Below are 142,599 nucleotides of genomic sequence, written 5' to 3' on the forward strand. Positions count from 1 at the left end.
CGGTTTAGACTGAATCGAGGTTCAGGCTGAAGTTTGGCTGTCCAGGCATTTGAACAAACACCCAAAATGTTGCCTATTCGGCTACAAAGAAGGTATTTCTACTGCTATTCAGAAATGCTTAAAGCGGAAGTAAACCCATCGATCTAACAGTTTGAAAAAACAGTTACATTCCTGGCATGCCGGAAATGTTAACTGTCACATTGGTTGTGCTCTCAACCAAACTGTCAAACCATCCAATGGCTGGTGTGATAACTGATCACATGTGCAGCTTCATGGCAGTTAAAGATTAAAGGGAGGCCAAGATGGCAGCTTCCTTGGCTGAAAACGATAGGAGGGTTTACTTCCACTTTAACATGCATACACATGTTTCAAAAATCATTTTGATAACAGGGCTGCAAATATTTAGCATTCATTCCATGAAATGTATTTATTTACCAATCATTTATAAATAGAAATGCATATTTTTATAACTTTATTTTTTTTAAATATAGGCTTCAAAAATCAAAGGGAAATACAGTAAAAACAAGTCCTGTTTTCCCTACAACAAAGTCTCCCATCACTGTGCTCACACGGGACATATTTCCTCCATTAAGTCTATGTATGGCTCAGTGTCAATAAAAAAATGTACAACAGATTGTGAATCAAATCACCATGAAGAATATTCCTTAAGCATATATCTTATAGCCGATGTTTAATGAAGTTTTCATTTAAAAATTAATATACTGACAGCATGGAAAACAAGGAGCTAGGTATGCCTTGTATGAAATGCGAAAGGAAGTGATATGGGACTGAGGGAGAGATAAACAGAAAAAGTAAATGAGGAAGACAGGGAGAGCAAGATAATGGTAGACTGGGTAGAGAGAGAGATGAAGCAGAAGAAGGAAGGAAGGAAGGAAGGAAGGAAGGAAGGAAGGAAGAAAGGAAGGAAGGAAGGAAGGACGGAAGGAAGAAAGGAAGGAAGGAAGGAAGGAAGGAAGGAAGGAAGGAAGGAAGGACGGACCTGACAGTCAAATATAAAGCAAGAAATAGGGCAGAAAATGTCAAAAAGGCATAGCTAATCAAATCAAAAGCATAAGCTTAGACAAAGGAATATAGAATGAAAATAAAGAGGGAACAAAATAAAAGGAATTGGGAGGAAAGAGAAAGGAAATGATAAGAGATGAGAGGCAAAGAAAAATCAAATGGCATATGTCATTTTGTTCCTGCTATTGAGAAGTGTTAAATACATTTATCTGTAAAGCCCCAGAAGCTGCCTATGATTGATTATGCACCTGCCTATAAAGGGAAGAAAGAAGAGAAAGGAAGGGAGGTCAAAAAGGAAAGATAAAAACGAAAGGAAGAAAAAACAAGAAGAAATAAAGGGAAGAAAAGACAGGGCGGAAGGAAAGGAAGAAGGAGAAGATGACAGAGAAGAAAATAAAAAAATATAATTAATAACATCTGTCATTTTTTTTCTGCTCTTGAGGGGTTTTGAAGACATCTGTAATGCCCCAGGAGCTGCCTATGATTGATGATGCTTCTGCCAATAAAATGAAAAGCAGATGGATTCTGGTGCGAGGCAGCAGTTTCTCCTCCTGAATTGTATGTGTTAGTTCAGTATGCACACCGACCTTACACATTTGCACACAGTGGCATTCTTAAAAAAGAAAGCCTCTTCCGTCACGTCTTGTTCCTTTTTCCTTGCTGGACCGGTGTCCTTTGTCACTGTCCTTGCATACAATGTATTGTATTCTTTGACTATGTTGTATGACTATTTTCTCCGGCTCTATTACTGTACATATCCAGGTCCTCACAGTGTGTTACATGTAACTCCCAGGAGAAGAAGTTTTCTTTGTGAGTCTTTTTCTTTCCTCTTGTATAAAGAAGCTCCATATCACTGTTGTCCAAAATGCGAATTAGGTCACCATCTGCATCTTTCATATTCAGGGCCACGTCAATCCCAGGGAATTGAGTTCTGATAGAAAGCAGAATTAAAAATATGATTACACAGAGAAAAAGTCTTATGAAATTGTTCCAGATTTTTTTTTATTTTTTTTACTTTCACAGCAATAGTGATAAGCAAACAGGCAGGACACAGGGGGCCACAAAGGATCAAAACAAGACTCAAGTCTTCTCAGACATCCTTTTCCATCTAGTAAAGTGTCATTTGTTGTCAAAGTATATATCTGCTTGGCATGCCATCTAAATCGTTCCCATAATCCAAAATTAAAAAAGTGTATATTAAAGAATATACCCCCCAATCCATGCGCCCGGCCCCTAATCTACATGCAGGGTGCCTGACACATAGATTTCAACAGTTTTTTTTGGAAGCACATGATTAGAGTCTGAGGCTGTAATTGGCTTAAAAATATGGTAGCTCGGGCGCAGAGCACTGCTCCCGGAGCCCACTCAGTTGTGTGACATTAGCAAATTAATATTTGCTAATGTCTTCCTGTTTCTCCTCTCTGCCAATTGGGAAGCTGGTCCTGAGCCCTAATTGGCCAAATTCCAGGACTCCTGATTGGCTAGGAGGAGACCACCGGGACTCAGGGCTCGGGAAGAGAGATACAGAGATGAAGGTAAGTGCGAGGCCGGTGGGCAATGGGCGAGCAAGCATAGCAGCAATTGATGGGGGGTTGGCCTGGTAGTGGCAACTGATCGAGTAATGGAGGGGGGGAGGGAGGGAGGTGGGTTTGGTGGTGGTCCGATGGATGGCTGGGTGGGGGTTTCGGGCTGACCCCCCCCCAAGAAATTTGAGCACCAGTCACCTCTGGATATTGATATGTATGCTAACAATGTATTCATACTATGACAATACATTTTATGAACACGAATATGTGTGTTTCCTCTACATCTAATTAGTCTTTCACTGTTACTATTATTATTATTATTACTTGTATCATTTTAATTGCAGCACAATGCAGAGATCACATACTGAGAACTAAAAATAAGGATCCCTCAAGGTGCAAAACCCTGCTAATGCCAGTTATGAATACATCTATAAATATATAAATAAACCCCTTTATGTTTAAAACTTCAAAAAGGGGAAAGAGGGGGAAAAGGATTGGAGTGGGAGCTCTCTGTATCATAGCATCAAAAACTCATAATAAATCCCTATTTGCGCTTAACCGACTTTGGGGATAGGAAAAAGGGAGAAATACACAGCCCACTGTGCAAGTACAAAAAGTCAAAATTGATTATATCAAAAACACATAAATGGATTTGCCAATGATAAAAACTGAATCATTTACAACGTGCCAATCATACTGTGATAAAAATTCTGTCCACCATACTTGCCCCTATCCAGGGACAGTAATATATATATATATATATATATATATATATATATATATATATATATATATATAGCGAGGAATGTGAAAGTACAATATCTTCAATCCTGAGCAGCAATAATACCTTGAAACTTAGAAATTGCATGCATGTGAATAGGATGTGGAGCCAAGTTGGCTCCCAATGCACTTTGCATCTAGTAACATTGAATGATTTTTAAAGGGGAGAGGAACCGGACAGTATATGCAGACCTGCCATTTTAGTGCAAGGTCCCATTCGTTCGTTATTAGCCAGAAGAGCACAACACATTTTGTTTATCAACTTTATATATATACTCTATATAGACTTCGATCACACTAAGGGGCATATTTAAGAATCAGTAAGTGTGATTTTAAAAAAACAGTCACTGCAGGTTAATCTCCAAGGTGAATTTGTTTCACTGTACAGTGTTCACCAACAATGGTTGCAAAATGAATGCCACATTCAATGCTTTATAAATATGCTTTTACATTTTTTGCAGTTCCTATTGGCACTCTCTGAACTCTCAGGACTCTTTCACACGGATGTGTCTGTGTACGGGCTCTGCTTTGCTCAGCAGGGGATTGCTTCGTCGATCCCCACTGAGCAGGCAGATGACAGGGACAGACCTGTCAGAGCGCCGCTCTCCTCTATGGGGGATCGGATGAAGACGGACCGTAGAGTCTGTTTTCATCCGATCCACCAGATGGATGGAAAAGTAGGGTTTCCATCCATCACACTTTAGCAGATCGCAGCGGGTCGGATGTTAGCGGACATGTCACTGCTGACATCCATCACTCCATAGACCTGTATGGGGCGTCCATTCAGGTCTGCCTAAAAAACTGACAGGCGGAACTAAACAGTCTGCTGTGTGAAAGGGGCCGATTACAGTTTTAAAAGGGAGATAGGCGATAGGATTCCAGGTGTGAACTATCATTTCCTGGTTTCAGGAGAACAATGATACCTGCTGTTCTGCCTCAAGCAGGATATTAATTAAGTTGTTCTGCCTGCAATATCAGATTTGACTACAAGATTGTAAATTTACTGTTTTTGCAGATCTTAGAAACTGTTCAGCTTTAACAAAAGTTCCCAATATATTTCAGTCTATGAAAATAAAATAAGTGCATCCTGGGAGCTCAGACTCCATCTTAGAGACTAGAGAGGAGGAACCAGCAGAGCAGTGTTGGATGGATTGGAACTTGCATCTCTTTACATCCGCTAATGGCAGCATCACTGGTATGAATCATTTACTATGATGTGCAGCTTAATTGTCTAGTGCATCTTATGTATATTTCATATACTTTTATATGTACTGTTTATCAGTTTTTTCCTAATAGTTTCACCCACCCTGTTGTGTTAATAAAGCTTCAAGATCAAACTCAGTATGGCTTATTGCAGAATAGGAGGGTTTTGCTGCATGTGGAATTACACACAGGGTAACGTGTAGCGAGGACAGAACACCTGCCATGTTTATAGATTTGAGGACCAAGAAGCTCATAACCTGAATTCAGAACTGTTAAGAGTTCCGGTAACAAAATTTCACCATATGTTTTATAAATTTCAGATGGGAGGCCATCCAGACCTGATGCTTTATTAGTGGGGCCTCATCTGCTGCCTTACTCAATTCCTCAAATGTAATGGGAGGGTTCAAGAACTTCCTGTCTGCTGCCATCAAAACTGGCAACCAAAGGGGGCTTAAGAAATCAATCAGCTGTTGTGGAAGATCCTGCACTTTACTGCAGTATAAATTACTGTAAAAAGAATGGAAGACCTTTGAAATCTTGATGGGATCATGAGGAAATATATCTGAAGCATTAGTAATAGAAGCAATTTAATTAGGTTGGTTTTGGGAGCTGGCAATAACAGCTAACAGGTGACCTGTATTTTCACTATGGTGTTCCAGCCATTGAGCAGCACTCTTAGCCCCTGTACACGCAGTCAGAGATTTCGACAACCAAATCTGTCGGATTTTGTCCGTCGGATTTTGTCCATCGGATCTTGTCCGAAACTGTTGCATACACACGGTTGGACAAAGTTGTCGAAAAATCCGATCTTTCAGAACGTGATGACGTAATTTCATTATGATAGGACTACATTCAGGCTAGTAGCCAATAGCTTTGATGTAGGAATTTGATCTGAGCATGCGTGGCACTTGGTACGATCAAAATTCTCTACACATGATCGGAGTATGTCCGACCGGCCCAGTTGGTCGGGAAATATTTCCAACAAGTTGGAAAATTGGGTCCGACGGATATTCCGACGGAATCAGTTCGATGCATACCACATACAGTCGGATTATCTGACAACACGGTCCGATAGGACACATTCGGACGGATTCTCCGACTGTGTGTACAAGGGCTTAGGGGTATCGAAAAAGTGGGTTTACCCTTTTGCCACGACAGACATCTTAGCTTGGTACAGCATTGCATATTCATTTGAGTGATGTTTCCTATCGTCATATTGGGCTCGTAACTTCTGTACTTCTACAGAGAAATCTGGGAAAAGGGATATTTTTGATCTGTTTAGCTCAACCAGCCCTTTAGTGCGAGCCATGGCAAGGATTTTTTTTATTATCTTTGTAATGAAGTAGCTTTAGGATAAAAGAATGTGGATTATTCCCAGGAGGGAGTGCACAGGGAGGAAAATGTTGTGCCCTTTCCACCACGAAGAACGGTGTAAAGTTCTTCCATTAAAAGGTAAATAAACAACCATTGCTCAATATATGAATTTGGATTTCGCCCTTCAATTCTCTCAGGCAGGGCCATTCTAACATTGTTGCTGTTGTGGTCTGTTTTCCATATTGTCTATATCATTGATATGCAATTAGCGGACCTCCAGCTGTTGCTAAACTACAAGTCCCATCATGCCTCTTCCTCTAGCTGTCATGCTTGTGGCTCTAAGAGTCTTGCTATGCCTCATGGGAATTGTAGTTCTGCAACAGCTGGAGGTCCGCTAATTGCATATCCCTGGTCTATATGGTTAGCGTGGCATTGGACAAGTAGACTGGCAGCATTAAAGCGTTTGTTAACCCAAAAAAAAAACAGATCCTGTTCCCTAAAAGAATGTTATACAGCAGAGCGCTTGTGCTGTGTCATTTGACCCCCTGTTTTACCTGTAATACCTGGCTGATCCTGCCTGGCTATGCCCCCCCCCCCTCCCCGTACGCTGACCACAATATATCAGGGCTGCTGAGCTCTAACACCATTGTCAGCGTACATGCCTCCTGTGTCCTCTCCTCCATCCTCCCCCCTCCCCCACTCCTGCTGCTTTCATACTTAACATTAAATGCATCTGTATTAGAACAATAAGTTCCCCTGTGTCTGTGTTATATCATAAATATGCTATTCTGTACTGATAACTAACTGTCTTCCTGCGAACAGTTGCCTCCTCCCTTTCCTCTCCTCTGCCCAGCTCACAGTTTCAGTGGGTGGGGCCGGGCACTGGCGCTGACATCAGCCAGGGAGGAGAGGAGAGAGGAGAGACAGAGCCAAGGAGTCACATCATCGCAGGAAAACGTTGTGTGTGTATATCAGTATAGACAAGCATATTTATGATATAACACAGACACAGGGGAACTATTTTTCTAATACTGAGGGGATGGGAGCTTTTTATACAAGTGGCTTAACAACCACTTTAATATCTCTCTTAGCTGGGCCCAACTCACCCTCCATGGAGCTCGAGCTTCCCTCTAACGCTGAGGTATGTCCACGCACTTTTTGTATATCGTGGTGAATAAGTGACATGTCCTCCCTTAGGTGCTGGAACTGGGTAGTGAGTGTCCTCGGTGAAGAGTTATAACTCTGCACAGCCAGAAAAACATCTCAGCTCAGATGTATAATCTTGCACAAGGGTTGGGGTCTGTGCAGCCCAATCTCCCTCAAATACAAAAGACTGGGAGTCTCTCGCATCACCGGCATGAGTAAAAGTGGCGTTATCTGTTAGGACAGCCAAATCTTTATTTTCAGCCATTTGTGAATCAGACATTCTGCACAACTATACAGCACAGTAATGGCTATATAGTCAAATGAAGGGGACATCACTGGTTTGGAATCTGGAGATCTGCATCTTGCAACTGCCAATACCCCACCTCCAACAATCTCAATAAGTTATACTCCTTATGTCACCTGCTACAATCCCTGGTGACTGATTCATTGTACAGGCTACCAACTCTTCCAGCCCAAACACCTGAAGTGCAAAGAATAATGTACTGAAAGTAATGATAAACTCAAACAATAAACTTCCTATTTACCCCCCCCCCCCCCCCCGGTCTGTTAAATACACCATTAAAAGTGTTTTGTTTGAAGGAAGCTTTAGATAGGTGATAGGGTCACTTTAACACAACCATATAACCACAGGGTCACTTTTACCCAGTAACTCGCCTATGAACGAGTGTGGATATACTTACTTGTGTACTTAAGTGTGTATTTTTCCCAAAAAATTGCATTTGAAAGACTGCTGCGCAAATACAGTGTGACATAAAATATTGAAACAACCACCATTTTATTCTCCAGGGTCTCTGCTAAAAAAATATATGTAATCTTTGGGGGGTTCACAGAACCTGCGAACGGACCAAAAGTTTGCGCAAACTTTAGAACCCCGTTAAAGTCTAAGGGACTCAAATGTTTAGAATCAAAAGTGCTAATTTTAAAGGCTAATATGCAAGTTATTGTCCTAAAAAGGGTTTGAGGACCTGGGTCCTGCCCCAGGGGACATGTATCAATGCAAAAAAAAGTTTTAAACACGTCCGTTTTTTCAGGAGCAGTGATTTTAATGATGCTTAAAGTGAAAAAAAAAGTGAAATATCCCTATAAATATTCTACCTGGGGGGTGTCTATAGTATGCCTGTGAAAAAAATGGCATAGGTAGCCCCCCTGCCCATTATCAGCCCCTTTGGGTCTTGTATGGATATTAAGGGGAACCCATACCCATATTAAAAAAAGGAAAGGCGTGGGGCCCCCAGGCCCTATATACTCAGAACAGGAGTATATAGGCGGTGCAAACAAGACAGGGACTGTAGGTTTGTTGTTAAGTGGAATCTGTTTGCAATTTTCAACTGGTACATTTTAAAAGTGTAACTCAAGACAAAAAATTTATTTTTAAAGCGGAGGTCCACCCTAAAGTGGACCTTCCGCTCATCGGGAACCCTCCCCCCCTCCGGTGCCACAATCGGCACCTTTCAGGGGGGAGGGGGGTGCAGTTACCTGGATAATCCAGGTAACTGCACCCACTTCCGGGATAGCTCTCTGTGGAAAGGGGCGTAACTTACGCCCCTTTCCGCAAGTGCCCGCCCCTTCCCGCAAGTGCCCCGCTGCCTGCTGGGAAACACACAGATCCCAGAGGCAGCGGGGAGCGTCCTTATTGCGCAGCGCGATTCGCGCATGCGCAGTAGGGAACCGGGAAATGAAGCCGAAAGGCTCCATTTCCTGATTCCCATACCCAAGATGGCGGCGGCAGGACCCGACAGACGACCTAGAGATCGGCTTCAGGTGCCGACATCGCGGGCGCGCTGGACAGGTAAGTGTCACTATTTTAAAAGTCAGCAGCTGCAGTATTTGTAGCTGCTGGCTTTAAAAAAAAAAAAAAAACGCGGAGTCCCGGTGGACTCCCGCTTTAAGCTTTTTGGAAAAACATAGGGAAGGGTTATCACCCCTGTAACATTTGTTTTGGTGTCTGTGCACCTCTTCAAAAGATTTCACTTTCTGTCCCAATGACAAATGTTTTTTGAAAATTTGGGGTTTTTAGTGAAACAAGGATTGGTGATAAAGCATCAGTGGAGAGGAGACACGTTTTTCCCATATTAACTCTTACAGGAGAGAATTTCCCTTCCTAGGGGTAGATTTCATCTCACTTGCTGTTGTCTCCTTCCGTTTGCAAGTAGGAGTCGTTTGTAAGTTGGATGTTTGAAAGTAGGGGCCTGCCCTATATACTCTGCAGAAATTTGGGCCTTAGGTATTGGTGTTACCACAACACTGTAAGCCCTCACAGTTACTCTTGGTGGGTGCTAGAATGCCCTGCTGTGAACTATTATATCAAGAATTGTAATTACATGCCATTGTTGAACAGTGGTAGAAAAATTGGGCCTTTGGTGGTGGTGCTGGTGCCACAACACTGTAAGTTCTCACAGTTACTCTTGGTGGGAGCTGTGAAATATTATATCAAGAATTGTAATTATATGTACCTGTTGAACAGGGGCAGAAAAATTGGGCATTTGGTGGTGGTGGTGTTGCCACAACACTGTAAGCTCACACAGTTACTCTTGGTGGGCGCAGGAATGGGCCCTGCTGTGAAATATTAGATCAAGAATTGTAATCATATGTCCCTGTTAAACAGGGGCAGAAAAATTGGGCCTTAGGCACTGGTGCCACAACACTGCAACCCCTCACAGATACTCTAGTGGAAGTGCAGGAATGAGCCCTGCTGCAAAGTATTGCATCAAACATTTTAATTACACGCCCCTGTTAAACAGGGGCAGGAAAATTGGGCCTTAGGCACTGGTGCTGGTCCCACAACACTGCAACCCCTCACAGATACTCTAGTTGAGTGCAGCAACGAAACCTCCTGCAAAATATTGCATCAAAAATTATAATTACTTACCCCTGTTAAAACCCCTTGCTAAATTGGACCTTAGCCACTGGTGGCAGCACCCAGAACCAAAAATGTTCTTGCAAGCTATCAGCATGATCATTGAGAAGGAAGAGGATAGTCACTCAGCATAACAGGATAGTCACTCAGCATCAGCATAGACAGTCTTGAGGGGATCTGACATTTCAAAAAGAAATATTCGGTTACATCAGCATCAGGTGCTTGGTAGCTGGTGGTGATCCAAGACTAAGTCATTTTTATGAAGGTCAGTCGATCGACCGTGTCGGTGGACAGGTGCACCCTGTGATCGGTTACAAAGCCTCCAGCAGCATGAAAGAACGCTGGATGCAGGTCAGGCCAGAAGCTCAATTGCATACTGTGCAAGCTCTGGCCAGTGATCCATCCTCAAGACCCAGTAACCCAGAGGATTTTTGGAGGATTTTCGGTGGGAAAGGTGTCCAAGTCTGATCTTGCCACTAGGTATTTCGGCACTAGGAAATCAGACGCTGGCAATGGTTGCTCCTTCTGTGACTGACCGAAGCCTCAGCAACACGTTGTCCAGGACCAGGAGTTTGTAACCTCCCAGGCTCTGGAAACGTGTTGCACAAACCTTTCTGCAAGGCCTCCCGAAGATGTTTCATCCTCTGCTCCGTCTGCGACGGCAAGATAAGGCCCGCAACCTTACCCTTGTAATGTGGTCAAGGAGGGTTGCCAGCCAGTAATGATCCCTCTCTCCTTGATACCACGAATACGAGGATCCTTCTGCAGGCTTTGCAGGATCAGGGAGGCCATGCAGCATAGGTTAGCTGAGGCATTCGGTCCGGAGTCCTCTGGGTCACTAAGGACGACATGATCTGCAGCCACCTCCTCCTAGCCATGTACAAGTCCATGGGTTTCTTGGGACTGTAAATGATCCCTTGAAGACTACTGCTGATGCTAAGTGCTAGGCTCCACCTCCATGCTGACACAATCCTCCTCCTCATCCTCTTCCTGTGTGATCCGCGGGCCAGCAGGAACACTGTCTGGATAAAGGAGGCCTTGAGAGGTAAGGAAGTCCTCCTCTTCCTGCCTCTGTTCTGCCTCAAGTGCCCTGTCCATTATTCCATGCTGTGTGTGCTCCAACAGATGGACAACAGGGACAGTGTCACTGATGAATGCACTGTCACTGATCACCATCCTTGTGGCCTTCTCAAATGGTGACAGGACAGTGCATGCATCCCTGATCATAGCCCACTGGTGTGGGGGGAAAAAAACAAGCTCCCCTGACCCTGTCCTGGTGCCATAGTCGTACAGGTACTCATTGATGGCCCTCTGCTGCCTGTGCAGCCACTGCAGCATGGCCAACGTTGTGTTCCACCTGGTGGGCATGTCACAGATTAGGCGGTTCTTGGGCAGGTTAAATTCCTTTTGGAGGTCAGCTAGCCGAGCACTGGCATTATATGACTGGCGGAAATGCACACAGACTTTCCTGGCCTGCCTCAGGACATCCTGTAAGCCCAGGTACCTGCCCAAGAACCGCTGCACCACCAAGTTAAGGACGTAAGCCAAACAGGGAACCATGTCCTTTGCCACATACATGGAAACACTCTGTGACTTGTCAATTAATCTATGGGCCGCATTGCCGAGCCCCTGGCTTCAGTCTCTCCTGCGGGCACATTCTCTTTGCAAATCTTGAACCTATTGAGGATTTTTGCTTATTTTGAGTAAAACCTTTTGTATATGAGAATTGAGGCACCTACAGATTTGTGCAACCCGTTTTTTCATTACACAGAAGATTGGGAAGGGTGGACCTAAAGGGAAGTAGTCATGGCCAAATACCACTCTGGGACAAAGCCACACAAACCAATGACAGGCATTTGTATGGAATGGTCCCAATACATCTATCTTTAATATCTCAGAATTATCAACTTACCACCCAACTTTTTGCTCTTCACCCCTGAGGAAAGTTTTCATCAACTAGAAACGCGTCGGGTGTGGGGTCATCAGCTTAGAGTATGATTAATATTTATTGGTTGTTTTTTTTTTAATGTAATTATGTGTTTATAACATTTTGCTACACCATTGGGACACTGTTTGCTTATTGGTCCCTCTGGTTTTAATGTATTTATGTGTATCTTTTGTTCTGTATTTGTTAATAAAATATTCATGTTTTTGATTTGTGTGTGGTGTTGGTGGTCACTTATAATCCCATTTATATAGGTGGATTTTTTTGTTCAAAGGGAAATTTGCCTGGTACAATCTGACATCGCTGTACCGATAGCAGATTGCCCGCAAGTACTTGGCTGTGACACACGGAATTCTACGCCTTCATTCCTCTCAGTGCAGGTTTCAGAGAGGACTGAAGGTATAGTGGGGTTAGAGATCCCAGCTGATGAGGAGCAAGGAGAGGTCCGCTTTATTCTTTGATGTGGGTCTTTTAGGTACGCCTTCCAATGAACTGCTTGGCAGGTTGACATATGTCTGGTCAAGCATGTGCTGCCCAAGTGGATGATGTTTTGGCCACACTAGGTACGCTTGAGACATATATTGCAAATAGCAGCGGTGTGATCTGATGCACCCTGCACATGCGGAGCTCTGCGGTGTGATGCAGTCGGTGTGCTGCCCACTCTACCAAGTCTTCGGCATGTTGCGGCTCAACGCAGCCATCTGCCGAAAAAAGGGCAAGCCTGTCCCATGGCCACGTGCTGATGACGATGCACTGTGTCCACAACCAGCACCGTTCCCTCTAGACACAGAGCCTGCTTGCCCTCTTTTATTGGCTTGTGACTGTCTGCCTCTCCTTGTTGGCCTTCCAGACATACCAATGGCCTGCAGTGAGATGTAGCTGCACAAAGCTGGGATGTATATATATATATATATATATATATATACAGCAGCTAGCAGAATCAACTGCCTGCCTGTAGTATTATTAATATGAGAACGCCAGCACTTGTCTTCAGGTAGCTTTAGGGGCACACTGTGCAAAGAACACAGTACACTAACTCTAAATACTGCAGCTGCCTGCCTGTGATATTAATAGGATAAGAAGAACACCAGCAATTGTCTTCAGGTAGCTTTAGGTGTACACTGTGCAGCAGACACAGTACACTAACTGTAAATACGGTAGCTGTCTGCCTGTGGTATTAATAGGATCAGAAGAACACCTGCAATTGTCTTCAGGTAGCTTTAGGTGCACACTGTGCTAAGGACACAGTACACTAACTGTAAATACTGCAGCTGCCTGCCTGTGGTATTAATAGGATCAGAAGAACAACAGCAATTGTCTTCAGGTAGCTTTAGGTGCACACTGTGCAGAGGTCACAGTACAATAACTGTAAATACTGCAGCTGCCTACCTGTGGTATTAATAGGATTAGAAGAACACCAGAAATTGTCTTCAGGTAGCTTTAGGTGCACACTGTGCCAAGAACACAGTACACTAACTGTAAATACTGCAGCTACCACAATCACCTGCCTGTCTGTTAGTATATTAGGAAGAAAATAACAAGAACGGATCTAGCTAAACTGAATACAGTGTATATATATATAGATATATATATATATATACACACACACACACACAACCCCTAGGATGCATATATATATCCTCCATACACTGTAACTGCAGCTAACTGACTCGCCTGCCTGCTCTATCTAACTTAAATCAAATGACACTATCTCTCTGTCTATCTCTCTCCGCCGGCGCAACACACTACACAAGGCCGCCACGCAGGTGGCCTTATATAGTGTGGGGTGTGTACTAAACCCCCTGAGCCATAATTGGCCAAAGCCAACCTGGCATATTAAGTGCTGAAACTGGGAATATCACTCAGCAGGAAAGCCATCTAAGCCCAGTGTCTTATGTACCGGTAGTTGCGAAATGGCCATTGTGATTTCCTCAACAGAGAGAGACTCCTCTAAGTCTCTACAGCTTTCAGCTGAAAGGGAGGGGATAGATATCTGGGCCAGGTAGTCATTTAGTTGGGAGTCAGTGTATTCTGCTCTGGATGAGTACAGGTCTTTATAAAAGTCCAGAAATGTCTTCATTATATCCCTATGAGTGTCACTAATCTGTCCCTGTGCAGTCATAATCCAAGGGATTAAAATAGGGGAGTGTTCAGGTCCAGTCAAATAAGCTAACAGGCGACCAGCCTTGTTAACATGTTCAAAAGATTTTTTGGGTGGTGTGTAACTTGTGTTTTTTGTGAGGTCCAGTAAGGAGCTCATATCCCCTACAACATTGCAACCAAGTATCCCTGTTAGCTTGAGTAGGTTCAGAAGCATAAGCAGTTTCAGCAGAGGTCATAGCTGCCTCTAATTCCACAGTATGTTGTTGGGTATTTTTACGTAGAATGCCAGTAATGGACATAAAAGTACCCTGCAACGTGCTCTTAAAGGCCTCCCATTCCGTAAGCAGGTCCACCGTGCCCAGTTCGTATTCCAGTATTCCACTATACCCTTCTTATATTCCCCCTGTAATATCTCATCCTCCAAACCAGTGGGAATTCAGGCGCCACACACTCTGGTCTGAGACTGGAAGAAGAAGGAGATCCACCCCTAGGTAAGTAGCATGTGTCCGAGACCACTGGGAGTCATATAAATCAAACAGCGCTCAGTGGAACCAGATAAGAAATCAATTGGTGTAAAAAACATCCATTTAATGTAAAATAATTTAAAATAATGCACAGATGCAAAAAAATCTAAACAATTAACAGTCAGATGCAGATGAAAATGCTCATTTCTGGAATATAACAAAGTTATATAATAGCAGTATCGCCTTTAGAGATGAAGACAAGGGGTTAATTCATGTTGATAACCATCATTCATCATGATCCAGACCACAGGGGGCTTGCTGGTACACAAAGCTGGGGATCGGTGCGAGCATGAGGGGGCGCTGAAGCTACCACTTATCTGATGGTCAGTCAGATATCCGATGAGCAGGGAAACACATGCATTCACCACTTCCTACACTAAGGTCCCTCCTGGGAGACGATATACAGCGTCCTTTGGTTGCTGTACGCCCAGACATCGGAAGGAACTCAGCGAAGGCCCCGGAAGATCAAACGCTCGAACACCGGAACTCAGTCAGGTGGTCCGCACGCTCAGTCAGTTGCCGTGGCGACCGTGACTGACATGTTTTGCGCACCTGCGCTTTGTCAAAGTCCTTTGACAAAGCGCAGGTGCACAAAACATGTCAGTTTCATAATGATCATTTAGCCACACCATGGCTTCCTTAGGATTGGTGTAGAAGTGAGCTTTGCCATCATCGATAACACGCAGCTTACAAGGAAAAGCATGGCGTAGGAGAGACCCACAGTGCGTAGGCGGGGTTTCACCACTGCAAAGGCTTCCTGTGCCCCTTTTATTGAGATATACCCCTTTTTCCTGATCTGTCTGACACCTGTTAAAAGGCAAGAAGGGAGACAAAATTTCCAAAATAGGAACACAGACAGCTATAAAACATTGTCAGTAGTTCCAATCGTTTCCCAATCTATCCAAAACTAAGAAAAAAACATTTGCTATAGCTATATGATATATGGAATGTGCCTAGGAAAAACAAAGGGTTAACGAATGTGGGAAAATGGCAATTTGGACATACATTTTCCCTTTTAGCTGACAGGTCCTCTTTAATGGCATTGCTGATGATTTATTAAGTATTTCTGAAAATTTCAAGAATTTTATTAAATCCAGTTGGTATTGATTCTCGTCTTTGCTAAAAATACCAATGCAGCAAACCTCTGCCTTGTGCAGGAAGACCTGCGTTTAAAGCAGTGACCTTTTTCAGCTATGGGAAATGCCCCTTTCCAGTAATGTCTGCACTGAACCAAACTACCAATTAATTCCCACAGCCAATCTGATGGCAGCCATCACAATCAATGTAAAGGTCTCATTACTCTGTTAAACAACTCTATTAAACAACTCTTCTGAATAACCTAAGGTTGGATTTTACCTTATTAGCTCCAGCAGCTCATTGTAAGTGGGAAGTTTCTTCACATCTTCTTCTAAGGAGATATCTCTATGAAAGAAAGGAATGCATAAGTAATATCTTTAGCATTGCTAAGATGTGGAAGGTCATTGCTGCATCACCCCTTACTATAGTTACCTGATGTGACACCTGTCATAATCGTGAAAATAGCAACGCAGCCAGCTCACTGGAAACTTCTCTTCTGGTAGATCTTTGATGATTCTTACAAAGGATTGTGGGAAAATACCTACTCGATCAGCCACTGTACCCTGGAAACCAGAAGAAAGTTATGAGTGAAGTATATGACAGCACTCAATTATCATCTGATATATGATTGATTATTATTTTACTAAGTTGTGTCTAACAGCTACAGTATGAATAGGCTTAGATGCCCAGAAAAAGACAGTGGGGAGTTATCTGCCCCTTGTCTGTAGTGCTAGGAACCGCCCTTTTTTCTACTCAATGGATGTATCAGCTACGTTGTACAGAGATTTTGCAACAGGTCCAACAACCAAAAAACAGCAATCGTAATAGTCTGCCATTGTACCGTAGAGCAGTGATTCTCAACCCTGTCCTCAAGTACCCCCAACAAGCCATGTTTTGGTACTTTCTCTTAGATAAATTAGCTGTCCAAAATACCAAGCCATTGACTCTGATTTAAAGCACCTGTGCAAGATAAAGGAAAACCTGCAAACATGGCCTGTTGGGGGTACTTGAGAACCACTGCAGTAGAATAACGCTACCGTATACATTAACTTGTTAACTAGCTATTAAATTGGTGGCTAGGTCAGCTTTGATTACCAGACTAGCAGTAACTGTAATTGTGGCTACCTATGGAAAGAGCTTACCACTATTTATTCAAGGCACTTGATCACAGGAAACGAGTGCTGGCCTTGCAAGAGATCCATTGTAGTAAAGAATTTTGTTTAATATTATATCATACTCATAATTGATGATAGATAAAGGGATAAACACACACACATATACAGTATAATATATCATATTATACACACACATATAATATACAATATATCATATATATTATAAACTAATCTCATCAGGTACCACCTCATATTTAGTAATGGGGTGTCTACTGAAACATTGTGGATGTGCATGGTTGAAGAAGGAGAAAACACAAGAGAGCGCCAATTAAGTGCAGCATTAGCAAAACCTTTAATAGTTAAAAACAATTGGTAACTCGCACGTAAAGTATGCAATGCACTTGTCAGATAGACAAAAGGCAATGTCAGGACACTATATCTGACAAGTGCATTGCGTACTTCAACATGTGAGTTTCCAATTGTTTTTAACTATTAAACTATATCCTATATAGTACACCTCTTTACTAAAATGGATTTTTAACATGGACTTTTTATGATTCCTTTTATTAACTTACAGTATGGTACCCTTAACCAATTAGGGCTGAAATATCTCTTTGTGCCATATATATTTTATTATTTCTATGGTTGCAGAATGGACTGCCTAAAGGTCTGGTTGCTCAGAGTAACCAGATCCACCCATACACAGAGTCACAGAGTGGACACATATCAAAATATATAGCTAATAGACAGATGCCTGCATTATATTGACGTATGGTGAGAGGACAGAGCTTTAAATGGAAGTTTTAAATTATCTCTATAAAATGTTTATTTTTCAAATATATCCATTAAACTTAGTTTGTAAAAGGATGCTAGGCTTTATATTTATATAAAGGGCATACAGGAAATTCCTATCAGTCGCATTTATTTTTAACTCACTTGCTGCTCTCTATGAGATCTCATATTTACAATAAAAACTAACATTTCTTACAAAAAATATTACAGACTCATTTTAAATTTTATTTAATTTTAGTTTTTTTTTAAGGATTCCAGTGGGAATCCACAAGTGAGGACTGAATGTGCTAAATTTCATATCAACCTGAGTTTTTCTAATTAAAAAGAAAACAAGGGGCACAAAGAAGTGTGTACCCCGCCATTGCAATACTCAGAACTTAAGCACAGCTTACTAAATCACCTACGCTAACCTTCCACAATTGAATCAACTCTCCAAGTCTTCTCAGTATCACCGACTCCAACATACTGACCCTATGGCTGTTCTCAGCCTCCACTCTTGTAATGAGGGCCTGGGTTTACAGCTCCCACATGGGCTGCTGGTCAGGGTCAAATAATGCACAAGAAATTATAGGTTGGCACCAAAATTCAACATGTTCAAATTCAATTAAAATCCCAGAGATATGCAAATTCCAGAGATCTGGGTGTTCAACGTGAATTAAACGAAACACTAATATATCTAGGATCTGGGGATTCTGAGAAGGCTTTAAGAAAATATAAATGAATCAGCAGGTACCTTGTAGCACCTGTTTTTTTTAGTATTGGCATTTGTTAATACTGCATGTATGTTAAACTAATAGTTTCACTTTAAGTTCTCTTATAAGGTCTTTCACATGGTCTTTTCTATGAAACCATATAGTCCTGGCTTTTTCTCACCTCCAGCCAGTCTTTGTTTACTCGACTCAGAAGATATATGAGTTCTCCGCTCTTGAAGTTTAATTCTTGAGCAGCATTTCCTTTAAAGTCAAATAAAGCCTGCATGCAATAAACAGAGGTATTAGAAAGTCATGTCTTTAAGGATTGGCACGTAAAAGGTACATCTACACATTTACTAGTGTTTGGCAATTTAGAACATGGCTTCAGTCAGGCTATAGGCCTGGTGGTCATGGTCTTGTTCCCTTCAGCATCCCCAACCTTGCTGAGCATTAATAAACAAGAATTTGTGAGCAGTTATGACTAAATAATGAGACTCTGGTGGGACTCAAAGTCCCAACAACAGCTTTTTGGCAGTAGTTTCCTTAAAGGGATAGTTCACCTTTACCACAAAACTGCCTATGCAGATAAGGGGAATCTGTAGATAAAAACAAACTGCACAGCTCTGAGTAAAGTTGAATAATGCCCTTGCTATCGGTGTAGGCCATTTACATGCCTTATGAAGCCTGTCTGGAATACTCACAGGACATTGCTAAGTCCTGTCCTAATCCTAGTCATCACTGCTTACCTCTACAACCACAGGAGTGAACTATCAAATGCTGAGCTCAGAGCTACTGCATCAAAGGAGAGAAAGAGCATGTGAAGGGATTTCAAACAGTGAAAGAGCTCCCTCCTGTGATGGTGGAGGTGAGCTGAGCAGTGATGATTAGGCCTCATTTAGCAACGTCCTGAGAGTACTTGGCAACATCCTGGGAGTATTCCAGTCAGGCTTTATAAGGTATGTATTTGGCCTACACCTAGAGCAAGAACGTTATTCATCTTTAGTCAGAGCTACAGATCTTTAATCTACAAACATCCCTTGCCTGCATAGGCAGGTTTTTTGTAAAGGTGAACAAACCTTTAAAGAACTATCTGCTTCTAATTCCAGCAAGAAGTTGCACCAGTGTTAGTAACATTACCAACACATGTGGCAAATGTGGTGTTTCTTTCTACTGCCACTTTAACCACTTGCCGACCGCCGCATGTACATTTACATTGGCAGAATGGCATGGCTGGGCAAATGGGGGTACAAGTACATCCCTTTGAATTTGCCGCCATGCGGTCACGTGCGCCACCGTTGGCGCGCGCACGACCCCCCCGGGAGCTCCATGAGTAGGATTGCAGGTCCCGCAGACTCGATGTCCACGGGGATACCCGTGATCGCCTCTCGGAGCTGAAGAACGGGGAGATGCTAATGTAAACAAGCATGTCCCCGTTCTGCCTAGTGACACTGTCACTGATCATAGCTCCCTGTGATTGGGAGCTATGATCAGTGATGTGTCACACACAGTCCCTTCCCCTAACAGTTAGAACCACTCCCCAGGACACACTTAACCCCTTTCCAATCAGCTAGTGGTTAACCCCTTCACTGCCAGTGTAATTTTTACAGTAATCAGTGCACTTTTATAGCACTGATTGCTGTAAAAATGACAATGGTCCCAAAAATGTGTCAAAATTGCCAGTCGTGTCCGCCATAATGTCACAGTCCCGATAAAATTGCAGATCGCCACCATTACTAGTAAAAAAATTATAATAATAAAAATGCCATAAAACTAACCCCTATTTTGTAGACGCTATAACTTTTGCGCAAACCAATCAATAAATGCTTATTGCGATTTTTTTTACCAAAAATATGTAGAAGAATACGTATCGGCCTAAACTGAGGAAAAAAAAATAGTTTTTTTATATATTTTTTGGGGATATTTATAGCAAAAAGTTAAAAAAATTGTTTTTTTTTCAAAATTGTCCCTCTATTTTTGTTTATAGCGCAAAAAATAAAAACCGCAGAGGTGATCAAATACCACCAAAAGAAAGCTCTATTTGTGGGAAAAAAAGGATGTCAATTTTGTCTGGGAGCCACATCACATGGCTGCGCAATTGTCAGTTGAATCGACGCATTGCCGAATTCCAAAATGTGCTCTGGTCTTTGGCCAGCAAAATAGTCCGGGGCTTAAGTGGTTAAGAAACTGTCACTATGACAGGGACAGATTCTTAGAGAATTGCCACCAGTTCTCAGATTAGAAAACTGAAGGTAATTAAGAGAAACTCTGTCATGGCGTAAGGAGGTATGCAGGCCATGTCTGTGTTGGGAAGCTGTCATAAATTTGATATCTTCTTGCACAGTATTATATCCCTGACCCCATTCAGCTGTTGGCTAGGAAATTCCCCAGACCAGAGCTAAATGAAAACAAAGGTGCTGGGCATACTGGTGATGTCCTTTCCTAAATATGGAAATGCCCACATTTTGGAAACCACTTGTCACTGGGTGGGCAACTGAGAGACTAGTTCCCCATCAAGTCAGATTTACTCCTGATTGACAGTGCATGACTGTGGGTAGATTTGAAAGCTCCTATTGGAATAAATAGTGACTATAGTCCTGCCCACTTCTGTGCTCTGTCAATCAAAAATAAATCAGACCTGATGGGGAACTAGTCTCCCAATTTCTTATCAGGCTCTACTCACCCCAGTACATAACTACTCAACCATGCACCTATTAATGTGATGGGCGAAGTGGTGGGGAGGGAAGGAATGCACTGAGGAAGGAGTTTCTAGTGTGGGCACTCCCACCTCAGAGCAGGCACTGAGAAATTCATGTATTACACAGTGGCCCTATGGGATTGTGAGCCCCTAGCACCCCCCGTGTTAATAATAATTAAGGCCAGTTTTAGTTGTTTATCTGTTAAGTTTAAGTTTAGTTGCTCTCCTTTTGTCTGTTTCAGGTACCCCTTTGCTGTATCCAGGCAGAATTTCAGCTATCAACTATTTCTAGGCAGATCAGCTAGTTGTTTTTCACACTTTGATTGACTATGGACTTTCTAAAGGAAACCTGTCATCCAACCAGGATTCACAATCATTTTTAAACGACTTTTCCCTGAGGTAGGTTTCAGCAGATAGATTTGCAATCAAGTCAAGCTATCCCATCCTCCTCTGCCTTTGTTGCGGCTATACTTTTTTGAAGGTATTGTCGCCCACTAATGTGGGTGGACAGTGCAGTTACAGTGGGTCTAAAGGCAGAAGGTTTTTTTTATCTCAATACATTCTATGCTTTAGGACAAAAAACCTTCTGTCTGCAGTAGCCCCCCTCATACTGCCATTGGCTCCCGCTGCTGTTAATCAAAGTTAGTGAACCAATGAGGAAAGAGAGAGGGGACAGGGTCGAGTTGTGGCTCCATGTCTGAATGGTCACACAAAGCAGCGGCTCGGCTCCAGTGGCCCCACAGCAAGCTGTTTTGCTGTGGGGGGCACTCGGCAGGAGGGAGGGGCCAGGAGCATCAGCAAGGGACCTGAGAATAGGAGGATCTTGGCTGCTCTGTGCATAACCACAACACAGAGTAGGTAAGTATAACATGTTTGTTATGTCTAAACAAACAAAAAACAAGACTTTTATTTCACTTTAAAAGATGTAATGGGCTGTTATGTGCAGCTCGAGTCTTGGTGACTGAATTTTGGTGTTTGATATTTTTTTCAAAATAAATTTTGGTTTATTCATGGTTATAAAGTTTCAGGCTGGGTCCACACTAGTGTGAATTGGGTGTGGGTTTCCCCACATCCAATTTGCACAGCGGGAGATTGTGACCAGCTCTTTATGGAGCCAGTTCTCATATCTTCACCCTGAGAGGCTTTTGGTCTGTTTCAGGTCCGAATTCAGCCAAAAATTCAGGCTGAAATTGGACCTGAAATCGTGAACGAGGATGCACCGGACTTCTGCTGTGAGCCGATGCATTCTCATATGTGAACCCAGCCTAAAGGAATTTAGTGATTTTAATGATATGCTTTTAACTTTGTCTTTTGTTGTTTAACCAGTTCCCGACCAGCGCACGCCGATGTACGTTGGCAGAATGGCACGGGCAGGCATATTGGCGTACAGGTACGTCCAATCTTCAATGCCGCCCTGCCATTGGGACCCCTGTGAGTCCGGTCGAGGGTCCTGCGGACTCGATCGCCGCTGGCATACCCGCGATCGTCTCACGGGACAGCTGAATGGAGGAAATGCCGTGTAAACAGCATTTCTCCATTCTGCCTAGCAACTAGTGACGCTGATCTCTGCTCCATGTGATTGAGATTCACTAAATGAAAGCCCAACCCCCCCACAGTTAGTAACACACCCCTAGGAACACTTAACCCCTACACTAACACCCACTGGTTAACCTCTTCACTGCCAGTTTAATTTACACAGTAATCACTGCATTTATATAGCAGTGATTACTGTATAAATGACAATGGTCCCAAAAATGTGTCAAAAATGTCCGATGTGTCCGCCACAATGTCGCAGTCACAATAAAAATCGCTGATCGCCACCATTACTAGTATAAAAAATAAAATAATAAAAACGTATTAATAAAAATACCATAAAACTATCCCTATTTTGTAAAAACTATAACTTTTGCGCAAACCAATCAATAATCGCTTATTGTGATTTTTTTTTACCAAAAATATGTAGAAGAATACGTATCGGCCTAAACTGGGGGAAAAAAACGTTTTTTTATATATTTTTGGGGAATATTTATTATAACAAAAAGTAAAAAATTATGCGTTTTTTTCAAAATTGTCGCTCTATTTTTGTTTATAGCGCAAAAAATTAAAACCGCAGGGGTGATCAAATACCACCAAAAGAAAGCTCTATTTGTGGGAAAAAAAGGACGTCAAATTTTGTTTGGGAGCCATGTCGCACGACCGCGCAATTGTCAGTTAAAGCGACGCAGTGCCGAATCGCAAAAAGTGGTCTGGTCTTTGACCAGCAAAATGGTCCGGTCTGTAAGTGGTTAAATTAATTACCTTTTCTATTTTAGATGATTTTGATATTATTTTGTTGAAAGGGGTGCTTGTAGGGTCTGCAATCCCATATATCTGTTGTGTCTGTGCTGTGCCCCGATGGAACTCTAGAGGTTGTCTATGACACCCATTATGAATACCCCCAACTGTCTTTTGGAGTTTTAAATGTGAAAGTCACATTCAATGCTTTATAACTACACCCAACAAATATATCTAGCTTTCCCCAATTCCTTATATTTTTCACTAGGGAATTTTGTTTTGTTTTAATGTAATTACTTTCTGTTTAAACTGTTTCTTTTTTATTTCATAATAAAACAAATCTTTCCTTATTTATTACCTATGTTTAAAGCAAATTTATGCATTCGCAAAGCAGTAGAGATTCAAGCAGATATATTGGTTGCTACTCAGAATATTTACGCACAATGCCGCAAGCAAGTCACATTTAATATTGCCTGCCAAGCTGAATACACAAATTAGTTTGTGACTTAAATGATGATTGTCAGTATAATGCAAGTAAAGGATAGAGAATATATAGGAACTTTAACAGACACCTTACAAAGCCTATTTATTTATTAATTTTTTTTTTTTAAATCAGCACAAAGGACAGTACTTTCATTTATTGAGAAGTTTATCTTTTGCTGGTGGCTGCTGTCCTAGGTAAAATCTTCCACCCCCTACACCCCTGCATAGCTTCCATCAACGAAAGGCACTCTATGAACGGGAGACGGGCATATAAATGAAATATTCACCTCCTCCATTCATAAAGTGCTTTTTATTTTGGTAAATATTATGCGTTGTGATGATTTTTTTATAAAAAAAATGTTTAATTAACTGTAGACTGCCTAGCTCAATGACAGCAATCACTGGCAAGATAAGTATAAAAAAATGCTCTCTAAGGGTCCTTTCACACGGGGAGGATCAGTTCTGATCCGCCCCGTGGATATCCGTTTGCTCAGCGGGGATCACTCCGCCGATCCCCGCTGAGCAGGGAGATGACAGGTCCGTCTCTGCATACTGCGCAGGGACAGACCTGTCACAGCGCCGCTCTCCCCTATGGGAGATCGGATGACGACGGACCGCAGTGCCCGTCGTCACCCGATCCGATCCGCAGAGGGATGGAAAAATAGCTTTTTCCTCCGTTACACTTTTTTGGATCGGAGCGGGTCGGATGTCAGCGGACATGTCACCGCTGACATCCGATGCTCCATAGAGCTCTATGGAGCACCCGTTCAGGTCCGCCTGAAAAACTGACAGGCGGGCCTGAACGGGACGTCAGTGTAAAAGGGGCCTTAGACTGCATTTACACTTCAAAGTTGTGAATCGCGGGCAGATTTGCCGAGATTTCAAAGTGCCAATGTGTAAATGACAAATCGTAGGTCTAACTTTTGAGATACCATTCATACGAATGACACTTAAAATTGCGGTGCGGGTCTGCTGCGATTGTCGCGCTATAAATCATGTGGCAATCGTGGCAACCCACATCGTGTGAAGCTTGTTGCCCAAAAAAAGTTGGGGCGGGGATAGTGGAGGGAGGATTACTGGCAGGGAGGAGGAGGAGGGAAGAGAGGAGAAGGAGGACACCTTCTCCATTGGCACAGACCGGGTGCTGTAAGAACCCTCCGCCCACTACATTGATGCTTCGTCCTTGCTTATTTTCAGAGGACTACAATGGGGCGTGTCAGACTGAGCTTAGGAGAGGGATATATGCCAGCGGTCTTACAAACAGGATGTCAGCAGGCAATAATGTTTTTTCAGCAAGCTTAGCAGCATATTACAGAGGAACTATAGAGCTCAGAAGAACATGGATGGCAAAGTTGGTGAAGGTCGGAGATCAGCAACAAGGACATAGAAAAAAAAATGCCCGGAGTTCTGCTTTAATCACAAATGGTTTCTGCATTCCCAATGCAGCCAGACTCATGATTTGTGGGCCATAGGCAGCAGTGACATTCATGCATTAAAATTTATAAATCAGCCAATGCATCCTGACCTCTGCTCTTGGTCGCTCCATGTCTGAGATGTGTTGGGAGTTTTTCTTACTGTTGAGAAACAAATACACACTATCAGATGATGCACAGTCTTACCTGATTTTGTTCAGTATATATTGAGCCTAAAGCATGACAATACATCTGCCCACATTTTTCATACCCCACGGTTTATATAATAATAATAAATGTTATTTTATATAGCACCTTTAAAAGTAGCTGATCAAAGCACTTTACAAGGAATACACAAGAAATACACAGGATAACATAAAGGAAAAAAGGGACAATTATGTGAAAGCTTGTCTAAAGAAAAAAGTTTAAAGAAGAAATTTGTTAGATTTGATTTGAATGCGTTTAGAAAAGATGACTCTGATGTTCTTTAGAAGTGAATTCCAGAGTTTTGGAGCAAAGCAGGAGAAGTCTCTGTCTCCCATGTAGGTGAAGGTGAGTAGAGGATACACACAGAAGACCAGAATTTGAGGAGCGGAGGTTGCGAAGGGGAGGGGGGGAGTAAGTTGATAAAAGTTCAGAGATAATGGGGTGCCAAGCCATGAAGAGTCTTATAGGTGAGCAAGAGGGATTTTAAAGTCTATGTGAAACCTGATGGGTAGCCAGAGAAAGGACTCCAGGATAGGAGTAATATGATTATTTGTACCCGACCTAATCAGGATTTTGGACAGTGGCGGAATTATAGGGGTCGCCAAGATCGCCATGGCGACCGGGCCCCTTGCTGCGGGGGGGCCCAAGGGCCCCCTGCACTCTTCGATAGGAGGGAAGGCTGAGAGGAGCTCCCCGATCATCAGCCGAACTGAAATCGGCACTGTGAGGGAGCTCCTCACATTAGGCTTAGTAGTGAAAGCAGTGTGTGCTCTTTGTCTCCCCCTAGAGTGCAGTACCCGGCAGGAAAAGCCAGGAAGGTAAATGTCTGCCGTTTTTTTTAATAAGACTATCTACTGTATTTGTGTTTGTATGTGTGTGTGTGTGTGAGCATGCTTGTATGAGTGAATATGCTTGTATGTATGTGTGTGTGAACATGCTTGTATGTATGTGTGTGTGAGCATGCTTGTATGTGCATGTGTGTGAGCATGCTTGTATGTGTGTGTGAGCATGCTTGTATGTGCATGTGTGAGAGCATGCTTGTGTGTGCGTGTGTGTGTGTGTGTGTGAGCATGCTTGTATGTGCGTGTGAGCATGCTTGTATGTGTGTGTGTGTGTGAGCATGCTTGTGTGTGCGTGAGCATGCTTGTATGTGCGCGTGTGTGTGTGAGCATGCTTGTATGTGTGTGTGTGTGTGAGAATGCATGTATGTGTGTGTGTGCGTGTGTGTGAGCATGTATTTGTGTGTGCGTGTGTGTGAGCATGCATGTATGTGTGTGTGTGTGAGCATGCATGTATGTGTGTGTGAGCATGCATGTATATGTGTTTGAGCATGCTTGTGTGTGTGTGTGAGCATGCTTGTGTGTGCGTGTGAGCATGCTTGTGTGTGCGTGAGCATGCTTGTATGTGCGTGTGTGTGTGTGTGAGCATGCTTGTATGTGCGTGTGTGAGCATGCTTGTATGTTTGTGAGCATGCATGTATGTGTGTGTGTGTGAGCATGCATGTATGTGTGTGAGCATGCATGTATGTGTGTGTGTCTGTGTGAGCATGCATGTATGTGTGTGTGAGCATGCTTGTATGTGTGTGTGTGCGAGCATGCTTGTATGTGTGTGTGTGTGAGCATGCTTGTATGTGTGTGTGTGAGCATTAATGTGTGTGAGCATTAATGTATGTTTGTGTGTGTGAGCATTAATGTATGTTTGTGTGTGTGAGCATGCTTGTATGTGTGCGTGTGAGCATGCTTGTATGTGTGTGAGTGTGTGAGAGCATGCATGTATGTATGTGTGTGTGTGTGTTCATATATGTATGTGTATGTATGCATGTGTGTGTGCATGTGTTTATCAGTGGCGGTGCATCCAAAAGGGTGCACAGGTTCCACCCCCTCTATGACCAAAGGATAGACTCATGCATAGCATAGCATGAATCTATCCATGGCCACCGCTGCCACCCCTATATTTAGGTGTCTGGTCCCTTTTGGGGTGCCGGGTGCCTGAATTACAGCGGCGGGGGGGGTGGGGGATGTTTTTGCAGCACCTGATTAGAGCCGTGGGCTATAATAGGCTTCAAAATAGGTGAACTGCGAGCGCCATGCTTGACGCTCACAGTCTACCCAGGTGTGTTAGAAAAGTGAATTCATATTCACTTTCCTAACACTGAACGGCCTCTCCACCAATCAGGTGTGCGGGTCTTTTACTCATCGCCCGATTGGCTGAAACGATAGACACAGCTATTGGACGCCCATCAGGAGGAGAGGACGGGAGATGAGGATGGCAGTAGCTGCATGGAGGACCCCGCTCATGGCCGTTACCCGCTGCCCCACCAAGACAGGGTAAGTGGCGGGCAGACAGTGAGCGGGCGGTGGGGATTCACAGTGGCAGCATTTGATGGGCACAACAACAGCATTTGATGTGCACAGTAGCAGCATTTGATGGGCACAGTGGCAGCATTTGATGGGTACACTGGCAGCATTTGATGGGCACAGCGGTGGCATTTGATGGGCACAGCAGTGGCATTTGATGGGCACAGCGGCAGAGTTTGATGGGCACAGTAGTGACATTTGATGGTACAGTGGTGGCATTAGATGGTACAGTGGTGGCGTTTGATGGGCACAGTGGCTGTAATTGATGTTTTTTAAATCGGTTCCTTTATATGCAGCCACCCACTTGGGACCGGCCCTGGTGTTCCACCATCGGACTCGGAGAAAAGAGCCCTGTCCGGAGGTTGGGGGGGGGGGGCCCGCCATGGTTTCCTGCATCGGGGCCCTGAAGGTTCTAGTTACGCCACTGATTTTGGATGCAAAATTTTGAACATATTGAAGTCTATTAATAGTGGATTTAGGTACACAAGCCCTGTATTAGTCGAGCCCGGGAGAACACAATTGTATGGAGAAAGTGCAGAGAATGGCAACCAAACTGATAAGAGGCATGGAGGAGCTCAGCTATGAGGAAAGATTAGAGGAACTGAGTTTATTCTCTCTTGAGAACAGGGGATTAAAGCGGGGTTCCACCCTAAAGTGGAACTTCCGCTGATCGGAACCCCCCCCCCCCTCCGGTGTCACAATTGGCACCTTTCAGGGGGGAGGGGGGTGGAGATACCTGTCAAAGACAGGTATTTACACCCACTTCTGGGCATAGACTCCCGTGGGAGTCTATGCCTCTTCCTGTCCTGCCGCGCTGTCTGCTGGGACACACACGGGTCCCAGTGACAGCGCGGACAATTCCTATTGCGCTGCGCGACTCGCGCATGCGCAGTAGCGAACCGGGAAGTGAAGCCGATTCGCTTCACTTCCTGATTCCCTCACCTAGAATGGTGGCGGCAGCAGCCGAGAGCCGAGCGATCGATCGGCCTCGGCTGCCGGCATCGCTGGACCCCGGGACAGGTGAGTGTCCATTTATTAAAAGTCAGCAGCTGTAGTATTTATAGCTGCTGGCTTTTAATATTTTTTCCCCAGTACAGTCCCGCTTTAAGGGGGGATAATACATAATGGGTCCATGTAGTGAACTTGGTGTTGACTTATTCACTTTAAGGTCATCACAGAGGTCAAGGGGGCACATTTTATTCCTAGAGGAAAAGAGATTTAATCTCCAAATACGGAAAGGTTTCTTCACAGTAAGAGCAAGAACATAACTGGATACTAACATTTATAGTTAAAGTTGATCCAGCTCCTCCACCTTCTGTATGCCCCACAGATGCTCAATAGGATTTAGGTCTGGAGACATGCTTGGCCAGTCCATCAACTTTACCCTCAGTCTCTTTAGCAAGGCAGCGGTCGTCTTGGAGGTGTGTTTGGGGTCGTTATGTTGGAATACTGCCCTGCAGCCCAGTCTCCAAAGGGAGGGGATCATGCTCTGCTTCATTATGTCACAGTACATGTTGGCATTCATGTTTCCCTCAATGAACTGTAGCTCCCCAGTGCTGGCAGTACTCATGCAGCCCCAAACCATGACACTCTTACCACCTTGCTTGACGGTAGGCAAGACACACTTGTCTTTGTACTCCTCACTAGGGATTGGCTGAACACCCCCCAGTGTGGTTCACACCAGAATATACTGTAGAGGCCAAAAATTTGGCAGAACACACGAACACTGCTAAAGTCTATGAGACACAAACATGAATAATCAAAAGTGCTCATTTTAAAGGCTTATATGCAAGTTATTGTCATAAAAAGTGTTTGGGGGCCGGGGGCCTGGGTCCTACCCCAGGGGACATGTATCAATGCAAAAAAATTTTTTTTAAAACGTCTGTTTTTTCGGGAACAGTGATTTTAATAATGCTTAAAGTGACACTATAAAAGTGAAATAATAACTTTTGCACTTGGGGGAGTGTCTATAGTATACCCGTAAAGTGGTGCATTTTTCCCGTGTTTACAACAGTCCCTGCACAAAATAACATTTCTAAAGGAAAAAAGTAATTTAAAACAACTCGTGGCTGTAATGAAATGTCTATGGGAGTGTTCTAAACATGAGGAAAAATGCACCACTTTACAGGCATAGACTATAGACACCCCCATGTACGAAATTTAAAGGAATATTTCACTTTTATTTTTCACAGTCAAAAAAGGTTTTATTGAGAGTATGTTCAGGTTTACAATTAGCATAGAATTATTTCACTTTTATTGTTTCACTTTAAGCATTATTAAAATCACTGCTCTCAAAAAAATGGCTGTCATTGATACATGTCCCCTAGGGCAGGACCCAGGTCCCCAAACACTGTTTATGACAATAACTTGCATATAAGCCTTTAAAATTAACACTTTTGATTTTTCATGTTAATGTCCCATAGACTTTAACTGTGTTCCGAATTTTCCCCAAACGACGCATATTGTTCAGTGTTTGCAGAACATCCGAACAACCAAAGTTTGGCCCGAACTTATGCTTGAGCCGAACCTTTTGCCCATCTCTCCTGGTTGCCACCACATGCGCTTGACACCATCTGAATCAAATAGGTTTATCTTGGTCTCATCCGTGTCCTTATTCTGCTTGAATTCAGCAAACTGATGCAGGCTTTCTTGTGCATTATCTTTAGAAGAGGCTTCCTTCTGGGAAGACAGCCATGCAGACCAATTTGATGCAGTGTGCGGCATATGGTCTGAGCACTGACAGGCTCACCCACCCCACCCCTTCAACCTCTGCAGCAATGCTGGCAGCACTCAAACATCTATTTCCCAAAGACAACCTCTGGATAGGATGCTGAGCATGTTCATTCAACTTCTTTGGTCGACCATGGGGAGGCCTGTTCTGAGTGGAACCTGTCCTGTTAATCCTCTGTATGGTCTTGGCCACCATGCTGCAGCTCAGTTTTAGGGTCTTGACAATCTTCTTATAGCCTAGGCCATCTTTATGTCAAGCAACAATTCTTTTTTTCAGATCCTCAGAGAGTTCTTTGCCATGAGGTGCCATGTTGAACTTCCAGTGACCAGTATGAGAGAATGAGAGCGACAACACCAAATTGAACACACCTGCTCCCCATTCACACCAGAGACCTTGTAACACTAATAAGTGACATGACACCATGGAGGGAAAATGGCTAATTGGGCCCAATTTGGACATTTTCACTTAGGGGTGTACTCACTTTTGTTGCCAGTGGTTTAGACATTAATGGCTGTGTGTTGAGTTTTTTTCAGGGGACAGCGAATTTACACTGTTATACGAGCTGTACACTCACTACTTTACATTGTAGCAAAGTGTAATTTCTTCACATGAAAAGATATACCGTATTTATCCGCGTATAATACGCACTTTTTTCCCCGTAAAATCAGGGAAAAATCACAGGTGCGATCCTCCACAATTTTTGAGCCTTTGGGCGGCTTTCAGCCGCCTTCAGCCCTTCTTGGTGGCTTTAGGCCACCTTCAGCCCTTCTTGGCCGCTTTTGCCCGCTTTCAGCCCTTCTCGGCGGCTTTCGGCTGCCTTCGGCCTTTCTCTGCGGCTTTCGGGCTGCCTTCGGCCCTTCTGAGCGGCCGAAAACTGCAGAGAATGGCTGAGAGCGGCCAAAAGCCGCCGAGAAGGGCCGGAAAGGCAGCCAAAAGTCGCCAAGAAGGGCCGAAGGTGGCCAAAAGCCACCGAGAATGGCCGAAAGCCGCCGAAAAGAGCCGAAGGCAGCCGGGAACTACTGGGCGCGGCCGAGATGCACAAGACATCTCGGCGGCACCATTTTTAAAAGTAGAACCTGAAAATAACACTGACAAGGGGACAACGATGGACAAGGCTGCATTACAAGGCTGCAATGATAGACAGGCTGCAATGATGGACACGCTGCATGACAAGGCTGCATATGACACTGACAAGGCTGCAATGATGGACAGGCTGCATATGACACTGACAAGGCTGCAATGATGGACAGGCTGCATGACAAAGCTGCATATGACACTGACAAGGCTGCAGATGGACACTGACAAGGCTGCATTGATGGGCATTTAAATGTAAGTTTTTGTTCCTTAAACTTCCCTCCTAAAAGTTTTTTCCTTAAAATTCCCTCCTAAACTTGGGGTGCGTGTTATACGTCGGTAATAAAATATTTACAAAAATGTACTCACTTTTGTGAGATATTGTATGTAGCTTTTCAGCTACAGTGTATGACAGCATAGGACATAGCCGAGCAATGTTTCTCAAGTGGAAAAAATTAGGGATGCACCGAAATTTCGGCCGCCGAAACATATCGGCCGAAAATGCCCTTTTCGGCAATTTGCCGAAAGAGAAAAACGGCCGATAATGGAGCCGAAAATGGGGCGTGGCCTGGGTGGGGGCGGGGCTCCGCTCCCCCGCCCCTGGTGCCGCCCATCATGGGGGTATACTATAGCGCAGGAGAGCCGCCTCCACCGCCTGTTTAATCACAGCGTCGGGAACATCACAGCTTTCATTTCAATAGCTGTGTGTTCCCGGCCGCGCCTCATACACAGCCCCTCCCCCTTGTCCGGGCACTTTGATAGACAGATCATCCATCCAATCCTGTGGGTGATCTGTCTATCAAAGTGCCCGGGCAAGGGGGAGGGGCTGTGTATGACGTGTGGCCGGGAACACACAGCTATTGAAATGAAAGCTGTGATGTTCCCGGCGCTGTGATTAAACAGGCGGCGGAGACGGCTCTCTTCCCTGCACAGGCTGGCTGCAAAATGGGACACAGACACACTGGCTGCAAAGGGACACACTGGCTGCAAAGGGACACACTGGGACACGCTGGCTGCAAAGGGACACACTGGGACACACTGGGACACGCTGGCTGCAAAGGGACACACTGGGACACGCTGGCTGCAAAGGGACACACTGGGACACACTGGCTGCAAAGGGACACACTGGGACATGCTGGCTGCAAAGGGACACACTGGGACACGCTGGCTGCAATGGGACACGCTGGCTGCAAAGGGACACACTGGGACACGCTGGCTGCAAAGGGACACACTGGGACACGCTGGCTGCAATGGGACACGCTGGCTGCAAAGGGACACACTGGAACATGCTGGCTGCAATGGGACACGCTGGCTGCAAAGGGACACACTGGCTGCAAAGGGACACACTGGCTGCAAAGGGACACACTGGGACACGCTGGCTGCAATGGGACACGCTGGCTGCAATGGGACATGCTGGCTGCAATGGGACACGCTGGGACACGCTGGCTGCAAAGGGACACACTGGGACACGCTGGCTGCAAAGGGACACACTGGGACACGCTGGCTGCAAAGGGACACACTGGGACACGCTGGCTGCAAAGGGACACACTGGGACACGCTGGCTGCAATGGGACACGCTGGCTGCAAAGGGACACACTGGGACACGCTGGCTGCAAAGGGACACACTGGGACACGCTGGCTGCAAAGGGACACACTGGGACACGCTAGCTGCAAAGGGACACACTGGGGGACGCTGGCTGCAATGGGGGATGCTGGCTGCAATAGGGGACACCTCCTGTGCCGTGTCCTCTGTCTCTGACCACCTCCTGTACCGTGTCCTCTGTCTCTGACCACCTCCTGTACCGTGTCCTGTCTCTGACCACCTCCTGTACCGTGCCCTCTGTCTCTGACCACCTCCTGTACCGTGTCCTCTGTCTCTGACCACCTCCTGTACCGTGTCCTCTGTCTCTGACCACCTCCTGTACCATGTCCCCAGTCTCTGACCACCTCCTGTACCATGTCCCCAGTCTCTGACCATCTCTTGTACCATGTCCCCAGTCTCTGACCACCTCCTGTACCATGTCCCCAGTCTCTGACCATCTCTTGTACCATGTCCCCAGTCTCTGACCACCTCCTGTACCGTGTCCTGTCTCTGACCACCTCCTGTACCGTGCCCTCTGTCTCTGACCACCTCCTGTACCGTGTCCTCTGTCTCTGACCACCTCCTGTACCGTGTCCTCTGTCTCTGACCACCTCCTGTACCATGTCCCCAGTCTCTGACCACCTCCTGTACCATGTCCCCAGTCTCTGACCATCTCTTGTACCATGTCCCCAGTCTCTGACCACCTCCTGTACCATGTCCCCAGTCTCTGACCATCTCTTGTACCATGTCCCCAGTCTCTGACCACCTCCTGTACCATGTCCCCAGTCTCTGACCATCTCTTGTACCATGTCCCCAGTCTCTGACCACCTCCTGTACCATGTCCCCAGTCTCTGACCATCTCTTGTACCATGTCCCCAGTCTCTGACCATCTCTTGTACCATGTCCCCAGTCTCTGACCATCTCCTGTACCATGTCCCCAGTCTCTGACCATCTCCTGTATAAAAATATATATTTTTTTTAAATATGTTTTGGTATCAGTGCTGTTTCGGTATCGGTTTCGGTTTTCGGCCTAGTGTATTTTTCATTTTCGATATCGGTTTCGGCACCAAAAAACCCATTCGGTGCACCCCTAGAAAATATATGTTATGACAACAGCTTGTACATGTGAATTTTTTCCCCTGCTTTAGCAAATTGGATCATGCTCTGTTGGGGTTTTTTGCTTTCCTCTGGATCAACTGTGGGTATAGAATTGGGTATATGGGATTGTATGATATTATTATTAATTTTTTATTTTTTTTTGTGGTTGAACTTGATGTCTTTTTTCAACCTGACTAACTATGTAACTATGTAACTATGTGGATCAAGTGTTAAATTAGCATCAAATATCACCTCTAGATTTTTCAATTTAGACCGAAGCTCACGTACAGAGCCATCTATAGATAAGCTATTATATAATGGATGGGGGTACCAAAAAGCATGACTCCAGTTTTAATTGAAGGAAGTGTTGGGCCATCCAAGTTTTTTATAACAATTACAGTTAGATAGGAGAGAAGCAGCTAAAGTAGAATCCGGTTTAGTGTGAATGTATATCTGAGTGTCATCAGCATAGAAGTGATAATTGAGTCCATGTGATCTAAACATTTGGGCAAGTAGAAACATGTAAATGCTAAAAAGTAAGGGACCCAAGATTGAGCCCTGAGGAACACCATACATGACTGGACCAACATCAGACTGAAAGAGAAGAGAAACAAAGTGACAGCAATCAGTAAGATATGACTTAATACATTTCAGAGGCAATTCTGAGACTCCAAAAATGGTTTCAAGGTGAGAGAGTAAAATATTGTGGTCTACAATAACTAAGATCCAGTGTAATACAAATAGTTAACGAGCTTGAATCAGAAGCTAACAGAAAGTCATTAACAGGGCATGTTTTCAGCGGGAATGCAGGGGAATGCAGTTCCAGCACCTCCAGCACTGAATGTATGTACAGTACTGGCATAATGGGGTGTTCTGGAGGGTCTATTGATAGTGGCTACTTGGGGATCTAGTGTTGCTGAGATCTTTAATTGGTGGTGGGGATCTATTGTTGCTGGTGGGGACCTCTTGTCGCCAGGGGATCTATTGTTGCTGGGGGCACCTTATGTTGCTGGGGGGGATCAATCAGTGCTGGCAGGGATCCACTGTTGATGGAAGAGCCTCCTAATGCTGGCTGCTGGGAGATCTATTGTTGCTTGCGGGGTCTTTTTTCTGGGGGATCTATTGTTCCTGGGGACCCTATTGTTGCTGGTTGCAGAGGATCTATTTTACTGTTTTTTATGTTTTTATTAACAAATTACTTGGCACCACAAAATGATACTTGGTTCTGTATTCTCTAAAAATGGTGGAACAGGGGGTGGAACCAAGGGACGGTGCTCTGAGGTGCGTAGGGGGTGGAGGCAAGGGGTTACTCTGAATAGGGAGTACCTATTCTCTGACAAAAAAAGCCCTGGTCATTAATGACTTTGACCAAGGAGGTTTATGTGCAGTGCGGTTGCTGAAAACCAGATTGGAGGGGTTTAGATAGGTTAGGTCAGGTGATTATTCAACGGATATATCACAATCCACTCAAGGATCTTGGCATGGAAGAGTAAGCTAGATATTGGGCAAAAAATTTTAAAATTTTCCAGAGCCATGTTGGGATAGCCGCATTGTCATGAAGACAGAGGGATCAGACTGGCATCATGGTGATGGTGGAATCAAACCATGAGTAATCAGTCTCATTTCCATAGTGATGAAAAGATCTGCACAATTAGCATGGTCACAGAGGGATTATAATCCCATTGCCATGACAATAGGGGAATCTACCCTCCTTACTGTATCAACAGAGATCTGTATAGTTGTCCTGTGACAAGGGGATTGCCATTTTAAGAAATGATCAATACTACACTACATGTTGTACAGGACATCGAGGATGGTTCCTGGAAAACAGGTATAATTCCCCATTATCTGGGTTGTGGTCGATTTAAGGGGGATGAAAAGAGACATTCTATATACTCACTGCAGGGGGAGGGTTTCTGTGGCAGTCCAGTTGGAGAGGACTGACTGGCAGTTGGGTAAGTCCTTATTTGGGACTCGGAATTCAAAGGTTCAAGGAGAGACTTTGGGTAGAAACCTTTCTCCTGACCCTGATTGCAGAGACTTTGGTCCCAAAAGGGTTAACGTGCCCACAATGGAGGCTTGAAAAGGAGCAGGAAGGAGTCATTACTTGTCAGTAAGGTGAAGTGGAACATTGCAGGTCCAATTTCAGCCCAAATTTTGGACTGAATCCGGACCTGAAACAGACCAGAAGACAAACAGAGCTCTTGTGCAATTTGCTCCGGAGCCGCTGCGGAGATTCGTGAGCTGGCTTCATAGAGAGCCGGTCACAATCTCCTGACATGCGAATTGGATGCAGGTTTTGCAATAGTGTGAACCCAGCCTGAGACTCACAAATTCTGTGAGCAGATGTTAAGGGTTGATCACTCAGATCTAGGCTCTGCTTTATACACTGAGAACTCACAGGGTGTATCCACAGGTGGGTTGGCAGAATTCTCCAATAAAATGGCAACACCCTTCATAAAGTATACTGTATATGATAGAATCAAAGAATTTATTAAGGCACCATCTAGTGCACTTTACACATGGCGGCTATTCGCATTATATACTTATCTCATTGAAGAGCATGTTTAATAAGATTGCCACTTTTTTTCCTCCAATGGGGAAAAGAAAAGAATGTTATACATGAAGAATGAAAGTCATGTACAGACACATGAGAAGGAGGGATGTCATTTAGCAACATCAATCAAAACTAAAAGAGTACATCATTCTACTTCCTCTTCACATTGGGGATTTTTCTCTCTTCTCTCCATGCTATTGCCACCTATTTGCTAATGAAGCAGGGGAGGAGATATTTTACAACGATTGCCAGTCAGTTAATTTTAATGCACCTTATGAAACTGGCAGTTGGTGTTTGCATGGCCGACTTCTCATTTTGCTGCAATGAGTGGACAATGTCCTCTCTGTTTCTCATTGCAGCCTTATAAACTGCTCTCCAGAGGAGATAAGCCTCAATATTTATTATAGCGGCTTACCTCCACTTAATACACATAAACCATAAATGGATAAGATAGGGAAATAGGACTGATACTGCAGAACAGCTGTCACAAATATGTCTGCCACGAGGTGGTAGGTAATCTCAGACCATTGCATTGCGGTAAAGCGTGTTAGATGGCTTGGGTGCTGTGTCCATTTGAGACTGCAGTGCACAGTGGTGATAGACTTGAGGATTTAGCTTGTGTGTTTCCTCATCGGGTCTGCTGTGTTGACTTGGTGGGATTTTAAAGTCATTTTAAGAGGTGGGGTGACATTTGTTCTGTAGGGGGTTTCCTGTTAGGTCTGTCTCTTTTTTTTGAAGGCTGAGTTTTTTGTTCAGGATTTGTGCTAGAAGGAGGCTTTGGGGTGCAGGGTTTATGCTGGATGGGGTGGGGATTAGGAGGATTTATGGTGGCGACCAGGGCAGGACTTACCATTGGGCTTGACTGGGCTCAAGCCCATGGGCCCCGCCCAATAGGGGGCCCTGCTGAGATACATAGCCGAGTGTACTCGGCTCCGCTCACAGTCACGCCCAGTCCCACCCTATGATGGACATAACAAAGGGAATGGGCATGACTGTGACCCGAGCCGAGTACACTTGGCTACTCTCGGCTCTGATCGGGACTGTGAGAGGACCCGAGAGCCACCAAGAGGACCTGAGAGGGGCCGAGAGGACCCGAGAGCCGCCAAGAGCTGGCAAGAGCCGCCAAGAGGACAGGAGAGCCGCCAAGATACACAGGACTCTGTATCTTGGCGGCACCATTTTTAAACTTCAAGACTGCAATGACAAGGCTGCAAATGACACTGGACAAGGCTGCATTGATGGGCGTTTAAATGTAAGTTTTTTTCCTTAAACTTCCCTCCTAAACTTGGGGTGCGTGTTATACGCCCATAAATACGGTAATGTATAGAAGGTAGGGCCCAAAAGGGACTCAAGCCCAGGGGCCCCCACCACCCTAAGTCCTGCCCTGGTGGCGACTGCAATAGAAAGGGGGGGGGGTTGTGTTTGAGGGGAGTTTGGGAAGGAGGGTGTTAGTGGATTTGTGCTACAATCAGGGTTGGATGGTCAGAAGGATTTATGCTAGGAGCCCCTCCCTCCCTTGTTAGGGCCAGTTCACACCATGCCCACACATAAATCACACAGGGATACGCTTATTAACATGCGGTTCTGTGCAGTGCGATTTCAGCCCATTCTTCTTCAGTGGGCTAAAATCACACTGCACCACACCAAATGTAGTGTGTGCACTACTTTTTATAATACACTGCAACTGGAACACATGGAAACTTTGTATTGACACCCACTGCAGATCACGAATGGAGTGTGTTTTGCATTCGATCTGAATCGCACAGGAAAGCATAGCGCATTTCTGTGTGATTCACGTGCAGGCATGGTGTGAACTGGCCCTTAGGCAAAATCTGTCCTTTGCTTCACCTACTACTGACCTCTGTCTCACTTACTAATGACCCACTGCACTCTGTCCACATCCAATATTTGCCCCAGCGCTTTATTTTTCACAGGCAGTAGAGTCCAACTTATTATCTTGTACACAGGCCTACTGTGTTCATAAAACATGCTGGTAGCCAACCTTATTGAACAGGCGCAAAAGGCACCATCTTGTGTCACTCTAGCTATTTGAGAGAAGTGAACCCTCCCACCCAGCCAGAAAAAAATTCTACAGCCCTCAGTGTGTGGCTGGCTGCTATGTTGCAGCTCTGACCTGTGAAATTCCCAGATATAGAATGGCAGCCCAGCTGCAGTAGTCAGCTTTACACTGTGCTGTGGCTATGGGTAAGAGAATGCAAACTTAGCTATGCGCTGTATGGAGAGAAGGAGATCTGCTATGTATGCCTAGGCTGTGTGTAGTGCAGGAATGAGAGACGGAGCTGTGCTGAGTACCCTGTCAGTAGTGACCCCATCCTCATACCTCCCAACATTTTGAAATGGGAATGAGGGACACCTACTAATAAATGTATGTAGGCATAGGACACTCCCCCTGCCACACCCCCTTAAAGGAGAATTAACAAAAAAAAAAGGTTAATTAAATCCACAACCACTACTATTCCATTATATTGGCTTTTAAAATGTACAAATGCAGCAATTTAGAAATTGGATGCAAGGTTTTAAAGATAAAAAATGCATTTTTATATACAACTATATAGATGGGACCAAAATGAGGGCCAAAGAGGAGGAAAGAGGGACATTGTTCCAAATCAGGGACAGTCCCTCGAAATCAGGGACAGTTGGGAGCTATGCCCATCCTCCTCCCTACTGACCCTTGTACACTGCCTTGTTGATCCCTGTCTTCTGCCCTGCAGACCCCTGTGCACTGCCCGGCTGACCCCTGTCCTCAACCCAGCGGACCCCATACAATGCTCTTCTGCCCTGCTGACCCCTGTATGTTGCTTAATGGCCTCTGTACTGTGCACTACAAACTGCTATTTTTTTTTTTAATAAAGGAATTGTGTTTTCATTACTTTGTGACACTTTTTTGGTGAATGGGTAGGGGTAGGGCTATGTAGCCGATACTCATTCCCATAGGAGGGGGCCTGGGATCTGGGGGGCCCCCCTTCTTAAAGGGGGCTTCCAGATTCTGATTAGCCCCTTGCCTGCAGACCCCTACAACCACCGGCCATAGTTGTGGGGATGAGGCCCTTGTCCCCAGCAACATGAGGACAAGGTGCTTTAGGATGGCATCCACCCCTCCTTCATATTGTGAAGGCCCCCCCATTTCTTGACCTGCCAGGCTGCATGCTTGTATAAGGGTCTGGTATAGATTTTAAGGGGGGACCACACACCGTTTAAAACATTTTTTTGGCTGAAGGGCCCGAAGAGACTGATATGCATTGAGGGAGCCCACATTGTTTTTATTTTACAATATTAATTGTCGGGTTGTTTTTATTACATTAAGCTGTCGGGAGGGAACCCGCTGACAGCTGAAGAGTCATAGTTTGTTAATGATGTGGCGGCCGACTCCTTCTAGGCCAGCTCCTTAGCAACCAGTTATTTGTCAAAAAACAGCCTGGTGATCCCCTGACCCCCAGACTGTTTTTTAACAAATAACACTTGTGATACCGCTAGCTAAACCCTTGTGATAATTATCATATGCTTTTTTACTCTCTAGTCCGTTTGCGAATTGAACTTAAGAGCTTTTTATGCAATATTTACCAGCACATTTTTTCCTGGTAAATACCACATAATCGTCATCACTTTTTGTGAAATTAACTTAATTTACTGCATGCAATCATTTATGCAAATGAGTAACATGATACCCTTATCCATTGCGGTAAAGCTTAGGGAATTGACCCTTAAGTAATTTTTGTGGTCCTTGGTGGGAGACACTTTTTTTTACAACATAATGCACATTAATGTGTCTGTATTAAACTCATTGCAACTGACCAGGCTGGGGTGATTGGGCCCTCAAAGGCTTGATCTACTAGAATGAAGTGATGTGATGTGCGGTACAGTACAGTGGTTCTGGGCCTGATTTACTATAGTATGAATTATAGTGGAATTTACCTAAAAAAAAAAAAAGGAGCTTGCTCTGGACTAAATCCTCTGCAATCACATTTTTTTTCTATGTTTATATATATATATATATATATATATATATATATATATATATATATATATATATTGTGACGGAACATCCCCCACACTCCGCTTGAGTGTTTCCGTCAGTATACCGCTTCCTAAGTCCTGGAACACAACGCCAATGAATCTGGCTATAGGAACCCCCAAGAACTAGACAATACCAGTCTTGGAGTACATCAGGAATAGTCCTTTATTTGAGATCTTACACAAATATATACAGCAGGATGACTGAAACCTAACCTAATTAGCATGAGCTAATTATCTAATCAACACTGGACACCTTCATTCAATTGCAGGGTTAATTAGCACAAACAACAAAACAACAATATGTGAAATACTCTTTAGAATCTGTGTCAATACAGACTAGACTCATTTACATTATACAAGACAACAGACAGGTGGCTGGAGTTGATGATATTAGCATTGTGTCCATGTGTCCCAACAGTGTGATTCAGTCTACTGCTAACATGGCATATATATATCCAGAGTCTTTGTGTCTTGGGGGGCGGCCTGGACCTGAATCCAAGTAACACCTCAGGGGTCCCCAGGCATACAGCTCACAAAGAGCACCGTTCCCCCAAATGCCAGGGTCCATAATCGCAACGCAAGAGGCTGGCATTCAGTCCCATCCAACAGCCTCTGTCCCTGCTAGGTCTGTCACACACACACACACATATATATATATATATATAACGCCATCAAGAGCTGACTGCTTGAACCTTGAAAAGGTAGGGCCACGATGGTGGCTGGGGACCTGGGCCATACCACCTTAACAGCACTGGATTTGCTGTGTGGGTCAGTATGTACTGTTTTTTTATATATAGGTACCTCTTGATGTAATAAATTTCTCCTACAATCCCTTTTTTGTAAATATAATTGTATATGTTTGTTGTTTCTCTATATATACTCATACGATTGTATAACTATATGAACTATTAATAGGTACGCATTGTCTAATGTATATCCAATTTTTAGACCTCCTCCGGAATGAAGCGGAAATTCCGCGAAACTAGTGGAGGAACCCTCCACCTGTACCCCTAGAATGGAACTCCACCATAAGTAACTGTACATACGAATCTGGGGTGTACTAGCTTTTAACATGATATTTTTTCGTGCAATAATTTTCTTTCTTTTTGTTGTGTAAATTTTCTCTATTTTTTGTATTAAAATTTATATGAAATTCTACTTTATATTTTCTGATTTTTATGTATCAAATTTAGTACCGGTATAGTTCAACATTTCTTTTTTGGTATTCTGGTCTGTGAATTGGTATAAGGAGATTAACTTGTACAGCTCCCCTCCCATTTCCAGAACCCCCAAATTACCTTTCTCTCCCTTCAGTATGTACTGTATTTTCAAGATAACCCAGCAGTACTGGTAAAAGGGGAGAAAAAGAAAAACATGTGGGAGAGTTGAGTAGAACTTTAGGGTGAAGTAAATCCTCTGTTATGTTCACACTTCAGCAAATCGGGTACAGGTTCACTTTGCACCACCTGGTTTTACACTAGACATTTCAATAAATAAGACCATCTGTGTTTTCAGGTTCTCTAAACTCAAAATCAGGTGCTAGCGACACTGTATCTGTGACTTGACTCACAGCTTCTTTAACAGTTTTTGGTGTGTACAGCGCAAGTTGTTGTCTCTTCTTCTGAGCAGGTAGTGCCCATTACTAAATTTCTACATCACTGATACCATTTATTTTTCACAAACACATGAACCTATTCAATAAGGCAAATGGCTATATGTAAAAATGCACTAACCAATCAGATTTCAATTTCACTAGCTTCTGAAAACTAAAAGTTGTTTGGATGCTATGAAGTACTCTCTCGAGTGCCTTATTGTCAGGGCTGGGCTCAGCCCTTCCTTCTCTGAACTGGCCGCTCAGCTGTCGACTAATTGCCAGCTCCTATCTCTCCGAAGTTACTCAGCTGTTAATGATAGCCTGCTTGTCAGCCCTGCCTACTTAAGCTGTCCAGCCCAGAGGATCTCTGCCTTCGCCTCAGTCAACACAACAGAGACTATATACTGCATTACTGTTAAATGACTTGCTTGGCTGACATCCCTTCTGGCTCCAGATCCTGCTTGCCGTTTTACCACACTCATCTCCGGCTCCCTGACATTTGGCTTGTCTGACTTTCCGTTCGGTTCCTCAACTCTTTGACTACGTTTGTTCTATTTACTTTTATTATTAAACAAGTGTGATTTAACTGTACTTCTGTCTCGGTCTGATTTCATGGTTTCTGACACTTATTGAATAAGTTGCATACTTTCCTGAAATTGGTGCAGGGCTAAAATGTCTGTAGTAGATGAAGTTATCATCAAGGCCCCCATTAACTATATTTCCTAGTACAGTCACTGCAGGCTACCAAACAATCAACACCTGTTGTACCCACTCATACAGCCAGTATAATAAAGCTGAAAGTGGATGGCCATTGTACTGTGTTTAGGTATTAATATTTCAAGAAACAATCTCCATTTTCCTTATTATAAGGAACAATCATAGACGCTTGAGTTTGTTTAAGAAGGCTTACATTTTCCGAGTTGGAGGACGTAACCTGCGCAAAGCACGTGGGATCCTTTCACTGTCAAACGTTGTCTGATAGAAAAATATCCTAAGATCTTCATCTAGCAGAACCCATACAGGGGAACTCAACAGGCCCTGAAATATACATTTTTTTGTTAGCAAAGTCATACATATGCACAAATATTGTCAACATAAGCAAATATTGCATGAGGCACGTGTGTTCTCACTTAAATCTTATGAGAAAAATTTACTAAAACTGGTTGAGTGCAAAATCTGTTGCAGTTCTGCATAGAAAGCAATAAGCTTCAATGTTTTTTTTTTTTTGTCAAAGCTTAATTGAACAAGAGGAAGTTAGAAGCTGATTGGCTACCATGCACTGCACCAGATCTGAGTGCTCCAGTTTTAGTAAATCTCCTCCTTAGTGTGCTTAGTGTATTTCATTGAGATCTGTGCAGTAATCCAATATGAAACTTTGCCTTTGTGCAGGATGATTAAAGACTTTTCTGTAAGTGGCCTGTAGTGGGTCAACCTGCTGGATCCCTCCCACAGCTTTGCTCTCTGCACAGTAATAATATCACTGCTACATTTAGGCCCCTTTCACGCGGACGATCCGTTCAGGTCCGCCTGTCAGTTTTTCTGGCGGACCTGAACGGATGCTCCATAGAGGTCTATGGAGAGTCGGATGTCAGTGGTGACAAGTCAGTTGACATCCGACCCACTCCGATCCGAAAAAGTGTGACGGAGAAAAAAGCTATTTTTCCATCCGTAATCGGATCGGGTGACGGCGGACAATGCGGTGTGTCATCACCCGATCTCCCATAGGGCAGAGCGGCGCTGTGACTGGTCCATCCCTGCGCAGTGTGCAGAGACAGACCTGTCATCTTCCTGCTCAGCGGAGATCGCTCCGGCGATCCCCGCTGAGCAAGCGGATATCCACGGGGTGGATCAGCACTGATTCGCCCCGTGTGAAAGGACCCTAAATAAGTAACACTGCACAGGCATTTGGTGCACCCAAATGGGTTGATATCCTTTGTGGCAATTTAGAAATATATTGAATTAAAGTGTAACTCCATTTTTTGTTGAGAAAAAAAAAACCTTCCCCCTTGGGTGATCTACGGTATGTACTTGCAAGGATTATAACAACCTTTGTTGCAGATTCTTACCTTTTGTTATTGTGAAGAATTCTACGTGTGTTTGTCTGTATCTCTGTGCTCATTGAGTCTAATGGGGGGGGGGGGGGTTCATAATTATAAGTGAGTTGTGGCAGCTGCAGAGCACTAATGAGGAAATCTGCTGGGCCTGCATCCCTTTAGACCTGTTCGTATAGGGAATATCTCACCAAAAATTACATTTTTTTTGCAGGGGATGCCTGAAATCTGACTTGTATCTTAGGGAGACTTCTTGGAAAATTGGTGAGCCAATAACACAAGCAGGAAATTATGTTTCGGGGGAGTGGTCAGTACACACTCTGTGTACAGAACAACTCCATGTAGCCATATTGCATTGCATTTATAGAAAATTACAGCAGTTACAGATTGAAAAGGAAAGGGAACTTCTGTGACTTTAAAATATACTGTATATGTTAAGTTTGTGCATGTGTAAGTGTAACATTATCATTCACGTACTGTATTATCCAGGATCAGCATCTATTTCCTGGATCAAAATAGAAAGAGACATGGTTCAACAGCTCTCATGATTGGCTGGCAACCATTCAAGGGTATTCCCTATATCGCAGGTATAGAGAGGCTAAAAAAGGGGGAGGGGTATGCCTGTATATCAAAAATGATGTACAAGTGAATGTGAGAGACAATAGCACTAATGGAGCAAGGGAATCCTTATGGGTAGAGCTACAATGGGAGGAAACTAAGGTAAAAGTAATACTGGGCATATGCTATAGGCCCCCTAACCAGAGGTAGGAGGGGGAGGTGGACCTCCTATCACAATTTGGATTAGCGGCAAGGATGGGAAGTGTCATTATAATGGTGGATTTTAATTATCCAGACATAAACTGGGTGAAAGGAACCGCACATTCATCTAAAGCTCGCCATTTCCTAAATGTCTTGCAAGACAATTTCATGGGTCAGATGGTAAATGCACCAACTAGAAACAGTATCACTAGACCTACTGATTACCAACAATACAGACCTGATCACGAATGTAAAAATATGGGACAATTTAGGAAACATCGATCACAGGTCAATTTGTTTCAGTATAAATCACACAAACATAAGGGGGAATACAAAGACACTGAATTTCAAAAGAGCCAACTTCCCTGAACTACGATCTTTGCTAGAAGATACTAAATGAGATAAAATCTCAGAAACAAAGAACAAGGAGGAAAAATGGGTGTGCTTTATGAGCATATTAAATAAAGGTGTTAACCAGTGCATCCCAATGGGAAATAAATGTAAAAGAGCTAATAAAAAGTCCTGGGTGGCTTAACTCCAACGTAAAAATGCATATTAAAGCAAAGGAGAAGGCCTTCAAAAAATACAAGGCTGAGGGATCTTCATCAGCATTCCAACTTTACAAAGAATGCAACAAGACAAGGGTGCAATCAGGGCAGCTAAGATAGAACACGGATGGCACATAGTGGAGGAGAGTAAAAAAAAATCCCAAGAAATACTTTAAGTATAGAAATAGTAAGAAAGGGAGACCAGATCATATTGGTCCCATAAATATTGATGAAGGGAATCTAGTTACTAAGGATGGAGAGATGGCGGAGGTATTGCATTTATTCTTCTCCTCAGTCTTCACAAGGGAAGTGGCTTTAGTAACCAAAACTGCAATGTTTTTTCTCATGACACGACGCAGGAAGCACCCTCATGGCTAACAGTGGATAGAATTAGAAATAGACTTGAAAACTTAACATTAATAAGTTGCCGGGAACAGATGGCTTGCACCCGAGGGTCCTTAATCTCCCTGGTGGTACGATTATTTCCGATTTTTGATGCTCAAAGCGGTACAATGTTTTGCATGGAAATTTTGCATTTTATATTGTAGGCCTGTAATTCTTAGGAATAACACTCTTAAATCTGTCCAAACAAGAGTCTAGTAGACATCCCGGGTATGATAAAGTTTGAAACATGAAATCATAAATTATAATATAATAAATAACTATAAATAATTATAACAAATAAAAATATAATAATAATAAAAATGATTCAATAATGTAATCAAATCAAAAACACTTAAATTTGCTCAGTTGCAGAATTGTCGCTGTCATTACTTTCAGTGCTTGATGACGAATTTCCCCAAAAATCACTATCGCTCTGCAAGTGATTTTAATTTATCGCTGTTTTCTAGCTGGTCTAAAACTGCTTTTGATGTAAAGGGACAGTTTTGGTTGCTATGGACAATCTCCAGTTTCAAGGCAGAAATAACAGTATTTATAATATAAAACTGCATGCAAGGCACTGGAAAAAACACTAGCGAAAAAAGGAATGTGAAATTATTTGATACAGTAATGCAATCTGTAAGATTACGGTGTACTGCATGTATTGTGTGTGTTTCACTTTTTGAATTTGGCACGGTGCTCCGCCCCTGCACGTCACATCGCTCACAGAGAACGGAGCCTGGCACTGTGATAGATCGAGTGGAGAACGACAATGGCATGCAATGGGAAGCTGCTGCAAGCAAAGCAAATAGAATATTGGCATGCATTAAAAAGGGGATTAACTCCAAAGATAAAACGATAATTCTCCCACTTTACAAGACTCTGGTCCGGTCACACCTAGAGTATGCTGTCCAGTTCTGGGCACTGGTCCTCAGGAAGGATGTGCTGGAAATGGAGCGAGTCCAGAGAAGGAAAACAAAGCTAATAAAGGGTCTGGAGGATATTAGTTATAAGGAAAGGTTACGAGCACTGAACTTATTCTCTCTGGAGAAGAGACGCTTGAGGGGGGATATGATTTCAATGTACAAATACCGTACTGGTGACCCCTCAATAGGGATAAAACTTTTCAGTGAAAGGGAATTCAAAAAGACACACGGCCATTCACTAAAATTAGAAGAGAAGCGGTTTAACCTTAAACTACGTAGACAGTTCTTTACTATTAGCCCTTGTACACACGGTCGGAGATGCCGACAACCAAATCCGTCGGATTTTGTCCGACGGATTTTGTCCAACGGATTTTGTCCGTAACTGTTGTATACACACGGTCAGACGAAGTTGGCGGAAAATCCGACGTGATAACGTTATTTCGTTACGATGGGACTATGTTCAGGCTAGTAGCCAATAGCTTTGATATAGGAATTTGATCTGAGCATGCGTGGCACTTTGTCCGATCGGAATTCTCTACACATGATCAGAGTATGTCCGATCGGAGCATTTTGTCGGAAAATTTTACCAACAAGTTGGAAAACTTGGTCCGTCGGATACTCCGACGGAAACAGTCCGATGGAGACCACACACAGTCGGAATATCTGACAAAGCGGTCCGATCGGACACATGCTGACGGAATCTCCGACCGTGTGTACAAGGGCTAAGAGTGGTAAGGATGTGGAATTCTCTTCCACAGGCAGTGGTTTCAGCGGGGAGCATCGATAATTTAAAAAAACTATTAGATAAGCACCTGAACGACCACAACAAACTGGGATATACAATGTAATGCTAACATAAAAGCACACACATAGGTTGGACTTGATGGACTTGTGTCTTTTTTCAACTTCACTTACTATGTAACTATGTAACAATATCCTGGCCCATACATGACACATACATGTAAATCTCCATGCTTCAAAGTATTTATATTCTTGGCTGTATATACATACATACATCTGAAACCGCTCAGACTTCTTCCCCTGTTGCTACCTTTCATTCTGTGAAATCTGTAAGGGCTTGTTTACACCTGTGTTGTTTTCTGAAAAGTGATCCACAGTGGATCCGAGAGCGGCACAGCAGTGGCTCACAAGCAATCATGAGACGATACTGCCACCCCCTGAATGCCTTTTTTTTAATTTCTAGGCAGCTGAACAGGGGTTTTGAATAGAAATATTGCATCCCAACCACAAGCCTGGCTTGCAGTTGCAGCATGGCCCTATTCACTTCAAAGAGTCCCATTCAAGGGAGTTACAGAAGAACACGTCAGGAGCACCAAGTATTGTGGTCATGCGATTTGTACAACCCCATCTGGCTGCCTTTGTAGGGGGAAGGGGTAAACCATGGCTCAATCACCTATTTTTCTACCCATAGGAAGGGAAATTCACTCCTGAAGAATTATCATAGGAAAAAAGGTGTCTCCACTGAAGCTTTATCACCAAACCATGCTTCCACAACAACCCGGATTTTTCAAAATCCAATTTTCACATGGACAGAAAGTGAGGTGAAATCTTATGATCAGAGGCACAGACAGCAAAACAAACATTATAGGGGTATTAATCCTTCCTGATGCTAAAAAAACGTAAAAAAATATTTTTTGGCTGGAGTTACACTTAAAAAATGTACCTGTTGCAATTTATATACAAATTCAACTTAAGAACAAACCAGACCCTATCTTGTTTGTAACCCGGGGACTGCCTGTACTCTTTTCAGGCCTAGTCAATCAAGAGAAACTCAAGGACTACTGTTTAATGGTCAGTGTCACAGGATCTCTGAAAAAGAATAATATTGCTGAGCACTGAGATCTCCCTGGAATGTTAGCACAGATTTGTAATTTTCCTGAAAGTTCCTCCATCAGACTGTTCTGCTCAGTCCAGTCATTGAACATCCGGCTCTTCCTCAGATTTGTCATTCGTTTTTAACTTACTGCACCTGTGACATTGTTCTAACTGAGGTTCAAATTTCTGCACTTTCAAGCGAGATTTTCTGAGCACAGCAAGTTTTACAACTGTCGGTATGTGTGATTGGAAACTAAGGGCATTGTTTAACACAAGGACAAGCACATAAGAAACCAATTCACAAAAGCAGAGCATTTGAATTCTTAATACCTAACAGTACTAAAATGTATAAAGGAAATTTTAGAAATGTCATATGAATTTCTGAAAATATACAAAGTGCTAATTATATGATATTAAATACTATATTAAGTTTTACAATTATGTAAGCTTAGTTAAAAAATATAGGACTAAATGAAGAAATTAAATTTTAAAGGGCAAAGCGAAACTGAGCCATTAAATTATTTTTTCATGTGCCTCACACAGGTGTTGCCAGTTTCAAATGATTTGTTGACAGATGTAGCTAATGGATTGACTTGCCGAAGGCAAATAGGTTGATCATTGCAATGGAATTGCATCAGAACCTAGGAAACGTGGTAAAGTTTTACTTTGCAAACAATACCCAATCACATGCAAGGAAATCGGAAAAAACATTATTTTGCTCAGACAGAGTTGGATGATAATTGGACGATGGAAGTCAGCAGAGCTTCACCCCATTTACTAAACTCTGGAGAAAATTTCCTTGCGGGGGGAACAGTCTGCTTCCTTTGTAAGGGAATGTTCCTTTTTTTAAGAATAGGTACAGTTTCTATTGATGAAAGGGGCATTCCACTCAAAAGGGTTATTACCGTTGTAGGTTTCTGGCAAGCTAAGCCACCCACTGACTGAATGTATCTCTTGAGGCTGGGTTCACACCATTGCGAATTGGATATGGGTTCCATGCATCCAATTTGCAATAGCAGGAGATTTTGACTGGGTCTCTATGGAGCCGGTTCACATATCTCCCCAGCAGGTTCGGTGCGTTTTGCACAAAAACGCTGTGCGTACGTCTTTTGATCCATTTCAGGTCCCAATTCAGCCCAAAATTCAGTCTGAAATCAGACCTGAAATGGTGAACCAGGATGTACTGCACCCCTGCTGTAAGCCGCATGTGGCTCATATGTGAACCCAGCCTCAGAATTCTCACTGCTATATTTCCTGGTTCTCTTTCCATCCACCTTGGAGCTTTTAGAATTCCTTTCGGTGTTTCCATTCCTCCAGCGGCATTCTTTATAACATGGTTTGTGAACTTAACTACTTCAATACTGGGCACCTACACCCCCTTCTTGTCCAAGCCATTTTTCATCTTTCAGCGCTGTCACACTTTGAATGACAATTGCGCGGTCCGGTCGTGCTACACTGTAACCGTGTAAAATGTTTATCATTTTCTTCACACAAATAGAACTTTCTTTTGGTGGTATTTAATCACTTCTGGGTTTTTTATTTTTTCCAAAAAAAAATTCTCCTTCACTGATGGGTGCTGATGAGGCGGCACTGATGGGCACTGATAGGCTGCACTGTTGGGCACTAAATAGGTGGCACTGATGAGGAGGCACGAATATGCCACACTTATGGGCAATGATAGGTGGCACTGATGAGCACTGATAGACAGCACTGGGGGCACTGATGGATGGCACTGGTGGGCACTGGTGAGTGGTACTGATAGGCACAGATAGGCAGCACTAGTGGGCACAGATAGGCGACATGGATAGGCGGCACTGATGGGCATTGATGGGTGGCATTGATGGGCATCAGTGAAAGCAATTGATGGGCAGTAGTGATAGCCAGCACTGACTGGCATCACTAATGGGTACTGATTGCTTACACTTGTGGGCACTGTTTGCTGGCACTGGTGGGCACTGTTTGCTGGCACTGGTGGACACTTACTGCTGGCACTGGTCGGGGCACTGCTGGCACTGTGGGCACTTTATTATAATCATGGCACTGATTATCAGTGCCCTGATTACATGCCTAGATGTCCTCTGTGAGGAGATGCTGCTGATCGGCTCTCCTCTCCTCACACTCTGTCAGTGGCAAGGAGAGCAGATTACTGGCATCTCTGTGTTTACAGGTGACCGGCTTTGATTGGACACATCCGATCACGTGGTTAAAGAGCCGTGGCTCTTTACAGAGATTGGGGTCGCGCGGTGTCAAAGCAACAGGGGGCAGCCGCGATCGCTGCACTGCGCACCTCCAGGGGCACGCGAGAGCAGATATCCCAGGCACCGTCATATGACGTCCACCCACAGCGAGGGCCGCACCACCCCGTCATTTGATGGTGGGAGGGTAGCAAGTGGTTAAGCACAATCATTTTCCCATCAAACTCCCAAAAAGATATAAGAAACCATTAGATGTTTGATTTACCAACATCTTTCATCTTCCAACATTTCCTAGGGTTTATAACATCAGTTTTGGGTCACCTAACTCTTTAACCACTTCCCACCCGGCCAATGCACATATACGGCCGGGTGGGAGCCGTCTACTCCTGATAGGACGTTCCCGATGCTCCCGTGTCACCCGGACACGGCGCATCTCAGATCGGCAGGAGGGCTTGGCCATGTCCAATCGCGGCCGTCATGTGATGTAAACAAACAGCCGGTTGCTAGGCAATCGGCTCCTCCTCTCCTCACACATAAGTCATCGCTGAGGAGAGGAGAGCGGATCGCTGCAGCCGGCTGATGATCAGTGAGTATGAGCTGTTTTTTACAGCTTTTTACTCACTGATCATCAGTCTAGTGTACACACAAATCACCACACAGTAAACACACCACACAGTATAAACACAATGTCCCCACACATGTCCCCAAAACATACATGTCCCCAAATAATAAAAACACATGTCCCTAATAATAAAAACACATGTCCCCCACATATGTCCCACTAAAATCACATGTCCCAATGATTATCTGCACACATATGTACGTGATCACCTGCACACATATGTACATGATCATTTGCGTACATATGTCCGTGATCACACAAACCAATTATTATACACTTAACGGAATTTTTTTTACCAAAAACATGTAGCAGAATACATTTTAGCTTAAATTTATGACAAAATTTGATTTTATTGGATTTCTTTTAAAATAGAAAAAAGAAAATATTGTTTTTTTTCCCACATTTACGCTTTTTTGCGCTTATATCGCAAAAAATAAAAAACGGAGTCGTGAATAAATACCACCAAAATAAAGCTCTATTTGTGCAAACAAAATGATAAAAATTTCATTTGGGTACAGTGTAGCATGACTGCGCAATTGTCACTGAAAGCGCTAGAGCGCTGAAAGCTGAAAATTGGGCTGGGAAGGAAGGGTGCGAAAGTGCCCTGTATTGAAGTGGTTAAAGGTTTGGATTATTTATTTGATAGAATAGCAAAGAATTAAATCCACCGCCAACTTATTTATCTACTGTCCTAGATACACAACAGGAAGTGAGAGGAAATCTCTACGCAGTGAGGGGAATTCCTCTTTTAGACTGGGCAGCCCAGTGGTAAGCACTTCCTAGCAGTGCTACGGTCATCGGTTCAAATCCTAACCCTGGCACTACTTACCTGGAGTTTGCATGTTCTCCCTGTGCCTGTATGGGTTTCCTTCCACACTCCAAAGACATGCTGGTAGATTAATTGGCTCCTCTCTAAATTGGCCCTAGTATGTGTGAGTTAGGGACCCTAGATAGAAAGCTCCTTGGGGAAGGGACTGATGTGAATGCACAATATATATGTAAAGCACTGCATAAATTGATGGCACGCTATAAGTACCTGTAATGCATAAAATATACAGATGTCACCAGAACAAGTGGCTTCATCTCTGTTCTGCTGTTAATTGATTTTTTTTATTTTCCATTACCACCTATGACAGTGGTCACCAAAACAAATAGAAATGGCAATTCTACCAAGTGGGGCCACAGGCAGTAACAAACACCTGGCGAGGGTTGTAATCTACCCTACTATAGGAGTAAAAAAAAGTTTTTGATATTCAACATGTACGTCCATTTTAGGCTGGATAAATCAACAGGACCAGATCACATATATCTCCCATGCACTAAAGAAGATAGGCTCACAAATGAATAGGCTACTTCTAGCTTCTCTGTTAACTATTTAATTTTGTAGACATAGAGCTGATTTGAACAAAAAAAATTAAAGTAAATTTGATTTTTGAATGAAAATTAATTGGCAAGAGATAGAAAATGAATAATAGTGAATTAGAAGGGGTTCTGGAGAATGGGTCACGTCTAACTATCAAGATCAGTTTAAAAAAAGGCTTAAATAGAACTTTGTGTAGAAAACAAAACATCTGTTAGCAGGTATGATATTATTGCAGAATATTCCTACCTGCCTGCTACCAAATTTCTGAAGATTGTACCCTGAGTTGTACATGTGCAGCTCAGTGTACAATCCCAGCATGCCTTGGTGTCTAGACGATTTAACTTCCTGTGCACATGTGTGAGAGCTATGTCATCCTGGCCATTAAGATGGTCAAAGATACCAAACCCAAAGAGAGACCAGGCGAGATGTGGACACCAGGCGAAGAGGCACACCCTTGATGCATTACTGAAGCAGATATGAATATAGGGGACTTTAGCTCTGTTTTAGGTTTAAATTTGAATATCGGGCTGGATTCCCTTTTAATGACATTTGTATGATCCAGTTTAATGACAGAAAGGAAAGGGTTAGTGTGTATGGGGAGTTGTATTGTGCTTCTGACATTTTTGATGGATGTGGAATGCAGTGATTGGATTTTGAATTGGATTTTATGGAGCCGTGTACACTTGTGTTCATCGTTATTTCTGCAATCCTGTTGCAATGCGAACGTGTGGTAAATGTGTGGAAAGAACATTTCAAATGCAAGCCATCCCTGACAGCTTGCCATACTTGAATTAATCCTGAGTCTGTTGTTCTTGCACATTACCCTTAGGTTTAGTTATAAATGATACATATTAAAATAAGCCAAACTAATATTGAATTAGGCCAGATCTATCAACTCAGCAGGATTATAAAAGAACCTTAATAAAATGCCAACCAGTATTTAAATTGGAGATTAGATTTAATGCTGTTAAATGTAAGGTTTATATACCTGACCTGTGAGAATAGCATGACTCCTAGATTACAGTTGGGGAAAAAGAGCTGGAGTAAGACTACATTGCCATGCAGACGATGTAATTTCACATAAAATCCTGGATTGTAGAGTAATGCAATAAAAAATGCTGGTATATGAAGAAAGTATGGTATTACCCTTGTATAAATACATTGATAGGCCACATGTTGACTAATGCCGCATACACACGATCAAACAATCGGGTGGAAAAGTCCGGCAAACTCAAGTCTGCCGGACAATCCCCCCGTGTGTAGCCTTCGGCGGACTTTTTTTACCCAAAAGTACGGCAGACTTAGAAAGTATTTTTGCACTCCAATCTTCCCGCCGGACTTGCATTTCGACGGACAATACGGCCGTTGGTATGCCAGTCCACCGTACTTTTGAAATGAGCGGACTTTTCCCGCGCGGAGAAAAGTTCACTCATTTTGAGCGCAGCAGGTAGACAGGGCCAGCGAAGGAGGCGTCACTGGCCTCGTCACGGACTTAAAGGGGAACCCCAATGCTGAAAAAAATCGGCGTGGGGGTCCCTCCCAGGTCCACATCAGACCCTTGTCCGAGCACGCTACCCGGCCGGCCAGTAAAGGGGGGGGCGAGCGAGCCACACCACCCCAAAGCACCTTGTCCCCATGTTGATGAGGACAAGGGCCTCTTCCCGACAACCCTGGCCGTTGGTTGTCGGGGTCTGCAGGCGGGGGGCTTATCGGAATCCGGGAGCCCCCTTTAATAAGGGGGCCCCCGGATACCGGCCCCCCACCCTATGTGAATGAGTATGGGGTACAATGTACCCCTACCCATTCACCTGTGGAAAAAAGTAAAAAAAAAAACACAACACACAAGGGTTAAAATAGTTTATTGCACAGCTCCGGGGGTCTTCCGTCTTCGGGAGTCTTCTCGCCGGACTCTTCCGCTATCTTCTTCTAGCTCTTTTGCTAGCGGAGGAGCCCGGCTTTCTTCCTCACCGGCCGCCCTCTTCTTCCGACTTCGGGGGTCTTGTCCCCCTCTTCAGGGGTCTTGTCCCCCTCTTCGGTTCTTCTTGCCGGGCCACCGCACCTTTTTCTAGCTCTTTCGCCGTCTTTTGTTCTTCTGTTCTTCTCTTCAGATGTTGCCTCGTTGCATCCTCCGCTCACAATGGCACGGACGCAACGTGCGGCGACTTATATAGGGACATCACAGATGATGTCCCCTGCCCATTATGGTGTCACAGTCCCAGAGGATGCTGGGACTGTGACATCATAATAGGCGGGACATCATCCGGTGATGTCCCTATATAAGTCGCCGCGCGCCTTGTCTCCGTCATTGTGAGCAGAGAGAGTGACGAGGCAACATCTGAAGAGAAGAACAGAAGAAGAGAAGAACACAAGGCGGCAACAGCAGCAACAGAAGACCGGGCCACCGCCTGTAAAAGAGCTAGAAGAGGGCACGGTGGCCCTGCAAGAAGAACCGAAGAGGGGGACAAGACCGGATGAAGAGGGCAGTGGCGAAGAAGAAAGCCGGGTTCCTCCGCTAGCAAAAGATCTAGCAGAAGATAGCGGAGGAGTCCGGCGAGAAGACCCCCAAAGACGGAAGACCCCCGGAGCTGTGCAATAAACTATTTTAACCCTTGTGTGTTGTGTTTTTTTTTACTTTTTTTCCACAGGTGAATGGGTAGGGGTACATTGTACCCCATACTCATTCACATAGGGTGGGGGGCCGGCATCCGGGGGTCCCCTTATTGATTCCGATAAGCCCCCCGCTCGCAAACCCCAACAACCAACGGCCAGGGTTGTCGGGAAGAGGCCCTTGTCTTCATCAACATGGGAACAAGGTGCTTTGGGGTGGGGGGGCCGCGCGTCCCCCTTCCCCAAGGCACCCCCCATGTTGAGGGCATGCGGCCTGGTACGGCTCAGGAGGGGGGGGGGGGCGCTCGCTCGTCCCCCCCTTTACTGGCAGGCCGGGTAGCGTGCTCGGACAAGGGTCTGATGTGGACCTGGGGGGGACCCCCACGCCGATTTTTTCGGCGTTGGGGTTCCCCTTTAACTCCATACCAGGTGGCGGGGCCAGAGATGTCTCCTTCGCGGGCCCTGCCTACCTGGAGACGTGCTCAAAATGAGCGGACTTTCCTCCGCGTGTGTGGGCGAGTCCGTTCATTTCAAAAGTACGGCGGATAGTCTGGCGGACTTAGTACGCCGTATTTGTCCGCTGAAAAAGTGCTGTGTGTGGGCAAGTAGCCCGTTCGGAAAGTCCGGCGGACAGTCCGTCGGGAAGTCCGCCGGATAGTCCGCTACGTGTGTACGTGGCATAAGGGATAATATTCTAAGCACTGCACTGTAAAAAAAAAAGTTTGGGGGTTGAACCAAAGGTGGGCAACTACATTTTATAAAGGTTATGAAAGATGCAATGGGGTAAAGATTGTTGATACAGAACAGATTTTCCTAAGAGTAGCTGCAATCATCTAAGATAGGAACATGAATGCCATGGATTCACCACCCGGCACAGTGGTTACCTAGGGGTTAACATGAGCACACAGTAATTGCAGAGACTGGTGCCAAGACTTCCTATTTAAACCCCCCAGCTGCGCAGAGACTTTGCTGTCTGATCTGCAGCTTGTACCTGTGAAACCTGTTCCTGAGATCCAGATTCTATTTCCTGTGTTGACCCGGCTCACTCTATGTTTGCTCTCTGTTACCCTGACCCTGGTTTGCCTTGTTGACTACGATTACCACTTTACTGCTTGATATCCTGTTCCCAAACTATGCTTGCATCCTGACCATTCTCTGCCTGTCCTCCATATCTGCATCTGATCGTCTGTTACCAAACCCAGCTGTTCTGACTACGCATTAAGTGTCTTGTTAGCTCTGCACCTACCAGCCTGCTTCCTGTTCCTGTTTCCTGCTGCATCAGCTGAACTGACAACACCTCCCATTCAACCTGCTGGTCTATCCTGGTGACACATCGGCTACACCGAAGATGACCCAGCCTCTTGCAGTCACTGTTGCAAAACCGGTGGCCCTTGAGCCGGGGCTGTACATGAAGCCTTCCCACTGCACATCAGGCTCATCCAGCAGGTACGTGACAATGAGAGTGGCAATGAGTGAAACATTTTAAAAGAACTAACACAATTATTTCACCTGTGACTGAGATATGAAAGGTATGTACTACTGTATAAGTGATACTGTAACTAAATTATAAATTATGGTGTGTGCCAACCATACCTTCATGTATGCATTTAGAAGGGGGATGCGACCCTCAGCAATATCCTTCTTGTTTCCAACAAAAATCTTCGCTAGAAGACAAAGGACACAGACAGATGTTAAGGACAAAAAAAGTACGGTAACTGATCATCATACTGTCAAATACAAGTTAAATTGGGCTGCAGAGGAGTTCATGTCCCTTGACATTAAAAACAGAGGAGCCACAAGAGACACAAAAATGTTCAGTCATATCTCTTGAGAAAGGAGAATTTCATTTCTCAGATCACTAACACTACAGCCACATACCTGGCAAAGGGGGTAGGGAGCAAATGTATGGTGTAACTCCATTCTCTGGTCCATAGTTCTGCTCTAGCTTAGCGTGCAGAGTAAAGAACTGGCTGTATCTTCTGTATATAAAATACTTACTGCCTCCTTTTGTTTTAACCTCAATGACAAATGTCTGCAGAAACAAAGAAAACACCTTCATGTTGAAGTATATGAACTATATACAGTTATATACAGTTATGGTACTATTTAGCATATTTTATTGTATATTTATAGTATTAAAGTTTTTTTTGTTTTTTTTGGGGGGGGGATTGTCTGATCACAGTGTGCTCTACCATTGTGATCCCAGTCCCAATAGACTCCCTTTGGTCTTTTCTTAAACCTTGTCCAACAGACACACCTCACTTACCAAAAGCTCCAAAAGCTTTCAATCTTATTGACTTACATAGCATTGAGAAAGGGGGGGGGGGGCACTAAATGTGAGGGGGGCAGGGGGTTAGCAAGGTGATTGACACTCCCAAAAATGTCAGGTTCCCAAAATACTTCAGCTGGAGAGCAGCACTTGGTGACACAAGACACAGGCAGTGGAGGAGATTAAAGCATTCACTCTCTTTTTCACCAGTAGACCTTCTGGAGTATATTTTTTTTACTGACAAAGTTGCCTTAAGTATATGCACCAGGAATTATGAATTTAAACATTGTAAGGAATTTATATATACGGATTTTGTTAGTGATAATTTTATTCATATTTAGTTTTGAATATGATTTTGCGCCCTTGTAATAACAATGATATAATTTTTATAATATACTGTGCATGTATATTGTGAAGACTGAGGTTGGGATTACAGGCTAGCACTGCTTATCTCCTTTCAATTCAGTGGTAAATTTTATATAGATTATTAGTGGCAGCTGTTTGTTTTAATCCTTCCCCCGTGTTGATTGTATATTCTCTTCTAACAACACAGTTGGCGCTGGCATATTTTTTACACTACAGACACTCGTGCCACTCTGCACCTCTGCGCCTTCTGTTCACACTGCCAGGGGCCTAGAGTCAGAGTTGTAAGAGAGGTCTTCCTCATCATTTCAGGCTCTGCTATCAGGCACGTAATATAAGCATTAACCTCTCTGTGACCCATTATGAGCATTAAACCCTCAGTGAACAGTGTCCTCTGTGTGTGTGTGCATTACCCTAAGTAACCAGTCTCCAATGTATATACATTAAGACATCAGTGACCAACTTACAGTGTTCCAGTGTTTGTGCATTGACCACTAAGTGGTCAACCTCCAGTGACCAATCTCACATGCACTGTATATACATTAATCTCTCAGTGACCAGTATCTGGTGTAGGAACATTAATTACCCTTGGAGACCAGTCTTCAGAGTACACGCTTTAACTATGTCCATGTATGAAAGTGGTCTAACAAAAAAAATAAATTTTGTGAACCATAGCAACCAGTTCAAATCCTTGTTTCAGTTTCAACCCTTCAGTTCAGAAATTACATTCTGAAATTGACTGGCTGCTGTCAACGTGGCCTAGGGCAGCACTTTGCAGGGGGGGCAGCATGGAAAGAGTCCCCGCCGACTTGCGCTGTTAGTGTAGCGTCGGCCTTATGGGGCGGATTAGTCTAGCTCCCCCATAAAGCAGGTGCGCTGCTTCTGGTATGTGGACGACCGGCAATCCACAACTGTGGGGGGGGGGGGGGGGTGCTTCTAATTTTGACTGTCCTATCATCCTGGACCATCCTGGACTTTTTTTTTTTCATTTTGGAAAGAGTAAGGGAGGGTTATAGCCCCTGTCAGTTTATTTTTTACCATCCCTGTTCCATTGCAGGGATTTTCCTTCATTTCCTGCCCCATAGCCAAACAGGAAGTGAGAGAAATCTATGCAAAATAAGGGAATCCATTGCCCCCCCCCCCCCACACACACAGGCCCTCAGAACTAGTGTCCCCACTGGAAAATTTCAGGGCGGATCTTAAACAGCAAGGGGTGTGGCCTTGACAGGAAGGGGTGGGTCATATTTCAATTAGGGGGTGCGCGAGTAAACTACTGGCTGCTGTGGGAACATAAATGTTCTTGCTAGCCCACTTTTGCTACATAAAACACAACATTTGGAGATGTTCTGCAAATTGTTTCTTGATGGTTCTTGATGGTATGTTAGGGAAAAACAAAAATGTGGTAATTAACTGACAGGCACTGTTTTAAAGTGGTTGTAAACCCTTACATATACCCAGTGAAGTGATTAGTCTCAGGGGATTCTCAGACTGTGGATAAAGGTTTCCACGTGGGTGCTGGCCCCGGCTCACCACCGTCAGTAGCAATTGAAGAAAATAAAAATTGGTCGCACACCATGAAAAGAATAATGAATAACTTGTGCTTGTTCACAACGTGTTATTCGTGTGAAACCGGTCTATCAATGTTCCTGTAACGTCCTGTCTACGTCCTTTGGCACTTTGCCAATAAAGTTACTATTCTACATAATTTCTTCCTTCCATGGCGTGCAACCAATATTCATTTTCTTCAATTCTTTCATCTGCAGCTGTTCAAAGTCCTGAATTTATAAAGCGTGTCTGAGCTGTCAGAAAAAAGGGTGAGAAGAGCTGGAATTACACTCTGCAGAGCTCAATGAGGAGAACTCTGGGAGCTGATTGGAGGAAAGAAACAGAGCTGAGGCTGCCCATCACAGGCCGTGTGCTGGAGGTCCCTCTGCTGTCACCCTTTTTCTCCTGGAAAACTTGTGAGAAGTGACTCTTGCTGATAGCAGAGGAATCAAGCAGCAGAGAGAAATGACACATATTGCTCTTAATTGAGACAAGTACACACTATAGAGGGATATGCTTGGTTCATATTTCATGTCTGAAGTTTGCAACCACTTTACCAGTCAGATACCATATTATATGTACAAACCAAGAAACGGAGCTCCTTACATAGTATACTGTAAACCCACTTCTCTCCTCAACATCAGCAATGTGGGCAGACACGGCAACATCTTCTGGCAGTTGTTCATAGTCACTAGATGGAAAAAGAAACAAAGATCTAAGGCCATAAAGAAATAATCCATGAGCTAATTTCTTATCTCAACAAATTTGGCACTAATGTAAATTTTTTAAACTTGTCAACCTGGATCTCAGGGGTACCTCCATTTGAAAAGGAGCTCAGCCAAATCCTACATGCATCCAATCTGGTCACATCGCAGAATTCCAACGCGATTGAAGAAAAATAATACTTACATTTTTATTTTTTTTTAAACGCCACAACATTTACAGGCTTAGTTAACAAAACAGGTCAAAATCCCTAAAACCAGTGAGCCTGCCCCAAATAAACTCATGACGTTTCCAAACTTCCAGCGACAACTATTGAATATAATGTGAATCTTAATGTTGAGTATTAAAGCACTTAGGGAAATGCACTTTAAATCTCTCATGTGAGATCATGAGCAAAAGCAATGGCAGCCTATTTACACTCCTAAAAAAAAAGCTGCCAGGTGTAAAGCGTCCTCCAAGCCTCACTTGTACACCTGAACCATGGGCTACTTTGATGGTGGAAGCTCTGCCACCTCCTGGTAGTTTTATCTTGACCTGTTGAAGGTGGTACTTGACATATAAAGCTGTACTCGAGCCATCATTTAAATACCTTGAGAGTTGTACTATGTAGCACAATTAAGCCCAGTTTAGGCTTTGCAAATAAAAAATGACACATTGAGTAGGTAAACCAGCTACTAACCCCTCTAAAGGTATTCAAATGATAGTGCCCCGAGTTCAGTTTGAACTATATACATTGAGTTGAACAAAAAAAGCTGGCTTTCTAAAATACCTATAATGCCCTGTACACACGGTCGGACATTCCGGTGACAAAATCCGTCTGATTTTTTACGACGGATTTTGGATCAAACTTGTCTTGCATACACACGTTCACACAAAGTTGTCGGAAAATCCGATCGTTCAGAACGAGGTGACGTAAACCACGTACGATGTGGCTATAAAGAGGCCAGCAGCCAATAGCTTTGTCTCGTAATTTATTCTGAGTACTTACCGTGGCACTTTGTCTGTCGGAAATGTCTACACACGATCGGGATTTAAACGATTGTATTTTGTTGTCGGAAAATTTTAGATCCAGCTCTTAAACTTTGTGTGTCGGAAATTCGGACAGAAAAAGTCCGATGGAGCCCACACATGATCGGATTTTCCAACAACACGATCCGATCGCACATTTTCCGTCGGAAAGTCCAATCATGTGATTTGAGTAATATTGTACATTTATTTAATGCTTATTGTGTCTTGCATTTTCTTTTAAATAGTAAAAGTTTAATAGAGTGATCCAGATGGTATCACCTATTATTATAATATAACATACAATATATAGACACTCTCGTTTTACTAGATGTTGCTTACCTTTCATCCCTGAGCTGACGAGGGAGAGACATTGTCAGCGAATTTCAGTTTCGGTTCAACCTCATCAAACCTGTAAACAACAACCAGTTAAGACAACCATTTCTGGAATAGTGTAGTATACACTGTCGTTCCTGTATAAATACATGTTCTATTATTTGTCAAAGTTGTTTAACCACTTGAGACCCGCGCTATAGCCGAATGACGGCTACAGCGCGGACCTCCTTTGCTGGGACTACGTCTATTGACGTCGTCCCGTGCACGAGCGGCGCGCTCTATGAGACTCGCCTGATCACCGATCCGAGCAAGGGGTCGATCCCGACCCCTTATCACGTGATCAGCTGTCAGCCAATGACAGCTGATCATGTGATACAACGGAGCCGGTAATCGGCTATTATTCCTCCTCGCGCTGACAGCGCGAGGAGAAAAAAAAAGAGCCGATCACCGGCGGCCGTGATCGGGACATCAGTCCCGATCACGGCCAGCCCTGCCAGTGCCCACCTGCCCCCTGCCAGTGCCATCTCAATAAAAAATAAGTGCCCCCCGTCAGTGCCACCCAGCAGTGCCCATAGTGCCACGCAGCAGTGCCCACAGTGCCACCCAGCAGTGCCCACAATCTGCCTCAACAAAGGTGCTGCACCCCAGTGCCACATATCCATGCCCATCAGTGTCATCTACCAGTGCCCATCAGTGCCGCCCATCAGTGCCCAGCACAATCTGCCTCAACAAAGGTGCTGCACCCCAGTGCCACATATCCGTGCCCATCAGTGTCATCTCCAGTGCCCATCAGTGCCCATCAGTGCCGCCCATCAGTGCCCAGCAGTGCCACCTATCAGAGCCACCTATCAGTGCCACCTATCAGTGCCCATCAGTCCCATCTATCAGTGGTACCTATCAGTGCCCCTTAGTGCCACCCATCCGTGCCACCCATCCGTGCCACCCATCCGTGCCATCTTATCTGTGCCCATCTTTGCCCATCAGTTCCGCCTTATCTGTGCCCATCGGTGCCGCCTTATCTGTGCCTATTAGTGCCGCCTTAACTATGCCTATCAGTGCCCACCAGTGCAGCCTATCAGTGCCCACCAATGCAGCCATCAGTGCCCACCAGTGCAGCCTATCAGTGCCGCCTCATCAGCGCACTTCAATGAAGGAGAAAAATTACCTGTTTGCAAAATTTTATAACAAACTAATAAACATGATTTTTTATTTTTTTTGCATCTTTTTTTGTTTGTTTAGCAAAAAATAAAACTCCCAGCTGTAATTAAATACCACCAAAAGAAAGCTCTATTTGTGGGAAAAAAATGATAAAAATTTAATTTGGGTACAGTGTTGTATGCCCGCGCAATTGTCATTCAAAGTGCATCAGCGCTGAAAGCTGAAAATTGGTCTGGGCATGAGGGGGGTTTAAGTGCCCAGTAAGCAAGTGGTTAATTGCACTAAACATTTAACTATCCTTCAAATCCTTGCATTGTTTATTTTTGAAACGTTAATATAAAATAAAAAAGTAGCAGTAAGGCCCCATTCACACTAGTGCAATTTCAGATGCGACTTCAGTCACACACAATCGCATGACAATGAAAATCACATTGTTTTCAATGCTGCTCATTTACTTCAATGCAATGCTACTATGATGTGGCTTTGGAAAAGGTGCCTGTGCTACTTTGGCGTAATGCAGTGTGACTTTGTCCACCATAGAGTGCAATGGAGTAGAAATAGATCCCTCCCCCCCCCCTTCCTGGCCTGCCAGGATGCATGCTCAGACAAGGGTCTGGTATGGATATGCTGTCTCTTTTGTTTACATTAAGGTTATTTACTAAGACTGCATGGTGCAAAATCTGGTGCAGCTGTAAATATAAACTAATCAGCTTCCAGATTTTATTATCAATACATAATTAACCACTTAACAACCGGCCCATAGCCGATTAATGGCCACAGGGCGGTTGTTTAACTCTGAGAGGCCGTTAATTAAGGGCCTCCCAGAATTCCGCTCTCGCATGCCCCCTGGGGTGCGCACTCGAGAGCATCCGTGACCATCATCGCGGCCGTTTACCAAGTGATCGCTCCGTCAAATGACAGAGCGATCACTTGTAAACAAACCGGCGTCATGCTATGACGATGGTTCCTCCCTCTCCTCTCTGTACCAATCGGTACAGCGGAGGGGGAAGAGATCGGTGTCAGCAGCGCTGTGGGCTACATCTGCAGTGCCCACATTGCTGCTCACCAAAATTTAACCCCTCAATTCCCTGCCAATACTCTGCAATACCCAATACCCTGCCAATACTCTGCAATACCCCTGCCAATACTCTGCAATCCCCTGCCAATACTCTGCAGTACCCAATACCCTGCCTCTGCAATACCCAATACCCTGCCAATACTCTGCAATACCCGCCAATACTCTGCAATATCCTGCCAATACTCTGCAATACCCAATACCCGGCCATACCCTGCCAATACTCTGCAATACTCCGCCATACCCTGCCAATACCCTGCCAATACCTGCAATACCCTGCCAATACTCTGCAATACCCTGCCAATACTCTGCCATACCCTGCCAATACTCTGCCAATACTCTGCAATACCCTGCCAATACCTGCAATACCCTGCCAATACTCTGCAATTCCCTGCCAATATTTTGCCATACCCTGCCAATACTCTGCAATACCCAATACCCTGACAATACTGTGCAATACACTGCAATACCCTGCCATTTATTTTTTATTTTTTTTTATAATTTTTTTATTTCAGGCTTCCCAGCCTAGAGGTGAGATGCGGGGTCTTATTGACCCCATATCTCACTGTAAAGAGGACCAGTCATGCCTATTCCTATTACAAGGGATGTTTACATTCCTTGTAATAGGAATAAAAGTGATCCAAAAATTTATTTTTGGGGAAAAAATGTGAAACTAAAATAAATAAAGTAAAATGAACAATAAAAAATATATATTTTTTAAAGCGCCGCTGTCCCCATGTGCTCGCATGCAGAAGCGAACACATACATAAGTCCCGCCCACATATAAAAACGGTGTTCAAACCACACATGTGAGGCATCGCTGCGAACATTAGAGCGGGAGCAATAATTTTGGCCCTAGACCTCCTCTGTAACTCAAAACATGTAACCAGTAAAAAAAAATTAAGCGTCGCCTATGGGGATTTTTAAATAGTGACGTTTGGAGCCATTCCACGAGCGTGTGCAATTTTGAAGGGTGACATGTTGGGTATCTATTTACTCAGCATAACTTCATCTTTCACATTATGCATAAATTGGGCTAACTTTACTGTTTTTTGTTTTTTTTTTAAGCACAAAACTTTTTTTTTTTTTAAATGGTTCGAAAAATTGCTGTGCAAATACCGTGCGTGATAAAAAGTTTCAACGACCACCATTGTATTCTCTAGGATCTTTGCTAAAAAAACATATATAATGTTTTGGGATTCTATGTAATTTTCTAGTAAATAAATGATGATTTTTACATGTAGGGGAGAAATGTCAGAATTGTCCTGGGTGCTCCAGAAAGCCTAATGGCGCTCCCTGCATGTTGGGCCTCTGTATGTGGCCACACTGTGTAAAAGTCTCACACATGTGGTATTGCTATACTCGGGAGTAATAGCAAAATGTGTTTTGGGGTATAATTTGTGGTATGCATATGCTGTGTGTGAGAAATAACCTGATAATATGACAATTTTGTGAAAAAAAAGGAAAAAAAAATCTTGATTTGCAAAGAATTGTAGGAAAAAATTACAACTTCAATAACCTCACCATGCATCTTACTAAATACTTTGGAATGTCTTCTTTCCAAAAAGGGGTCATTTGGGGGGTATTTGTACTTTTCTGGGATGTTAGCGTCTCAAGAAATGAGATAGGCCGTCAGTACTTCAGGTGTGATCAGTTTTCAGATATTGGCACCATAGCTTGTGGACTCTATAACTTTCACAAAGACCAAATAATATCCACCAATTTGTACTTATTTTTACCAAAGATATGTAGTAGTATAAATTTTAGCCAAATTTTATGAAGAAAAAATACTAATCTGCTAAATTTTATAACAGAAACAAAGAAAAATTCTTTTTTTTACAGAATTTTCTGTCTTTTTTCTTTTATAGCGCAAAAAATAAAAAACCCAGTGGTGATTAAATACCACCAAAAGAAAGCTCTATTTGTGTGAAAAAAAGGACAAAAATGTCATATGGGTACAGTGTTGCATGACTGAGTAATTGTCATTCAAAATGTGAGAGCACCGAAAGCTGAAAATTGGTCTGGTTATTAAGGGTGTTTAAGTTCCCAGTGGTCAAGTGGTTAAACAAGCTGAATTTATAAGCTGATTGCCTACCATGCACAACTGCACCAGACTCTGAGTGTTCCAGTTTTATTAAAGCTCCCCCATTATGCTGTCAGCAGGGAATCACTCCCTGACGAAAGGGAAAACTCATGGTTGTTAGAACGCCGGCAGATGCCAGCTCCTTAACAACCAATGACATCCCTGCTGTCTATCACAGTAGAAAATGCATAAAAAAGCATAAAAAATTTACCAAGTCACACTGCAGTTGCACTAAAAAAATCGCACAGGAAATTGGATCAAAACTGCATTGCACTAGTATGAACCAGGTGATCCTTTGTGCATTTTAATTCATGGCCCATGTGATCATGGGTGTGGCAGCGCTGTGTAACAGTTATTATTAAAGTTTTTATAAAAGATATGTAATTGCTTTTGCTGGCGGAGGACTGGAGAGCAGTATAATAATGAGTGTCTGCAGACAGTGAAACATGGAGGAGGTTCCTTGCAAGTTTGGGGCTGCATTTTTGCAAATGGTGTTGGAAATCTGGTCAGGATCAATGGTATCCTCAATGCTAAGAAAAACAAGCAGGTACTTATCCATAATTCCATACCATCAGGTAGGTGTGTGATTGGCCCTAAATGTATTCTGCAGCAGGACAACCACCCCAAACGTGCAGTCAATGTTATTAGAGAATATCTTCAGCGTACAGAAGAACGAGGAGTTCTGGAAGTGCTGGTTTGGCCCCCACAGAGCCCTGATCTCAACATCATCAAGTCTGTCTGGGATTACATGAAGAGACAGAAGGATTTGATGCAGCCTACATCCACAGAAGATTTGTGGTTAGTTCTCCAAGAACTTTGGAACAACCCACCTGCTGTGTTTCTTCCAAAAATGTGTGCAAGTGTACCTAGAAGAATTGATGCTGTTTTGAAGGCAAAGGGTGGTCACAATTGGTCACAATTTGGATTTCTCTTCTGTTCATTTACTTTACATTTTGTTAAAAAAATAAACTATAAAAGCAGTTGTAAACCGTGGATGTTCAAAAACAAACCGAACCCGCAAGACAATGTCACAATGTGCTAGTATGCATTGCATGCTAACACATTATGAAATACTCACCTTGGAACTAAGCCCTCCAGCGCTGTAAACTTACTACTGAGAGGACTGACATGTTCCCCCTGTCTTTCATCCGGGCACCCTCACAGTAATCAGTGCATTTTTATATCACTGATCGCTATATAAATGGCAATGGTTTCAAAATAGAGTCAAAAGTGCCCCACATAATGTTGCAGTCACAATAAAACTTGCAGATCGCTGCCATTACTAATAAAAAAATTGGCATAAATCTATCCCCTATTTTGTAGACGCTATAAAATTTTGCGCAAACCAATCAATATACGCTTATTGCGATTTTTTTTTTTTTTTTAACCAAAAATATGTAGAAGAATACATATTGGCCTAAACTGAGAAAGAATTTTTTTTTATATATATATAGCGATACCCTCACTTAAGAGGGCCGCAAGTTTGGTTTGGGTCCTGAGCACAGCTCCGCCAACCCCCCGGCAATCTGCACTACCCACTCTGGCACAGTTAGTATCTAGCAATACACATTAAATCACTTATACTCTAAATATGTGTGTGTGCGTGCGTGGGTAACTCAAGCTCATAGACAATCTTTGAAAGTATGTAACTGACTTTACTTGTTGTTTTATAAAAGGAATAACATGAATTGAACATTTGGTTTGCAACACATAAGCAGGTCCCTGCAGTAACCAGTAATAAAGATAAACAGAGTAATCAGCACAATAAAGTATTGCTATGCAACTCTAACGCTGCCCTTTTTCAGCTACTTCCCCGCATGGGTAAACTAACACCCAGCACTATCTATGCATTCAGGCCTGACTGATCTAGATGGAAGTCCAGTAAAACAATATTCGCTAGCAATCTTTCGGTGGTGCACTTGAAGAACAACTTTGTAATCCAAACGAATAATAAAGATAAAGCATCTGTCTTTAAACAGCTCTCACCACCCGGACAAGTCCAAGTCCGGTTTCTCTGCCTTTTCGTATAGGAACAGGAATCCACCGACCTCCGAGTCTTCAATCCTTCTGGTGTACTGCAGCAAGGAATGAGAAAATGTCTCTCAGTTGCAACTAGGCTGGCAGAGAGCTCTTTGGAAAAGAGCACAAGGCCCAGGCTTCAGGCCTTGTGCCTCAGCAGTTCAGCACAGATCTCCTCTTGCTTGAAGAGAGGGGGGTGTCCAAAAAGAGCGAACTAGGCCTCTCCCCCTCCTTATATTTCCTCCCCATAAGTCTCTGGGGCATAACTCAAAGCATCCTGGGAACCAGCGGGGTTCTGGGAACAGTAGTTTTATAGTTCTTAAAGAGACCCCGCTACACACTCCCCCCACTTAAACTCTTTGGTCCCCAAAGATAAACTTTTAACACATATCCTGTACCAATTTTGAAAGTGCTGAGTATGATGTTGGTACAGGGAATTTCCACCAGAACTCAGAGGTGGGATTCCCTGTCCCACAGGTCACACTGACATGAGTGGCCTGCCTAACTGTGCCAGAGAGTGAGCTGGGGTTGCCCTCCACCAAATGGTCAGTGGAAGGATTAGAGCGTTCAGCACTTCTTCTAGCAGTCAAAACAGAGTCCTCAGAGCTCTCTCCCATTTGAGAGTAGGTTAGCTTCTTGGGGGGTCTCACAACTCGGCGAGCTCTCTGTTCTCTTGGGACTTCAGGCTCTGGTGCCACAGGCTCTACTTCAGGAACACATTCTGACAGCATCACTGGTTCTGGAACATCGGTTCCTTCCTCTTCTGAGTAAATGCTAGGGATATCTTCCCAGCCTTCAGGCACACCACTAGATGGAATGAACTCTGTAGCTTCTGGGTTCAGTGTCCCATCCTGTGTATCCTCAGTAGGTGGGAGATCTATGGCAGAATTTTCTGGAGTTGATGAAGGCCATAGCCACTCAAGCTCTCCTCTTCCACCTTCACCTCGTTGGGGATCTTGTCCATCTCTAACCCGGGAGGTCTGAGACCGAGTGCTGGGTCCCGGGGTATCCAGAATGGAAACAGATTCAGGTGGATTTCTCATTGGAGGTATTCTGACTGCTTCAGTAAGCGGGAGCAAATGATTCCTGTGCCAAGTCTTCAAGGGCCCCACTTTCCCCTCTGGTTTTAGCTTATACACAGGCAATCCAGGTAGCTTTCTGCAAATGACATAGGGCTCCGATCTCCATCTATCAGCAAGCTTGTGCTTCCCAGGGATCCCCAGATTGCGTAGCAGTACACGGTCCCCAGGCTGCAGGTCTTGCACTCGAACCTTCAGATCGAAGTTCCTCTTGTTGCGGGCTCCCCTTTGGTCCGAGGCCACCTGAGCTCGTTCATGGACCACTTTCAAATTGTGTCTAAGTCGATCCACATATCCCTTGTGGGAGGTAGCAGAGGCATGGTCTAGGGAAATGCCAAAGGCAATCTTGCTTCCCTCCCAAACATGAGCCGGTAGGGGGAGTAACCCGTCACATCACTTGTGGTGCAGTTGTAAGCGTGCACCAAAGCTGATATGTGTTGGCTCCAGTGTTGCTTTTTCTCTGTCTCTAGAGTTCCAAGCATGTTTAGTAAGGTCCGATTAAACCTCTCAGGTTGGGCATCTCCTTGTGGATGATAAGGTGTAGTCCTGGTCTTCTCTACTCCCAATGAGTCCAGTAGGTTCCGGATCAGACGACTCTCAAAGTCCCTTCCTTGGTCTGAGTGGATTCTCTGTGGTAATCCATAGTGGACAAAGTATTTTTCCATGAGCACCTTGGCCACAGTGGAGGCCTTTTGGTCTTTGGTGGGGAAAGCCTGGGCATAACGGGTGAAATGATCGGTTATCACCAGAACATTTCCCAATCCACTCAAATCGGGTTCGAGGCAGAGAAAGTCAATGCACACCAGATCCATTGGACCCTGACTCTGTAGGTGGCCCATTGGGGCAGCTTGATGGGGTAGAGTCTTCCTCTGGATGCATCGTGCACAAGAACGGCAATATTCCTCCACTTCTGCCCTCATACAGGGCCAATAGAACTCTCTCCGCCCCTAGATGGCCATGCTGGTCATGTAAGGCAATTAGTACCGTCTCTCGGTGCTTCTCTGGGAGAAACAACTGCCACTTATCTTCTGAGTTATCAGAGGGGCCCCTTCGGTAGACCACTCCCTGATGTACTTGTAGCTTATCCAACTCTTTCCTCAGCAGGCGAGCCTCCTTGGAAGGGTGATGTCGAAGTCCCTCTGGATTCTCGTTCTCCAAAGCTTCAAGGACCATTCTCCCCATGGGATCTTCCAATTGGTCATAGCTCAGCTCCTTTCTGGACAGCTTTGGCAGGAGTTCCTCTGCTAGTTGAGTTACCCCACAGTAGGGTTGAGGGACTCCCACTGCGGTGACTCCTATCTCCTCTGCTCTGGGGCCCCCTCTTGCTTGAAACTCAGCACCCTGACAGAGTGCTCGCACTCCTTCCGGTGCTACCTGAGTCCAGTCTTCCCAGTCATCGACCATGACATGAGATCTTCGGGACAGGGCATCTGCATCCCTATTTCCAGCCCCTGGTCTGTATTTTAGACTGAAGTTGAATCCGGATAATGCAGCCAACCATCTGTGTCCGGTTGCATCTAACTTTGCAGTAGTGAAGAGGTAGGTCAGAGGATTGTTATCTGTCTTTATGGTAAACTCCGCCCCATAGAGATAATCCTTCAGTTTGTCTACTACTGCCCATTTGAGGGCCAAGAACTCCAATTTATGAGTGGGGTAGTTCTTCTCCGAGGGAGTCAGGCTCCGGCTCACATAGGCCACTGGTCGCAGCTGCCCTTCATACTCTTGATAGAGCACTCCGCCTAGGCCCTCATGACTGGCATCGACATGTAGCTCATATGGTCTGGTGGGGTCGGCATAGGCCAGAACTGGGGCCGTGGTAAGGCTCCTCTTCAAGGTTCGGAAAGCCTCTTCACACCTTGGGTTCCACTGATCTTGAACCGACTCACCGGCCCTCCTAGGTCCCAAGCCATCCTCTTCTCCTTCAGTCTTGAGCAATTCGTTTAGTGGCTTGGCAATCCGGGCAAACCCATCCACAAATCTTCTATAATAGGAGCAGAACCCCAAGAAAGATCTGAGCTCTGTGACTGTTGTCAGTCTTGGCCAAGAGGTAACTGCCTCCAACTTCTCAGGGTCTGTAGTCACTCCCTTTTCAGACACTATGTGTCCCAGATAGTTCACAGAGGATTGGTAAAACCGGCACTTCTCGGGAGAAAGCTTGAGTCCCTCTTCGCTGAGTCTTCTCAACACCTTCTCCAACCTGGCCTCATGTTCTTCCAAAGTTTTCCCGAAGACAATGACATCGTCCAAGTACACAAGGACTTCTATGAGGTTCATGTCTCCAACGGTCTTCTCCATGAGGCGTTGAAAGGTAGCAGGGGCTCCAGACAGGCCCTGAGGCATTCTGTTGAATTCGAAGAATCCCACTGGGGTTATGAAGGCTGTCTTCTCTCGGTCTTCCTGGTGCATGGGGATTTGGTAGTACCCACTCTTGAGGTCCATTACACTGAACCACTTGGCGCCAGCCAAACTTTGTAGGGCATCCTCTATTCTCGGTGTGGTATACTGGTCAGGGATGGTCCTCCTGTTGAGAGTCCTGTAGTCAATACAAAGCCTCAACGACCCATTCTTTTTCCTGACCACCACTATGGGGGAGGCATAGGGACTTCTAGACTCCCGAATCACACCAGTCTTCTTCAACTCCGCAAGCTGCTCCCTCAGATCCTCCAGATCAGCTAGAGGGACCCGCCTAACCCTTTCCCTGAAGGGTTTGTCTTCTTGGAGGCGGATTCGGTGGGTGGCACTCCTGGCACATCCCACATCAAACTCATCCTTTGAAAAAATCCTCTCCCATCTAGTCAGCTGGGCCTTGGCTCTCTCCTTCCAGGCTCCAGGTAGATCCGGGTTCTCCATGGAAAGTTTCTCCCAAACATCTCCTCCTTCACCCGTTCCTTTTACTTCTGACCAGCTGACTGGGGCCGCAGGACTCACCTGCCCCAACAGCATCCTGGCAGGGATCTCTATGGGTCTCTCCGTAGGGTTTCTCACACTCACTGGGACTCTTCCTCAAGCCTTCTTCAGGGCCTTGATTGAAATCACTTCCGGTATCACTTCCAGGCCTGAGTGGTCCTCCCTTGGATCGGATTCCAGCATGACAAAGGGGCCAGGCTGCTCCCAGGTAAGCTTCACCGTGGCCCTGAGGCAGGCTACCCCTCCGGGCTGCAGCACCACTCCCTCTCTCCCAAGTCTCCACACCTTCCCTATCCCCTCTCCTGGGGTCTTCTGCTCTAGGACCAACCGTTGATAGGCTGTCTTCAGTATGGGATGGATATTGGGATCTTGATGGTTTCTTGTCTCCACTAGAGGGGTCAGAAGTCTTCGCACCAGATCCGTATTGGTCCCTATGATGAGGGACATCTTGCTGGCCCCGGGCGGTCTAGGACACACAACTGCCAGGGTGTCAAACACCTCTGTTTTCCCCGCCACAGATGGATCGAAGGTCAGCTTTATGGGCAGGTAACCATCGTAGGGGAAACTCTGAGCTCCCAGGCCCCATATCTCCAGCTCTTCTATCTTCTGTATAGGCAAATGGCTCAAGTGCCTATCATAGAAGTCTCTGTACAACAAAGTCACTTGAGCTCCAGTATCCAGGAGGGCCTTCGTGTAGACTCCTTCCACCTGGATGGAGACAGTGGGGGATGGGCCGACCAATTCTTCTGGGTAGGGCCGGGTTGAGGCCACCCTCTTCTGGGGACCCGTCTTCATCCAGTTGGTTTTAGACTTAATTCTCTTTCGAGTCTGGTATGCATTGACCCTCCCCACAGTAATGGGAGTACAAACCCGCTGAGGGATGTTATCGTTTCTTATTTGTAGACATTCCTTCTGAGGGGTCTGGTTTTCTCTCTTCCTCTTCCCTCTATTCAGTTTGGAGTTCACTGAAAGGCATGGGCACCCGGTTGACTCCCTCACCGGGGCCCTCTGGCGTTTCCCGCCGGCTGGCGGTTATCTATCTTCTTCTTCTTGGGACTGGAACATCTACTGGCGAAGTGGCCACTGCCCCCGCAGTTGTAGCATAGCGTCTCTTCTCGATCTCGAGTGGGGCTTGGTGTTGGTGTATCTGGAAACAACTCCTTCCTAGGACTTGGTTTCTCGGCTCCCCCTTGACCTTTCGCCATCATAGCAGTCAACATCTCCATCACCTGGGACATCTGTAACTTCAAAGTGTCCACCTCCTTATCTCTAGCGGTAGTCATGGCCGGTGTAACTATTGCTACCGGTTGTTTGACGGGCTCGGTGAGATGTTCTTCCCTTTTTTCTTCCAGTAGGGCCTCTTCCTCTCTGATCATTCGGATGAGGTCAGTGTACTCCAGATTCTTCCCATCCAGTCGGGCACGCAGTGTCCATGCAATAGGATCCATGGGTTGAGCTCCCCTCAGTACCTGTTGAGCACGGGCCTCATCTACTTTTCTTGGGCTGATCCCCTTCTTTAGGATCATCCTATGCAGGATTTTATCTAAACGTTCCATGTAGTCTGATAGTTTTTCACCCTTTTTCTGGTAGCAATGCTCTAACTGATAAGCAAGCTCAGAGATTTACTCTGTCCCACCAAACACAATCTGTAGTACATCTAGGTACTCCTGCGCATTACAGTCTGTCCTGCTCATCTTCAGGTTGCGTACGGCCTCTAGAGCAGGCCCCTTTAGACTTTCCACAATCCTCTGCTTCTTTATGCGCTCTGGAACTTCCCATTCCTCTAGTGCCTGAGTTGCGCTATCTAACCACTCTTCAAATCCCTCTTCTTCCGAAGGTACAGGTTTCCTCCCTGAAAACATCCGGAGTTTTCTTTTCCCCCGACATCGGGTAATCTGTGGGATCCTTCTTGCACTGGGCCACTATCTCCCCCAGGACAGCACACAGTTCTGCGCTAAGGGTGGCCGGTGCTGATCTGAGACTCTCGGGTGAGGTACGGGCCGCAGCCTGCGGTGATCCCGTTGGCGAAGGCTCCTCCTTTATTGCGTGCGCCAACCTAAAGGATCTGTTGTCTTGTGTCCGTACACGGTTGCGCTTGCAAGCCTCCGGCATCCCATCCCAGTATTCCACTAGCGCATACTGATATGAGATGTCTGGGTCTGATTTTATCTCCATCACCCATGGTTCATGGTCTGGGGACACTGACTTCATTAACTCCTCTACGGTCTCAGTCGACCATTTCTCCCCTGGGAGGCTAATGACCACTGACTGACTTGGGTCGGCCTTAGCCGCTTCACACCACGCTCTGACTCCCTGTGGGTCCATGCCGGTACCTCTGGCGTGTTCACCGCTGTCTCAGAAATCCCGGATTTACGAGCCCCCACGTATAGCGATACCCTCACTTAAGAGGGCCGCAAGTTTGGTTTGGGTCCTGAGCACAGCTCCGCCAACCCCCCGGCAATCTGCACTACCCACTCTGGCACAGTTAGTATCTAGCAATACACATTAAATCACTTATACTCTAAATATGTGTGTGTGCGTGCGTGGGTAACTCAAGCTCATAGACAATCTTTGAAAGTATGTAACTGACTTTACTTGTTGTTTTATAAAAGGAATAACATGAATTGAACATTTGGTTTGCAACACATAAGCAGGTCCCTGCAGTAACCAGTAATAAAGATAAACAGAGTAATCAGCACAATAAAGTATTGCTATGCAACTCTAACGCTACCCTTTTTCAGCTACTTCCCCGCATGGGTAAACTAACACCCAGCACTATCTACCTATGCATTCAGGCCTGACTGATCTAGATGGAAGTCCAGTAAAACAATATTCGCTAGCAATCTTTCGGTGGTGCACTTGAAGAACAACTTTGTAATCCAAACGAATAATAAAGATAAAGCATCTGTCTTTAAACAGCTCTCACCACCCGGACAAGTCCAAGTCCGGTTTCTCTGCCTTTTCGTCTAGGAACAGGAATCCACCGACCTCCGAGTCTTCAATCCTTCTGGTGTACTGCAGCAAGGAATGAGAAAATGTCTCTCAGGTGCAACTAGGCTGGCAGAGAGCTCTTTGGAAAAGAGCACAAGGCCCAGGCTTCAGGCCTTGTGCCTCAGCAGTTCAGCACAGATCTCCTCTTGCTTGAAGAGAGGGGGGTGTCCAAAAAGAGCGAACTAGGCCTCTCCCCCTCCTTATATTTCCTCCCCCATAAGTCTCTGGGGCATAACTCAAAGCATCCTGGGAACCAGCGGGGTTCTGGGAACAGTAGTTTTATAGTTCTTAAAGAGACCCCGCTACATATATATATATATATATATATATATATATATATATATTTTTTTTTTTTTTTTTTTTTGGGGATATTTATTATAGCAAAAAGTAAAAAATATTGCTTTTTTTTCAAAATTTACGCACTTTTTTTTTGTTTATAGCACAAAAAATAAAACCCGTAGGGGTGATCAAATACCACCATACTATAACCTGCTATAACGGCGTGAAACGTGTTAGTGGTTTTATCCTTGCTGAATGTATTTATTATAACAAAGAAATTGTTTTCAATTGTTTTTGTTACATTTTTACATAAGCCTTATTATAGGCTTACCTGTCGGTAAAAATGACCAAGAGGGGTTTATAACCGCTTTAACACTTCTATTTCTGAAAGCATTCTTAATTTACAGCATTGTGTGTGTGCTTGTGTAACATATGTGTGTACGTTTCAAGACATTATCAGAACTGAAGATGTTGCAAATTCAGCTTACACACAACACTCTTCCTGTTAAGTAATCCCACTGGAAAATGCAGTAGACATCCTGTTGGTTAATCCAACCTTCTACTAATCTTAAATGAATGATACCAGAAAAAAAGCATTCTGCATTCAGTTACCTGGGATGGCACAGTGGTATAGTGGGTATCACTCTTGCCTAGCAGTAATAGGGTCACTGGTTTGAATCCCAACCATGACACTACCTGCCTGGAGTTTACATGTTCTCCCTGTGCCTGTGTGGGTTTCCTCTGGGTATTCTGGGTTCCTCCCACACTCCAAAGACATGCAGGTAGGTTAATTGGCTTCTGTCCAAAATTGGCCATGGTATATGAATGGAGACCTTGGATTGTGGGCTCCTTAAGGGTAGGCACCAATGTAAGTATGCAATGTACAGGGATAGGGACAATTGTAGACATTTACGCAGGGTGGGCTGGTGTCTTTACTCAACCTTACTAACTAAGTACCTAGAAATACATATGCTGTGAAATGTGACAAATTCTGTTTACAGTAAAAAAAAGTTTTCAATACATTTTAGGTAGAGTGGGGAAGTGTTGGAAGCTCTGTCAGATTTGTATTACTATGTGTGTCCATATTTGGGATTTGTGTCCATATTTGAGATTTGTGTCCATATATTCCCCTTTAAATTCTGTCTCAGAGACAGCTGTCATCCTGATGAAGATGCCTCCTACCTCCCTACAGGTCAGTGATGCTGCCTATAACAATAAAGAGCCAAAAAAAGTCTCAAGAGGGAGTAGGTCCAGCTTGACTTTAGAGGAAAAATCAATATTTGCCTATTACATAATTGGTAACCTGAGTGAATGTGGATGCATGTCTACAATTGTCCCTATCCCCGTATATTGTGTCTCATTTAAGATGCTCTTCTATTATATATTATTTATTTAAGATACCCATATAGCACCATCAATTTACACAGCACTGCACACTCACTACGGTCCCTACCCTCAAGGAGCCCAAAAATCACATTCATATACTAGAGCCAATTTTGGACAGAAGCCAATTAACCTCCCAACATGTCTTTGGAGTGTGGGAGGAAACCAGAGTACCCAGCAGAAACCCACGCAGGCACAGGAAGAACATGCAAACTCGAGGCAGGTAGTGTCATGGTTGGGATTCAAACCAGCAACCCTTTTTACCGTTAGGTGAGAGTGCTACCCACTACGCCACTATGGCACCCAATTATTACAGCAATGTCTATATCTGAATCTACCGACATTTCCAATAAGCAGTTTTATGAAAGGTATGGGCTCGTATGCATTTTTCATTTTTTAGAATGTGCAAAATGGGAATTGCTGAGTTTTGAACTATTAAACAAAAAGTAATAAAAGCGGGATCTGAACAGTGCATAAGATCAAAGGTGCAGCAGAAAACAAAGATATGAAAAGCCATTGTGGGACATTATCAGCAATGAGTGCTGTGTAGCCACTAAATAGTTAATAGAAATAATTAAAACAGTGACAAAAAAAATAAAAATAAAATAAGTAATAAAATCTGTTTTTGAGTGAAGAAATGCCCTCACTCTCTTTAAGATAACAGGAGTAATCTTAAAACTACAAAAAACAAAACAAAAACAAGAACAGAAACCAGCATAGGGCAGCAATTTGTCCTTATTATGTAGAAATAAAAGTAATACACGCACAAATAAAATCGCTGCATAATCCCTGAAAGCTTATTTTAGGGGACGACTAGTAACCAGGAACCGCCACAAAAATACTACAATGTGTGAGACATACACCAGTGTTGAAGCACAAGCACCTCTCCATAGACAGATAAAGGGAGTCTATGAAAATGGTGTCACTATTCATGTGTACCTTTGACAACACGTGTAAAATTGGTACAGCAGGTGCTAGCAGAACAGGACACTAGCACTAGGAGACACACTTGTATTCTTCCTCTTGTAATCCCTGCACCTAACAATGCACCATAGCTCTAATAAAGCATAAAACATATTTATAGCTTTAATGTACAAAAAAAAAAAAAAAAAATTATGCACTGAAAAAACTGATAGAAACCATTCTGAGTCTTACCTTCCCCACTCACACGCTGCTTCTCTGAACACAATACAAAGTGTTGTGCTGCCTGTATCAGAAAAGGGAAGCATGCAAAGTAAATAGCAACCAGCTCAAGTAGTGAAATAGGAAGTGAAGACAGATTTAAACCTCCCCCTCCAAACAGTCTTTTGTCTATGTATGTCAAAAATCCCCCGCCTACCAGTACAAGTTATGCAAGTCATTGGTACTATGGATTCCAGGAATATAACTACTGGTATTTAGAAAATGACAAGTACAGATCGTCCCCTAGTTACAAATGACAGGGAAACAACAGGAAGTGAGAGGAAATCTACCCCCAGGAAGGGAAATTCTCTCCTGTTGAAGTTATTATGGAAAAAGGTATCTCCGCTGATGCTTTATCACCAAGGCTTGTTTCCACAACAACCCAAAATTTTCAAAATCCAATTGTCATTGGGACAGAAAGTGAGCAAAGTGAGAAAAAAACAGCAAAACAAATGTTACAGGGGTGTTAACCCTTCCCTATGCTATCCAAAGAAATTAAAAATAGTTTTGTTGGCTGAAGCTACACTTAAAAAATGTAACTGTTCCAACTTACAAACAGATTTAATTTAAGAACAAACCTACAGACGCTGTCTTGTTTGCAACCCGGGGACCGCCTGTACCTTGTTAAGGAAGCAATAAGGCCCCTTTCACACGCGCGGACCGTATGTCCGTATTTCATCCATCCATTTTCCGATGAAATACGGACATACATGCATCCCTATGGGATAGTGGGTGTCAGCGGATGAACATCAGCTAACACCCGATGTTATCTGTATGGTCCGATTATGCAGACGGAGGAAAGAGTAATTTTTCTGATGTGCGCTGATGAGGCTGCACTGATGGCCACTTATAGGCGGCACTGATGGGCACTGATAGGTGCTCTGATAAGCACTGATGAGGTGGCACTGATGGTTGGCATTGATGGGTGGCACTGAAGGGCACCGATAGGTAGCCCTGAAGGGCACTGATAGATGGCACTGATAAGTGTCACTGATGGGCACTGATGGGCACTGGTAGGTGACACTGATAGGGAGCTCTGATCTGTGACACTGATGGGCATTGATTGGAAGCACTAGTGGGCATTGATGTTGTGGCACTGTGGGCACTGGTAGGTGGCACTGGCAGCTGACACTGGCGGGCACAGAAAATGCAGCCGTGGCTTTCTATGTGAGGGACTGATGTCTCTCTGACAGAAGCCGGTGATCAGCTTTTTCTTCCCCTCACGTTGACAGTCTGAGGGAAAAAATTACGATTACCAAGCATCTGTTTACATCACGTGATATGATGATCACGTGGTACGGGGCCAGGATCGACACCTTACTCGGATCTGTGATCAGCCGAGTTTCATAGACTCGGTGATCACAGAGAGTGCGACCCTCAGGGATGCGCAGACATCGCTTGCTCGGGAGGATGTCCATGGATGCCCTCCGGCCAATTAAGGCCTGCGCTGTAGCCATCTTTCTGCTATAGCACAGGTGGCAAGTAGTTAAAAAACAATTGTATATTGCGTTTATTTTTGAGGACCGTGTGAATGAAGCCTCAGATTTTTCATTGACAAATGTTAGGAGGGAGATGACAGACAGGGCCATACAGTGAGTTCATTTTGGTTTATCAGGGATTAGTGGATCAGTGTATGGCCAGCCCTACACTGATCCACTATCCACTCAGTCTATTGAGGTTTCTGACGCAAAGCTTGTTGTGTTAGCTGAATACAACTTCTGTACATTTTTTAGGTACTAATTTTAAAAATGAATGTTATGACATCTAAGGGTCCTTTCACACGGGACAGATCTGTGATGATCCGCCCCGTGAACATCCGCTTTCTCAGCGTGTATCGCTCCGTTGATCCCCACTGAGCCAGCGGATGACAGGGTGGTCCCTGCATAGTGTGACAGTCTGTCTCCAGTCTCCCCATGGGGTGATCGGATGAACACAAACCGTCTGTCCATGTTCATCCAATCCGCTATGCAGACAGATATAAAATTTTGAAAAAATCCTATTCTTCTAACAAACTATAAAACAGTTGTGTGTTTTTTTTTCTTCAAAATTTCCAGTCCTTATTGTTATATTTAGCAAAGGATAATTAAAAAAAAAAAAAAACGGCAGCAATTAAATACCACCAAAAGAAAGCTCTATCTGTGTGAAAAAAATGATAAAAATTTTATTTGGCATGACATCGCAATTGTTATTCAAAGGGTGACGGCGCTGAAAGCTGAAAATTGGTTTGGGCAGGAAGGGGGTTTAAGTGCCTAGTAAGCAAGTGGTTAATTACAGATCTGAACACAGCTGCATTGCTTTTAATAGAGTCATTCATACAGGTGCGTAAACATGCACTGCATTCAGATCAGTAACAAAGAAAATTTTAATCTAAGAACATGCACATTTCACACTTATGTGTATCAACGCATGTATGTGAGCATGTAAATGAGGTCTACAAACAACAAAGGGGAAATATGAATTATTATTATGTACTCATATGTGTCTTTACGTATTTAAATTCCTATATACACAAATCATTACACAAGAGATTCATCCATCAAGGAGGAATCTACTGTATATGTGTATGGCCAGTATATAGTATGACAAGTTAAAATAGTGTAGCCCCCTGGTGTTTAGGCAGGGTTGCTCTTAAATTTACCTGCCAGGTATAGCTGCCTTGGCTAATTGTTAAGGATCAATTGATTTCACTCTAAAGCTCGGATTTTCTGCCGTGTGATGACAGGCGGAAAATCCGACTGTTTGTATGCTCCATCAGACAATTGTTGACGGATTTTACGCAGACAAATGTTGGATGGTAGGCTTTAAAATGCAAGGTCAGATTATGGGTATATGGGGTATTCCAGCCAATGGGCAGGGGTTTTATTAAATCCCTTGGTCTTCTGGGAAAACCTATATATTTGGGTGGAGTCAGGTGATTGGGGTTCTGTGTCTGGGTGGAAGTTTGTTGTATTGCCTGGGCTGCTAGGCCAGAGATTGGGCCTATCCAAGGCACAACTGGCTACTAAGTATAAAAAAATAATTTCTTGATCATACATCACGGGACACAGGAGCTTCATTACATAGTGGGTTATATAGGCACCTCTGGTGATTGGACACTGGTTGACCACAATTAAGGAGAATTACTCCCCTATATAACCCCTCCCATCTGGGAGGCACCTCAGTTTTTTCGCCAGTGTCTATGGTGGTTGGTCACGTAAAACATTAGCTCTATGCAGGTCCCTGCGAGGGCCTGAGGGCTACAACAAACCGGATCCATACCTCGGGCCGATATTTTGACTCCCAAGATGGTATGGTACCCGGGTCTCGTCAGCCGAAGAAGCAAGGTTTTGCCTGTAAGTCCTCTCCATTGGAAGACTGGGCTCTGGGAAAACCAGACTTGGTGTACTGTTTATACAGAGCGCATGAAAGTTTCTGGCAGAGCTTTCTACATGGCCCAGGTAGGAGGTTCTTCAGAGAAAGAGCCCCAGATAAACCTGAAGGTTGGCTAACAATACCCGCCGTGATGGGTGAAGGCTGGAATTTGTCTGGTTCAGCAATTCCTGCGGCGAGGACAGGTAAGGGAAGTTAATCCTGTGTATATATATAATTATATGAATGGATTTCTTCATTGTGAGTAGTTGTATGTCTTACCTGGTTTCCACCACTAGAGGGAGTAAGAGCAGCCTGATGCATACTTACATGCCTTTCAGTACACACGCTCAGTGAAGCCTGGTTCTCCAGCTGACTCACGTCTCCATTACAGTCCCTGCCACATCAAGGTAAACAGGGGTCCCACGTAGTCTGGGGGTCCCACGCAGCTCCTGTGGAGTTCTCCTTTCCCCCCTGGATCCCGCTGTCCTCTTGCACGCGCGCGGGCGTGTGCACGCGCACCGGGCGCGTTCCCGGCCTAATGGAGGAGGGGGGAGTGTGGTTGTGAGCCGTGCACGTTGGTGTGCACGGCGCTGTAATGCACAGGCGCCAGGCGGCAGTTTGTAAAAAGTCCAGAGCGTCAGGGGGCTGTAAGTGGAGACACAGGAGCTGTGGGCAGTAAGCATCCGTGGAATTAGATCCAGGCAAACCTAGACACCTACTCAGCATCAGGTTGTGCAGTTTAAGCATATATATTTATTCTGAGACTTTAAGCACAACAGTGATCGGCACATCACGGATCTGGTGGACAGATTACTGGGAGGGGCTGGGGAAGACCCAGCTGTCATGGTGCACGTTGGCACCAATGACAAAGTCAGAGGCAGATGGAGTGTCCTAAAGAATGATTTTAGGGACTTGGGAGCTAAGTTGAGGAAAAGGACCTCCAAGGTAGTATTCTCAGGAATACTACCAGTACATCGAGCCACACCACAAAGGAAGAGGGAGATTAGGGAAGTAAACAAGTGGCTCAAAAGCTGGTGTAGTAAGGAGGGGTTTGGGTTCCTGGAGGACTGGGACGACTTCTCAGTCGACAACCAGTACTATAGAAGGGATGGACTGCACCTAAATGAGGAGGGTGCAGATCAGCTGGGATTGAGGATGGCCAAAAAGTTAGAGGGTTTTTTAAACTAGGTGATGGGGGGGTGGGTTCAGAGATAGAGATAGTCAGCGTGGAGCATATTCCAGAGGGTAATATTAGGGGCATTAGTGGTGGGGTAACCGAAGCACATAAACCCAAGGTAAATATAGTAGCAAGTCCTAGTTGTAATCTTGGAACACCCAAGAGGATAGTGTGTGACCGGTCAAAATATATTAATACATTAAAATGTTTGTTTGCCAATGCCAGAAGTCTGCCAAGCAAAATAGGCGAGTTGGAAGCTCTGGTGCATCAGGAGAGCTATGATGTAATCGGTATTGCTGAAACTTGGCTTCATTCCTCACATGACTGGGCTATTAATATTCCTGGCTATGCACTCTTTCGGAAAGACAGAGTAAAAAGGAAAGGTGGAGGGGTCTGTCTGTATGTGAGAAATAATCTCAAAGCAAGTGAGAAAGAGGACCTGGTGGGCGGAGAGTGTGATGAGTCTGAGGCATTATGGGTAGAACTGCATACAGATGCGCGTAGTTCAAAGTTAATCATTGGAGTTTGTTATAGACCACCCAATGTTAATGAGGAGGTGGAGACTCAGCTCCTTGCAAAGATAGAAAGGGCTGCAAGGGCTGGGACAGTGATAATAATGGGGGATTTTAACTACCCAGAAATTGACTGGGGTAATTGCACTGCTGGGACAGTTAAAGGGCAAAAATTTGTAAACCTATTACAGGACAATTTTATGGTACAGTTTATTGAGGCCCCAACTAGGAATGATGCTCTGTTGGACCTGGTAATCTCAAACCATGCAGAACGTATTACTAATGTTCAGATAAAGGAACATCTGGGTAGCAGTGACCATAACATGATTTCATTTGATGTTAGCTGTAAGCAAAAATCACATACGGGAAAGATAAAAACACTTAAATTCAAGAGAGCAAATTTTCCAAGGATGAGGGCTGCTCTCCAGGACTTAGACTGGGAGAGAATATTGGCACCAATGGGCACAGAACAGAAATGGGAATTCTTCAAAAAGACTGTTTGTGATCTCACGGCAAAGTATATTCCCATGGGCAATAAGTTTAAAAGGTTAAAAATAAAGCCGATGTGGCTCACGGCCAAAGTTAAAAAAGCTATAAACTATAAAAAAAGAGCTTTCAAAAAATATAAAAATGAAGGAACACTAGTGTCATTTAAATGTTACAAGGAATTTAACAGAATATGTAAAAAGGAAATCAAGGATGCAAAAATTCAAAATGAAAGACAGATTGCAAAAGACAGTAGGACAAACCCCAAAAAATTCTTCAAATATATTAATAGTAAAAAGGTTAAGTCTGAGCATGTAGGCCCTTTGCAAAATAATCTGGAGTGGGTGACTGGGGACAAAGAGAAGGCTAACTTATTAAATACTTTCTTCAGCTCTGTGTATACAGCATGGGGGAGCTCATGTCCACAATGGGGGTGGTACTGACGCAGCCCCTAATCCACAATGGCTCATAAGTGATATGGTCCAGAAATATTTGGACAGAATAAAGGTGGAGAAAGCACCTGGACCTGATGGCATCCACCCACGGATCCTAAAAGAATTGAGCTCTGTAATTTCAAAGCCATTGTATCTAATTTTTAGGGACTCATTAATGACAGGAATAGTACCACTGGATTGGCGCAGGGCCAATGTGGTGCCTATATTTAAAAAGGGAACAAAGTCTTTACCAAGTAATTATAGACCCGTTAGTTTAACTTCTATAGTTGGGAAGATACTGGAGGGATTAATAAAAGACCACATAGATGAGTTCTTGCAGGAAAAAAATATTTTGAGCAACAGACAGCATGGATTCATGAAAGCGCCTAGAGGCGATTCAGTTCGCATTGTGCGCTATATAAGTATTTCATTCATTCATTCATTCAAAGACAGGAGTTGTCAGACAAACCTGATTTCTTTTTATGAGGTGGTAAGTAAAACCTTGGACAGAGGGGTGGCGGTGGACGTGATATATTTGGATTTTGCAAAAGCATTCGATACTGTTCTGCACACACGGCTCATGTGTAAGGTAAAGTCTACAGGTTTGGAAACATCAGTTTGTAGATGGATAGAAAACTGGCTAAAAGACAGAATTCAGAGAGTAGTGGTTAATGATTCTTACTCTGAATGGTCTAAGGTTATGAGTGGTGTACCCCAAGGTTCAGTGCTGGGACCCTTACATTTTAATATCTTTATAAATGATATTGGGTCTGGGATCAAGAGTAACATTTCCGTCTTTGCAGATGACACCAAGCTATGTGGTGCAATAACGTCCTTACAGGATGTCACTAATTTACAAGCAGACCTCAATGCTCTGTCTAATTGGGCGACTATGTGGCAGATGAGGTTTAATGTTGAGAAATGTAAGGTTATGCACTTGGGGGCTAAGAATATGCATGCATCATACACGCTAGGGGGAGTACAACTGGGGGAATCCATAGTGGAGAAGGATCTGGGGGTTTTGGTAGATCATAAGCTCAATAATAGCATGCAATGCCAAGCTGCGGTTTCCAAAGCGAGCAAAGTCCTTTCTTGTATTAAGAGAGGTATGTACTCCAGAGAGAGAGATATAATTTTGCCCCTGTTCAAATCATTAGTAAGACCTCATCTGGAATATGCCGTTCAGTTTTGGGCACCAGTTCTCAAAAAGGATATCGGGGAACTGGAGAAAGTGCAGAGAAGGGCAACCAAACTGATAAGAGGCATGGAGCAACTCAGCTATGAGGAAAGATTAGAGGAACTGAATTTATTCACTCTTGATAAGAGGAGATTAAGGGGGGATTTGATCAACATGTACAAATATATAAGGGGTCCATATAGGGAACTTGGTGTCGAGTTATTCACTTTAAAGTCAACAAAGAGGACAAGGGGGCACTCTTTACGTCTAGAGGAGAAGAGATTTCATCTCCAAATACGGAAAGGTTTCTTCACAGTAAGAGCTGTGAAAATGTGGAATAGACTCCCTGCAGAGGTGGTTATGGCCAGCTCAGTGGATTGCTTTAAGAAAGGCCTGGATTATTTCCTAAGTGTACGTAATATAACTGGGTACTAAAATTTATAGGTAAAGTTGATCCGGGGAAAATCCGATTGCCTCTCGGGGATCAGGAAGGAATTTTTTCCCCTGCTTTAGCAAATTGGATCATGCTCTGCTGTTTTTTTTTTGCCTTCCTCTGGATCAACTGTGGGTATAGAATTGGGTATATGGGCTGGTATATGTATGTGTGTATATATGTGTATGTATATGTATGTGTATGTATATATATATATATATATATATATATATATATATATATATATATATATATATATATATATATATGTGTATATGTGTATATATATGTATAGTATATTTTTTTTTATTTATTTATTTATTTATTTTTTTGGTTGAACTGGATGGACTTGTGTCTTTTTTCAACCTGACTAACTATGTAACTATGTAACTATGTAACTATGTAACTATGTAACTTGTACTAGTACCTCTGCTTTGTAGCTTAGGACTATGTCTCCTCGTAAGAGGGTTTCAGGGGGAGGTAGCAAAGGCACTGGTAAATCACCGCCTAGGTCCAGGGGTTCTAAAAGAGTGCCATTAAGTTACCATCCCCCCCTGCAAGACTGGAGCCAGCCTCTCATCTCCCTATCTTAGGATGGGGATCAAGAGCAGTCGGATGAATCAGAGGAAGAGGAGAGAGTCCCCTCCTCCCAGGCGCTCAGAAAACAGGTGCAGTATTATACTGAATTGGTGCGTACCACATTCAGAATGCCTGCTGCTGAAGTCGCTACGTCCTCTGTTTCTTCCCTGGGAGTCAGGAAAGCCCCACAGACTGCCTATTCCTTTCCAATCCATCCCTTAAAGCGGTTCTTCACCCTAAAGGGGAAGTTCCGCTAATCTTATCCCTCCCCCCCTCCGGTGCCACAATCGGCACCTTTCAGGGGGGAGGGGGGTGCAGTTACCTGGATAATCCAGGTAACTGCACCCACTTCCGGCCAGACCGCCGCAGACCCCCGCAGACGCTCCGCCCCCCCCCGTTGTGTTCTGGGAAACACACAGTTCCCAGAGACACAGCGGGGGACCATAAGAGACGCGCAGCGCGACTCGCGCATGCGCAGTAGGGAACCGGGCAGTGAAGCTGTAATGCTTCACTTCCCGATTCCCTGACAGAGGATGGCGGCGGTGGCAGCAGCGAGACGAGCGATCGCTCGTCATCTGCCGCCGACATCGCTGGAACCTGGGACAGGTAAGTGTGATTTTATTAAAAGTCAGCAGCTGCAATATTAGTAGCTGCTGGCTTTTAATATTTTTTTTTTAGGTGCAGCTCCTCTTTAATGGATGAATTGTTGTATAAGGATTGGGGACATCCCAATAAACTGTTTGCTCCTCCTAAAAAGGTTTTCTTTGCATTATCCTCTGGAGGAAAGTTTCACCAAGAAGTGGGGGGTCCCATCTGTTGATGCGGCTGTTTCTTGCGTGAATGAAACCTGACTTGTCCTTTGGATATTGCGCAGGTATTTAAAGATCCAACTGATAAGAAGCTGGAAACCTTATTAAAAAGCATCCTTTTCCATGACTGGCGCTGTGGTGCAACCTACAGTCGCAGCCGTGGGGTTGTGTCAGTTCCTCAAGGAACAGGTTAAGCAGATGCTTGGGATCCTTCCCAGTGAGGAAGTAGAAAATTATGCAGAACTGCCTCATATTCTGTGCTTTATGATTGATGCGATTTTGGATTCTGTCCAACAAGCATCACGTTTGTCCCTCATGTTGGTACACATGCGAAGAGCCCTATGGCTAAAGAATTGGGCAGCTGAGCTGTCATGCAAGAAGCATTTGATTGGGTTCCCGTTTAAAGGGGAACGTTTGTTTGGAGAAGAATTGGATAAATTCGTCCAAAATATTTCAGGGGGCAAATCTACTCTCCTTTCAATCAAAAGGAGCAAGCGTCCTTCATTCAGGTGTGCTCTCTCTCCCGAAGCATCAAGCTCTAAGCAGTGGCGACGGCCTTCTCAGCCCTCCTCTACTAGAAAGGCTCAAGGCAGAGCCCAGGGGCAGGAAAAGACTTGGGGGCGAAAGCCTGCCAAGCAAAGCCCAAAAACGTCCTTGTGAAGGGGCGTCCCCGCTCGGCAGAGTGGGGGGAAGGCTCCTGCAGTTTGCAGGAGCCTGGCAGAAAGAGATCCAGGACAAGTGGGTAATCTCTTCGGTATCTCTGGGCTACAGGCTAGAGTTTCAGGAGATTCCACCTTCTCGTTTCCTAAGGTCAAGGATCCCCAGGGGTCCAGTAAAGCAAAAACCGCTATTTCTGGCCTTAGATCACTTACTATCCCAGGGGGTGATAGTAGAAGTGAACCCAAAGAACAGGGTTCAGGGTTTTACTCAAATCTCTTCACTATTCCAAAGCCAAATGGAAGTGTTAGACCTATCCTGGATCTGAGGGATCTGAACCGGTTTTTACGCATCCGGTCCTTCCGAATGCAGTCAATCCGCACTGTGGTCTCCTCCCTGCAAAGGGGAGAATTCATGGCATCAATAGATATCAAAGATGCATATCTCCATGTGCCAATTTTTCCCGCACACCAAAAATGTCTAAGGTTCGCGGTAGAGCGGCGCCATTTTCAATTTGTGGCATGCCATTCGGGCTTGCTACGGCCCCTCGAGTCTTTACAAAGATTCTGGACCCTCTCTTAGCAGACCTAAGAGCTCAGGGCATAGCCGTCATGGCTTATCTAGACGACTTGCTTCTCATGGAGAAAACAGCAGCGTTCCTGAATCACAGCGTCACCAAAACGCTAGAACACCTGGAACACCTAGGTTGGATCATAAACCTAAAAAAGTCGTCCCTACAGCCTGCCACCAGGTTGGAATACCTGGGCATGATCATTGACACCGCTCAGGGCAAGGTGTTTCTTCCAAGGCTAAAGGCCTTGGCCATTGGGGATCTGGTGCGCCTAATTCTGGGCAGAAGATCTTCCCCCATTCGGTTGTGCATGAGACTGTTAGGAAAAATGGTCGCCTCCTTCGAGGCCGTCCCATTTGCCCAGTTCCACTCAAGGCCTCTGCAAAGATGCATACTTGCGGCTTGGAACAGGAAGCCCCAATCCTTGGATCTTCCTATGCGTCTATCCCCAGGGACACGCAAGAGTTTCGTCTGGTGGTTGCAAACCAAGAATTTGCTGAAGGGCAAAACTTTTCTTCCTCTTCCATGGAAGATTATCACAACAGATGCCAGCCTGACAGGCTGGGGAACAGTGTTGGAGGAGACGTGCTCGCAGGGGAAATGGTCTGTGATCGAGAAGCTACTGCCCATAAATATCTTGGAGATCCGGGCAGTTTACATGGCTCTCATAAAGTGGTCTTACAGACTACGAGGTCTCCCGGTTCGGGTTCAGTCCGACAATGCCACAGCAGTGGCTTATATCAATCACCAGGGCGGTACCAGGAGTCTGGTGGCCCAAAAAGAGGTGAATCGCATACTTGTCTGGGCAGAAAAGCATGTTCCGTGTCTTTCTGCAGTCTTCATTCCAGGAGTGCAAAATTGGCAGGCGGATTTTCTGAGCCGCCAGCAGTTGTGCCCAGGAGAATGGGCTCTGCACCCCGACGTGTTTCGGAACATATGTCACAGGTGGGGTACTCTGGTTGTAGATCTGTTTGCATCCAGGTTCAACAGGAAACTGGACAAGTTTGTGTCAAGGACAAGAGATACACTTGCTCAGGGGTCAGATGCTCTGACAGTTCCCTGGGATCAGTACAATCTGATCTATGCCTTCCCCCCGAGCCCGCTTCTGTCGCGGTTCCTGGGAAGAGTCAAGAGGGAGACAAAGTCGGTCCTTTTGGTGGCCTCGGCTTGGCCCAGGCGACCATGGTACGCGGAGATCATGAAGTTGGCAGTAGGCAGGCCATGGATCCTCCCTCTCCAGCCAGATCTGCTCTCACAGGGTCCAATCTACCATCCTGCTTTACGCAGTCTGAATTTGACGGTTTGGCTGCTGAGACCCACATTCTGAGAGACCGTGGCCTTTCGGGGCCAGTCCTTTCTACTCTGGTCAATGCCAGAAAGCCGGCCTCCAGGCTTATTTATTACAAAATCTGGAGGACATATGTTTCCTGGTGTGAACTCAGGAAATGGCATCCTAGAAAGTATGTCATTAACAGAATCTTGGCCTTTCTCCAGTCAGGCCTAGAAATGAATTTGGCCATAAGCACTATCAAGGTGCAGATTTCGGCCCTGTCAGTGTTTTTTCAAAAGCCACTTGCATCACATTCCCTGGTACGGGCTTTTATCCAGGGGGCCATGCGGATAAGACCGCCAGTTAAACCTCCGGTATGCCCTTGGGATCTGAATTTGGTTCTCTCGGCCTTGCAGGGGCAACCATTTGAACCTTTGCATCTGGCTTCATTAGTTCTCCTGACTAAAAAATTGGTCTTCTTGGTAGCCATATCTACGGCTAGAAGAGTATTAGAGCTGGCAGCTCTTTCCAGCAAGGAGCCGTATCTAATTATTCATAAGGCAGGTGGAGGAAGGGGTGTGGCCGGATGTTGATGGGAGTGGACGTGTGTGAGGAGTGAGAGCATGGTGCCGCTCTACCCTTCGTTACCCTGCTTGCTCTGATGTCCTTACTCTGATCCCCCCTGGATTATCCGAACGGCGGTAGCTTGCTTGTGCGGTTCGTGCTGGAGCGCGGGGATTGCTGGTGTTCGTGTGGAGCGATCGGAACGGGGGCCGAGAGTCTCGTGAGATCTCGAGCGGCTCCTGGACTCCCGCAACCCTGCAGAGCTCCTCCCTCCGCTCCGTTCGAGCTTGGTGCTCGACACGTGTGGCGTGCCCGGCACCTTAGGCTCTGGGCGGCGGGTTGGTTGGCGCACGGTGTGGAGGTGAGAGGGGACTCCTGTGTAGAGCTCCCTCTCCCCTGCCCTCCCCCGCTCTCCCCCCCTTGTTTACTGCTCTCGGTAGACTAGTTGGAGTGGCTGATGAGATAAGAGGCAGTGAATTGCAAGTTACACTGGCAGCACTGCATGTCTTCTTTTTCTTTTGGGGAGAGAGTGGAATACCCGGATAGCTTGGATGCCTTGCATGGACCTGTGGAACGCGATATGGCTATGAACCAGCAATTAAGATAAGTGCTTTTTCTCTTTCTTGTTCCCAGCTGCTCTTGAAGTGAACCACTGATTGGAACTGCGGTATTTTGAATATTATGCTGATATATACAAATAATAATAGTTTGCTATAGCACTGAATCCGTTGCTTGAGGACTGAGCAAGTGTCATCTACACAAAGAGAGACATTACAACAGCTCGGCTCCCTCCCTCTCCCCCTTTTTTTTTTTTTTTGTTATATTATTTCTTCCCTGTCTGTTCAGTTGATAAGTGGAAGTTGATTATTTGCATGGTGGGCCTGCTTGTGGCTATTTAAGCTAATTATGTCTAGAAAAAGGTCCCCTGAGGACCAAATACCTGCAGAGGGTCAACAAATCACCCGTGCCGCTAAGGACAAAACCAACCAAATGTCGGCAGCAGCAGCGGCAGCGGCAAAACTGGAGCGCTATGCCCATTCTGGCCCAGCCTCACCCAGCAATTCAAGCTCTCAGCAGGGAAATTTATATAATAAAGACATCAAAAATTCTTCTACTGATAGAAGGAGTCAAGGCCAGTGTCTGGCCAACCCCATCTTACCAGCAGCTAAATCGGGGGGCAGTAGGGGAGGGGGAGGAGGAAAGCTTCCAATAGCAACAATAAATTTGGAAACAACGCTAAGTAGCTCCCATGCATTGATGCCGAGTAATGTGGATGAGGAACCCACATTAAGAGACATTTTGAACGCAATTAAGGAATGTAAGAACTCGATATCCAATTTTGATGAACAGCTAAGATATATAAAGGAGGAACTACTGTCCATGAGACAGGAATTGAATAGGACTATACTAAGAACTACCGAGCTCGAGGAACGCATGGGTGCGATGGAGGATGAGCTGAGGCCTATGAGGCTGGAAATTGAGTCATTTAAAAAAGAAGCTATCATACAAGCGGATAAACTTGACGAGATGGAGAATAGGAATCGGCGAAATAATATCAGGGTGCTAGGTCTCCCTGAACATTGTGAGGGGACTGATTTGATAGGCTTCCTTGAGGGGTGGTTCCGAGAACTCTTCGGGGCGGCAACATTTACTCCGATATTTGCAATAGAGCGGGCACATCGTACCCCGGGAAAAACCCGCCATATGGGGGAGCGTCCTAGGCCTATAATGCTTAAGATTCTTAATTATCAGGATAAAGTGTCCCTACTGCGAGAGGCCAGAATGAGGGGAGACATCAGGTTTAAGGGAGCTAGGATTTCTTTGTATCCTAATTTTTCTCCTGACCTCCAGAAAAGAAGAGCCGAATTTATACCAGTCAAAAGAGAAATGGTTAAATATAAGTTAGAATATGCACTCCTCTATCCAGCCCGCCTAAGGGTAATCGCACTAGGAAAAACGCTCTTTTTCAACACGCCAAAGGAAGCATCCCAATGGCTAGATGAAATAAAAAAAGATTTATAAATATATGTTATAGGGCAGATAGAGGGTTTTTAAGGGATTTGGGGGTATATACTTTTGGGGGGGGTGGATAGGAATAAGGGGTAAACTTGTTGGAAGGGGTGTTTTTTTTTTTTCCCTTTGATATTATGCACAATATGGGTGGGGGGCAGGGGTCGAGCAGCAAGGGTGTGTGGAGTACAAGTGGAGATGTGTAGTGGGGGACAGAGGGTCCCTATGAGTGGGCAAAGATTGGGGGTGAAAGCACTTAGTAGGATTGGTATGAGTGAGTGGTGGGAGGGTTGTAAGAAGGCCACAAATGTACCCCTAGGGGGTAGCCCTAAGGGGCGAGGGGGGTGGGAGAGGGAGGTTGGTGAAAGGGGAGGGGGGAGAGTTGAGGTGGGAAGGGGGGGAAAGGGAACAACAATAAAAATAACACAAGGACACATACATTTGGGTGGGAGAGTTGGGAAGGGAGGGTGGGGTAAGGGAATGATAATAAAAGTAATACAAGGATATACAAATTTGGGTAAGGGAATGATAATAAAAATAATACAAAGATACATAAGTTTGGGGATGCACTATTTAGGAGGGGATGGGAGAAAATGGTATGCACTATATAGAGTATATGTATGTAAGATTAAGGGGAAGGGAAAGGGAGGGGAAGGTTTTCTCCTTTTTTTTTTCTCTTTTCTGGTATTAATATATTTATACACTTTCTTCACCGTTTTTTTCTGTTATTTTCAAAACTGCCCAATTTTTAGGTTATTAAGTAATGATGCAGGGGAAAAGAATTAGGATAGTATCATGGAATGTGCGGGGCCTGGGAGATCCGACCAAAAGAAAAGTGGTCTTGTCAGCTTTAGAGGGTAAAGGACCCGGATTATTATGCCTTCAGGAGACCCACTTAACGGGCGATACGATTCGGTGCCTACAAGGTCGGAAATTCCAGACCCAGTTCCATTCCATGTTCTCAACCTATGCAAGAGGGGTTAGCATCCTTGTTGACAGGGCGATTCGTTTCTCCTGCTATAATAGCTGTATAGATGTAGAGGGTAGGTATATTTTTTTATATTGTCAAATTGAAAATAGTCCCTACGTGATAGCCAACATATATGTCCCTCCTCCATCTAAATTGGAGATTTTATACAAGCTATTAGCCTTTGTAATAGATAAACCTGATATCCCGGTGATAGCAGTAGGGGACTTTAATGAGGTCTTGGATAAATCCTTGGACAGGTTTCCAACTGGAAAAACATCAACGGTGAAAGATGAAACAAGGTTAGCTCGTTTCCTACTTGAAGCTGGCCTATGCGATGCATGGCGCACTCGGTACCCGGGGGAGCGACAATACTCTTGTTACTCCGCAACTTTCTCTACACTATCAAGACTCGATATGGCTTTGGTTAACAACAGTGCGATGTTACGAGTGAATGAGGTAGAATATGGCCCGAGAGGAGTCTCGGACCATTCCCCCCTAATATTGACACTTTGCGTAGGTAAGAAACAATACTCTGGCCAATGGAAAATGGACCCCGTATGGTTGGAATTAATGAAGGATACGGATCGGGTGACAACCATGTTAAAGGAGTTCATTGAGGTTAATATGGGCACAGCATCAGTGGGGGTCATCTGGGACTCTTTAAAGGCCTTTTTAAGAGGTCTTTTTATTCAACAAATCGCTAGAAGTAGGGCAGAGATGAAAAAACAGGAAGAGGAAGCCACCAAGGCGGTATTAGAGACAGAAAGACAGTACATTATGAATCCGAATCCTACTACACAGAAGGCTTGGCTGGATAAACAGCAAGAATTTAAGACAATTATTAGGTATAAGATGGACAATAGACGTATACTGCAGAAGCAAGCAAATTTCGGGGAGGGAGAAAGAGTGGGGCGAATGCTGTCATTCTTGGTTAAAGTAAATACGGCACCCTCAGCGATAATATCAATTAGAACCCTAGAGGGAGAGATTACTTCTGAACCATCCATTATCAATAACATATTCTATCATTACTATAGTTCACTATATAAATCCCAAGGAGGAAGTGAAGGGGGAGCTATAGCGGCCTTTTTGGGGAATCTGAATATGCCAACAGTAATAGCAGAAGACTTAGCAGTTTTGGAGGCCCCAATTACTATCGAGAAACTCCAAAGAGCGGTGGCAGAGATGCCTAACTTAAAAGCACCAGGACCCGATGGTTTACCAATCGAGGTCTATAAGAGATATGGGGAGGTCCTGCTCCCACAACTATTGGAGACATTGAAGCAGTCCTTGCAGTGTGGAGACTTGCCTTCCTCGATGTTGGAAGCCACGATAGTGGTGATTCCTAAAGAGGATAAAGACCCAATGGACCCGGCCTCATATCGTCCGATCTCGCTTTTGGGATCGGATGTTAAAATATTAGCAAAAGTGCTCGCAACACGCCTAAAAAGAATTGTCCACAAGCTCATTCACCCTGACCAATCGGGTTTTATCCCGAATAGATCTACTAGTATCAATATCCGTAGACTGTTTTTGAATGCCCAGATTCCAGTAGATAATGGAGGCCCCAGAGCAGTTTTGACTCTGGATGCAGCCAAAGCATTCGACAGCCTCGAATGGGAATATTTATTTAAAGTGCTTATCAGATTTGGGTTCGGACCAAATTTTCTTAAATGGATAAAACTGCTCTATACGGACCCAAGAGCGAAAATTAAAATTAATAATGAGCTTTCTGAGACTTTTCTATTGGAACGAGGTACAAGGCAGGGGTGCCCCCTCTCCCCCTTATTGTTTGTTTTGGCAGTGGAGCCATTAGCCATCGCTATTAGGGCTAGCCCTGATATACAGGGATTTAGAAGAGGACAGGTAGAGGAAAAAATTGCATTATTTGCTGATGACATTCTGCTTTTCCTGGGGGATGCTCAGGCCTCGGTGAAAACGGCAATGAAGATGATTAGAGAATTTGGTCTCATATCAGGATTGACCATTAACTGGGATAAGTCCGCTTTGTTGCCGCTGGAACCGGGGTTCATTTGCGCTCCCCAAGAGATTCAGAGGTTGAGAAGTTTAAATACTTAGGGGTGTGGATTACTAGGGACGTAAATTCTTACCTGGAAGATAATTTATCTCCTCTCCTAGTAAAATTAAAACAAAAGGCCGATATCTGGAGTCGCCTCCCCCTCTCGATGGCGGGCCGCTGCAATCTGGTCAAGATGGTATGGCTCCCTCAAATTTTGTACTTCCTTCATAACTCACCAATATGGATTGGGGAAGGATGGTTTAAGAAAATAGAATCCTTATTTAGACTTCTTATATGGAAAAAGGGCCCCTCGAGGATTAGCTTACGGACCTTGCAGCTCCCGTTGGAACAAGGGGGGTTGGCGATCCCATATCCTAGACTCTATTACTTAGCGGCCCAGCTACAGCATCTAGCTGGAGCGAGGGCAATAAGTGAAGCTAATCCCTGCCACAGGCTGTTAATGCTAAGCTGTCCGCACAAGATGCTTGTGGAGGCGTTAGAGGCAAATTCATTTAATATGCACTGCCCAACAATTACTCAGGCAGTTAAACTATGGAAAACAGTTAAGGCCTTACTAGGATATCAGAAGATATCCGTGTTGGCTCCCTTATGGGATAATAGAAACCTAGACGAGCTATTTAAGGTGGAAAGATGTAGGGAATGGGAAACTCAAGGGATACATAGGCTAGAGCAAATTGTCCAGGGTTCAGCTATTAGATCATTTTTTGACCTAAGATCTGAATTCTCTCTATCAAACCGCTCATTCTACAAATATCTCCAGATCAGACACGCAATTCAGGCCCAATTTAGATCGCAGGAGATACAGTTGATCCAGGTCCCGGTGATATCTCAAATCATGTCTCGAGATACGCTCAAAGGCTTGATTACGCTTATATACGCTAGGCTGGGGGACAAATTGTTAGATCAAAGCGGTATGATTAAAAGTAAAATGAAATGGGAGAGTGATGTGGGTCCAGTGTCCATACCCGATTGGGATTGGATAATGGAACAGGGAACCAAGGTTTCTATTTCCCCGGCACAGAAAGCTTCTCAACTCCTTTTTTTTCACCGGGTATATTATACACCTAGGAAAATGTTTAAAATGGGATGGAAGGATAATGATCAGTGCCCCAGATGCGGACGGGTTGGAGATTTCATTCATATGTTCTGGAGGTGCCCGAAACTTTTTAGATACTGGACACGAGTTATAGATCATGTGAATGAGATTTTCGGGTTGACACTAGAGGCAACAGTGAGGACTTGCTTGTTGGCTATACCGGAGGGATATAATATCTCTAAAAATATATTTGCACCAGTTACTAGATGCCTTTTCCAGGCAAGGAAGTTAATTGCCCAGAACTGGCAAGCACACTCTAGCCCACTACCAGAAATATGGTTGGCCAATATAAGAAAAAATATTGGTAATGAAAGGGTTTTCTTTTTTAAGCAGGGTAATGGTAAGGAGTTCAAAAAGATATGGGGCTCTGGATTGGGAAAATTAGGGATCCCCCTATAAGTAACTGTGATAGAACAAGTGCTCTTTAGCTTGTATATTTCTACCACCTATTCTTATTATGTATTTTATTGTTTAGTATGTCTTCTTATGAGCCGGGGATGGGGGGGGGGGTGGAGGAGGGGAGTAGGGAGAGGGAAACTTGTATTAGATATGAGGTACCAGGATAATAGATATCGCCATGATGGGAAAAAAAAAAAAAATTATTCATAAGGACCGGGTAGTCATGCGTCCCAACAGGTCCTTTCTACCTAAGGTGGTTTCGGGTTTCCATTTGAATCAGGATGTAATCCTACCATCCTTTCTTCCGGACCCTCAATCCACAGAAGAAGAATCTTTGCACACTTTAGATGTGGTTAGAGCAATCAGTATTTATCTTCAAGCAACTACTCAGATAAGGAAAACTGATTGCTTATTTATTTTGCCGGAAGGCCCTAGGAAGGGCCAGGCGGCGTCAAGGTCCACTCTCTCAAGGTGGATTAGACAAGTTATTTCTCAGGCCTATGGTTTAAAGGGGAAGATTCCTCCTTTTCAGGTGAAAGCGCACTCTACTAGGGCTGTTAGTGCTTCTTGGGCAGTGCATCACCAGGCCTCCCTGGCTCAGATCTGTAAGGCTGCAACTTGGTCATCAGTCCACACATTCACCAGATTCTATCAGGTGGATGTCAGAGGGCAAGAGGATATCGCCTTCGGGCGCAGTGTACTGCAGGCTGCAGTTTAGGTCCTCCGGTCCCTGGCGGTCTATAATTATGATCTTTGTCTCCCTCCCCTCAATCTGAGCATTGCTATGGGACATCCCACTATGTAATGAAGCTCCTGTGTCCCGTGATGTATGATCAAGAAAATGGGATTTTTATATACAGCTTACCTGTAAAATCCTTTTCTTGAGAGTACATCACGGGACACAGGGCTCCCGCCCCTCTTGGGTTTTACGTGGTTTCTTATTGCTTTGCTACAAAACTGAGGTGCCTCCCAGATGGGAGGGGTTATATAGGGGAGGAATTCTCCTTAATTGTGGTCAACCAGTGTCCAATCACCAGAGGTGCCTATATAACCCACTATGTAATGAAGCTCCTGTGTCCCGTGATGTACTCTCAAGAAAAGGATTTTACAGGTAAGCTGTATATAAAAATCCCATTATAATTAGTGTGCCAACCTGACAAAAGAGCAGGCAATACAACAATAGGACTGATTGTAAAGGAATATGTAAAATAAAAGTGTAGCGCTAGAAGTGTAGTGATTGTGGTCACCTGAAACTACTACTAGACAGGTGATTACACAATATAAAAACACACTGATGTACCACTAATGTACAGTACTGTGACTATAAGCAACAAGAAATGTGAATATATATATAAGCAATCCAAAAGTCACAAACTAACGTGCCATAAGCGTTATGCCTCAAAAGGGAAAAATAAGAAATAAATGTAAATAGACAAGTGATTATCCACTGACATGTCATCAGTGTCCTCACTGTGCAGGTAGGTTTAGCCTGCACAGAACAGATATACTATATAAACATACATTAAAGTATAGTGTAAGTAATAAAGAGCCGTGATGTTTAAAAATAAATACTGGTGATAAAAATAAAAACGAAAAATATTCAAAAACAATCCACCACAAAAGAACCAAAACACAATGAGTCCATATATAATTGTGTCACCACAATGGCCACTCAAAGTAATCTCAAAAGCGATGACAGTGCTTCATTCAGGAAACTGGTAATCACGGATTCAATAAGAATAATCCAGCTGCTATAACAACAACCAGGATAGTGCCTCCACCTTCTGGGGATAGGGGGGATTCAGTAATCTTACCCTGAGTAGTGGATCCACATGCCAGCAATGGTGAAGTATGGCTGTAGATTCAGTAAGCATGGACCGAACTTCCATGGAGAGGCACTCCAACTCCTTCTCTGATGGCCTGTCGGAATAAAGGGTAAGTATCACCAGACACTCTTCTCCAAACAATGATCCAGGTAACGATGGTTAAACGTATAAAAGAGAAAATAGCCTCCACATAGTATAGATAAAAAATGGTGGGGTTTATTTCAGTAAAAAGTACAACATCAAGGCAGATGGGTACAATAAAAAGTAGTTCATATGAACAGATAAAATGACGTAGTAAAAATAGCTGGACAAGTGTCATAAACCGACGTGTTTCGTCCACATGGATGTCAACTATACCGCTTTAAGCTTATGTGAAACCCACAAGCTTGGCCCTGCTTTTCTTGCTACCCTATAGGTTAATCGGGCTGCCCAACAATAGGAATGAGCTGTGTAGGTACCTCATTTTGACTTAGTAACAGCTAATTATAATCCACTGTACAACAGCAGGGAGCGAGCTAGTGGTAGCACTGAGGATCAGTCAGGTTTGCTGCAGTGAGCAATTTATATAAGTTTTTGGCCATATATGTTTTTATGCTGCAGCTTTTGTACCTGGTTTTAAGTTTTAATAAACGAATACACTATATGAGCATCATTTGAGTTCCCAGAGGTGAGCTTTTTTTGCACAGTGCTTGACTTTATTGGAGACCACCATTCAACCAGTACACCAGGGCGGGACACCTCTTTGCGTCAGAGTACTAATCGAATGCGCATTATCATTTGTCATCTGGAAAGTGGATAGATTAATGGAAGTGCACGTGTGTGACAATTTTTTTCCAAACACATTTGGTGTTGTTTATTTCATGCTGAATTTTCTCCAGTTTCTGGTGAGGGGCTAGACCAGTGTTTCCCAACTCCAGTCCTCAAGGCGCCCCAACAGGTCATATTTTCATGCTTTCCATTACTTTCCACACATGATTTGATCAGTTTCACTGCCTTAGTAATTACCAAACCCGTTTAATCTGAGGGAAATCCTGAAAACATGACCCCAATAGCCACCCCCTAGCAACGCCCCTGCTGTTGGGTCGCCTTGAGGACTGGAGTTGAGAAACACTGAGCTAGACACATCACACACATTGCTGGAATTATTTTGGTAGATTTGTTGAAGTCCAGTCACGGATTTATATGTTGGGACTTTATTTATTGACTGTTACCTATTAACCACTTGCCGACCGCCGCACGACGATATACGTCGGCAGAATGGCACGGGCAGGCATATGGGCGTATATATAAGTCCCTGCCTGCCCGCGGGTGGGGGGCCCGATCGGGCCCCCCCCCCGGTGCCTGCGGCGGTCGGCATTCCTTCGAGAGCGATCCGGGATGAGGGGGCGGCCATTCATTCATGGCCACCCCCTCGCGATCGCTCTCGACGAATGGAAATCCTCCGTGACATCACTTCCTCTCCTGTAATGTAAACACAGGAGAGGAAGTGATGTATTCTCTCCTCCGTGTCGGTATTTTTCGTTCCGGCACCGAGGAGAGAGGTTCGGTGAGTTGCACCAACACACCACACATACAGCAGAACATGCCAGGCACACTCACACCCCCCCTTTACCCCCCGATCACCCCCCCAATTACCCCTGCCCCCCCAGTCACAGTGACACCAATTGCATTTTTTTTTTTTTTTGCATTGGTGTCATTTGTGACTGTAATAACTGTTAGGGCAGTTAGGGTTAGCCCCCTTTAGTTCTAATGTACCCCCCTAACCCCCCCAATAAAGGTTTAACCCCGTGATCACCCCCCGTCGCCAGTGTCACTAAGGCTGGGTTCACATTGCAGCGGTTTGAGAACGGATGTGATTCGCACCGCACTGCAGTGCAAATCACATCCAATCTCTGTGCGATTCGAGTTCAGCCATACAGATAGTATGGCTGAATTCGTGTCGCACCCACCGCACCCGCCGCAAACTCGCACGGGACCCTTTTTTTGGTCCGCAGCAGAATCGGATCGCATGGGTGTTCACACCATGCGATCCGAGTTTGCAGATCGCACTGCGATATGCGAACTGATCTGGGGGTGTCATTATTTCACTGACACTCCCAGCAGTTCGCATAGGGCAGTGTGAACTGCCGCCGGGAGGCATGCGATGCGGGAACCCGCCGCGGATTCGTGGCGTTCCCGCATCGCTCCAGTGTGAACCCAGCCTAATAAGCGATCATTTTTCTGATCGCTGTATTAGTGTCACAGGTGACGCTAGTTAGGCAGGTAGGTATTTAGGTTCGCCGCAACTTTTTATAGCGCCAGGGACCCCCATATACTACCGCATAAAGCCCCCTGATTGCCCCCTAGTTAACCCTTTCACCAGTGATCACCATATAACTGTTACAGGTGACGCTGGTTGGTTAGTTATTTTTTTATAGTTTCAGGGCACCCGCCATTTATTACCTAATAAAGGTTTAACCCCCTGATCACCCGGCGGGTGTCATTTGTGACTGTAATAACTGTTAGGGCAGTTAGGGTTAGCCTCCTTTAGTTCTAAGGTACCCCTCTAACCCCCCCAATAAAGGTTTAACCCCGTGATCACCCCCCGTCGCCAGTGTCACTAAGGCTGGGTTCACATTGCAGCGGTTTATGAGAACGGATGTGATTCGCACCGCACTGCAGTGCAAATCACATCCGATCTCTGTGCGATTCGAGTTCAGCCATACAGATAGTATGGCTGAATTCGTGTCGCACCCGCCGCACCCGCCGCAAACTCGCACGGGACCCTTTTTTTGGTCCGCAGCAGAATCGGATCGCATGGGTGTTCACACCATGCGATCCGAGTTTGCAGATCGCACTGCGATATGCGAACTGATCTGGGGGTGTCATTAACATTTCACTGACACTCCCAGCAGTTCGCATAGGGCAGTGTGAACTGCCGCCGGGAGGCATGTGATGCGGGAACCCGCCGCGCATTCGTGGCGTCCCCACATCGCTCCAGTGTGAACCCAGCCTAATAAGCGATCGTTTTTCTGATCACTGTATTAGTGTCACAGGTGACGCTAGTTAGGCAGGTAGGTATTTAGGTTCGCCGCAGCTTTTTATAGCGCCAGGGACCCCCATATACTACCGCATAAAGCCCCCTGATTGCCCCCTAGTTAACCCTTTCACCAGTGATCACCATATAACTGTTACAGGTGACGCTGGTTGGTTAGTTATTTTTTTTATAGTTTCAGGGCACCCGCCATTTATTACCTAGTCTCACTAGTGTACCCCTAAATTTAGGGGTGTCTACTTTCCAAAATGGGGTCATTTGGGGGGGGTTTGTGCCATCTTGGCATTTTATGGCCTTCAAAACTGTAACACCCTTAGAAAGCCTGAAGGCGGTGCTTGGTTTTCGGGGCCCCGTACGCGGCTAGGCTCCCAAAAAGTCCCACATATGTGGTATCCCCGTACTCAGGAGAAGCAGCAGAATTTATTTTGGGGTGTCATTTCACATATGCCCATGGCATGCGTGAGCAATATATCATTTAGTGACAACTTTGTAAAAAAAAAAAAAAAAGTTTGTAATTTTCCCGCAACTTGTGGCAAAATATAAAATATTCCATGGACTCAACATGCCTCTCAGCAAATAGCTTGGGGTGTCTACTTTCTAAAATGGGGTCATTTGTGGGGGTTTTGTGCCATCTTGGCATTTTATGGCCTTCAAAACTGTAATAGGTAGTGAGGAGTGAAGTCAAATATTTACGCCCTTAGAAAACCTGAAGGCGGTTCTTGGTTTTCGGGGCCCCGTACGTGGCTAGGCTCCCAAAAAGTCCCACATATGTGGTATCCCCGTACTCAGGAGAAGCAGCAGAATTTATTTTGGGGTGTCATTTCACATATGCCCATAGCATGTGTGAGCAATATATCATTTACTGACAACTTTGTGAAAAAAAAATAAAAAAAAATTAAAGTTTGTAATTTTCCCGCAACTTGTGGCAAAATATAAAATATTCCATGGACTCAAAATGCCTCTCAGCAAATAGCTTGGGGTGTCTACTTTCTAAAATGGGGTCATTTGTGGGGGTTTTGTGCCATCTTGGCATTTTATGGCCTTCAAAACTGTAATAGGTAGTGAGGAGTGAAGTCAAATATTTACGCCCTTAGAAAACCTGAAGGCGGTTCTTGGCTTTCGGGGCCCCGTACACGGCTAGGCTCCCAAAAAATCCCACACGTGTGGTATCCCCGTACTCAAGAGAAGCAGCAGAATTTATTTTGGGGTGTCATTTCACATATGCCCATAGCATGTGTGAGCAATATATCATTTAGTGACAACTTTGTGTAAAAAAAATAAAAAAAAAATTTTTTTGTCATTATTCAATCGCTTGAGGCAAAAAAATAAAATATTCGATGGGCTCAACATGCCACTTATCAATTTCCTTAGGGGGTCTACTTTCCAAAATGGGGTCATTTGGGGGGGTTTTGTACTGCCCTGCCATTTTAGCACCTCAAGAACTGAGATAGGCAGTCGTAAACTAAAAGCTGCGTAAATTCCAGAAAACGTACCTTAGTTTGTAGATGTGACAACTTTTGCGCAAACCAATAAATATACAGTTATTGACTTTTTTTTTACCAAAGACATGTGGCTGAATACATTTTGGCCTAAATGTATGACTAAAATTGAATTTATTGGATTTTTCTAATAACAAAAAGTAGAAAATATCATTTTTTTTCAAAATTTGCGGTCTTTTTCCATTTATATCGCAAAAAATAAAAATCGCAGAGGCAATCAAATACCATCAAAAGAAAGCTCTATTTGTGGGAAGAAAAGGACGCAAATTTTGTTTGGGTACAACATTGCATGACCGCGCAATTACCAGTTAAAGCAGCGCAGTGCCAAATTGTAAAAAGACCTCTGGTCATTTACCAGCAAAATGGTCCGGTCTGAAAGTGGTTAATCACAGAAAAGTGCTGCACACCTTTTGTTTTATGATTATTTGAAAGCTGTATATTCACCTTTTGTGTGTCAGCTGTTAAATTATTGCACCGTGCTCGCGTTTTTCTTTCTGTTTTTAGAACATTTTCCAACCTCCTTACAGGCGCATTTATTTTTTTTTGCAAAAGGATGAATTCTTCTTTATCTCCAGTACAGATGTGTGGGTGCATGTCCCTGAATATAGACAATGTGAGTTCAGGGACATGCACCCGCACAGATATGAAAACTGGGAGCAGCAGCTGTATCTGTGAAGCCGCTGCATTCCAAATGATATGAATGGGACTGCCTGCATGCAGACGCATGGAACACCGACACATCCTGTGCAGCACTCACATGAATGTATGCTTAAAGTGGTTGTAAATCCATGACAGTCCCAGCCAGGAGATCGCCCGGCCCTTGCGGTGTCTAGGAGCCCGCAGTCAAATGTGGGAGACTTGCGAAGTCTGGCGTTTGCCAGGAAGAGGGGGTGAGTCATAAGAGTGCCAATGAGAGCTGCAGGGCTACAGAGCTGGAGGTGTGTCTCTGTGTGTAAATCCAGGACATGAACAGGTAACAGCTTCAGCTGCCCACAGTTAAAATGGATGCAGCCAAACACAGTCGAGGGAGATTTCTGCAGCATATTTGGCAATTACAGAATCACAGTATATATAAAAAAATATGCAAAGTGGTTAGAGGGAAGCTTCAGAATGGCAAAGATGTTTTTATTACAAATTATGTGAGCAGACTGCAGTTCCTCTTTAAATGGAAAATGTTGTGCCCAGATTTCAGTTTTAAAGCTATGTATATCCAAGATCTTGTCAGAGCGTAGATTAAACAGCTTCATTATATTATATAATATATATGTAAATGTTATATTTACTGGCAAATGGCAAGCTATTTTTCAGGGATGCACGTGACGCCATCAGTTGAGATCCACACAAATTGCTTAGCAAACATTCTATAGTAAATACCTGACAATCATGAATTTTTAAGCTGGATTTGTATAAATATCATCTGAGCATTCTTTTGTTATCAAACAGCATAACTCAGCAATCATAATAGTCAACAATATGGCCTAGCACATAAAACTGACTTTAATTAACAAATAATGCAAGTCAAAATAGGTACACTTTTCTTGCTGACGTGTTGCAATTTCCAGTAGTTGCTGATGAAAACCAGTTGATTATTGAAAATATTCTACACAAGTCAGTCCTCGAGACAAGGCGAATGAAGAGCTTATATCTGGGGGCTCGAAGGCTTGTCAGGAAGCTTTGGCTAATTGCTACTTTTTTGTCACAATTGGAGGGACCATAATTAAATAATTATGGTTGAGGTCCAGCCGACTGCATCTGTAATTATACTTATATACCTGTAACAACTATCACAACTGAAGCTAAGTAAAAGCTGCCCATATACCAGTGGAATTTCATAGGAATTCTGAAAAATTGTTCATTAACCACTTCAGCCCAAGAAGATTTTACCCCCTTCCTGACCAGAGCACTTTTTTCGATTCTGCACTGCGTCGCTTTAACTGACAATTTGCGCGGTTGTGCGATGTTGTATCCAAACAAAATTTACATCCTGGCAGGGAGCGGTAATCTCTGTCATAACCAGGGCTTTTTTTCAGTGATAACCTGGGGGAACGCAGTTCCGGTGTAGTAAAATTTTCTGCGACTCATGCAGAAAGCAAACCACGACACTTCCGGTGCGGCTTCGTCACTGAAACAGCTGACGGCGGGGCTTTACTGCGCATGCGTTATTTCACGGCCCTTGATCACGCATGCGCAGAAGCTAGCCGCGGTCGAGAAATATTATGCTCTCACGCTGCGAATAGCGCATGCGCGAATCTTATGTATGTCCAGGGTCCAGAAAAATTATGGACTCAAGGGGGCGGGCGGAGGCGGAGAGTTGGTGGGAGGGAACATAGAGCGGAGCTTGGAGAGGGGGGCAGGCCCCCGTGCATAGCACTGAGTCCAAGTACAGTACATTGTTCTGCCAAAAAATACGCTGCCACTGTGCCTGTCAAACGCCTCACTGTGCCCAGAAAACGCCTCACTGTGCCCAGCAAACGCCTCACTGCGCCAAACACTGTGTGTTTCTGAGCCTTAGAGGCTGTATAGATGAGGTGGCTAGAGGCGGCAGACATGGTACAAGAGGTGGTCGGAACATGTGCACAGGATACAGGAGGCAGTCAGACGATGTGGAAATGGTACAGGTGGTGGTCAGAGTATGCAGACATGTAGGAGGAGCAAATAGAAGGGTTCCCTGTGTAAGGGGTGCACACAGAGGGATCAGTCATGTATGAGGATCACACAGTGGGATGAAGTCCTTATAAGAGCTGGAACCAAAAAGCTCAAATAGGGGTATAAAAACACCTAGTGGTAAAGTGGATAACCCAAAATAAATACTAATAAAAAGTGCAACGTCCTAGTTAGAATACATTCAATTTTTGTTTTGAATGTATCATTATAAGAGCTGTCACAGGAGGGCCCTCACACAGGACACATGGCAGGCAGGGCAGTGAGGCTGGCACACACAGGGTGATCAGGTTCCTGTTCTTAGGGGAGGTGGGGTCCTGATCCACAGGGGAGATGGGGTCCCTAGGTGAGATGAAGTCCCCGTTCCCAGGGGACATGGAGTTCCTGCCCCCAGATGAGATAGGATCCCTGTCCCAGAGTGAGAAGGGGGTCCCTGTCCCCAGGGGAGAAGTGGGTCCCTGTCCCCAAGAGAGAAGGGGGTTCCTGTCCTCAGGAGAGAAGGGGGTTCCTGTGTCCAAGAGAGAAGGGGGCCCCTGTCCACAGGGGAGAAGGGGGTTCCTGTCCCCAGGGGAGAAGGGGGTTCCTGTTCCCAGGAGAGAAGGGGGTCCCTGTCCCAAGGAGAGAGGGGGTCCCTGTCCACAAGAGATAAGGGGGCTCCTCTCCCCAGGAGAGAAGGGGGTTCCTGTCCCCAAGAGAGAAGGGGGTCCCTGTCCCCAGGAGAGAAGGGGTCCCTGTCCCCAGGAGAGAAGGGGGTTCCTGTCCCCAAGAGAGAAGGGGGCTCCTCTCCCCAGGAGAGAAGGGGGTTCCTGTCCCCAAGAGAGAAGGGGGTCCCTGTCCCCAGGACAGAAGGGGTCCCTGTCCCCAGGAGAGAAGGGGGTTCCTGTCCCCAAGAGAGAAGGGGGTCCTGTCCCCAGGGGAGAAGGGGGTCCCTGTCCCAAGGAGAGAGGGGGTCCCTGTCCCAAGGAGAGAGGGGGTCCCTGTCCCCAAGAGATAAGGGGGTTCCTGTCCCCAGGAGATAAGGGGGTTCTTGTGCCCAGGAGAGAAGGGGTACCTGTCCACAAGAGATAAGGGGGCTCCTCTCCCCAGGAGAGAAGGGGGTTCCTGTCCCCAAGAGAGAAGGGGGTCCCTGTCCCCAGGAGAGAAGGGGGTCCCTGTCCCCAGGAGAGAAGGGGGTTCCTGTCCCCAAGAGAGAAGGGGGCTCCTCTCCCCAGGAGAGAAGGGGGTTCCTGCCCCCAAGAGAGAAGGGGGTCCCTGTCCCCAGGACAGAAGGGGGTCCCTGTCCCCAGGAGAGAAGGGGGTTCCTGTCCCCAAGAGAGAAGGGGGTCCTGTCCCCAGGGGAGAAGGGGGTCCCTGTCTCAAGGAGAGAGGGGGTCCCTGTCCCAAGGAGAGAGGGGGTTCCTGTCCCCAAGAGAGAAGGGGGTCCTGTCCCCAGGGGAGAAGGGGGTCCCTGTCTCAAGGAGAGAGGGGGTCCCTGTCCCAAGAAGAGAGGGGGGTCCCTGTCCCCAAGAGATAAGGGGGTTCCTATCCCCAAGAGAGAAGGGGGTCCCTGTCCCCAAGAGAGAAAGGGGTCCTGTCCCCAGGGGAGAAGGGGGTTCCTGTCCCCAGGGGAGAAGGGGGTTCCTGTTCCAAGGAGAGAAGGGGTCCCTGTTTCAAGGAGAGAGGGGGTCCCTGTCCCCAAGAGATAAGGGGGTTCCTGTCCCCAGGAGAGAAGGGGGTTCCTGTCCCCAGGAGAGAAGGGGGTTCCTGTCCCCAAGAGAGAAGGGGGTCCCTGTCCCCGAGAGAGGGGGTCCCTGTTGTCAGGGAGGAGAAGGGGATCCTTGTCTTGGGGGAGGGGGTCCCTATCCTCAGGGGGGAGGGGGTCCCTGTACTCAGAGTGGGCAAAGGGGGTCCCTCTACTCAGAGGGGGAAAGGGGTCCCTGTCCTCGGGGGGAGGGGGTCCCTGTTCTCGGGGGAAGAAGGAGTGAAATACGGGATGGTCTCACTTACCATGACATGCAGGTCCTTCATTTATGGTCGTCTGGGCTCCCTCCAGCAGCATGGATGGGCGATCAGCATATCCCCAGGGAGCACAGCTACGGCTTGACAATCTGGCAGAAATTGATGGGCACACTGGCAGCAATTGATGGGTACAGTGGCTGCGTTTGATGGCACAGTGTTGGCAATTTATGGGCACAGTGGTTGCGTTTGATGGGCACAGTGGTTGCATTTGATGGGCACAGTGAGGTAGCCTTTGACGCGCGCAGTGAGGCAGCCTTTGACGGGCACAGTGGCTGTGTTTGATGGGCACAGTGGGGCCTTTTCTGGGCACAGTGAGGCAGCGTTTTCTGGGAACAGTGAGGCGCCGTTTGCTGGCCACAGTGAGGTGGCGTTTGCTGGGCACAGTGAGGTACAGTGAGGCATTTGCTGGGCACAGTAAATCGGCATTTTTGGGCGCAGTGAGGTAACCTAAAAGAGGAATTATATTCTCCGCACACCTATGTTGCCTTATTTAGGCTACTATATCTTGCTAAGAAATTGATAGCACGCTACTGGCTCTCTCCTCGGGTGCCTACAACACCCCAATGGATACAACAGGTTAATGCTATACTGACTAGAGAGAATCATGCATATCAGCATAGGAATGCAAGTGGCAAATTCCCAAAAATCTGGCAGGAATGGCTGGACACCCCTGCGGTGGTTCCACCTCAGTTGGTCTGTGATAGATTACTTCAGATGTGAGAGCATCATCTTGGGTTATTTGGATGACTGGGTGGGGGGGGCAGATGGACAAGGTGAAGCGATGATCAGTTTAGTATACAGCTGTACTGCTCTGTTGAAGGACAACACACACTAGAATTTTGTTTTATTTTTATTTTTGTTTATGTTTTGTTTTTGCACTATGCCAATAACAAACCCTATTCTGCAGATATACCTGGATGTGACATACAAACACTGTATATTTGTTCGATCTCTGTATTGTACAGCCATTGATGTACTGTTTATCTTACCAAAAATCTCTTTTTAATCCGGAAGTTTGCAATTTTGTACTTATTTTCACTTTTGTACAATAAAAACTCTTTTCTGATAAAAAAAAAAATTAAGTCTTTAAGAAAGTGTCCAAAAAGGAAACAAATGAATATTCACCCGAGTGCACCTTCACTGCAACACATGTGAGGCTGGAGTAGACCCGACCAGAGGGCGGGTTCTACGTCTGTAAACACCACGCTTGTTTGATCTCCGTACCAGTGGATCCTCACCCGGGAATCTTTACATTCATTGCCTGATTTTTACTGCATTTGTGCAAGTTTATTTTTAATAAACCATACGGTTTTTACATGGTTTTTGTGGATACTCTTCTTTATTGGACATCCATAAGAGAGATTAGGAACCATGACATTATCTCCACTTCTTTCAAATGGATGAGTTCTGGTAAGCACGCATCTTACTCAATTACGGTGAAGATGCACTCGGGTGAATGGTCATCCGTTTCCTTTTGGACACATCCTTAAACTGGTTGTAAACCCTTACAAACCACTTTGACCTACAGGTAAGCCTAGATTAAGGCTTACCTGTAGGTCCAAGAAATATCTCCTAAACCTACACGGTTTAGGAGATATTTGCCGAAAGACAGGCACCGCTGTCTATGGCGCTTGCGCCGTAGACATCGGCGCGCAGGCGCACTGAGCGCGCCGCAGTTAACTGCGATATGCCGCAAGTGGCGGCTCCCGTGCACATACGTGGGAGTGACGTCATCGCGGCTCCGACGAATGACAGCGCCGGAGCAGCGACACCCACCAAGTAGATGGAAGCCCCGGACTACAGGGGACAGCGGTGACTTTGCTGGCTCCTGTGTCAGGTAAGTGACACATAATGGACTACTATGCGATGCATAGTAGTCTATTATGCTTTACCTTTGCAGGGAATCAAAGAGGAAGTAAACTCATCAGGGTTTACTTCCTCTTTAAAGACTTTATTATTATATATTGCAGTTATTATTTATCCTCTCATGGAAACATGTCACAAACTGTTATTTGACATTTTATTTGTTTTCACTATATTTTGCTCACATAGCGTGGCATTTCAGGTTTTAACAATTACTTTAAACCTAAGTACTTTGAAATGTAAAAGCCCAAATGCTCACGCAAAAGTCTCCATTGCATTAGAGATGTCAAATCCAGACATCATCTTCTTACTGCCACCCCAGCCAGGAAAAGGCTGGGTTTATGATTCCAGATAGGCTTCTCTCTTTGGCACCTCCATAGCCAGGCTTTATACATGAAACATTTTGCTGAAGATGCCTGGAATACTACAGTATGTAAATACTGAATTGTACTATTAAGGCCACAGCAGTTAGTAGATCAGTTTCCATACTAAGGTCTGTAATTTTATGGGAAGTTTTGATGAGAACAGCAATGCAAGGTAGGATAGGGGGTCTTGTTTCTAAGGTCCATGCTTAAAGAGGAACAGCTGGAAATTATGTAGACAAGACATCTCTAATTTTAAGAAGTTGTAGTCTGTATTTATATTTGTAATTTTTTGTTGACAAATCATGGGTTTTCACCTCCTGATAACCACATAGGAAGTGAAATTCTGCTCATTTGTTAACAAAAGAACAAACACAATTTCATAAAAGCGTCTGGCACTTTGCTGCTTTAACAAAAGCTAAAAAGAAAAAACAATTCTTAATTCCCCTTTTTTTCCCAGAATGATGATGACAGCACCACAACTTCATAATACCTCCCAGACCAATGACACCCACACACTCTTTATATGCTGTTGGCACCCGCATCAATCCTTGCAATGATGCAGTCTAAACAGCCTGTGCCTCTGTTCACCCCCCAATAATACCTACCCTAAATTCCATGTTCCTACAGTGGATGTAAACCTGATTAATGAAATTTGACCTGGACACATATCTGTAGTGTTTTCTTATCTTTCTCCTAAGTCCTAAGAGCCGGTTCACACAGGGGCGACTTGGGATCCGACTTCAAGTTGCCCCAGGTCGCCCCAAGAGAACATGAGAAAATCAATGTTAGTGAATGAAAGCCGTCTTAATGTACACTACTGAAGTCGCTCCAACTTCAGAAAAGGTTCCTGTACTACTTTAATCCGACTTCTAGGCGACTTGTACCCCATGATTTCAATGGAAATCGCCTCCAAGTTGGATCCCCGTTCATAGTGAGGCAACTTTACAGAAAGCAGAAAGGAATTTACCCAGGTACTCCCCACTAAATAGGCAGCCCCCTCCTTTCCACACACAGAGTACTTCCTAAAGGTTGTTATCTCTGTATACTTCTATGTATTGCACAACGACCTGTATACAAAATGTCTAGCAGAGCCAGGGAAGTTAATACAAGAGAGGCTGTCGACAACGAATCGCTGATAAGGTTCATCAGGGAGAGAACATGTTTGTATGATAAGACAGACCCAAACTACAAAGATTAATCGAAGAGGGACAATGCCTGGCTGGATATCTGTCACCTGTGCTTCCAGGACTGGGATGTATTGTCGCAGACCGACCGCTCTGACAAATGTAAGTTTAACCTTTATTATATTTATGTTTGTTATCCTTGACTAGGCATGATGGTTGTAGTTCCACCCCAGCAAAAATAGATCCCCTGCCATTAACAGTAGATCCCCTGACAGCAACAGTAGATCCCCTGACAGCAACAGTAAATTCCCTGCCAGCAACAGTAGATCCCCTGCCAGCAACAATAGATCCCATGGCAGCAACAGTAGATCCCCTGACAGCAACAGTAGATCCCCTGACAGCAACAGTAGACCCCCTGACAGCAACAGTAGACCCCCTGACAGCAACAGTAGACCCCTGACAGCAACAGTAGATCCCTGACGGCAACAGTAGATCCCATGCCAACAACAGTAGATTCCCTGCCAGCAACAATAGAACTGATGACAGCAAAAATAGATCCCCTGATAGCGACAGTAGTTCACTTGACAGGAACAGTAGATCCCCTAACAGCAACAATAGACCAACCCACCAGCAATAGATATTTTGCCAGCAACAGTAGATCACCCCATATACTCAGTAGTAATGGTGCCTGAACTTTATTCCCCCACGTTCCTGCTGTAAAAAAGGAGTGGTTCAAGAACAACTTGAGGATGAGGATGTCTAGCTCTATTGTAATTTTATGTAACGCAAAAGCTCTATTGTAATTTTATGTAATGCAAAAGCCTCATCTGTGATGAACACATAGGGTAGCGGGGATTCAGTTGTGCCAGGAAGAGGACAGTTTTCCGGGAACATCCAGTTGATTGTCTTTTAACCTTTGACCAAAGGAGGAATTTGCAAAAATACGAGCATCGCAGCTACTTCCGTAGGATCCTATATCTATGTAGGTGAAACAGCAGTTCGAATCGGCCATGGCAAGCAATATTTTTTATAATTGAAGTACATACTTCCACTACCAACAGGCTTAATGGCATGCACATGCTTTCTGTCTATAGCTCTAATACAATTGGGGAAATTACATCGACTTCAAAATAGATTTGCAATATCCCGCCAATTCTCTTGTGCACTGTAGGCCTCTTCATTACTATGGTGTTCAGCACGTCCCATAAAATTTGGCAGGTTTCACGGATGATGTAGCTGATTGTCAACCTACCAGCCATGAATTCATAATGTAGGCTTACTAGAGAATGACTGGTAGCCAGGTATATGAAAGACAAAATACATAATTCATTATGTTCCTGTTTATGTTTTTCAGTGGCAAGTTTACAAACTCAGTGGAAAGGGTTGAAGGACTGTTACAAGCGGCACCTAAGAAGAATCCAAGAGTCTAGAAGTGGATCTGGTCTTAAAAGATTGGTACCACATGTGCATGCAGAAGAGGTGGAGTTCCTGAGGCCTTTCATAGAACTAAGAGAGTAAGATAACATCTTTAATATTTGTAAAGTGATACTATATAGTTCTATTAAGAAGGGTTTGCTAATTGTATTATATGTTTAATGCAGAACACGGGAGGACAAGGATGAAGGACAGCAGCTAGGTGGAGAGGCAGCATGACATTTGTATTGTCTGACACTTCCCCCCCCCCCACCTTTTGCCACATACCCCCCCCCCCCAACTCCCCCCTTTCCTCCAAACCCCCTCACACCCCATTAAACCAGACCAGACTGCGTTTGGAGTAAAGGGCCAAAGGCCTTGATTTATTAACCAAAATATGTAAAAATATAAAATATAAACTTTCAAAAAAAAACTTTTAATAATAACTTGTAAACTTTTCCTTTAACACTGGACCATGGGTCATTAGCATATCCAAGACCCTACTGGTCACTGCACCATATATTTGACCTCTTGACCTCCAGACGGCATCCCCTGTCTCGGAGGCTAAACCCAAACTAATGCAGTGACCTACCCCTTTTCTCCTCCGGTTACCCCCTTGTAACCAGGAAGTACATCACCAACCATCCCCATCCCCATGGATGGGTACAACCTAATTACCACCTGCACCACTTACCCTTCTAAACTGACCCCCCAAACAACCCGCCACAGCTCGAAAGGTGGTAAAGCCTTACCCTTTCGAGCACCGACACACGCACAGTCCCCTCTGAATCCCCTCCTGCAGGCCCAACGCCCACAAGTCCGTCCCAACCTCATTTAAATGAACCCCGTCACTTCTCAAGTATCTCCAGGTCTCAAACTCCAATTCTCGATGCCTAATGGCCAATCCCCCATTCCTAACAAAAAACCTGCTCACTTCCTTGTTGACTTTTACCCGGGCCCTGTCTACCTTCTTGTCAGACTGCGCCCACCTCCACGTCATCCTGCTGACCATATCCGACCATATCACGACCATGCCCGGGTAGGCAGCCTTCAACCGAAGAACATCACACTTAATGTGACGTATGAGGTCCCTCATGGACCTGACTCCCATGTCATTGCCCCCCACATGCAGGATCAACACATCAGGCGGCCAGTCCAGGCGAGAGAATCTATGGACCTCACCCAGCACCCTGTTCCACCGCATACCAGGGACCCCTATCCATCGAACCTGGGCTTCATGTCTGGGAATCCGAAGCTGTCTCCCGTTTGGACGAACGTCGGCTCTTTTCGAACCCCAGAACACGTATGAATGGCCCAGAATCCAGACCAAAGCAACTTCAGAACCTGTAAACAAAAACCAGTAAATACACAAGACCCAGCAACAGTCATCCCGTACTTGTACATATCCCCCCCCCCCCCCCCCGTGCCCAGTCCTAACGCAGTAAATGAGGACGAACGTACAGCCTAAACCTCCCCGATTCCCACCTTCCGATTCTCTTCACCGCCTCAGCACTCAGCCCGGCCCTAGACGCCTCAGTAGCCGCCCCTATGCGGAAAGATTGTGATGAAAAATTCCCGGGGTCAAACCCCGCTGCCGCCACGCACGTCTTGAAAATCGCAGTGAACTGGAACTTAGACAAAAAAGAACCATCCCCATGCATAAAAAAGGGGCCCGCCACCCGTGGCCGTATACCCAAGAAAGCCGCCACCGCCCCCACCGGGCATATATCGCTCTCCGCAATGGGGCCACTTCCACCAGAACCCCTCTCCCCTCTTGATCTGTGTTAGACCTGTGCAACCAAATTCTCACCCCATCCTGACCCAACTCAACATCACCCGCATCCAACCCCCCGACCCGAGACCTGGCCTGACAGAACAGCTTGCCAATCCTGAATGCCCCAAAAAATGACAAAGAAAAATCCACCCTAAAGAGGCTCCGTTCATAAGAGGAACCGCAAACCGCCTCCACCGCCGTGCACAGGCCCCGGAGCATCTGAAAGGAAACTGGACGCCGCCCATCCCTCTGTCTATGCGCCTTCCGGTACCCCTTTACCGCTTGCCGCAGCCAAAACTCTTTGGTAAAATCCCGACGCCCTTCCCATTTAAACAAGAAGGCCAACCCAGCCAGCTTCCTGTCTATGGAGGCCGCCGAAACCCCCCTATCCATATCCTTGCAAAGAAAGTAAAAAACAGCTTGAGCCATGCCCGCCTCACCCGGGGCCATGCAGATCGCCGTTAGGCATTCCGACCATTCCTGCCAAACCTTTGAATATGCCCTCCATGTCGACTTATACACTGACATCTCAATCAACCGTGCTGCAACTCCACCGCTATGCTCCACATCCAAGCCGGGCAGGCGATCCCGTGACGCCCTGCCTCCGGTGCCAGACCCCCAAACCTGTCCCACTGAAAACGAGACAGAGCGTCAGCCAACTTGTTCTCCACCCCTGGTAGATGCACAGCATAGACGAAAGCATTAACCTGCAAACAACGCAACACCAGGTGGCGTACAAGCCTGACCACCGGCCCAGAGGCCGCCGTCAGCCGATTAACCACGTGCACCACCCCCAAGTTGACGCAATTAAAGCGTACCTTCAGATTCCTAAAAGACTCCCCCCAAATTTCCAAGGCCACAACAATGGGAAACAGTTCTAATAACACCAGGTTCTTCAGGAGCCCGGCCGCGGCCCACTCCGTAGGCCACGGTGCCGCGCACCACTGACCCTTGAAGTAAGCGCCGAAACCCGACGACCCAGCCGCGTCGGTAAACAACTCCAGATCCCAATTGCTAATGGGACCCGACATCCATAGGGCCCGCCCGTTGAATGAGTCCAAAAATGCCTGCCACACCTCGAGATCCTCCTTGTGCTCATGTTTCAGAGTCACAAAATGAGTAGGTGACCGGACCCCCGCCGTGGCCGAGGCCAACCTGCGGCTGAAAACTCGCCCCATTGGAATGATCCGACACGCGAAATTGAGCTTGCCCAATAAAGGTTGCAACTGCCGCAATTGCAGCTTGCGAACCCCGATGGTCGCCCGGACTTCTTCCTGCAACGACTCCAGTTTGTCCTGAGGCAACCTGCATTCCATCCTGTCCGAGTCGATCACAATCCCCAAAAACGTAATGCAGGCCGTGGGCCCTTCCGTCTTCTCCGGCGCCAAGGGGACCCCAAAGCGGCCCGCCAAGTGCTGCAACGTCCCCAAGAGGACTGCGCAAACATTCGAGCCGGCCGGGCCAACGCACAAGAAATCATCCAAGTAGTGGATGACCGAGTTGATGCCCGACACGTCCCGCACGGCCCATTCCAAAAAGGAACTGAACTGTTCGAACAATGCGCATGAAATGGAACAACCCATGGGCAGCCAACGATCGACGTAAAACCTCCCATCCCAACAGCACCCAAGAAGCCAAAAGCTATCAGGATGTACTGGCAAGAGCCGGAATGCCGATTCGATATCCGACTTCGCCATTAAGGCCCCCCGTCCATACCTCATCACCCAGGACACCGCCGCATTAAAGGAGGTGTACGTCACCGCACAATCCTCCGGCGAGATGGCGTCGTTCACCGAGCCCCCTTTTGGAAAGGACAGGTGATGGATCAACCGGAACTTGTTAGGCTCCTTTTTGGGGACTACCCCCAGCGGAGAAACCACTAAGTGGGGGAGGGGTGAGTCCAGAAACGGGCCCGCCATGCGGCCCAATGCTACTTCCTTGCTCAACTTGTCCGTCACCACCTCCGGGTGTTGCAATGCGGACTTCAAATTTTTGGCCACGGGAGGAGGCGCGGACATCGAGCAAGGGATCCGAAAACCGAAAGGAAAACCCTCCTCCAGCACTCGTGCCCCCGCCCTGTCCGGATATCTACTGAGAAAAGGCCGCATCCTTTCCACCCGCACTGGAGTGGTCCCTCTTCGGGACAGCATCTCCAGTGCGCCCTTTTCCTTTCTTAAAACATTTGGCGAGGGGGTGGGACCCACCGCAACCCGAGCAGGAGTGCTTGAAACGGCAGGTGGATCTGAATTTACAGGTGCCCTCGTTGAACTGCCAGCAATAGCCCCAGTGCTTCTCGATCGGCTGTACTGGGGTAGCTGAACCTCCGACCCCCTGCTGAAAAAAACTGGTTGGGAGCCCTCGCCGCTGTCATCAACTTCATCCACAAGCTGATGTCCTTATGATCCCAGCGAAGCTAGGGTCGAACCGCCATCCGTTGCCGAAACTGTTCATCATACCTGAGCCACGCCACCCCGCCGTACGTCCTATGAGCCTCACTGATGGCCTCCAGATACACAAACAATGCGGAGCAATGTTCCGGCGCCTTCTCCCCCACAACGCTCACCAAAATGGCAAACGCCTGGAGCCAATTAGAAAAAGTACGAGGAATCAACCTATACCTCCGCTTCTCCTCATCCTCCTTCTTCCGCTCCTCAGGCTTCAACCGGTCCAGGTTGAACTTTTCCAGCGGAAGCAGGGTGAAGATCTCGATGTACTCACCCTTCCAAATCTTCTCCTTCACCTCCTGCTTCAAGTGCGCCCCCAAGGGTCCCTCGAAGCAAACGTACACCTCGCTCCTCGCCGCGTCCGCCAGCCTGACAGTGTCACCGCTCTGCTCTCCCGACTTCGCCGAAATCCCGTCAGCCGCGGGGGCCGCCGAGCTCGTCGGCGTCTCCCCCCAGCCGCTGGGACCCCCGGGGCCACCGCCAGAGCGGACCCCACGCCTGACGGGCCTGCTACGGCGGCCGCCGAGGAGGCTGCCGGCGCCCACGCCTGGGCCGGCCCGCCCGCCATGCCCGCCTCAAATTTCTGTACCAGCTCCTTTAGGCCCGCCAACAACCCCCGAGGCCCTCCTGCCTCCCACCCGCTGCCGTCTCCGGAGGTGTGGTCGCGCCCGTCCAACCCCGCGGACCCACTGCCCCCGCCGGCCGACGGCACACCCCGCAAGCTACCCTGCCCCAACAAATCATGCAACAGCGTAGAAATAGAAAAAGAGGGGTTACACTCACCGGGCTGCCCAGGACCGGGCCTCGCAGCCGCCGCACTTGGACCCACCACCGACTCCACGTCACGGACATCACCGCATCTGACTCCGACAGTTCGCCCTCCAATTGATCGCTTGCCACGGGTGACACCGGTCCGGAAGAAGGACGCCCAGACGGGCCCGCTCCACCATCAGGGGTTCTACGATGCACATCTCTGGGGGCCCGGCCCACCCGACCGCCCGCTCCTCCCTCGCGTCTGGGCGAAGGGCTCCTGCGCCTCCCAGCTTGCCGACTCCTTCGCCACTGGCCCCCCTGCCATGCTGCTTCCAGTGTCCAGGCCGCCCACGGGAACACCGCCACTACCCTTGGGACTGGGGGCCGCCACGCCAGGCTGTGCCCCCCCGCTGGACTGCTGACCCCCGCAGACCATCCTCCCCAGCTCCCTCCCTGCCTGGCCCATGCACCTGCGCTGAGCAGGGGGCGCCGATTCCAGGGACGATCCTCCAGGCCTCCCAGCCATGCTCCCCTGTCCCCTCCTCCTGGCCCCACTCCTGGCCGAGTACCTGGTGCTCCCTTCCCCCGATGGGGTGGAGGCCGGTGTCGCTGCCATCCGCTGGGGAAGCCGCTCTGCGCTGCCCTCGCTCCTCGTGGAAGTGTGCACCACCCGCGGCCCGCTTCCGGACTGTAGCGCTCGGGCGGCCTGGAACGCCGCGCCCGTCGAGTCTCCGCTGTCCCCCCGCTCGTTGCCGCATCCCGCTCTGCCGCCATGGCCGCTACCTGCCTCTGTAGCCATGCGGCGCCTTCGCGATCAATGGCGGCCCTGAGCTGGGCTAGAAATTCTGCGGACGCCATCTTGGATGTACGGAGGAGCGGCGAGGGTCTGACTAATCTCTTCCTCCTCCGCTCTCCAAGTGACCTAGCTTCTGCTCGGCTTCCCGGCCGAACGTGCTAGCTCCGCCCCCTTAGCTCCGCCTACCCGGCTTCTTAAAGCGGCCCACCTATATTGTCCCTAAAGCGGCGACAGTGCATACAAACAACTGTCATGCCGTCCCTGCGCTTACAGCCTTTGGCTGCTGCTCCGTGGCCTCTCTTGCGCTGAAGAAGGAGGGTCGTAGTGTCAGAATTTGCAACATTCATCTGAGGAAATGGAAGACAGTCAGGAGAACAAGATTGGAGAGCCTTCTTCCCAGGTTGAGCTTCCACAGGTTGAGCTGCTCACAGGTCAAGCTGCCACAGGTCAAGCTGCTCACAAGTCGAGCTGCCACAGGTCGACCTGCCAGCTAGACCTATCCCTCTACAAAGACAAAGATAGAGAAGACCCATAGGGGGAAGGCATGGCCAAACAATGGATAGGTTTGCCAACTTAATAGAGAAAATGGATAGGAAACTGGATGACCTGGAGACAGAAGAATGTGGGTTTGGGATTATGGTGGCAGGAATGTTAAAAAAAGTTCTGCATGAGCGAAAAAAATACGTAAAGAAAGCGATGGACCTCCAGGCTAACATGTGGAATCAGCCAGCCACTGCCCCCTCACCAATTTTTGGCCCACCACCCCCATCTGGCCCCTACTACGATTTTACAAACCCTCCACCACCCAGAACCCACCCCTACTATCCTCCTCGCTTCCGTCCATACACAGACGATTATGGCAATGCCATAAACCCAGGCAATCCCTCGATCCCTTATCCATCACTGTCCCCTATTACATCTACCCTTGGCACACCAGGGAACCAAAGATTCCATCAAGAAACTTTTAATATGCCACCCATACCTTCCCCAAGGCCTTCCACCAGCTCTGCTAGTTATCAACCAACATAACAATTTATACATTTTGGAAATAATTTTTTGAATATTGTCTAGGTTACTGTTCTAAACATACCGTTTTATAAATATTTTAAAAAGTTTGATATATATACTGTTATAAATATTAAAAAGTTTTGATTATTTAACATTTTTGGTATGTTTGTGTGCTAAATTCTGATGTTTTTTTGGGATAAAAATATTTACCTCGGTGGATGCAGCATCGCAGCGATGCTACATCTGTCCACAGCCGCTTCTTCACACAGAACTGAGTTAACAAACATCGTCGATGGCTTGCTTCTCTCCCCTCCACGTGCTGAGAGTTGCTGACTGTCAGTCAGCAGCTCTGCTCCTCTACGATCATTGGAGTGCTGAGCTGTGAAGGGGCAGAGAGCGGCTTGCTGAGAGGCTGGGACTGCCATCAGTAAAGGCAGCTGCACTCATTTGACCCGTTGAGTAAGACCGGGCAAATGAGCTCAGGTTGGACTTTATTAATGTGGAAAATATGCTAGTAATGTGCATAAAAAATAAGATAGCTTACCTTAGTGTAATAAGTCTTTCAGTGGATGAGATACTCCTCCTATATGATGTATTCTGTCGCCCCAGGTGGATGTCAACCAGTGCATGCAAGGTCACCCATCACCCCAGTAACATTGAGTAGAGTGGATAGTCGGCATAGGTGGATAACAACCAATTCTGCTAAATAAAGACTTTGTATGACTAAAGATTTGTAGTAAAAATCAAATAAATGAAAAATAGGCTAATTCATATGTGTATATACACATAGAGCATATGTACTCGCCTTGTGATCAACATCTGGGTATAGTTGAAAAAACACGCAAGTTCTCATACATGGCCCAGAACTGGCCTCTGTTAGGTCTATTGGCATTGACTGGAAGGATCCAGTAGCGACGGCTTCTTCTCATCCTCATCCTTCGCTTCCTTTCTTTCTCTTCCTCTTCCATCAATCCTGCCAAACCAGCTGTTATGACAGCTGACATTAAGTAAGGGAAAGAGAGCATTTTGGACACAGAACAACAGGGAATGAGGAAGAAAACAGGAACAAAAATGATGTCACAAGAGCTTATAAGCTCTGATTGGCCACTGGCAAAATCCCCTGTCCTAGAGGCGACTTCAAGTGGCATTGTAAGTCGCTAGAAATTGCTGCAAGTCGTGCTGTGGTTCACTCTCAAGTCGTGTCCAAATCGCCTCACAAAGTCGCTCTGTAAGTCGTGTTGCCCCTTTGTGAACCGACTCTAAGTTTCGTGTCTTTCTGCTGCTCTGTTCTTCTGTTATCAGCATGATAACTTCTGACAAGTTCTCCGACAATCGAGATAAAACCAGCCTGCAATTTGTGTTGGGATGTGTGCTATAAATAGAGTGTATGCCAAGGCTTCACATCCAGTGGTAAACAGGAAGAAAAATTATCTAACACAATGTGCACTTTCTAAATAATATAGAAAGCTGAAGACAGCAGATGTGCATGTAAAACTTATATACAGTAGGGAGATTTTTTTCATCTCTGTGTATCATCTGAGGCTGTTCAAGTCACTGGGTATATGTGAGGGTTTACAACCACTTTAAGTAAACTTCTGTACTGATGTACTTCACCCCTGCTGGTTTGATAATGTAAACCTTGCATTCCCAACCAGTGTGAGCCAGTGCCCTCAATCAATAAACATTAAACATTCATAATCCTAGTCAACCTTCCAAATCACTGCCCTGGAACACCTGTAGCGCTGAAGGAGCCACTTAATGCATCGGGTCCTCTGTCCTTGTGCCCACGACTCTGCGAACAGCTCTGTGCTCTCTGTCTTGGCTAAGGATATGTTTACAGATACCCCTGTGTATACAGTATATAGATATACTGTAAATCCCCAAAAGACAATTACACCATTCAGAGTAATGACAAATTTTATTGCAATCAAATGGGGGTAAAAAAAGACTGTATAATGATGAATCAGTGGGGAAAGAATAACCCCTTGGTGCTGAGCGTACGAAAATTTGCGGCCCCACTGAACTGAGCTTTTTTATGTGGGGCCACATAGTTGCATATCTGTCTTTGTCCTAGCCTTTAGAAGCTCTTATTTAGTCCACCTTTTTCTTAAATTGCACTGGGTAGTCTAATTAAGGGAAAAAACCTCTTGGTAATTACCACAGCAGCAGCCAACAATCAGTAATACACATGTCCTAGACTTTCTGCTAGCCAGCTCATTGGGGCTCAACCCCTTACATTAGAGCAGTCATGGCAGTGACCCTTGAAAAGTTAATGGATGCATTGATAAAGTGTTCCTAGCCAATAAATCTGTCCCTCTGCTAATAACTGCAGTGTATGGGTGGCCAGTGGCCCTCATCAGTCCTGTGTACATAGAGGATTTCAGACCAAATGCTAGACAAAGGGGCTTCTCTTTCCCTCTCACAGTGATCTCTACATGCAGCCCTGTAACTGCTCAGCAGGCTCAACATGTTCCAGGTGTATGACTTGGGGCCTAAAACTGTCTTCCACAACCTCACCTTAGCAGAGTTTGGCTGTTCCTCATCCAGTTTCAAGCCATTTCTGCTAATAACTACATTTAAAATTGATGATCATTAGCATCTGCTTGGTAATTGGTTAATTGAAACCTAACCCTAATCCTACAAAATCCCTGACTTTGTGCAAGTGTACAAAGTGTAAAAAGTGCAAGTGTAAGAATTGATGCTGGTTGGAAGCCAAAGGGTAGTCACACTAAATATTGATTTGATTTAGATTTCTCTGCTGCTCACTAACTTTGCATTTTGTAAATTGCTAAACATTGCTATATATATATATATATATATATATATATATACACATATACACTGAAGAAATTACACTTTGCTACAATGTAAAGTAGTGAGAGTGAGTGTACAGCTTGTATAACAGTGTAAATTTGCTGTTCCCTCAGAATAACTCAAAACACGGCATCAATGTCTAAACTGCTGGCAACAAAAGTGAATAATATACACCCCTAAGTGAAAGCATCCAAAATGGACCCAAAGTGTCAATATTTTGTGTGGCCACCATTATTTTCCATCACTGCCTTAACTCTCTTGGGCATGGAGTTCACCAGAGCTTCACAGTGCTGGAAAATAATGGTGGCCACACATAACATTGACACTTTTGTTGCCAGCAGTTTAGACGTCAACCACTTGTTGACCAGCCATCATCATTATTCTGTGCCAGGTCGGCGTGAGCTGCCGTAGCTCTACGTTGGCTTCTATAAGCGGGATAGTAGGCATGCCCGCTGCACTGCGGGGTGGCGATGCTTGTGACTGGCGGTCGCGATGACCGCCGACCACGTGCGATCGCAGGCACGAGAGGCAGAACAGGGATGTGTGTGTGTAAACACACACATCCCAGTTCTGTGAGGAGAGGAGATGCAGGTTGTGAGCTCCTAATAGCTAGGAACCACGATCTGTCATCTCCTATAGTCAGTCTTCTCCCCCTACAGTTAGAACACACACTAGGGAACACAGTTAACCCTTTGATCGTCCCTTAGTGTTAACCCCTTCCCTGCCAGTGACATTTATACAGTAATCAGTGCATTTTTATAGCACTGATTGCTGTGTAATTGTCAATCATCCCATGTTTATTAACTGAAAAAAAAATTATCCTGACACAAATCCACTAAGCTTTTGAATTCATGTGTACTAGTATCATCGCCTCTGCCCAGTTAAATTCTGTGAACTACAAAACACCCTCCATCACGGTATGTTATGGAAATTAGGAGGTGATCTGTAGTCCTAACACACTACTAAAAGTCCAAAATACACTGCACTTCTTCTACCTTTATTGAAACAGTTTTGCAGTACAGCACTTACTTGTAACCTCTTGTCTGTGATGTTTAGTGTGAAGATAGCCACAAGTTGTGGATTTCCACTTGCCACGTGACTTGCCACATCACCTGCCACGTCACTTGCCACGTCACCTGCCACAAGTTGTGGATTGTCCACTTGCCACGTCACCTGCCACGTCACTTGCCACGTCACCTGCCACAAGTTTTGGATTGTCCACTTGCCACGTCAGCTGCCACGTCACTTGCCACAAGATGTGGATTGTCCACTTGTCACATCACCTGCCACGTCACTTGCCACATCCCCTGCCACGTCACCTGCCACAAGTTGTGGATTGTCCACTTGCCACGTCACTTGCCACATCACCTGCCACGTCACTTGCCACAAGATGTGGATTGTCCACTTTCCACGTCACCTGCCATGCCACCTGCCACAAGTTGTGGATTGTCCACTTGCCACATCACCAGCCACATCACCTGCCACAAGTTGTGGATTGTCCACTTGCCACACCACTTTCCACGTCACCTGCCACGTCACCTGCCACAAGTTGTGGATTGTCCACTTACCACATCACTTTCCACGTCACCTGCCACGTCACTTGCCACAAGTTGTGGATTGTCCACTTGCTACGTCACTTGCCACGTCCCCTGCCACTTCACCTGCCACAAGTGGATTGTCCACTTGCCACATCACTTGCCACATCACCTGCCACAAGTTGTGGATTGTCCACTTGCCACGTCACTTGCCACATCACCTGACACAAGTTGTGGATTGTCCACTTGCCACGTCCCCTGCCACAAGTGGATTGTCCACTTGCCACGTCACTTGCCACAAGTGGATTGTCCACTTGCCACATCACTTGCCACGTCACCTGCCACAAGTTATGGATTGTCCACTTGCCACGTCACATGCCAGTCACCTGCCACAAGTTGTGGATTTTCCACTTGCCCCGTCACCTGCCAGGTCACTTGCCGCGTCACCTGCCAGGTCACTTGCCGCGTCACCTGCCAGGTCACTTGCCACGTCACCTGCCACAAGTTGTGGATTGTCCACTTTCCACATCATTTGCCACTTCACCTGCCACGTCACTTGCCACAAGTTGTGGATTGTCCACTTGCCACATCACTTGCCACCTGCCATGTCACTTGCCACAAGTTGTGGATTGGCGTGGCGTTTTGCCGCATTTTACCGCGTTTTGCCGCGTTTTGCGTCTGAAACGTAGAAACTTTTGCGTCTGAACCCATTTTTTTGCTTCTGGAAAAACGAGGTTATACGCAACTGCATAAAAACGGCAAAAAACTAGACTGTGTGCATGGATACATAGGATAACATTGAATGAGTTCAGGAGCAGTTGAAAAAAGTGTCCAACTGCCTCTGAACACGCGTTTAACTGCGTCTCGTGTGCATGAGGCCTAACCTGTAGGTAAATAAGAGAACCAAAACTTTGGCTAAGTGGAAGAGTGGGTTTGATAATAAAGTTGGCAGTGCCTCTACTGGGACAGTGCTACGTGAACAGAGGGCATTTCCTCCCTGGGAAATTAGTAATCAAATCAAGGTAACTGGGAGAAAATGAACTACTGTAACCATCATATAACATTATCCATAAGCATATGGATGAACACCAGTATAGAAATATTACAAGCTTTACATAAGAAAAGATTATTAACAGTACATACATTTAATGTACAAACAGGAACTATCAGCAAAGGGCCGATAGGAGTCCTGGTGGAATTGTGCACATATACCGGGGTATATATAGAGTAGTTCTTTATAGAGATGCCTCCAAATGAATGTTGCAGCAAAGTCTCATTGCAGGGAACATGAGGATGATGTGGCATCTGTCTCTGTGTCAGAGACCTGAGGATGAGGAGACCCTCCAGCCATTACTCAACCAGTCTGTAACCTAGTTATCTGGCAATAATCATCTCTTCTGATCTGGTATTGATAGCAAGGACAGGACATGTGGCTAAGACCTTCTCTCTCTCTCCACTTTCTCTTTTCAGGATCTTTTCCCAACAACCCCAGAGCCAGGAAGTGACATAAAGAATTTAACCTTACGGTGTGACCCTTGCAGCTGACAGTAGAGGTCAGCAGATCCGAACACAAGCAAGATCAACAGGAAAAAAAGCCAAAAAACAAAATCTCATGGAGTCACCATATCTTAGACCTCAAAATACATATAAATCAAAAAATTTGTGCATCATAAAAAAAGCATGTATATATATATGTGTATGTATATATATATATATATATATATATATATATATATATATATATATATATATATACACATACATACACACATATATATATATATATATATATATATATATACATATATATATATAAAACCACTAAGCTCATAATTTACACGATTACAAATCTCTAATAAAACAGTTCAGATCCCTCGGTGAGAGAACCTTGGCCTCAAATATCCAGAAGGAACCTTGGCCTCAAAAATCCAGAAGGATTACCTCTTACTGAGTTGTCTGATGTAATGGCCACCTCTCCAATGTTTCTCCACTTTTTCAATCCCTCAAAATGTAATGCCCTATACACATGATCAGAGATTCTGCCAGCAAAAGTCGGATGTGAGCTTTTGGTCAGAAATTCAGACCACGTGTATGCTCCATCGGACTTTTGCTGGCAGGATTCCAGCCTGATTGATTGAGAGCAGGTTCTCTATTTTTCAGTTGGAAAAAAGTTCCTATCCGACAATGCGTTCGTCTGTATGCAATTCGGACACGCAAAAAAGCATGCATGCTCGGAAGCATTGAACTCCATTTTCTCAGCTCATTGTAGTGTTGTATGTCACCGCATTCTTGACATTCGAAAGTTCAGAGAACTTTTGTGTGACCGTGTGTATGCAAGGCAAGCTTGAGCGGAATGCCGTCGGAAAAACCATCCAAGTTTTTTCTGACGGAATTTCTGATCGTGTGTATGGGGCATAAGCGAACTAGGGTCCTTATTATGCACCAATTTAAAATGTTTAGTTTCACTATGGGTAATCATCCCCTTCTTAATATTGATATTGGTGATATGTTCAACTATTTGGATTTGCAGGGTTCTTGAGGTGCGATCAATATATTGTAACCCGCATCCACATTCCAGTATATATATAGGAGCAAGTTACAAAAGCCACTACATTAAAAGATATATTAGCACCAGGAGTGACAGACCCCCCCCCCCCCAAGAAAAAGATGGGTAGATTTGAGTTTTTAGAGACTGCCGTCATGCTAGGGATAATTTAAAAAAGAGGAAAGAGTTTATCTCCACAAGTACAGGGAATAAATATATAATAAAGTATTTTGTAACTTGCTCCACTACCGGCGATATATATATGCTGGAATGTGGATGCAGGTTACAATATATTGGTCGCACCTCAAGAACCCTGCAAATCTGAGTAGGGGAACATATCACCAATATTAAGAAGGGGGTGATTACCCATAGTATAGCTAAACATTTTAAATTGGTGCATAATAAGGACCCTAGGACCCTAGTTCGCTTAAATTTTGAGGGATTGAAAAAGTGGAGAAACATTGGAGGGGTGGCCATTACATCAGACAACTCAGTAAGAGGGAATCCTTCTGGATATTTGAGGCCAAGGTTGGGCAATTGGGCTAGTGGGCAATTGCCATTTCCCGTTCCAGACTGGACGTGTGATCGTGTTCAGCTTGGCCGCCTCTGCGCTGATTAGTATTGCAGAGGGGGAGAAGGGTTGCCTAACAATTAGGGGATGGGAGTGTTTAAAATCAGCAGTGATACTGAAGAAGTCATGCCCATTTGGTGTAACGTGTATAGGGGAGGAGTCTCAGTTGGTGACGTCATCCTGCAGTCAACCCCTTTTTTTGTCTCTATAGCTCACACTGCTCAAGTACTATATTTGTGAGTATCCTGTTTTTATAATTAAATCATTGCAAAACAGAGAGCACTACATTTGGTGTTTTTTGTCCCTATTACACTAAACTCGAGACTGGTGAGCAACTAGAGCACATTGGTGGAGGAAAGCACCAGCACCTTTTGAATATATTTGACCAATGTTTTAGGTGAAGATTCAACTCTGGATGATATTTAGATATTTTTGGAATTTGCAATCATTTTGTAGGACTACACATTTGGACCTTTTTTTATGATGCATGAATGTTTTGATATATATGTATTTTGAGATATTTTATATTGGTAGCGCAGCACTGTGTTGGTGTTATAATTTATTAATGTGAAGTGAACAAGTTTTTTCAGTGTCAGCAGCAACCAGGTTGAGGAGGTTATTTCCATTTTTATTTTATTTTTTATGTTTATTTGTATTGTATTTATACACATTATTGCATTTGTGCACATTTGATTTTTATCACATTATCACCATTTACTAGTGTATTGTGCTGATAGATTTTTGGATTTAATATCTTAGACCTGGTAAGCTTCGACATATTACATTTTTGTCCTGGGATATAGGTGACAATCAGGCATAGGCTTTGGTAAGAGAGCCCTGACATCAATAGCTACAGGGATTATGTCAGGGATCTCGTGCTGCAGCTGCTCTTCCCCATGCAGCAGGTGCATGTAGAAACCTAACAAGATGAGCAAGGACTAGAATGCACACGTGGAGTGCATGTAGGCGTGCGTGCCCGCATCCACAGATTGTGGTACCCAGTAGCCAATTAATACTGAGAGTGTGCCTGGTCTCAGTGCTGGATTGTATTCAGCCCTGGTTCCTGTGTTCCTGGTTCTTGAAGGTCTGATAACTTTGTCCCTGACCCAGCTACATCTGACACCTCTCTTGGATCACCCCTGCTAGTTATGAGTGCTGCTCGCTTTTGTTACCGACCTCAGCTTGGATTTGTGACGTCTCTGCCTCCTGACTTGGTATTTTTCTGCTAGCACATTTACCGACTTCTACCAGTTTCTGACCTTGAACTTGATCCTAAACCTGCAACTGCCTGCTTGGCTTCTACTAAACAAGGCTTGTGACCATACTCCATACTACCACTGGAAGGACTCCTGTTTCCAAGCTTCAGCTCACTACAAAAGCTTCCTGGCACCTGCACCCTTCCACTACCCTAGCAGTCTCTGTCTCCACTACCAGGGTTGCTTGGACATGAATTGTGCAAGAGGCCACCCTCATCATCTGAGGCTCCACAATCAGGTATGTGAGAGATTATTTGAACATTATATAACCACCTTTGCAACATCTCCTAATGGCTGCTGGAAATAGTCATGACAATAGAAATCTACGGGGCTGCCATTTGCAGTGACTAATTTCATCCATACAATAGCATTAAAGTAAGAAGTGCAAGGAATTGAAGCGCTCTGCTAATGCTACCCCTGCAATTTTAAGTGATCTGTATCTTGAAAAGGATAGTCCAGAGGTATAATTAACACATACTATATTGGTTACTTCCAGCTTCTCACCTGCTGTTCCTGTAGCTTTAAAATTAGCAGGGCGGGTGTTTAAGGTGTTAGACTTATTTTACAGCATATAAGCCCTAACAATGAACTTCTTTTATAGTGGTATGTTTAATAATCATTTGAAAGCGTTTTGTTATACAGTATCTGTTTGATCAGTGCAAAAGAAAAAAAAAATCATTCTGCCAGAAATCCTGTGAGCTGTGCTCTTCTGGCTATTATCAGACAGCATTGTTTCCAGCTTTTTGTTACTTAGAGAACACTTCCCCCTATGTTATAGAGCAGAGGAAGGGGGGAGATTATCTGTAGTCCTACAACATTTTCAGTCCTGGAATCACAAATAGGAATGTGTTGGCAGGATTACCAGGTGAAAATAAAGGAAATAATCTTGAAAAAAGAAAACAAATGCAGCATATCATCTAAGGCAGTGATTCTCAACCAGGGTTCCGTGGAGCCCTAGGGTTCCTCCAGAGGTTGCTAGGGGTTCCTTCAGCATTAGACCATTTCTGCCCCTCGGATAAGTTCCCACCGACACCTTTCATCTTTTTAGCAATCTGTAAGGGGGGTAATTCTTCCCAGTGACCACAAGTGTAAGGAGCCTTCTTCCCACTGACCATCACACTAATGTATCATGATTTGTAGATTTCAAATTTTTAACAGTGGTTAGCCCGAAACTGGAGAACTATTTCAAAGGTTCCTCTGTGTTGAAAAGGTTGAGAAAAACTGATCAAAGGGCTGATAACTGCAATATATATATATATATATTTTTGTTCTTGAGATAACAGACTTTAACAAGAGTTCATTTTCAAAGTTACATCAGATATTAGCGGGTAGTATTTAAAGCCCAACTGATGCTAGGACTGTAAAAATAATTTTAAAATGAAGCAAAATGGTAGCTTGGTGGTGTCTTACTAAGAATTAGGTTCACGGAGTGAGGTTCTACATCACAGGCTTTCTCTAGCTCCCCCAGTCCTGTTAAGGCCAAGCAGAAGCCACATCCGCTCCAATTTTCTACTACAGAGGTGAGTGATGCATCCATCTGTCTACACCAGGGAGCTGCAGGACTCTATTATGGAGTTTGCCATTAGCAACCAACCAGTTCTTAACACACCTTTAAAGGATATGTTAGTCTCCTTAAGAACCACTATACATTCAGATATCAACAATTCAGAGCAGAGCAGATATTACAGAGGTGAGCAACAGAGCGACTCATATTGAAGAAAAGACAGGAGACTTTGCCTCAACTTTTTATGATCTCATAGATGCTCATGATGAGCAAGAGCATGAAATCACCTGGATAAAATCCAAAATTGCTAACCTATAGGCCCACTCCAGGCACAATAATGTAAAAATAAGGGGAGTCGGTCAAGCAGTCAGAGCTGAAAGCTTATTTTATTGATATGATGAAAGCGGCCTTACCGGATGCACCTCTAGAAGACTTAACTGTCGACTGCATCCACAGATTGCCAAAACCAAAACATATACCCACCCACCTGCCCAGGGACACCATTGCTCATAACCACTTCTTTCACACCAGAAAAAAAACCTTACCTTTAGAAAGGTGGACCAACTACCAGAGCACCTTCAGGCATTCTCAATATTTATGGACTTATCTGCCCACAGTATGCAACAACGGAGACAGCTGCAATCACTAAACCTCTTTGCACTCATCGCATCTCATACCAACAGTGATACCCAGCAAAGCTCCTTATTACCAAAGATGGCCATACTTACACGCAGGGCTTTTTTTCTCAGTGAAAAGGTGCAAGTACTTCACCCTTTTAAGTTACCCCTTCTCTCCGCCCCCTACCCACCTATGAGCACTGTCCCTTGGTTCCACCCCTCTACCTACTGCCCTAAACTGCCCCTTTTAGAGAATACAGAACCAAGTATAATGTTGTGGTGTTAAGGTATGTATATGGAATTTGTTAATAATAGCAAGAAAGGCAGTAAAATGGATCCCCTGCAGCCAGCAACAATAGATCCCGCCAAGGACAATAGAACCCCCACAACAATATACCCCCAAGCAACAGTAGATCAACCCCAGCGACAAAAGATCTCCCAGCAGCCAGCATCAATAGATCCTCCAGCACACCCTAGTAGCACCCCTTGCCACTACATACATTCAGTCTGGAAGTGCCGGAACTGCGTTCCCTCACGTTCCCACTGAAAAAAAGCCCTGCTTACACAGTCACATCCCTAGCTGAGAGAATTTGCCTACTACGTGAATGGAACATCCTGGACCACACCACCCTAGCTCTGAATGGAGGTCACCAAGATGAAGCAGATCAACTTCATCCCCTCAACGACTAACTTTCTGTGTAAACATCTCCAAGGCATATTGACAATAAGATTTGTGGCTATAATAGGCTCAGATTCCCAGTTGGAATCGCAACCTTTTTCCCTTTCCTATTGGAAATACTATATAATAAATATAAACGATTCCACGCAAGGAATAAATACCAGCAGAGAATAGAAACAAATAAAAAGAGGAAAAAGTGTGTTTAAAAATGTGATAATTAAAAGAAAAGGAACAGCTGCCTATACTGGTTACTTCCACCTAAGCGGAGTACATGAATAAGAGAAAGATGAAGTAGAGATTGGCGCTGTTCACAAAACCTCAGTGGAAAAAAAATCTAAAATATATAAAAAATTAAAAAATATATAAATAAATGTAGAAATACCAAAAAGTGACAGTGGTGCTAATTAGAAATAGGTGTAGCTTAATGTTTATTAACTATGTTCTATATAAATTTATATCCATCAAATAGTGATAACAAAGTGAAAAATGTGAAGCTTACACACATGTAAACATAATAATTGCTTAACATTAAAAACGTGATAAGAACAATGTAGTCCGCAAACCACAAATGGTGGTCTGCAAATGAATAAATGTTAGATTGCTGCGAAATAATTAATCAATATTGGTCTAAGATTGTGCAATTAAATGGTCCACAAATACATAAATAAATGCTAAAAATATGTAAATCCAAAAGGTAACAAATGAAATAAATAAATAACAAAGTCCATAAAGTGCCCTTGTGCCAGTAAAAAAAGCAACAACGCTGATATCATTCACTTTCCCAAGGTGATCACAGCAAGCGTGTGTTTATCCGTGCTCCTAACGTGATTGCACTCACCCAAAGGTTCACCCCCTCCTGGGGTCTGAAGCTTTCACAGTATATCCCACTGTGTAGCACTTTAATGGCTGCACGGTGGCATTTAGAGTTCAGTAACCAGATCAGGTAATCAGCCAAGCCAGAAATCAGGGATCCAAGTAGAGTAACAGCAAGCAGGATAAGGAGCCAGAAGGGACGTCAGCAAAGCCAGTCCTAAAACAGGAACGCAGGAGATGGTTTCTTGTGATGTGACCAAGGCGAAGGCAGGAATGAAGTGAGCTGGAGATCTTTAAGTAGGCGGGACTGACGAGCAGATCCACAACAGCTGGTAAACTGTGGAGAGAGATGAGAGCTGGCAATAAGCAGACAGCTGAGTGGCCAGCTCAGCTGAAGGTAGGGCCTGAGGCAGCCTAGCAGCCAGGTGTCCCCGGGATAGGCCTCAGGCTTCTGGCCTAGCAGCCCAGGGTGACATAACACATGTTCACCCAGACAGCCGTCCCGGTGGCACAGAACCCCGATCACCTGACCCCACCCAAATAAATAGGCTCTCCCAGCAGGCCAAGGGATGTAAAGAAACACTTGCCTATTGGCTGAGACACCCCATCCATTCATGATCTGTCCTTGCTATGCCCTTATCTATCGAATGTCACCAGCTACAATGCCACCTAGTGACAGAAAAGAGAAGTGCAGCAATTCCAGAATTAGGGTGAAATAAGTGAATCTCCTTACAATTAGCCAGGATAATTACTACCTGGGAAACTAAATTTGTTAGCAACCCTGCCTAAACACCAGAGTGCTACATCTATTTCCATGGAAATAAGGCCGAGAAATTATTAGCTCAACAACTGAAAGACAAATTCTCAAAACAGAAACTAACTCACCTTTTCCACCCTAAATTGGCAGAGAAACGATTGAACCCCCAAGATATGGCAGAGGCCTTTAACATCTACTACAACTCCCTATATAACTTATGTTCAAGACCCTGGCACTCCAAAGCCCACCCATGAACTGATAGAGGTTTATCCCCTGAAGATCTGTCATCGCTAAGCCAACCCTAAGCCACAGCAAAAAATGATGACAGCAATCCAATACCTTCCGCATAACAAATCCCCAGGGCCAGACGGATTTATTTTCGAATATTACCAATTCTTTCAGCCCATATTAACTCCATACTTAGAGACAGTGTTCAATGCTGCTGTATCTGTAGCTTCCTTCTCCCCTGAAACGGCTAATATCATTACCTTGCCAAAACCGAGGAAAGACACATCGCGCATACAAAACTTTAGGCCTATTTCCTTGCTAAATGTGGATTTAAAACTGTATGCTAAGCTTATTGCCAACAGATTACTTTGTCTCTTTCCTGGATTAGTTAAATCAGAACAGGTGTGTTTAGTGCCAGTGCGCCAAGCTCCTGACACAACAAGGAGGATGATAAATCTTATATACCATGTAGAAAACCATCGGAGGCCTTCTTTTCTTCTTACCCTGGACACTGAAAAAGCCTTTGATAGGGTTCATTGGGGCTACCTATCTCAAGTTTTAGAGAAATTTGGCATTCAAGGGGAGATTTTTGTTGCAATCTCTGCACTTTACACAATACCCCAGCTTATGTTTATTTGGATGGCCTATTCTCTAAAAACTTAAAGATAACAAACAATGTTTTTTTTTTTTTTTTTTTGCTATTGCAATGGAACCGCTAGCAGAGAAATTAAGATCTACTTCCCAAATCAAGGGAATAGCCATTAAAGGTAAACCCTTTTCGTGGATGACATTATCGTAACCTTGACAGACTCAATACAATCCCTCCCCGATGTTCACCAAATTCTTAATGCATTTAACCTAGTCTCATATTATAACATGAATGAGCCCAAATCCAACAGTTTAGGGATACGCATTGATGACACAACTAAGCACACCCTGCAGTCACAATTTCCATACCCATGGGTAACTAATTCTCTCCCATACCTGGGAATCTCCCAAACATTTCATTAAAAAATAAATGTTAGGGAGAGTTACTCGGGCCATTCCCGCTGGATTGATGGTCTGCACTTGTCTATGATGGATATGAGTGAATTTGATCATTAGATCTGGTAAGAGTATATTCTAATGTCAGTGGAGGATTTGACACTTTGAAGATTGTTTCATCATCACCATCCTACATCATTATTCATTATTACTCATGAACTATATTTATTGCGCTGCACCGTCATTTTCATATTTCTTCATATTCCAGTGCCATTATCCTTTTTTAAAACTATACATAAACTACTAGCCACCTTTCTCTGGGCAAATAGCAAAACCAGATGTGCACACAACATCCTCAGGAAACACAGAAAAGTAGGGGGATTTGGTGTTTCCGACTTAAATGACTATTATATGGCAATGTTTCTAGACCAATCCAGATTCTGGTTACACCAACCCTCTACTAAACCATGGTGCACCCTAGAACAGGAAATTATTACGATGGGCAAATTTAGCTCACTGTTATTCACAAATGCACTCTCTCATAACCTCAAAATAGGCTTGAACCACCCCAATATTTCAGCAACTGTTGCTGCTTGGAAATACTTCCTACAATTTGGCAGTATTTCTGATGGGCCCACCAAAGTCCCCTTAACCCTTGGCAATCTTTACATTTCTCATTCTCACTATCACCCTTAATATGTGGGATAACTGTGAGATTATTCATGTATCCTTGAAAGCAATAAACCTGTTCCCTTTGTTACATTAGTCCCCCAGTACACTCTCCCAGAAAGGGAGTTTGTATCATTCGCCCGGTTAACATCTTTCTTGCTGCGATCTCCCACCTCAGACCTAGAGCTACCTCCCAAGATTTGGTAGTTCTGCTCTTTACTGACCCCTCAATGCAAGGGCATCTCCATTCTATAATTGCCTACATGAAAAGCATGCAATCACAGCACCTAAACCACTAACAGAACTGCAGAACTTGGCCAGCCCATCACTGTCCAGCAATGGCAGATAGCCATCATGATTAATCTTACTGCTTCAAAGTGCTAAACCTATTGGGAAATGGCACACAATCATAAACGCCACTGATATTACACTCTCTATGCACTGGCTGAGTGTAAGCTCCATAGCTCTAATTTATGTTGAAGAGGTTGTGGTCAAGTGGGGATCCTACTCCATATGTTATGGTTTTGTCTACAAATTCGTAGCTATTGGAATAACAGTTTCCGCTTGATTGCAAACCTGGCAGGGCCAATTGTTAGAGTTAACATCGAACAGGCCATACTGAGTGTTTGAATAGATCACTTTCCCACAAGCCTTCCCCCTACAGTCATGCAGATCCCTTTTTTCAGCACGTTTTGGCCTTAATGTAAAAAAGAGGTACCAACATAGCACCCAATGCCAGTGTAGTAATCACTCACGTATCTGACACATATGTTCTGGAACAATTATTGGCTTACAAACATGGTTGCCTCTATAAACAATGGCCCCCCTGGCTTACTCTTAAAAACAAGTCCTCTGATCGAGTGGACACAACTATCAGATGAAACATGTTTACTTTAAGGTTATTGTTGATATTAAGATTCAAGGGTCAAATACACCTTTCCCCTATTTAGGACTTTTGATCTGGCTAATTCCACTTTGTCCATGTTCCTTAATTTCATTTTAATTTCCTCTTTATTTCTTACAAAATGTATAAAGTAGACGGAAATGGTAATACTTCTAGGTGATGTGCTTAGTAATCTGAGAAGTTGAATGCTCTATGATTAATTTTCTGATATTTGACAATGCAATATGTGTTGACTTGCATATGATAGACCAGATCTCTACCTTTGTAAGTTTTGACATCCATGTTTTGATGTTCATTGTTCTACTGTTTGGTATTTTTTTTTAACTCACTAAAGAAATATTTCATATAAAAGATAAAACTGTATTGAGGTAATAAATAAAGCTCTGTATGTGAATGAGGTCTTCGGGTTCATTCACATGGGTGCTGTGGCCTGTACAGTGTGAACCAGATTTTATTTTTTATGTGGATGGAGCTTGGTGCAGAGAGCTTATGTTGTGCTATGGGGACACAGCAACTGTAGGAACAGTTGTGTGGATGCACATGTATGGCACAAAACACAGACAGTGTGCACTCACCTGTACCTGCACAACTGTAAAATTAGGACCTTTGTCCTAACAGCAGGCTCCGATCGCACAAATTGTCCGTTCAAATTGTTTGTGCAAGAGAACCCATGGGATTAACCCCTTAATCTTTCTTACTATCAGTTTTTACATTTTTAAATAATTTTTTCAATTTGCATATAATATTTCTTATTTGTTCCTTTTTTTAATTGAAAATTTTTTTTTCACAATGCTTTGGGGGTGGGGGGGGGGCGTGTCAGTAGATTTTACTTATATTACATTTTTTACAATTTATTAAACTTTTTATTATTTTGTACATTTTTAACAGCACTGTTTAGTAACATATCAGAGGTCTAAGCAAGCCCCTAAAATATTAGAGGTCTAAACAAACTCCATGTTTTGGCAAAGTAGGTGGATCGCTGTGGAAAACTGCAGCATAGAAAAACATTTTTTTCTGTGTGCCCTTGTAGAGAGCTGCATTTTTATATGTAGACATTTCCTATTGGATGTCAAGTGATGGGGTCCTCTCAGAAATCCAAAGAGAATGAAGTCATCATAAGAGACCAGAGATCTCAAGGGGGCACCTGTCTTCACAAGTTTTTTTTTAATCTTTTTATTTATTTTCTTAATAAACAAAACAAGACAAAATAAAACATCATACACATTGGATCAAAATAATGAAACAGCTTCAAAATCCGATCACATTACATAATATACACTAAGCAAAATTATAAACCCAACACTTTTGTTTGCCCCTATTTATCATGAGCTGAACTTAACGATTTAAAACTTTTTCTATGTACACAAAAGGCCTATTTCTCTCAAATATTGTTCACAAATCTGTCTAGATCTATGTTAGCGAGCACTTCTCCTTTGCTGAGGTAATCCATCCGCCTCACAGGTGTGGCATAGCAAGATGCTGATTAGACAGCATGAGTATTGCACATATGTGCCTTAGGCTGGCCACAATAAAAGACCACTCTAAAATGTGCAGTTTTACTGTATTGGGGGGTTCTGTAAACCAGTCAGTATCTGGTGTGAACACCATTTGCCTCACACAGTGCAGCACATCTCCTTTACATAGATTTGATAAGGTTGGGAAGAAATTATCTGCTCTGGTGAGTCTCATGGTTTTCACCTTCTCTACCTTTTTGTGCTGTAGGTTGATTTTCCTCTGGACTCCCAGTTGACCAGCCTCAGCCTGTTCCACCACGGCTACCAAAGCCTTGCCTACCTACCTTGCCTGCTAGCCTCACCAAACACAAGGTCCGCTGTCTGCCTACCAGCATTACCGCTTGCTACAGCTCCTCCCGAGTCCTGAAGCATACACAGTGTGCTTTGTCAAGAAATGTTCTGCTCTAGGGCAGCACAGTGGTGTAGTGGTTAGCACTCTCACCTAGCAGTAAAAAGGGTTACTGGCTCAAACCCCAACCACTGTGCCGCGGTTAATTGGCTTCTGTCCAGAAAAAAAAAATGTCCCTAGTATATGAATGTGAGTTGGGGACCTTGGATTGTGGGCTCCTTGAGGATAGGGACTGATGATACTCAGGATGGAATGGTGTCTTTATTCAACCTTACAATGTAACTAGTGAGTCTGGTGTTCTCTTTCTACCTCTTTGTGCTGGTAGGTTTGATCTCCCTGGACTTCCAGTCATGGCACTTTGACCAGCCTCAGCCTGTTGTACCACTGCCACCAATGCCTTGCCTTGCCTGCTGCCCTCAGCCCTTCTTAAATCAAGTGAACTGCACCAAACACAAGGTCCGCCGTGTGTCTCCACTACAAGTACAAGTACCGCCTCCTTGACCTGCCTGCTGCAACTCTTGTCCTGAAGCATTCCCTTTGGCTTCATACAGCTATATCATACAGTAATAATCTGTAACTGCTTCCGTCTGAATCCCTTTTATTGGAGCATTGTCCTCTAGTAAGTGTGTCATTTTTGGAAGCCAATGTTTTGTGAATGTCTACTTTGTTTGTGCGTTGGAGAAGGAAACTTTGGTGGGGAGGGCACTGGGAGTCTGACTGAGGTCAGAATAATCTGATTAATTTTTTTGTTTCTTCCCCAGAAAAGTCTACAGCAGGGGTAGGCAACCTGGGGTCCTCCAGCTGTTGCAGAACTACAAGTCCCATCATGCCTCTGGGAGTAATTGTAACCTTCAGCCTTACAATGCCTTGTGGGAAATGTAGTTCCACAAAAGCTGGAGGGCCCCAGATTGCCTACCCCTGGTCTACAGCATCTTGAGAAACAAGCTGTATGGCTCTACAGACACCACCACCAGATTACACAACCAGCTCATCTGACAGTACTTGGTTATCTTTCACACTAATACACCACACATACTAATTTTGTCTTTGCTACTAGTATGCTACTGTATAAAGCAAGTGGGCAACACAGAGAAACAACGTGATTTTTCTTCCTTTTGTTTTGGAGACATTTAAAAAAAAAAATCTTCACAGTTCACACGTGATGCATCTCTAATAATTGCAGCTGATACATTTTGATACATTTTTTCACAAAGTTCCAAAAGATCCATTTTGCATCTGCAGCACACACACAACAAGGTAGAAACAGGTCTAGGATATACTGTCAGTTACTGAAATTTAAGAGTGCTTAAATTGGGTTGGTTTTTGGGTTGATTTATGCCATACTTTTCCCAGAGAATTGTGACAAGATTTTAAAGGGACACATTCTACAGCTGCTTTTGGTAAAAACAACAGTTCAGGTTACAGTGTGTGCACTGTGCAGTCGCACAGTACAAATGGAACATAATATGGAAATAGCAATGCCTGCGCCTCCTGGCAACAAAGGCAAGAAACTGAGGAATTGCTCTTTCTGATTCAAAACAAAATGCAAAGTGTATGTGGTACAAAAATGTGTCCAGGAAAGCACATTGCGGTGTTCGTGATGTCCGTAGCCATGCTGCAAATTACTAACACAAGTCTGTTGCTGCAGTCAGGCAAGCCAACTCTGCAATTAATACATTTGCCACACAAAGCACAGAATCAGAAGTGATGGCTCATAAAAAAAAATGCTTTACTGAGTTGAAAATAGTTAATTTTATTGCCAATGATGATCTTACCAATAGCATGGCTGACTGATTTCCAGACTCCAACTTAGCAAGGGGTCCGTGCTAATCAAATACGTCGTTGACAAGTGCAATATAGAGCTGTAATGACAAAAACTTTCCTGTTGTCACTTTTGATTACTGATTACAGAAACTACAGATAAATCAACAACCAACAAATTAGCAATGGTGGTAATTTATTTTGATAAGGATGCTGGTAAAACCCAGTGTCAGCTCTATGAAAACTGATTTTAGGGATAAACTTTCAACTCCAATGTTGGAAGGGCTGTTGTCAGTAAAGAATAAAGCCGCGTACACATGATCGGATTTTCCAATGGGAAATTTCCATGACCATTTGAACGCTCCATCGGACAATTGTTGTCAGATTTTCCGCGGATGGCAGGCTTTAAAATTTTCTGCGGATAAATGTCTGTGTACACAAGTCCGTTGGACAAAAGTCCAAAGTACATACACGCATGCTCGGAAGCAAGGACGAGCTGGAAGTGGTCGGTCTTGTAAACTGACGTTTGTAATGGAGAATTAACATTCGTGACGTGGCAAATTATGATATCTGGAAATGCAGCGCACATTCTCTCCTTCTTTAAAGAGGAAGTAAACCCTGATGGGTTTACTTCCTCTTTCATTCCCTGAAAAGGCAAAGCATAATGGACTACTATGCATCGCATACTAGCCCATTATGTGTCACTTACCTGACACAGGAGCCAGCAAAGTCACCGCTGTCCCCTGTAGTCCGGCACATCCATCTTCTCGGTGGGGTCTCGCAGCTCCGCCGCTGTCATTCGGCGAAGCCGCGATGACGTCACTCCCGCACATGCGCACAGGAGCCGACATGCGCGGCATTGCGCGGCATCTTCGTCATTGATGAAGCCGCGCTCAGTGCGCCTGCGTGCCGCTGTCTACGGCGCATGCGCCGTAGACATCGGTGCCTGTCTTCGGGCAAATATCTCCTAAACCGTATAGGTTTAGGAGATATTTCTTGGACCTACAGGTAAGCCTTAATCTAGGCTTACCTGTAGGTCAAAGTGGTTTGTAAGGGTTTACAACCACTTTAATGGGATAATAATGAAGCTGCTTTGCTGGTGATTCTGATGGAGTTGTGGCAAACAAATTTTCAAGGGCTTTTTTTTCTAGCGATATCAAAAATAATATTATTATGCTTTTTTTTTTTTTTTTTGGTGCAAGTTACCACAACACCATTATCCCATAGTTTTTAAGATCAAAGCTACAACTATGTTGGTGTCCCTCAATTTTACATTGTATTTTTTTTAAATGTAACTGCCTACTCTCAAACTGTCATTTGAAGTAAAGCACATGGCCAAGTATTATTCTCCACATTTTTTTTTATTGTGCATTAACAAAAAGAAAACAAATAACATCAGACATGCTATCTGCCAATAGAACTTAACCAAAAAGTGCATTCTATGCATCCAAAAATATAGAAAATCTACTGTAACTAATCAAATCATTATTATTCAACCAAAAAAAATATATAAAAGCCTCATGCATGTGTCCTTCTTAATATAGGGGGTCAACAATGTCAAGAGTTGGTGAAAGTGGGGGTCCGTCATCCAGAGATAATTCTTATTTCTAAAATCATCCGGATTATTCTCCTGGAGCTCCCGCAACAAAGACATATGACATAATTTGGTCACGATTAATAAAGCCATCAATTTTTGGTCCAAGAAATCCTCTTCCTCCGGTTCCTGGACTGGAATTGGGTCAAAGCAATAACTCCAAGGCCAATAATAAATAACATGTTATCTCCTCCTATTCCGCAACATGGCTGGTTGACGAACAACCATTCAGAAATTAACTGAAAAGTGCGAAATGAAAAGCGCAAAATGAAAAGCGCAAATCAACACTCGCCAAACTGTCTACTACAATTGAACTTCCTCTTTTTCAGTTCATAATAAGTCACTACGTTTCTGTTTGTTGGCCAGCAATTGTGTACCATTTGTATGCAAGACAAAATCCAGGCACACGTCTTCGGACAAAAGTCAAGGTTTTGTCAGTGGAAAATCCGATTGTGTGTACGAGGCTTAACTCAAGAAATGCTTAAACATGTTGATTCCACAATGTATGACCACAAGTTAGAAAATGCATTCAAGCCTAAATGTGGTGTTTCTTCTGCTGCTGTTAGTAACCTGTCTAAGGACAATAATGATGTAGTGGTGTAGGACTAATACAGTGACAGTCGTAAGTTCACAACATGAGATTCTTCACACAATTTTTGCAACAGGACTGATATGTTGGTACTGTAATAGTATTGGAAATACTTGTACACATATGACATATCAGTTTGATTCATGAAAATATTGGTTATGGCCACGCCAGGCCTAAATGTTTTTCTATTTATCTTTTACTGCAGTTCTCAGTGGGACAGGGGGTGAGGGAAAACCTTCACATGGGGACACCTGCTCCACTGAACACTGCTACAAGGTGTTTTAAAATAGTTATTTTTAACCACTTCAGGACCGCCGTATTGCCAATGTACGTCAACACAATGGCACAGGCAGGCACAATCACGTAAATGTACGTGAATGCCTTCTAGCGGGTAAGGGGGCCGGTCGGACCCCCTCCCGCTAGATACGGCGGTCCCTTTCGGTGCCGGAGCGATCGGCGATGAGGGGATGGCCGTTGGTTTCCGCCCATCCCCTCTCGATCGCTCCTGGCCAGTGACGAACTTCCTCCCCTGTGAAAATGTAAACACAGGAGGAGGAAGTGATGTCACACTCCTCGTGGCGGTCTTTTTGAACCGGACAGCGAGGAGTGAAGACGTCCAAGTAAGTGCACCAACAGTCCACTGACACATAGGTACACACAGGCACACATTTCACCCCAGTCACCCCCCGATCACCCCCCCGATCGCCCCCCCGCCCCCCCCCCAGTCACAGTGTCACTAATGCAGTGTTCATTTATTTATTGATCACTACATTTAGTGTCAGTTGTGACTGTAAAAAGTGTCAGGGCAGCTAGTGTTAGGCCCCTTTAGGTCCAGGGTAGCCCCCTACCCCCCCCCTAATAAAGGTTTAACCCCTTGATTGCCCTCCCAGTTAACCCTTTCACCCTCTTTTACCAGTGTCACTAAGCGATCGTTTTTCTGATCGCTGCAATAGTGTCACTGGTCCCGCTAGGAAGCTAGTTTTTTTTTAGGTTCAACGCCAGGTTTTTATACCGTTAGGTACCCCGATATATAACCTAATAAAGGTTTTAACCCTTTGATTGCCCCTAGAGTTAACCCTTTCACCAGCGATCGCTGCATAAGTGTCACTGGTGATGCTGGTTAGCCAGTTAGTTATTTAGTTATTTAGGTTCCCCGTCAGGTTTTTATAAAGCTTCAGGTACCCCCATATAAATACCCAATAAAGGTTTTAACCCCTGATTGCCCTTAGTTAACCCTTTCACCAGTGATCACCGTATAAGTGTTACGGGTGACGCTGGTTAGGTAGTTCGCTTTTTATAGCATCAGGGCACCCGCCATTTATTACCTAATAAAGGTTTAACCCCCTGATCACCCGGCGGGTGATATAAATTTGGTTTTAGGGTCAGAAAGGGTCTGCGTCGCCCCAGGCAGTGCTAGGTTAGTGCCAGCACCGCTAACACCCACGCGCAAAGCATACACCTCCCTTAGTGGTATAGTATCCGAACAGATCAATATCTGATCTGATCAGATCTATACTAGCGTGCCCAGCAATTTAGGGTTCTAAAAAAACGCATTGTTAGCAGGATCAATCCAGATACCTGCTAGCACCTGCGTTTTGCCCCTCTGCCCAGCCCAGCCCAGCCCACCCAAGTGCAGTATCGATCGATCACTGTCACTTACAAAACACAACACACATAACTGCATCGTTCGCAGAGTCAGGCCTGATCCCTGCGATCGCTAACAGTTTTTTTTTGTAGCGTTTTATACAGTCGCTGACAGGCTAGGTGCTTTTTTACCTGTGAGTCTCACTACTGTACCCCTAAATTTAGAGCCCAAAATGGCAAAGCGAAGGTACACTAGTGAAGAGGCCTACACGTTTCTGAGCATGACAGATAGTGAAGAGGAAGACACTGATCTGTCAGATTCAGGCTCAGAATACG

The 142,599-nt window shown here is 44.8% G+C and overlaps 1 protein-coding gene across 1 annotated transcript; it reads right to left on the reverse strand.

Moving 5' to 3' along the window:
• Nucleotides 1-459: 459 nt before the first annotated feature.
• NCF4 (neutrophil cytosolic factor 4) lies at nucleotides 460-78,009 on the reverse strand. The gene is made up of 11 exons (XM_077452259.1): nucleotides 77,876-78,009; nucleotides 61,753-61,822; nucleotides 60,289-60,373; nucleotides 57,384-57,537; nucleotides 57,099-57,169; nucleotides 43,128-43,255; nucleotides 25,096-25,144; nucleotides 18,300-18,398; nucleotides 15,952-16,082; nucleotides 15,799-15,864; nucleotides 460-1,954 (listed from the first exon to the last, which is right to left on the reverse strand). The coding sequence occupies exons 2-11, from the start codon at nucleotides 61,782-61,784 to the stop codon at nucleotides 1,738-1,740; spliced, it is 1,032 nt and encodes a 343-aa protein (XP_077308385.1). The 5' UTR covers nucleotides 61,785-61,822; nucleotides 77,876-78,009; the 3' UTR covers nucleotides 460-1,737.
• Nucleotides 78,010-142,599: the final 64,590 nt, after the last annotated feature.

Source organism: Lithobates pipiens, unplaced genomic scaffold (assembly GCF_037356315.1).
Source record: "Lithobates pipiens isolate NorthernLeopardFrog02 unplaced genomic scaffold, aLitPip1_a1.2 Scaffold_23, whole genome shotgun sequence".
Lineage (NCBI taxonomy): Eukaryota > Metazoa > Chordata > Amphibia > Anura > Ranidae > Lithobates > Lithobates pipiens.

What these genes read in the sequence shown, in the direction of transcription:
- NCF4 (XM_077452259.1), bottom strand. Translation starts at nt 61,784, where the DNA reads ATGTCTCTCCCTCGTCAGCTCAGGGATGAAAG. An exon ending in CGTCCTCCAACTCGGAAAAT is followed by an intron (nt 25,145 to 43,127) that starts GTAAGCCTTCTT and finishes GTTTCTCAACAG; the next exon opens with TAAGAAAAACTCCCAACACA. An exon ending in TAAACAAAGACTGGCTGGAG is followed by an intron (nt 16,083 to 18,299) that starts GTGAGAAAAAGC and finishes TCTGGTTTCCAG; the next exon opens with GGTACAGTGGCTGATCGAGT.